General features: G+C 39.9%; 3 protein-coding genes across 3 annotated transcripts; 1 reads left to right on the top strand and 2 right to left on the bottom strand.

Moving 5' to 3' along the window:
* Positions 1-3,684: 3,684 nt before the first annotated feature.
* On the bottom strand, positions 3,685-81,639 carry tgfb2 (transforming growth factor, beta 2). Its single transcript, XM_028471058.1, has 7 exons — positions 80,751-81,639; positions 17,701-17,864; positions 13,858-13,990; positions 13,658-13,768; positions 10,494-10,668; positions 8,494-8,647; positions 3,685-6,725 (listed from the first exon to the last, which is right to left on the bottom strand). The coding sequence occupies exons 1-7, from the start codon at positions 81,100-81,102 to the stop codon at positions 6,567-6,569; spliced, it is 1,248 nt and encodes a 415-aa protein (XP_028326859.1). The 5' UTR covers positions 81,103-81,639; the 3' UTR covers positions 3,685-6,566.
* Positions 81,640-90,079: 8,440 nt separating this feature from the next.
* Positions 90,080-96,430, bottom strand: rrp15 (ribosomal RNA processing 15 homolog). The gene is made up of 5 exons (XM_028471218.1): positions 96,315-96,430; positions 91,474-91,757; positions 91,314-91,411; positions 91,068-91,233; positions 90,080-90,691 (listed from the first exon to the last, which is right to left on the bottom strand). Exons 1-5 carry the CDS (start codon positions 96,346-96,348, stop codon positions 90,575-90,577), a joined length of 699 nt encoding a protein of 232 aa, XP_028327019.1. The 5' UTR covers positions 96,349-96,430; the 3' UTR covers positions 90,080-90,574.
* Positions 96,431-99,144: 2,714 nt separating this feature from the next.
* LOC114477406 (uncharacterized) lies at positions 99,145-104,770 on the top strand. The gene is made up of 2 exons (XM_028469662.1): positions 99,145-99,255; positions 102,041-104,770. Exons 1-2 carry the CDS (start codon positions 99,246-99,248, stop codon positions 103,522-103,524), a joined length of 1,494 nt encoding a protein of 497 aa, XP_028325463.1. The 5' UTR covers positions 99,145-99,245; the 3' UTR covers positions 103,525-104,770.
* Positions 104,771-144,179: the final 39,409 nt, after the last annotated feature.

The following is a 144,179-nucleotide window of genomic DNA, read 5'->3' on the forward strand; positions in this document are numbered from 1 at the left end:
CCTTTATAGTCCTTTATACCTTTATAGACCTTTATACCTTTATAGTCCTTTACAGACCTTTATACCTTCATAGACCTTTATACCTTTATAACTTTTTTGCTTTAATAGACCTTCATAGTCCTTTATACCTTTATAGACCTTCATAGACCTTTATAGACCTTTATAGACCTTTATACCTTTATAGACCTTTATAGATCTTTATAGTCCTTTATACCTTTATAGACCTTTATAGATCTTTACAGTCATTTATACCTTTATAGACCTTTATAGATCTTTATAGTCCTTTATACCTTTATAGACCTTTATAGATCTTTACAGTCATTTATACCTTTATAGACCTTTATAGACCTTTATAACTTTATAGACCTTTATACCTTTATAGACCTTTATAGATCTTTACAGTCATTTATACCTTAATAGACATTTATACCTTTATAGACCTTTATATACCTTTATACCTTTATAGTCCTTTATATACCTTTATAGACCTTTATAGAACCTTTATACCTTTATAGACCTTTATACCTTTATAGACCTTTTTATAACCTTTATACCTTTATAGACCTTTATAGAACCTTTATACCTTTATAGTCCTTTATGCCTTTATAGACCTTTATATACCTTCATACCTTTTTATACCTTTATAGACCTTCATAGTCCTTAATACCTTTTTATACCTTTTCATGCCTTTATAAACCTTTATAGTCCTTTATACCTTTATATACCTTTATACTTTTTTTTTTTTTATACCTTTATAGTCCTTTATAACTTTATTTAACTTTATAGACCTTTTTATACCTTTATAGACATTTATTATTTCATAGACCTTTATAGACCTTTATAGACCTTTATATACCTTTATAGACCATCAGTTGCAAACGTCTGGCAGGCAACACGGCTACAGAAAATGTTTGGTGCCCGGGATAATTACTGATAGAAAAACTGTGCTTCAACTGAAGCGACTGATTATAGCATGTATAAAAGCACACTTCACATTATTTCAGTGCATTGTCATCTACACATTTCCAGGGGAAAGTCAGTGTTTCATCAGGTTAGTATCTCATAATTATGAGATACTGGTGGGAATGGTCTTCCATAAAAATAATCCTGCCCTATGTAAAAACAAAACAAACAAACAAAAAAACCTGAATAAACGATATATTAACCATGACTTATGACATTTTTGGAGATCTACAATAATGTTCCCCAAAGTGGATTACTGCCATATCTGTAAGATTAACTAATCACTGCAGTAGACCCTGACATCATGACAGAATGCTGAAAACGCTCTAAATGTCACAGTTAATTCAGGAACAACAAAGGGACACAGAAACCAAGAGCCCAAAGAATCCAAAGCACTGTAGCCTCACTGTGAGCTTCAGGACTTCAGTAAGGTAAACATTACATCATTAGGAGAACTCCAAAGACTAAAGCACTGCTGACCAAAGCACAAAGACCTTCATCACATTTAAGGTAGAAACCATCTCCCCCCCCCAAAAAAAAAAATCACATTTGTTTCACATTTGCTTTAAAATGAACAAAGAATTTTGAAAAGCAAGTTGCAAACTAAATTTCAACATAACTCTTGAATTCTGTTGGTTCAGGAAGGGCATGACAGGCTGCCGGTTCCCACTGCCTTTTTTTTTTTTTAATGAACGCTACCTCTGACTGCAATGCATTATTTTGTACTTTTATATTCTTTCTTGAATTATTTACTTAATTAATTGTTAGATTAATCAATGCATCAAAAAAATAATCGCTAGATCAATCGTTTAAAAAATAATTGTTTATCCCAGCCCTAATATCAATTTACAACAAATGTACTCAAAAGACAACTAAAATAATCCAAATTACTCGAGATTAATACAAAAAAACGCTCAAAAATATGAACAGAAATTCACAAAATTAAAATGAACTATGCAAAAAGGCAACAAACTCACAAAATGACTCAAAAACACACAAAACAACTACAATCATATAAAATAACAAAAATACACACAACAAAAAAAAAAACACGATACAACAACTAAAACACATGCACAAAGCCTATGTTTTTTTCCAGTGTTAATGCTCAGATTGGTCTTTATTCTAATGCTGATGTGAATGTTGATCATGTGACCCTCAAATCAGTGACAAGCTTGTCTTTGGATGATATCAGTTGTCCATCCCTGCTGTAGGCTCTTTGTTGGGGCTGCTATGTGAGCAGGTGAGCCTTAACACTGACATCTGTTCCTAGTTGTGATACCTTAGTGTATGTAATGTGAAATGTGCAGAGCAAAACTTTTCCTAAAAAAAAGGTTGGCCACTGTGCTGCTGATTGGAAATGACTGATAAAGTTAGTATAGGTTAAGTTTCTGAGTTACCCGTCTGTCTTTCTCACGTCTCAAAGCGCTCCAGGCCAAGCTCCATTGGCCCCTCCTTTTCCAGGTCGTTGGGTTCATCCACAGCATGACTCGTCATCCTGATAGACGGGGACAGTTGGGCTTCCTGGCTCCAAATCAAGGCCAGCACTCGGCGTAACAGACAACGCTCCATTCAAAGGGGTGTTGGGTCTACAGTGGAGGGAGCTGAGCTTCGAAGATGACATGAAAACACACCAACCCTCACAAACTCTGTCAGACTGGGAATCTACCACCACATCATGACTTATCAGTCCAAATGAGTGTCAGAATATGAAACTATGAACAAGTTCATTGAGAAACTATAAAGATCCCCACATACATACTGTACATATTAAATTTTCTCATATGGTTGCACATGATGCACTTTGTGAGTTATAGTATGGTGCCTCGGGGTGGGGGGTTGGGGCGGTGGCGGGGTACGCTGGGTGATCGGCTCCTTGGGGCTTTCTCAAGTGTGTATGTTGCTACATCTCTGGCCTTTGTGTAGACCCTTTCTTTTCGCTTGCTTTGTTTTGGTAGAATAAATGAATAAATATGTTTTCCTGCTACTGATCTGACTCAGTCACAGGAAATGTATGTTAATAATGTATGTGAATATCAATTAATGATAAATAAAAGAGATGTGAGCTTCTTTCCTCACAATTTTTTTACTAATCTATTGTTTCTTTTAGAACACACATACACACACACACCGCTCTCCCTCTCTTAAAGGAGACACACACTCTTATAACATATGGGTAAACTTTCAATACAACCTGTAAACCTTGATTCTAATTTCAAACATTTAAAAAGTTAAAAGACTAATATTAATATATATATATATATATATATATATATATATATATATAAAATTTGACTTAAACCTTGTTGAATTTTAATCAACTCAAAGTGGACTAACACTATCTCATTTTGAAATGACTGAAATGTGACTAAAACTAAGACTGCCCCCCTCCCAGGTGGTGCAGTTTGGGAACCATTGACCTAGAGAGACAGCACCCACAGACTTATTTACATCCAAAACAGATTCTATAGTCCTCTGCAACAGTGGGGCTTATATTTTTGCTTTCAGGTCCCAAAGTCAGAAGTAAGTTCAGTGCTGCCTTATAAGATAGTGGTGTTTACTGTAATAATGATCTCTCCAAAAAACAGACACACCGCTTTGATTTGCATTGAAATTTAAATAATTTATTCAGCACACAGAAACCACGGCAACACTGCGTTACTATACATCACTGAGGGTCTCTGTAACATCAACATCAAAAACACCATGACTAAAACAGCACTGTTGTGATAAAGTCAATGCACTGTGGTATTCCTGCATTTTAAAATAAAAACACTGTTAGTAACCCCTATGAGAGACCAAGGCCACTTATTGTTAAAGGAGAATAGTTGACCTAAAGGACAAACAGGAAAATAAAACAGCTTCATTGGATGTTCTTTTTTTGTAATGATAGGACTGATGGAGCAGGGGGAAACTTTGAGTTGGCAGGAAAACTAAATCACTCAAAAACAAAATACCATGGAAGACATATTTAGCAATAGTTCAGCCTTTTGATCTCACACTTCCGTCAAAATAATTACCAAGAGCTCATGTATAAATAGTGTTTTCATCTGACACCTCCACCTGTGGAAGGATTGTGCCTGAGCTGTGAGCGCTGCGTGACACGTGGACTGTTTCCTGCTATCATCACCTCTTTGGAGTGTTTTCCTTGTGTGGAGAGACTTGAATTCACTGTAGAGCACAGTGCGCACCCAGTGAGACGTGGAAGACACCTTTGTTGAATGATCTAGAGGAACCTGAATGTTTGTGAGTCTTTCTGCAAAAAAATCATCTCAGTGCTCACTTCTGACTCAAGCTTTCACCTGGAGCACAAATGTAACCATTTCTGTTTGCTAAAATCTCTTTAAAAATGTTGCTGGTATCCTTTAGCTCAATTAGTCATAACAATATGACTGTGTAGAGAAAAATTAACCCAACTGTGTGTCTCTTATCAATGTGAACATTTATTCCTCACAGTTGAAGATTTCTGTGCTTTGTCTTTATATAAGGGAAGGCAAACTCATTTTAGTTCAGGGGCCACACACAATCTAGAAAAAGAACATTTTTGAACTGGATTTTGGATTTTCCCATTTAAATTAATGTTTATAATCCATTGAAAAAAATCTAGTTGTAAAAAAAGAAGTCACAGATAATAGTAACTCCAAGATCTAGTACTTCAGAAGTCTTACAATTTGGGTGATATAGTAGGGTTTTAGAAGAAAAGACAGCTGTTGCAAACAATTAGCAACTATTGAGCAGAGAGAAATTGAAATCCCAGTATACATTGGATTAGTTTTACAAATTTAATGAATTTGGAGGGACACATATATCTGGAATTAAGCTTTAGGGTGATTTAAATTTAAAAAAATCATATTTTTGTTGGTATTTTAACACTAAAATGCACAAAAAAAGAAATTTCTCCAACAAACCAGATTTGGCCAGCAGGCCTTGAGTCAGACATATTATCAATTCATCACAGAGATCGCTCTCTTTCACATTCACGATGAAAGTCAATTATCGGAAGCCATTTAATGCAATGATTCAAATATTTTGAAGTTTAGAAAGGAACCAGAGAACTGAAAAAGCTCCCGGAGAAGGAGGGAGAACATGCAAACAGCACAAACTTCCCTGCTCTAGTAATAAAAACTGTGCCCACTGCTCTACTCCTCTTAGTGGAGCAGCTTAGTGTGGTTTTTGACCAGAATTGTTCAGTTGGGGATACAAGCAAGATATCTGGTATAAATATATTGTTAAGCACTATTTTAGAAAAAAAAAAGTGCTAGCCAACATTAACTCCAACAAACGCGATGGCCACCGCCGCTGTTAAATGTAATAGAGCTGATCTCTGTGCATCTTCTTCTTTTTAAAATGAACTTCCTTTGCCAGAATTGCAAAGAGAGTGAGTTTTGACTGTAAGATGACAGATTTTTCATTAGCTGCTGTCATAAGATATCTCCAGAATATTACTTATAAGTACAATACAATAGGTTAATAAACACACTGTATGGAGAAAATGCAATAATACCATGGCACTGTGCACATACATTGATTTGAAAGGCATCAATGGAAAAAGGCCATTATGTTGGATTCCTGAAAGGCTGAACCACATTTCAGACTCAATTCAGAAATGTTTTGGTAAAGGATCATAAAATTGACTAAATGCACTTATCTTTTCATACAGAAATATATTGGTATCATTTCAACCATCATTTTAAGCATTATATGGTGGTCATCTTGGAACATTTTGGTGTTGACAAATGCATCCATGTTCTCTAAATAACCTTCACTTACACAACAAATAAAGCTTGTATTTGGAACAGTGATTATTGTTGCCTGTGTAGACATCATTGTTCTAAAGAGGACATTATATTGAAGTGATCCTTCCACCCAGATATGAAGACAATCTGTTTGTTAGAGTGTGTTCCAATTGTGTTCCACTTCAACCATGTATTTAGTGGCAAATATTCATTCATTCATCATATCAACAAAGTAATTTCAAATGGTTTCTTTAGCAGATGTATCTGTAACATTAAAGGACGAGTACCCAAATGAAACCTATGGTTCATGGTGAAACCATGACGACTGTGGCAACAGAAACAGCACTAAATTATATTAAATAAGGCACAGGTCATTATTCTCTGCTGTTGTAATGCCACAATATATTAAACCTGTATTTAACATGAGAATACCTCAAAGATTGAGATCAATTCTGTCCCTTTTCCAGTCATTGAGAATGTTTGTTTTTCCTTTCAGCCGTTTGTTTGGCTGATGATTCTGAGCTCCACTGATCCCAGAACATGCTTTGTTTGACCCGTCCTTCTCTGACCTGACCAACCATATCTTCAATCCTGTTTCCAGCCTTCACCGCTGATGTGCTGTCATTCAGAACTGTTCAAGGACCAAAAGATAAACCAGGTGCATGTTAACATCCACTCACAGCTTCTGTTGCCTAAAAAGCCCACATGAGTTGTTTGGCTGTAGCACTGAGCTGCTCTCCCATGTCTCTGTGAAATACTGCCATGAATGTGAGGACGTGCACACGGATCCACTGTGTGTGTGCTGACTGCTCCTTTTCTCTGCGCGTGTTTGTAGAGGAAATAGTGTTACGGCCTCTGCTTGGCCGTTTAGCTGCACTTGCATGACTTGACTTTCATATTGGAGAGCTGCTCTATTTTGGGGGTTTTGCCGATGTAGTAGAGGATGGTCAGGGGCTCCAGGTCCTGGGAGACGCAGCATGGGGAAGCTGAAGCTTCAGGGTTAATCGTGTTGTACAAGCCCAGCACCTACAACACAATCACAGCAAGAATACTCAACACAAGTATCAAACCACACATGACCAAGTGGCAAAGGCAACCCTCGGTCTTATTTGTGCTGCTTCCAAAAGTAAACGCAAAAAATAATTCTTTTCTGGTCTCTACATCTATAAACTGGTCCTCCCTGAGCCTGCCAACTCCCAGAATGAGGAAAACAAATGATTCCTTGATGGTCTCTGTAGCCCACCCACTGATAAAACAGCGCTTCTACAGGCTGTTCAGGTTCAGCACCTGTCGTGACGTCACTGAAGGACTCATATACATAAGCCGACTTCCTCTGAACGGGGATAGGAGACACGAGACTGCGGGAACGCCACCAGCGGTTTAAAACTTGAATTCCGTTTACATAGCATATTACGGTAAAGTCGCCAATTTAACTGTTTTCAGCAAACTCCACCACATTCTTGTTCTACAGCTTCCCAGGTACCTCTATGCACATTTTCAACTGGATTCACGGTAGCATTTGCAGTGGATGGATCCATCAGCGCAACGTCACACACCACAGCTGCTCAAGCCGTTTTTCTTTTATTTAATGTTAAGTGTTGAGTCAACAAACTATTTATCAAACACTCACAAGTCTCATAAGTTACAGATTATTTAATAATAATTACTGCAATGTCTTTTTAAACTGCGGACGTGTTAAATAAACACACAGACAGACACACACACACACACACACTGGACTAAATTACACCAACTTTAACCCTTTACTACTTTTAAAACCACATGAAAATTCTGAAACGTGTCATTTTTTTCTCTTTTTTCTTGATCTTGTCGCTCACTGCTCTGTAATAGATGATGTAACGTCCTGTTGGTCTCAGCATTGGTTTCAATCAGCTGTGTAATCAAAGTAAAAGCTGCAGCGCGTGCACCCTCACGTCTCTGATCATTAAATCTGTGATTGATCTCGTAGATCTTACACATAAGCTGTCACTGTCAGCTGGATTGGCTCAGCTGTGGAGCTCAAAGCTGAGAGGAGATTGATTAAATGGGAAAAGCCAGCATGGTCACGGACGGTTTGGATAAACCAGGTTAAACCAAAGGCCTGCTTCGTTTAAGCACACTTTGATGAAATACCCCCTATGTTAGCCATTCAGCGCAAGTTACCATGGTGATTTATCCCTGTAAGAAGTTAACCAGTGTTGTAGTACTGTACAGCATACACGGAATAAATCCCAGAAGTTAGTACAATAAGAGGAAATCCATCTTTGTAGTTAAGGCTACTCATGACTCAAAAAATTAAAAAAAAAAAAAAAAAAAACACAGGAAAAATACACAAAGGAAGAAAAAACATACACAAAAGAAAAAAAATGGACAAGAAAAATACATGGAACCAAAACAAACACACACAAAGACTTTGTTGTTTCCTGTGTTAATGCTCTGATTGGTCATTCTAATGCTGATGAATGTTATTCTTAAGACTCTCAGATTAGAGACAATCACATCTTTGTTGACCTGCTGTGATAAACTTGCCCATTTCAGGATTAAACATGGACACAAAAACTGTTCTTGGTCGTGTCAAACATGGAGCTACAGCCAGGTCACGATGACCATACTGCTGTCTGAATGATCAACGTAGCTCTAATCTACAATATTTATTGCATTATCTCCACTGGATGTTTGGATGCCAGATATTGAAAGTACACAAAGAAATCCAGGTGATTGACGTATGGGTCCAAGTTGAAACGTATCAACATGGATTTCATTGTGCTGCATTTGTGAAGTGAACAGCGTTTACCTTGGAATGCTGAGTGTCAGCGCTCCACAGATAAGGACAGGCCCCAGCACAGAAGTTGGCCTCATATCCTTTGGGCTCATGGATCCACCTCCAGCCCAGGTCCTTTTTAAAGTCAATGTAGAGGGATCGTAAGCAGCAGTTGTCCTGAACATTCCTGTAAAGAAACAGTCAGAGCAGTGATCCAGCTGGGCCTCCATCCACAGCCACAGCCACAGGAGCATCATTCAAGCACTGGGACCAATACCAGGAATATACCAGGGCTGCGTTCGAATAGTCCCTCCTATCTCCTTTCATATCTACTTTTCCTTAACCCTGTGGATGACTTCATAGTGACTTTCTAAAATAGTTAGGGAAAGGCCATCATATTTGTTTTGACAATCAGACACACTTCCACTAGATGATACAATAATCCGATGACAGCAAAGGTTAGTGACATCTGCCGTAGTGAAAAAACTACACATTTCCAAAAATAGACTACTAAAAGAGCATGTATAACGCTTTCCGTTGATATAATCTCAAATATCACAAGGTTTGAATGTAAATCAAAGGAAGAGGCTACTAGGCTACAAGGAACAGTGAAAATAGGTATGATTTTACAAAAATTGTGACATTTATGCAAGATATAGGCCTACACAAGGTTGTAGGCACACAAATGTACAACCGCATAAAGCATTCCTTTTCGGACGCAGCCCAGAAATCATATACAGTAGGCTGCGTTCGAATAGTCCCTCCTATCTTTCTTATCCGCTTTCCCTTTCCCTCAACCTCTGGAAGTGTGATAAAGAGCGTCCAAGTTCTCTTTAAGCTCAGAAAAATAGGCTCAGTGCTTCCTTTATAATGTCCTTTAGCCTAGGAAACACTGGTGTATCCTATAATAAAGTAGACAAGATAATGCTGACCCACAATTCCTTGCGACAACAATATTTAAAGGGAAACACGCATCCGAGCGCTTACGGAAACTCACGATAAGTAACGGAGAGAATGTAAGTTACCAATGCAATAATATGCCTTGAACAACTTTAAATAAATAACCTAAAAGTCATAAATTATATGTCAGACATATTATCAGATTATAACTGACATAAAACAGACACTCTGTGGTTCAAGAAAAAGGGATCAGATACATTTTTAGCCACATTATGTTTTATTCAACATAATTCACATTTCTGAGTGGAGATTGAGTGTGAGCAACCATTCTCAAAGTGATGTTCTTTTAGTTTCACTTCCTCGTAGCCGCTTTTCCTTTGATTTAAATTCAAACCTTGTGATTTTTGAGATTATATCAGCAGAAAGTGTTATACATGCTCTTTAAGTAGTCCATTTTCGGAAATTTGTAGTTTTTTCACCACGACAGACGTCACTAACCTTCACAGCCGTCAGATTATTACGTCACCTAGTGGAAGCACGTCTGATTGTCAAAACAAATGTGAGGCCTTTTCCTAACTCCTCTCCTAAAGCCTTTCCTTAACTCTGTGACGTCATCCACGGGGTTAAGGAAAAGTGGATAGGAAAGGAGATAGGAGGGACTATTCAGACACAGCTATAGCTTTGGTAATCAAGTAAAGATTGTCACGTGTGATTGGGAGAGGGTGTGGTCTCAGGCTCCAAATGGGCGTGGATGCAGCCACACATAGATGGAGGTGAGCAATCAAATCAGGAGCTGAATTTAACAGCTTGACTTGAGTTTTACAGCACAGCCAATTTAGGTGATAAATTAAAGCAAAGTAAACCTATACAGTTTAGAGATCATTGTGTGTGACAGTGGATCACATCTAGGTCTAGAAAAGCAATTACTTTAATTTATCAGTAAGCTCATTTCAGCTCAGATATCAGTATCCAAAGATGACTACAACACACTGGGCCTTATTCTGCCGTGTGTGTAGGTCAGCTGACTGGGTAAACCACTCTGCTGGTGATCAAAGTACAGTATGCATGAAGTCCATGAATTGATTATAATTCTCTCTATGTCCTCTATAGGTGTGTGAGTAGCAGGTTCTCACCTGGAGCAGTAGGCAGCATCCAGAGCTCTCTTGGCCCGTTGGTTCTTGTGCTGGGCCTGAGATTCCAGTCGGTACGAAGGAAGCAGCATGAGCAGCAGATGAGGAGCGCGGGTACTGTGGCGACGCCTCTTAAACACCTTCAGGTCACTGCTGTGGACAAAGCTGTCATCGATACCTGTAATGCAGCAGATTCATCAGGGATGCATCCATACAACATATCAAAACTGACAGACATATATCGCCTAACGTAGCCAATAATTCTACATTTGGTGATATGAACTTCACCTGAGTGAACATTGTGACTGAAGATGTAGAGCAGGGCTGGTAAACTTTGATCTCATGTGACTCGTAGATTTTAGGTGCGAAAAAAAGAGCAATTCAGTTAGGATGCTGAATGCTGGCATCTGCGCCGGGGTTGGGGTGGGGTTGCTTGGCCCTCTGGGATGATGCTCTTTGCTGGGGGCGGCTCTAGCTGTTCCAGTGGTTGAGGTCGATATCGGCCGCTTGGTAGGTCTGTCCTGCTATCTGCGGACTGGTGGGTGGGTCCAGGGTACCTTTAGCTGGGGGGTGCTGCTCCGCACGGGTTGTGTGGGGTACCTCCTTCCCGTAGTGGCGGCTGCCGGTTGCTCGTGTGCCGGTGGGGGGCATTACCCCGTGGCTTGCGCTGTCCGGTGGGGGGGCGGGGCCTCGGCTGCTGTTCTTGTTCGTGGGCTGGGATGGGGAGCGCCAAACCGTTAGGGCTTAGCCCGGGGGCTCGCCCTTGGGGGTTCCCTGTCCCGTGGGGGTGCTCTTGGGGTCCGGCGGGCCCTGCCGACTGGCCAGGCCAGTCCTGGCAGGTGTCTTCCAGGCAGATGGTGCGAGCTGCGCCCTAGCATGCCTGCGGGTGCGACACTGGGTGGCCCCTGCTTGGGCAGTGCCCTGTGAGGCCGTTCCCTGTGGTGTGGCTTGGCCCTTTGGGGGAGGGGGGGTCATCGCGCAGGCGGCGTTAAGAAAAGACAATCTGACGCGCTCTGGGGTGTTTGGTCGGCATCCCTGGGGGCGCTGCTCTCAGTGCTGTTTTCGTTCCGGGTCTTTCTGGCATGGGTTCCGGTCCCTGCTGACTCTGAACCCGTGGGTGGGCGCCCGCCAGCTGCCTGTTCGGCACGGCTCTGACCGTCTGCTGGGCATGGGTCTTGGCTTCTCTGTTGGGGTTTCAGGCAGGGGGCTCTCTGGGCCCTCCCCTTGGGGGGTTGGGCGGGATGTGTGCGGGGGGCCTTGGGGTTGGGGTCGGTGGCGGGATGCGCTAGGTGCTCGGCTCCTTGGGGCTTTCTCAGATGTGTGTGTGGGGGGCGGTGGCTGCTTCTCTGCCTGGGATCTCGGGGGTGTCTGGGGGGCTACTCTGCCGTGGGGGGTGGCCTGGGGCTCCTTGGCCCCCACTCTTTCTGCTGGCCTGGCTGCATCTGCGGGACCGGGGCGGCTCCTGGGTTTGCAGTAGCGTTTTTTGCAGATACACTGGTCTACAATGCACTGGCACGCCTTGGGATGTGGAATAAAACTCGTGCTGGGCTTAACTTTAGACACGTCGATCCCAAATACCAGCTTTAGGTACTACCATTCACTCCTTCCCTCTGGCCACAGCCACCACCATTATAGCTAAGCTTCACACTTGTCATCAGATTGGCTTGATTACACAACATAATAAGCAAAACATGTTCTACTACAACTTCACATCTCATTCTCACTGTAAAATAATCTATTCTTCCCCACCCTTTCTATTTCCTGCGTTCTGTGTCTCCCCGCAATAACAAAACATGCATTACTGTCTCATAATGATTGCACTTCTTGTAGTGTTGACCTTTGACAGCATGTGCAGACAAGTTAAAAAAAAAAAAAAAGGATCACTTGAGTCAAACAGCTTTATTTAGCATGCATTTTAGATTTAGCGGTAAGGCTCCGTTCTGGGTACTCTCTGCCGTTCCAGCAGCTGCTGAGAACATCAGAGTGTCCCAGATCAATTGAGCCATTGCCATCTGTGTAGTTAGACAGAAGAGGAGGAGCTGGGGTGGGGGTGGGTTGCGACGCGTTTGCGGATGAAGTGTGCGGAAGTAGTGGTGTACGCGGTTTAAATACAGCGCTGTGACTCACTCTAACCAATGGGAAGCATGGAACATGATCAACTGGGTGATTAACTGATTAGGGAATTGGCTAGCTTGACCTTCATGCTTGCCTGAAATAACGCAATGTTCAGTTTTTTACATTATTATTATTATTATTATTATTATTATAAAAATGTAAGGCACCGATAACGTCTAAGCATAAGTCAGTGGTGGCGTAACATCAGTGTGGGATATAGAGCACCTCCCTTAAGCCTAACTGCTTGTGTTGTATGTCGTTTTGGTGTCTGCTAAATAAAACTAATATACAAATTCAATTTCTTGATTTTGTGTAAAATTTAGATATTTATGTTGTTGGACTGAGAGAAATTGCAGGACTTTACAAAAAAATACTTTTAATTTGAAATAAATTTTAAAAAAAACAAGAAGACTGCCATCATGTGATATAAGAATGGGGAAACTGTGAGCCCCCAAATATTGTGGAGTTTCATTTAATTTGTGTATTTGGAGGGACTGAGATATCTACAGCTCAACACAACATTATTTGGTAATTTACTCAACAATTCGGTTTTCTCTGTCATCTTAATTTTCTCCTGCGGGACACATTGGATGCTGTAAACCAGGAGTTCTCCAACTTTTTGAATCCAGGGACTCCTTACAGGGAGAACATTACTCCCATAATTAATTGGGATTAAGTATTTCTGATTCTTAAAATTAATTAGTGTTTTATTGTTTGAATGTGTCAACTTTGATATGTAATACAATTGTAGTAGAAATGAAATTACAGAGTAGCTGTACAAAATATATGCACATTTATTACAAAAATAAATTACTTTTGCATAATTTTGTATCCATTGTGACCCCAACCACTGCTCTTAAGGGCCGGATTTGTCCCCTGAGCCTTAACTTTGGCACAGAGGTTTGTAGAATGTTCTTTATTAATCCAGTGATTTTACATGTGGTAGCACTGTGTATCTGGCACCAGCTTGTTCCTAGTTTTAATATTATGAAAGCTGCAAATAACATTTGATCTGAGAACATTTAATCCACAACAGTGTTTGGAGTCAATACCTGCAAAGCGTGCCTCCAGCTCCTCACTCTTGTTGGGAATGATGTAGTTATTTGATGGTACGAAGGTACAGCATGGGCAGTGCAGGCTGATCTTAAATCCACTGTTTCTTTCTGTAGAGAAACCATATATAAATAAAGTTGAATTTAATTGAATTAATGAGTGATAATGAGGTAATGAGGACTAACAGCATTGCTCTCACCTCTGTGGTTCAGCCATTCACTCACTGCCTCTGTCACGTCGAAGGACAGCCACTCCCCCTCCGTCTGTGTCCGCACCACCTTGCTGTCGATGTACCTTTGTGTGGGCGATGCCAGGTCTTTGTGCCCCAAAGTCTGTGTGCAAAGTTTAGGTGTGTTTACAATCATTTTCACCTTATTACTCATAATGCATTCACACATTCACATGCTTTGGACTGAACAGCATTAATTATTAGCAGCTCGTTTAGATGCATAAGCCATTCATGAGCTGCTTTGACCATCTATGTGTGTCGAGGGTGGGACAGGAAGTGGATTCACCTGTACAAACTTGAGGGTAGACTGTGATTTATGAAGGAAAAGTGAGCACAGCACAGTTTGATAAATGAAAAGATTTTTGACGCAGCACATTTTTTGTTTGGATACTACACAATATTTCATAAATGCTGACCAATTAACTTTTACTCTCCATCAAAAGTAATTTCACTGAGAATGTAGAGCAGAAAAAGTATATGATATACTGTATTTGGTCATCACAGCAGTCACTGCAGTAAGCAGTGTGAGTCTCACAGTGCCAAATGTGGCAGGGGTGAAAAAAGCATCTGATCTGAAGGTGGAGGCCAAGAGGAGAGAAACTTGGCCCCATAAGCGCACAAGCATAGGCACATTAAGGCGCACCTCTTCCGCGCTTTTGGTTTGGCTCAGTGTGCATTGAGAGCGCAACTTCTGATCCTCTCCAAACAGCCTCTGGTGCAATTGCACAAGCTACTAGCTTGAGGGGGCCGTGAATGGAATAGAGACTGCTTGAGAAGATGCTCTCAACAATTGGTCAAAGCGAGCTCTTAAGAGAGCACAGAAAGTTCTGCTTATTCCATTTGTTCTTTCACAACATTCAACAATAGAGCAGCAACACATTGCCATGCTTTTGGTGGTTTTAAAGCCTTGTTTTGCGCCGTCGCCGGCTTTCCTGATCACCTACAAAGCTGTGCGCACTACGTCATCACCAATACTTCCTGTGTTTGATCCACTCCGAGAGCGGTGGTGTTCACGACGCTCCTATCGCTCTAGGCTTTGATTGGAAATGCTCTGAGACCGGCAGAAACAATCACTCTAGAATTCACCTGTTTGATCCGCTCTAGACTTCGTTTGCATGTTCATACTGTTTTAACCGCTCTAGGATCCGCCGGTGTGAAAGCACCCTTAAAATGTATAAACCAGATAAGTTGGGAAGCAAAAGTTCTGTCTCACTCCTTTGATAAGAAATGCAGCTCAGAGATAGTTCTGTAATTATTTAGAGTGTGAGTCAGCAGAGGTGGAACTATGGTATGATTAAAACCACATGGAAAGGAACCGGTAATAAAATACTTCCTTAAGTAGTTAAGTTTAGATAATATCCATGGACAGGGAGGAAGGGTTCAAGTTAGAGACAATAGTTCGTTGTTTCAGTCCCAGGAACAGACACAGACACACGGTCTGACTGTATACTCAGCCTGATGTTGATTGACAAACTCAGAGAACCTTAGGATTGTTATGATTACTGGCTCTGAGGTTTGATAAATATGACGACTTTGAGGCTTTAACAGCATTTTGATAGTTAATCATATTTAGTTTGAGTGAAGAGGATTGGAATGATTTAGTTCTAACAGACAACGATTGACGCAGCCACAATAGTTTTAGAAAAGACGATGGGAGACAACCCACAGCCTGCTTTCCCCCTGATTGATTGGCCAGATCTGAAAGGAGCACTAAAAATGTAACTTGACACTTGACAAAGCTATTTTATTCTGAACTATGTGTTTATATTGGCTCATCTCTGGCTAATGAGTAAAACACGGCTCCTTTGGCCCTCCTCTCTGACTGAGAGAGTGTGGGAAAGCTGACTGAAGAAAACGTCAAGCCCCGACACAAAGGGCAAAAGTGCAAAGCAATCAGAGGATGGTGCTGATAGACGAGCGTTCATAATGTGGTGGGCTCAGTCAAAAAAAAGCATTTAGCGTTGGACAGAAGAAGGAGCTTCAATGGAAACAAAGGCTTTTCTCTGTCTACACAAACATTAACGTCTGCTTCTCTTTGCCAGTATCCTGACTTATTGGACACCTCACTGGTTTACATTGGGGTGTGCTGGGCTGAATGCTCGAGATCTAAATACTGTTAGCATTAAAGCTGCTGGAGATAACAACATTGTATCAGATAAAGACAGTGTAGGCCTCACAGATCAATCAATCAGTTGCTATTCCAAAGTTTGTTTTGATCTCTGCTGTAAACACTCTCTTACTGACATTGTTACAGTATAAAAGTTTGGTGCATTGCATTGTGAGATGAGTCGTGTAGACAGATGTCGGAAGTGTTTTTATTTCATTCTTACTGTGATTTCTTGTGTTTCTTCTCCAGACAAGGAGGACAGTGATTGGTTGACTCCATTTTATTCTAGTTTGTTCCCAGTATTCCCCGTGATATCACCTCACTCCACCACACAATAAATTTCAGATGAATTTGGATCATTCCGTGGAAACCCCAAAATAAACATCCTCTATTGTTTTAATGCAACTTTCAGAGAAAACAGCAGAAAGTCACTTTGTCAGAGTTTTTGGGGCAAACACAAGAAATCACAGTAAGAATGAAAAAAATACATGCATCCGTCTTAAGAACTCCACATCCCACAATGCAATGCACCAAACTTTTTAAACAATGTCATTAAGTGAGTGTTCACAGTAGAGATAAAAGAAAAACACTTTTGAGCATCAAATTCAACCTTTCACATATATTTTTATAATTAAATGATCCATGATTTATTGTTCTCATGAGGCCTACACTATGTCTTTATCTGATTAAAAAATATATCGTCTCCAGCAGCTTTAACTCACACAGAAAGAAAGATAAATGATGATGAGCTACACTATGCTGTTCTATTTATTTAGAGATGTTTGATGTTAGCTTTTTGTTGATATCCAACATGCCGATGTTGTACAACACCAAATTTATATATATATTGTTAATATATATATTATTATATTAACCAATAGCGATACACACATAGAAATAACAGGTGATGCCCACTGACTGTATTCTACAAATAAAAATCAACTCTGCAAAATAAAACTTATTCAGTTTCATTAATGGAAAAAGTGCCATATTTATTTGTAACACACTAAGACAAAACCGATACCGATGTGAAGAGATATTACAGTTCTTGACAAATATCGGCAAATACTTTAGCCTAATTCCAGTTGTATTGTTTTCTGAGCAATTCAACCTAGTTAAAGGTTTCACAAATAATGTGTTGGGACTATATCACACATTTCTATGGTATTTTTCCTGTTAGATGGGTGGCAGAAGGACTAGCATTGTGGCCAACGGACATGTACAGCTTCCGCGATGTAATCTTGTGTGATTTCAGCGTAACCAACACGGTTTTATAAATCATCTGAAGCACAAATGAACTATAAAACTATTAATGGAAACATAATGGAAAAGTGTAAAGTGAAGAGGAAATGGATGAACCCTGAAAGTGAATATGGGAACTTTTGACGTAGAAAATCGAACACCCTACAAAAGTGGGCAATGTGTTTTGAATGAAACTGCTCTTCTTCCTGAGCTAGAGGTATCACAAACGCATCTCATCATCCACATCAGAGCTTTGAAAAAGAACCGTAAGATATCTAAACCAGAACCACAATTCCCTTACATTTACTCCTTTGGCAAACCCAGTACTTTTTTGGACAGGAGAAGGTACCAAGAGTAGCTGCAAGCCTCCATAAAAGTTCACCAATATGACAACTACAAGCAACAGATAAAAAGAAAAGAAACAAAAGGGAAGAGAAGAAGGGAAACATAGAACATTTATCTACCTGATAGAGTTCAATGCGCTGCTCAGACACTCTGGCCCCCGGATTTTGAAGACGGAAGATTCGAAGCTCGGCCTTCACCAGGTTAGAGGCATTCTTCTCCATGGAAGACACGTCAAAGATCAGCCGCCTGTAGTAAGGGTTGAAGTGTGTGGGAGAAATCACATCTATGTAAAGAAAAACAAATGGAAAATGTTCAGGTTAGGACAGACTCACTTTCAGGCTGCTCAGAGACTTGTTATACATTTGAGTCACAATAAAATAAAATCTTTTTTTGGCTCAAAGTCACACAATTTCATCAGAGGATGAATGGGAGTTAGCAGTGACACTGGACACAGTACATGTTGCAGGTCTCACACTCCAACTGACCGACTCTGGAAGGTGAATGCAGAGTAAGGCTCAGGGCCTTCGGGAAACACACACATTTCCTTGAATGCTTCCTGCTTCTGTGGGTCTGGGGGCTCGGTCTCCTCCAAGAAATGTATATATTTTACAAGCCCTTTGGTTTGTTCACTACCTTTAAAGTAGTTTCAGAAAGGCTGGTGACCTCCGTGCCAGTGGGTACATGTATGCTGATCTTTAGCTGCTGCCAATTGGCTACTAAACAGACTTTTAACACTAGAAGTCCCAGGATTTTCCAGACCTCCTATAAGTCCCAGCAATGGGTCAAAAGACCCTCAGCTCAAACTGACACCAACAATCAGCATCCTTTCATTTGTAAATGAAGCAATGTGACCATTGCTGGAGGACTCAGCAGAGGAATTTTTCACACTCTACAAGCCTTTTCACTCTCGCTCTGGTTCAGTACTTCAGCATTTGGTCTCCAAAGTAGAAGTGATGAGTTAGCTGCTAAAGCTAATGCTGCACACAAGCTAAAAAATCAATCACCTAACAGTGCTGTTTCACTTATCGGCCTGTCCATCTTGTGCACTTCCTTCAAATTTGTAAAATAATATCTTGATAAAAATAATCATGGACCTGGTTAGAGAATGGTGTACCTCGTAAATTTACCTTTTCAAAGTGAGACCTCATACTGTGCTTTTCACACTAGAAAATCTAGCTTTACTATCAATAATAACAATACATTTTATTTATAAGCACATTTCAAAAACACTTTACAAGTAAATAAAATTAAAAAAAACTATCAACAATAAAAGTGAATAGAGAAAATAGGAGTAGGAAGCAGAGGAGCTCCAACTATAATACTGCTTCTCACATCGGATATGAGTATCATCACCTGTAATGCAGATTTCACTTGTTTGTTGCTCAATTGGCTGACTGTGGGACAAAAAGAGGCGTACAAACAGCGGAATTTTGAGAGGATCGTTCATGTAAAATAAGCAGAGGACTCGATTGACCATTTTGAACAAAGATGCAGAGAAGACTGACCACTCAACAGGCATTGGAAATGATTCTGAATAAAACAAATCCATGTGACTCGGATGGAGAAGACATAAACCTTCAGCCGGATTCGGACTCTGAGCTGTCTTCAGGTTAGATTTCATAAACATCCTATTTTCGTTTCATATTATTTCCTATTTCATTTCAAACAAGAAAGTGGAAAATACAAAAAAGGCGGAGTGACCGAAACATCCACTCTGCTTTCTTTGTATTTTCTACGTTTTTCTACATTCACTGCCATCTGATATCATTTGACTTTCCCATTGCTCATAATTTGAATTTGTTCACACTGCAGATGAGGAGACTGCTCCTCTACCACAAAAAAGAGCTCGGTTGGGGAGTGAGTAGATAGAGACACGAAAGATGGCACAGTGTGGCGTGAAGAACAGGTGGGGACACGTCTCCATTTCACCCCAATAGAACCTTACGACGCACATGGAGAGCCAACGAATAAGGCAAGAAGAAGTATCGGAAGTCGCCTCCAGAGCTTTCTCTGTTTTATCAGTCTTTACATGCTTCATAGCATTCAAGAATGGACTATTCAGCATGCACGGCAAACAGAGCAAGTGGATTGGTTCATGGCCCTGCCTGAACTAATGGCATTTATTAATGTCATCATCTTGCGTGGGTTGACCAAGTTTCCATCACTGCGTGACAGCTGGTCAGCAAACCTGGGAAACCCACAGATCATTGAAACTATGTCCCGAAACCGCTTTCAAGACATCATGCGGCACCTACGCTTTAATGACATGTTCACGCGCAGAGACCGATAAGTTTGTAATTTCCGATGTGTGGGGATCGTTTGTCACCAACTGCATCACATCCTACAACCCTGGTCGACACATCACTATTGATGGGGAGTGGTGGCCTAGTGGTTAAGGACGCTGGGCTTGTAATCGGAGGGTTGCCGGTTCAAGCCTCACCGGGGCCGTCACTGTGGGATGTTGAGCAAGTCCCTTAACCCCGAACTGCTCCCCAGGCGCCGCAAAATGGCTGCCGACTGCTCCTCAGGGATGGGTTAAGTGCAGAAGACAAATTCCAATAATGTACTAACATTACATGGCCAATTAAAGGCGAAAGCCCGATTTAATCTTTAATCTTAATCTTAATGAACAGCTTTTCCCGTCAAAGACTCGCTGCTGTTTCCTGCAGTACATTGCAACAAAACCTGACAAGTTTGGGATCAAATTTTGGGTGGCTAGCGATTTGAAATCCAAGTACATCTGCAATGTCCTCCCATATCTTGACAAGGACCCCAGTTGTCCTAGTGGGGAGAGACTGTCAGAGAATGTAGCGATGAGGCTGATGGAACCATTCATGAACAACTGTCACCACCGACAATTTCTTCACATCGCTCTCACTTGCACAACGACTGCTTAGCCTGAAAACCACCATCCTTGGCACAGTTAACAAGATTAGCAAGGAAACTCCTCTGTCAACTAGACAAACGGACCGCATTGAATTCACCACTCGGGTCTGTTGCAGGTCTTTTTTTCATCAACACCTGTGTGTCATTGTGTGTGCTGTGTGTTTTCAACCACTGGTGCCACGCTGACAGTCTATGCGCCCAAACGGAAGACCGTCTACGTTCTCAGCAGCATGCACAGCATTGTTGAGACTGAGGATACCACCAAAAGGAAGCCAAACACCATCATCCAATACAACACCACAAAGTGCGGCGTAGATGTGATGGACCAGATGGTGCGGGAGTACAGTGTGTGCATAGGAACATGGCGATGGCCAGTCACAGTGTTCTACAACATGATTGACATGGCAGCACTGAATGCATATGTGCTTTATCAAACATGCACCAGGAGGCAGGAGAGACGGATAGACTTCCTGTTGGAGCTTGCAACAGAATTGGCTAACTCTCATGTGGGTGCGAAGAAGGCATGCAAGGAGCAACTTCTTCTTCAACAACCTCCCACACCCGATCTTGGGCTAAGTGTCAGGTCAACCATCGATGCAAGAAAAATTGTGCCTCTGTATGATGTGTTGACTGCTACAAATACACATGTGGCAAATGTAGAAAGAACCAATGCTGAGTGAGGGAGTGAGTGCTGAAATCACACACACACACACACACGCACACACACACCTAATAATGCATGCTTTTTTAAAATTGTAAATATTTGTTTTATTACTTGTACTGTTTTCCTAAACTATGATGAGAGCAAACAAAAAACAAATCTCAGTTCTTTTGTATATTTGGACTTGGACTTGATTTTATATAGCGCTTTATCACCACACTGAAGCAGTCTCAAAGCGCTTTACATATCAGCTCATTCACCCAATCACTCTCACATTCACACACCAGTGGGACAGGACTGCCATGCAAGGCGCTAGTCGACCACTGGGAGCAACTTAGGGTTCAGTGTCTTGCCCAAGGACACTTCGACACATAGTCAGGTACTGGGATCGAACCCCCAACCTCTCGATCAGAAGACGACCCACTACCACCTGAGCCACGGTCTTGTCACACACTCCTCATCACTAAATCTCAGCAAGAACTGAAAAAAAAGTGGCTCCCCCTCCTCTGGTGCCTTGTTTACATAACAAAAGCGTCTGTTTGCAGCTTAGGAGAAGGTGTTAGGTAAAAACCTTCAGGTCATATGACCCCTCTGTGGGCTTTATAGGTATAAAGATCAAATGACCCCTCTCTAGTGTTAAATGTTTTATTTGAACTATTTGCATTCTTTTTCAGAACTTGAATTATTCAAGCAAACATGACGTGAGTTTTCTTCGTGCACAGCTCTGTTTACAAGTTGGCGTGGACATCGGTCATACAAGCTTACCTTACAAAAGAAGATTTGCACTTTTCCCACTATGTCAGACTCGCCACCGGTAAGTGAAAATCCATTTTCAAAGGACCCGGTGCGCACCGGGCACGAGCACGAGCACGTACGACGGCCAATCGTAAACATGATTGACAATTAGGAGGACCAATAGTCTTGATGATCCACCCGGAAGCTAAACATTGTCTTCAATACCTTTAAGTACAGTGTTGGGAACGTTACTTTAAAAAAGTAATTAGTTATAGTTACTCACTACTTGTTCAAAAAAGTAACTGCGTTAGTAACTGAATTACTCTATAATAAAAGTAACTCATTATCAAGGAAAGTAACTATTTGCGTTACTGTTAAAAAAAAAAAAAGTTGCTATACGTCAAAGAATTCACATTTTTTAGATGTGTGTATTGTGAGGTGCTTCATTAAATTAGAGTTGCTTACAACGGATGTCCACAAAGTCTTCTCTCATGGATATAATGAACACTTCACATGTACGTTATTGCCTTTGACCACAATTAATTTAAAGTAGTGTTTGTATCGCCACCTCAAAAATGACAACTTTTCATCAGATTGCTCCACGATCACCATCTCTGCTGATTCATCAAATCTGCTCTGTGTGTCTGTGTGTGTGTTTCCACTACATTTGAAAAATAAATATTGTACTTTTTACTCCACTACATTTCCAAAGTTACTGGTTACTCAGTACTTTTTCTCTCCTGTCAGCTCAGGTTTTTTCATTGCTTCAGTTTTATTACTAAAAAGTTTCTGATGATCCTCATATGGGTAGTCTCAGTTCTACCAAACCTTAATGTGTCTGACTCGTTGATGCACAAGCCAATCAGAGAGAGGATGGTCTCGTCTAATAGTGGTGTTGATTGGACAATAATAAGAAGTTAGACCCTTTCTACCCAATCAGAGCAAGCTTCCTAGCTAAATAGTACAGGGTGCAGCAACTTTCAGAGTTTTCCAAAGCCTGTTTTAATGATGTAATCCTGCGTTTTCATGTGGCTAACAGGCCAAATCGTACAAAAATATATTTGTTTTAGCAGATACCTGGCTATGTGTAGACAAGGCCTCTGACTTCTTATCTTTATTTAAGTAACTTTGAGCTTGTTGAACAGCTCTTTGTTAATTTTGGGAATAATGGTGATTTGGTTGGTCTGATGTGATTACGTTAAACACAAACCTAAATATTATGGTAGTTGATCAAACACTTTCACTTCAGTAATATTTTGAGTGAGCTACTTTTGCTTGTATTGGAGTAATTAGAGTAATTTTTGACAAGGAGTGTCTGTACTTTCACTCAAGCAATGAAGGGAGGAACCTTATCCACCTCTCCATGTAGCACAAGATGTTGAATGTGATTATGAGCAGAATATAATATATTTGTCCATTTGTCACACTTTCTAAACATTCAATCATCTGTTTTCCAATGAAAAATTCTGTGTAAATATTGGACCAAAACATTCATGTGAGACATGTCCATGTGATGTCGGGGCCTGATTTTAAATAATGAGAAATAAATAAATACATTCCAGAACATGAATTCTATTTTTCTCACACCCTTGCAATCAAAGCGATCACCAGTTGAACCAATGCTCAGGATGTTCTACCAGTCTGTAGTAGATCCTCTGCTGCTGTTTTGCTGAATGTAACAAACACCAACAGACTGATACACACACAACCACAATGTGGGGGTTGAACTGGACTCTGACAGTGGGACAAACAGGAGGACTCTGTCCAAGTTTTATTCCATGTTGGACGACGTGTCCCACATGTGCTGGTCAGCTACAGGAACAGCTTCAGCTCCATGCTGATCCATCACAGAGCTCCACAGAACATTACAGGAGATCATTCCTGCCTGTGGATGTCAAACTCCACAACTCATCACTTTAATTAACAGCTTCGACGACTCTACAGAGTAGTTTGGACACGGCTCATTATACTTGTATAGTACTGTATATTTGTAATACATTTGCTTGCATATTTTTACTTGTATTTAATCATTATGTAATATCTAATGCTTAGTCTTGTGTAAATAGAATCATTGTCAGGATTTACTTTTACTTGTTAACCAATGTCTTTTGTTAGTGTTTCTTTTCCCCTTGTTATCTTTCTTTTTTTTTTTTTTTTTTACACCTTGTTATCATTTCTACTCGGAACCACTGTGACAAAGTAATTTTCACCCTTGCATCATTATAGTATTTCTGATAATGATCTAATATGCTTTTATCATCAACAGAAGGTGAATGATTACCCAATTGTGGGCCATGATTCCCAGCATGACCAGCTCTGAATTTACACAATCTCTGAGCTTTCCTCTGTTTCTCTCTGAGCTTTTCTTTGTTTGGATTTTTTTTGGCTCTAGTGGCCTTTATATGACAGTTGCTTGACAGGAAGGGGGTGAGAGAGAGCAGGGAATGACACGCAAGAAAGGATCCCAGGCCGGGAATCGAACCTGGACCCGCTGCAGGTGAGGAACTACAGCCTCCGTACATGGGGCGGGCACTCAAACCACTGAGCTACACACCGCCCCTTTGTTTGGATTTTTGGCTGTCTGTGTCTCTGTGTGTGTGTGTGTGTGTGTGTGTGTGTGTGTGTGTGTGTGTGTGTGTGTGTGTGTGTGTGTGTGTGTGTGTGTGTGTGTGTGTGTGTGTGTGTGTGTGTGTGTGTGTGTGTGTGTGCGTGCGTGCGAACGTGTGTTAACCAGGAGAATGAAGCTTGGATAGATTCCAGTGCCCTGCTGCTCTAATCAGGATAATTAGGTAATAATGATGGATAGATTTACAGAATGAGACACATCGTGTTTAAATCCTCTGAGGTAAATCTTTGTCTGTCTAGTGTAGGAGCTGCAAAACAGTATGAATGCATTTTTACCACAACAGGCATCTCCAAAGAAAACAGCTGTTGGAAGTATTAGTAACATTGGCAAGCAGAGGACTTTCTCTCAGATGTAACCAATGACCACAACATGCATTATGTAAGAGTTACAGGAACACTTCTTTGTGTGACTAATAGGCATATTTAGTAGGTGCCAAGTAGTTGGAGAGCCACTTAAAGGCTCCATTGAAGCCTGCAGTGTTCCTACTGGCATCAGGGCTTTAAAAGGCAGATGGGAGGAGTCATCAGGCCTGCCTGAACAGCTCGCGCTCTGTCAGACTGAGAGCAGCCATCCACGGTAGCAGCAGCACAATCTGTCCAACAATTCTATCCAATGGGGTGTGCACAACTGACAGTCACGTGCACAACATGGGAAATGGGTCTGAGGTCAATAGTGAAACCATGTGTGTGCTTGACAGCGTGGATTACCACGATGCGTGTACGACCACAGCAACCAGAGAACTTTCACACTGTTTCCAAGCATTGATCATTTCAGTGTCTCTGAATGTGGCAGCTCTCAGAACATCCAACATCTGTTATCCACGCACTGTTTGGCACCCTACACAGGCCAGAAGGGGCGGAGTCAGAAATATTTACACAGAAGGTGGTTGGTGATTGGTTTGTAAGTTTTCAGTTTTACACATTGGCCTTATATCAATTAATTTTATGGTAATCAACAGCATTTCTTGATCATTTCAGAGTTGTGGGTTTGGAGGTCCATGTTTCTATAGCTAGCATCGCTGCTCCATCCTGCAGCTTATCTGCCTCATCTTCCTCACTGAACACAGTATGCAAACATCAACATAAGCGATGTTATCTTGGGGTCCATCCTAAACTTTAAATATAAAACATTTACTTTAAAGGGACTTAGGGCAGGACCAAGAAATTAGACTTCATAGTCACGCGATGGCCATTAGCAAAGCAAGTGATGCGGTGACATAGGGCTGGGCAATATGCCTGACATATGTATCACAATATAAATGTTTGTGTTTGTGGTCTGTGTAAATCTTATAATACAGAGAAAATTGCTTTGTTTCAAATTCTCTACATCTCTACATCAGATGTCACAATCGATTTGAGCTAGACATGAAGTGCGTGAGCATCTACAGACACACCCACTCATGAATATGCATAAGCAGGCCCCAAAACAGCCTGATTTCAGAACTGCTCAGAAAGTGACTTTTCTTAGTGCTAAAACTCTGGAAAACAGGCGAGTTTGGGAAAATACTGTAACCTCAAATACTATGTTTTTTGGGGTTCTTAGAAAAAAGGGAGATGGAAATGGCTGAAAAATTGCATAATATGTCCCTTTCAAGAAAATATTATAGGGACAATTTTGGCATCTACGTATTTCGTCATTTATAATTGAATTATTTTAATTATATTATATTATATTATTATTATGCTAACATTTATTTCACACAATGTGTGGCATGTTAGCTTTTATCGTTCCATAGAGGTGTTAAATCTTAGCATATAAATCAGTGGCTCTTTGTGGTTTGATGACAGTAAGCCGTGTACTTTTTACTTGGTCTCTTCCTTTTACTCGGTCCGATTGTTAGCGTTAACTCTTAGCCAGTGTTGGGTGGTAACGCGTTACTTGTATCGCGTTACCGCCCCAACTTCACTTTTGACAGTAACTAGTACTGTAACGCAAAATAACGCTGTTACCGATACAATATGGTGCGTTTGTCCGTTACTTTGCTAGCTGCAGTGTACTTCCTGTTTACAGTGGTGCAACATATTTTTGCAGGATGCCGTGCTAAACACAGTAAAACAGTAGAAGAAGAAGCATTGTCAGCATGTTTCTGTTTACATCATGTGCGCCAATCATGGCGAGTCAATGAGAGAGCAGGACGAGCTTCTCAGAGTGGAAATACACGCAGTATTTTTGTCTCCAAAAGATGCATCAGTGAAGCTAAGCTAACACTGCGGCTGGATTTTAACAGACTGTGACTGTTATCCAGGGAAAGGTCAGCCAAACTATGTTGTTTGTAAATAAGAAGCCTTTCGCTACTGCTGAGTCACTGCTAACAGCAGCTTATTAGCCTGATATGTTTAGCATTGTGTAGCTGAGAAAAATGCTGGGAATTAGTTTTTCCACATTTATTTTTACAAGCATTTTCAACAGCAGAATGTGCACCTGGAACATGCACAGCTTACTTTACATTACTGTGCTCAGGCTGAAAAATTACAGTTTTAATTTTGGAGCAGCTGTTGTGTGCTTTATATGCACATCATTTATGGTTGTTTTATAGCAGTTGATCAACAGTGGGTTATTATATTATTACAGCACTAATATGAAGCTGTATGGACACAAATGACCCAAAATAAATAATACATTCTTTAATTCTAAGTAACTCAAAAGTTACTTTTTCCAGTAACGCATTACTTTTTGGTGTAAGTAATCAAAATAGTAACTGAGTTACTTTGTGAATGAAGTAACTACAGTAGTAACGGTAACTAGTTACTTTTTTTTCAGTAACGAGCACAACACTGGTCTTAGCCCAGTCTGATGTGTCGTGGGTTAGCTTAGCTTAGCATGCTTTAGTGGCATTTCCAGCGTGCATCTCTCTCTCTGTCAACGTGCTTGTGGGAAATTTGGGTGGATCTGGCTGAGGATCTTGGACAGCTTGACTTTGTTGGGTGCGGTGTTGCAGCTTCAGGTAGGCTCTGACAAGCAGAGTTGTGTGTGTGTGAGCGCTGACCTCGGCGTTTGCTTGGGTCATCATATCAGGTGGTGAAACATGAAAACTACTAATATACACAGCTACTTTGGAGCAGCTCAAGCAGTTCCTCTGCCTACAACCCTCAGAATTCCTTGCGGTTCAGGTTCGGGGGTTGTTTCCGGGTTTTTTCTATTAGAGTTCAGTTAAATTATCCAACATTCTATCACACGTATTTTCTATTGATATCGATTACATCTCTATCGCTATATATATCGTAATCGCTTTATCGCCCAGGCTTACTGTGACACATTTATTTACTCGCAGTTCACATGGATGTTTAGTGCAAAACCTCCGTGCATCCCTCCGCAGAACCAAACAATAGTTTGGTCAACCGCGCTTGTCTTCTTCTGGTCTCCAAGCCGCCAAGGACACGCATTTAGCGTCGTTTGACCTCAAGTCTACAGGACTGCGTGGGAAATTCAGACCACAAATTGCAGTACATATTGCAGCACACAGTCAGTTCAAGGCAATGGGGAGATATGTGTGTGGGCTAATTCTATTTGGTTATGAGCGCTTCATCACCCATTAGTATTAAAAGACTTAAAATGATTGTTTATTTTTTCACAAATCCTGCCCTATGCTCCTTTATATTACCTGTGTTTATTATGGGTGTACTCACACTGGCAACCAGGGCCGTTCCTAACCAGCTCTGTGCATGTGTGAAACCATGGGGGTCCATTGTCTGGCCTGCGTAGGTGTGAACTGCACTGCAGGGGGTTAACGGCCCGATGGTAAATGGACTTGATTTTATATAGCGCTTTATCACCACACTGAAGCACTGTGTAAAAGCGCTTTACATATCAGCTCATTCACCCAATCACTCTCACATTCACACACCAGTGGGACAGGACTGCCATGCAAGGTGCAACTTAGGGTTCAGTGTCTTGACCAAGGACACTTCGACACATAGTCAGGCACTGGGATTGAACCCCCAACCTCTCGATCAGAAGACGACCCACTACCACCTACCACCTGAGCCACAGTCACCCACAACTCTTCTAGCAGGACATGGTCCTGTTAGAAGAGGTGGTCCAAACAGCGTGCCAGACTGGCACGGTTGGCCGCGCATGCGCACGCACAACTCGACTCGACCCGCGTGCAAAATGTGATGACGTTGGTACCGCGCGACGCTTTACGGCACATAAACATCCGCATTCCGCAATGATAGCGGTGTCAGATGTGCTCTTTAGCCGATGAAAAGTTCAGAATTGGCTTTACCTGATATGTATGAACAACACCACAGAGGAAGTCAACTCATGGAGGAAGAGGACAACATGACCGTCAGGACTTCTCTTTGTTCAGCCGACAGCGGGACAGTAACGGAGTGTAGCAGCTCATCATCAGGTCCGGGTATTTCCGAGGGTATAAATATACATATAAACACATATTACTGGTCTATTAACCCATATAAACCAGAAAATATGGAAATGGGACATTTTACTGCTGCTAATGTATAAATAATATATATATATATATATATATATATATATATATATATATATATATATATATATATATATATGGTGTTTCAGTGTTCTGGGACACATACTCACAAACTCTGTAGAATGAAAACAAACACAGTGTCTTGGGGAGCAAAGTGTAGTGTATTAATTTATTCATCTAAATGTAACCAAAAACAGAACATCACAAATACAAGCCCAAATAAATGAAATGTCTGAAAGAAAGGGTAATAATTTTCCAAACAAAAATCAATAAGCCAGAAATAAAGTGCAACCTTTTGCAAAATGTAACATGAACCTTAAAAACAAAACATTTAAACATTGGAAGTACAAGGATGGGAATATTATGACAGCAGAACCTGGAACAAGACTGCAAATTGTTGCAACTATTTATTTATTTTTAATCTTATTTTAGTTCTCTTCTTAGGTCGTGTCGTGTTAGTGCACATGTGGCAATACCAATTTTCAGTATGTGGAGTTCCTGTTAGTCCTGCACAACTATAATGAATTGCTCAGAAATCTACATGTGTCCTGTTCTCAAAATACCAGTAATATGTTACACATTTGCAGCCGTAAAATGTCCCATTTCTATATTTTTTGGTTTATATGGGTTAATATACCAGTAATGTGTTTATATGCATGTGTATACCCTCAAAATTACCATGGAATTTTGGGTTTTACTCGGACCCCTCATCATCACGTCTCTGCAGAAGAAGACCCTCCGCTGCACCTCAGCACTTTAACAATTCACTAATTTCATAATTTAAATAAACTATTTCTACCTTTGTTTTTCTGTTTGCATGTCGTTTGCTTTGTATTTAATAAAATGGTTTCTCCAACAGTTGGTTAAATCTACACATTTATACTGTATATAATGCACATGCAGGATGATGTGTAACAATAATCAGTAAAATTAGCTGTAAACACATTTTGTAGAACTAAATATAAGGTTATGCTGTGAACAGAAAGAAAGGAAGACGTGCCAGATAATTCTAAACTTTAGAATATAATACAATCATAGCTTTTAATCATAAATATGACTATACTCAAAACAACAAACTTTGATATCTTTGTCACACAATATCTAAGCTTCCAGTGAATAATTTATAAAAAAAAAAAAAAAGTTCACTGATGGTGACATTGAGATCTCAATGTCACCATCAGTGAACTTTTTTTTTTATTTGTAAATTATTCACTGGATGCTTCTCTGGTGGTGTGTGCAGTGGTTGTTATTATTATTATTATTGTATGAAGCCAACATTACTGCAGCTCTGCACATCATTGTTGTCCTGTTAAAGTATTTTTATACAAAGACTTAAAAAAAATCTGAAATTAGTGCTGACTCAAGTAAATCACCTTTATTATGCATTATAACAATCTGTTCCTTAAGTCTCTAAATTATTGAAACAAATAAAAACATCTAAAAAATAAAATTACAGAAAATTAAATAATCATTTAATATACATTTCAATAAATAAGTGCATCCCATGTTGACTCTGAGTTTTATTCTGTCTGTTGTCTGTGGAAGTGATGGGTCTAGACCTGATGATGGAAACTAGGATCAGCTCATGGTTTTAATGTCCAGGGAGGGGCGTGTCCACTCTGCATGGACTTAAAAGAAGAAGAAATAAAAGAAGAGTTAGATGATGTCATGTTCATCCAAAGGAAAACTGAAAGTGATGGAGATAAATATGCTCAGATGGACACAGACACACACACAAAGTTTAAACAAACACACAAATACTCTGTCCTAAATTGTCTCACACATTAAAAACATCTATTTACACTTATATTAATGTACACAAAGACTAGCTCCACAAAATCAGAATGACATTTATTGATCCAGAAATTAAACTGATCTTACCTTTATAGGCTCAGGTTTCCTCCTTTGTTTTCAAATCCATTTGAACCTCCATTCATGGTGGTTTTTATCGTCAGAGAGTCTTTCATTTTTAATAAATCCACCGTTATTTGGTCTGTTTTAATCTCTTTCTTTCTCACTCACTTGGTTCTCTCTGTTCCTTGTGTCGATTTCATCAAAACAAAGCGGCATCTTTAATGTTTCCGTTACGTGTGAGTAAAATTACTGCAATGTACCAACACTGGCTGTAAAGAGCAACTTATTATCTTTCATAAACTGGTGGAATTTCTCCGATAGAGCAAATATGAGCAGAGTTACGGTCATTTAAATTAACGTGATGCGTTCAGGGGCCCTGGGAAACCCAGTCCGTGAAAAGAGCACATGTCTGGGTAAATCTTGGTTTACAGTTACCCTACGCAACAGAAAATATGAAATTAACAGAATGTACTGTCAACAACAAACCCAGAGTCGCTTAATGGTGACGTAACGCCATACGTGTTTCATAAATTAACGTGATGACGTGTTTCTCTGTGGGAACCGAGTTGAGCTGGTGATCACGTCCGTTCTACCGTGTCAGAAAAGGGACAGGGAGGGGGGGATTCCTGCTGTGAGCTTGGAACGGCCCCAGTTGCCAGTGTGAGTACACTCTATGTATAATGGGAACTGGAAAGAACTTACAGTATATTGTGTTTGCTTTCATGCCAGGTTTGAAAGACCAGTTGGCACTTTAAGATCATCTCAGGTCTATTACTGAAGATTTTACTTGAAGTTGTTAATCTTGTCGGACCATCAATTACCAGTAATTGGAACAAATCAAATTTATGCAATTTTTCCTACAAGAAGAGTCTTCCCATTACTATTAAAATCATCCCCAATAATGGTTTTTTATTATTATTATAATATTATCCTCCCTTCCTCGCCGAGGGGAATCAGGGCCGACCCATGAGACCCTTAAGCCGAACCGTGAAACTACGGATAGGGCTTCGGCCCCCGCTGTGGGGCAGCTCAGTGCCCGTACTCTGCCAGCCTGTGGCTGGTTTGTGGCTATTCTTACCTAGGTCCTCTATACCTAGCCATGTGCCATTGTCCTTATTTTAACTTGTGTGTCTGTGTGTGGTGAACAGAGTTTGTATGGGTTGGGTGTAACTTTAACTATGTAAAAGCGAATATGTGGTGCGCGAGCGCCCCCGTAAATTGAGGTCATAAGCTAAATAGGTTTTGTTTCTGGTAAACGTGACTGTGTCATTCTCATTCATTTATGAGGTTTTGCAGCCCACATGCTCCATCAACACAAAATGCCTTCGCGATCGATGTATTGTCCACACCTGCTCTAGATGAAGGGGACTGATGAGTTACAATGACAGAATTAATCGTTTGAGGTTAGAAAACTCTGTTTAATTCAAGACCGTTCAGGTTACAATTATTTTCTCATTCCATTTTGCTGCATTCATCACTCCAACACCTTTTGTGCTTCCTCTGTTTTTTCTGTACAAGCTGTATTCATTGACATTCAGTGCGGCTGTTGGTGAAGAAGTTTCTGTAAGAAAGAGTTTCCCAAAAGGTGGTTTATTTGATTAGTCTTGGAGAGAACACTTTGAATGTTTAGATGCCCCCTAAAAGGTTTGGCTTAAGTGTTCAGTATGATTTTGGATTGATTGCTGAACTGAAAGTACACCCACTTCCTGTATTTTGTTATTCCTGGGTTGATTTTCCTTTTTCATTGAGTTAGTAGTTACCAGAGTTTGTCGTATGGCAGGTCCATTGCTCCTCAAGTATGTGGAATAATTTAGTATGCACACTACCGATGCTGTATCCAAACTACGGTAGCATCCAAGCCTCTCCTGCACTGTGGGACCAGTGCCATCCATCCACGGCTACACCTGGCACCTTCGTGTGCACACATCAACTCTGGACCTCCTTAGGCCCTCGTTTCACACCAGCACGCCTTCGCCTGCCATGAGGTTACTCCACTACAGCTCCAACATCCCAGAGAGGGCTATTGGCATGTTGATCTGTGAAGCGCACTAGCTCTGTTAGCCCAGCGTTAGCCGCCACAACTGGCAGTGAAGCACTACAAGGGCCTGGGAATGGATGGACGTCACCAGATAACATTCGGCAAAGAGCAATTAAGGGTGCTTTCACATATATAGTCCGGTGGACTAGGTGCGGTTCAGGCGGTGAATCTGCAACATTGTTGCATTTTACAGTTTTTCTCAGTTGCTTTGGTGCTTTTCTCACATCACTAATGATATTTGCAGAGCAGTTAGTGCATTTCTCAAAACAGTTAGTGCAAACTGCAAAACCTAGTGGATAACCTGCAAAAGCACGTCAATCTCTCAAAATGGATAGTCCATTCCTTAAAATCAAGTATTCATGTCAATGAAACTGCCAGTGTCATCACAATGATAAGTCTTGACACCATTGTTTATGAACAAGATAGTCTAATGGCTTTGGCATGTTTTCATTATGACAGTTTTGTCTCTCAGTGTTTTCCAATGCAAAAAAAAAAGGTCAGAACTCAGTGACACTACCTGAAAATGCTCAAGACAGCACTATACACTACATGTAGAGCCATTTGAAAACTACAGTAAAGTTACACATTACTGTAGTTAGGGGAGTATGTGAGTACAAGACACTGAATATGTACTTTTCCCATTTTTACAGTATTTGCTCTTTGCAATTCTACAGCATTTTGCAAATTAAAAATACACTACAGTCACTTGCATAAGAAACACCCTTTTGGTAGTGCTGTGCACAAATGTGAACAATATACTGTAACATATTGTAACTGAACATAGGTAAATCATTCTGGCACATCCAGATGTTCCTGTCTGTCTGGTCACATATTTTCATCTACATCACAACAGATATCATCCCTTGTTCAATTTAGGAGACATTTCCAGGAAAAAATGATAAAGAAATGTATAATTTTTTTCTTGGCAGAATTTGATAATTAGTTCAACAATTTTGTATGTAATGATTCAAGCAATAAAATGAACAACTATTCAGCATCCATAAGTATTGTTCATTTTGACTGACATGACATAAGCAAATGATAATGTTATAAAACAGCAGATAATTGACTAAATGTTGTGGAGGTTGAACTAATAGTTATGAGAATTTTCATTCTGGTCTGAGAAAAGCACCCAGTGATGCATAAAGATCTAAAAGGACGCATTACATCCACTATCCATCACAGTAACTAGCATAATAAACCTAGCTGTCAGCTGACCCCTTTACGCATTAACTCAGCGCCCACATGATGCCCTTGAGTACATGCTAGTTTAGCCAACTAGCCAGTTGACGTGGATTTCATTTCAAAATGTTTCCTGGGGCCGCTTATTAAGTGCACCGCCCTCCCCCCTGAAAGCTTGTGTAGCGCCGCGGTGCCCCGTGAGAACGTGATCAGCTTAAATCATCTTCACCTGCTCAGTGTTGGAACTGTTGTGTCTGGTTAACTAAGAATAACTCAGTACGTGCTGTAATTTAGTTCTTTTTATTCCAGCCTTTTGTTCATGTCTATAGGAACACATTCACAGTCAGTAAGCTACCTCAAGTTCAACAGTTTCAGTGGGAACTTCTGGTTTACAAAATAAAAGTCAGTTGGAGCAACGTTATTAGAATGTTACATTCTAACAACATTTCATCAGAGCTTCAGAAGATAGGATCATTTAAATTAGGTTAATTTAAACTAAGTTATTCAAAACTTATTAAACTCATTAAACCTGATCAGATTCAGTAAACCATTGATCCCTGAGATGAAATTGGGTGACAATTAATGCTATTCTCATACATCTTTATATGACATATACATAATTAAAAAGGAGCAATTAGAATAATCCATGTCACTACAATTTTTATCTACCTTTTAATTGTATGTTACTTTATTTTTGATATACATTTTTGTTTAATTATGAGATTTTTATGTATTAGTATTTATTTTGTTTCCTCGAGGAGTTAAAAACTAAAATTTTCTTTAAAAAATTATAAATATTTCTAAAAAAAAAGTAATTTTAAAAAAAAAGAATGTGGGGAAAAATAAAACAAATTTTATAGGGCCCTAAGTCAAAGATACAAACTTCTTAGTAGTAAGCAGTGATGTTGCTAGGTACGACACATCGTGATCAACAACTTATATTTAAAATCACAGTAACTAGCAAAAGAACCCGAGCCGTCAGCGGACCCCGTTAATTAAATCAGCGCAGACATGATCGCTTTGAGTACATGCTAGTTTAGCCGCTACAACAACAACTAGCCAGTTAACTAGCTGCTGAATAAGTACCTGGAGGCTGATCCACTGTCTCTCTCAGAAGACCCCCTTCATTGACGGAGGAACCATGAGACAGCTTTCTTTCTAATAGCATAATTAGCTAAACACTACCTACAGTATGCATCCCTGGTACTAGTGTTGCAGCGAAGTAAGCATTCTCCACCGCTGGAGATATTGTGACAGCACAGTGAAGCAATCTCAGTCCAGAACACAAAGATCAGCTTCTTTTTCTGCAAAATAACCTCAATGTTCCTGATGGACAGTAATCCCACATGGACATTTATGGACTGTGTAATCCTACACACCAGATCCAAGATGTGTCCACCCTTGTTATGTGATTTGATGAGAAATCACATAAAAGAGCAGTTCAAGTTTGCAGTGTTATTTGTACATCTTTATTTTTTAAATATCAAAGAAAACACCAGTTTCATTGTTGTGTATTTTGAATGGGCACTTTATGAGAAAGAACAGGGCAGCCAGCCTAAGCATTTATTTAGGCAATTTTATTTCTGCAAGTTATTTCTTGTATAGTAAGTACGTTTTTATTTGTTTAGCATGAATAAATGTTACCTTCTGTCTTAAGTTTGCCTTTGTGTGATTACATCATTGAAATCAGTTTATTTAAAATTATCTTATACAAACTGTATTGTTTTGATGCCATAATTTGCCTTAACACACTATGCATTGTATACATTTTTGAATCGAGAATCGGTTGAATCGAGAATCGATTAGCTATTTAGTCCATTATGAACAAATAATTACTTGAGCATGTGACGATTATTCTCTTTTATATTCGTAATGTATAATCACAACTAGACAATAATAACCTTGTGTAGAAGAAGAACACACTAATGTGTTTAATGTGGTGTATGTAGGGCCTGAAAATATCAAAATATTGAAATATTCTTGTTGTTATTGCACTGTTGTTATGATATTCCAGTCAAACATTTATTACTTGAAAACATTTTTTCTTGAAATGTTTTTTCATATTATACTGTTTTGATGTTCCAGATAAGTATTTATTACTTGAAAACATTTTTTTTTTTACTTTTAATTAAAATTAAAAATTAACGAGGGCCACCAAATGTCCCTCAATTTAGCCAAGAATGCCCCTAAAATCCTTGTTCCACAGGCCAAAACTGCCACTGTTTGTTGTCAACTTATTATTCTCTGGAGCGGAAAGCTGTTTACGGGAGATCCGCAGCGAAGCCTCCGCGGCCGCGGTGTGCACCATCACTGCTCCCGCCCCCAGCTCTCACACCCACAGACGGTGGTGCTCGTCTCAGCTACCTGAAGCTGCCAAGCTGCAATATATTATGGACCACTACATGGTTAAGACCAGACAACCATCCAACAAAGTGAACCAATCCAAGTTCCTACGTCAGATCCACCCAAAGTTCCACAAACACGGGGACAGAGATGAACCTGTAGCAACGATTATGAACTGGAAACTCAACTACAGCTAACTATGCTAAGCTAACCCACCGACACACAGACTGGGCTAAAAGCTAACGCTAACCACTCCATATAAGGAATAGACCAAGTAAAAAGAACATAAAGCCACCGATCTGTTTATGGTCAGATTTAACACTTGTATAGAAGGATAAAAGCTAACATGTCACACGTTGTGTGAAATAAATGTTAGCATAACATTAATGTCACTATGCATCCGTCCAAACTTGTGAAACGGAATATTTTTTAATTATATTACACGTGTTCACAGACAAAGCTGGTCCCATTAGACTAATGTAACTATTGAGAATATTACACATAAATATACTAAATGATTAAATCATCAGCTTGATTTGGTTTATTTATAGGAAATCAGAGTTATTTATCAATCATAACTTTATGTAACTCATAAGATAAATGAAACAAGATTCAGCAACAGTAAAAACACTGATGGAATTATTTGTGCTTTTCATGTGTGTTTTTTTTTTTTTAGAAAATAGTATGATAACACTAATAGAGTGATCCGCATGCACTGATTTTTAATGTGTTTGTAAGGAACCTGTTTACACTTTAAGTTGGGAATTGTTTTATTTATTTATAGTTTTTTATTGATCGGGTTGTTTATTGTTAACGTGATGAATACAAGAAATTATCGGGATACATTTTTTAGTCCATATCGCCCATCTCTGATACAGTGTTGATGTTCCACATAAGTATTTATTATTTGAAAACCTTTTTTTTTAATTTGAATATTATTCTTACTACACAACTTTGATGTTCCAGATTTATTCCATTTCATTTGTTTTTACATGACTGTTTATTTTCCTACATATTAAACTGTTTTATACAGAGTACATTGAGTAATTTTGCCTAGGGCATCAAAAAGGCTAGGGCCAGTGCGTCTTAGAATCAGTCTTCTGAATAAAATGTTATTTCTTGTCTATACAGTGTGTCTGAGTATTTATTGGTGAATAATCTACACCAAGCATGACTAACTCTAACTACATTCATCATCACCTTCACACCAATTCAAATAACTTTTAGCTTTAAAGTAAGGCTGGAAGAACAAAAAAACAACTTTAGCTTTACTTCACTAAATTTGGCCCTCAGAGAGTTATACATTTAAAAATGTTATGCGCCAGTGTCGCTCACTCGCACACCACACAATCCCCCTACGCTGTGAAAAATTATTGGTGAGATCCCTGATATACAGTATTTATTAAGTCGTATTTGTGTATTAAATTACTGGGATTTTTTTATAATAATTTGAGCTTTTCCATCAGTGCAGAGAAGATGTACAGGAAATACATAAAGAGCATATTTTAAAGTTTTTATGTTTCTCCGGGCTGAATTAACACTTGCCCCTGTTTGGAAACCTTGCTTTTAGTATCTTTATTATTTATCAAAATAAATAAGCAGGACTTTTCAGGAGTTGGTCTTCAAAGCTATATTTGCACTTTGGCATTTTGAACATTTGCTCAGTATCTTCATTTTTGTGAGTGTAAGGAAGAAGTGCCTACATTACCATAATCTATACAAAGCTGAAGTGGTTTAGTTTGGAAGCTCAATTAAAAATGATGTTTGTGAAAAAGCCACAAGGATAGCGCCTAAAAGAAAGATGTGTGGGAGAACGTGAAGGTGGGATCAAATAACGTAAACATTCTTTCCCAATGAAACTTGAGCATCTGCATGAAGCTTTCAACATAATTTAGCTTCTGATTCTGCTTCAGACTCTCAGGATTCTCACAGACACTTGCAAAATATTTCTGATGCTGTGCTTCAACAGGGTGGTCTCCAGAATGTCTGCCCCTCTCCTGATGGAAGCCATTCCCATTAAAATACCAGGATTCTTTTGTGCTCCAAAACAGATAAGGAGTCGGAAATCATCTGAACAACGCTTTATTTTGAAAGTATCTGTAAGAACTATTGGTTTAAACTGATACTGTATTTTCTGTTGGACGTCGTCTCACAGCTGAACATTAATCATCGATTGTTGAAGGCAGTTGCATTTTATTTGTGATCATCAGAAAGCATCATTATAAGGATAGAAGTAAACAAGATCATGAAAGGAATGCATACATTTGTTCAAAATGGTTTGGTTTTTTATTTTTTCTATTTTGAAAATAAACAAAAACAAAATGGGGTGGTTTTATTTTGGCCAAATAAATGGTTCAGAATGATATAATTGATTTATTGTGGATACTGTGATTGGTCGGATTAAATCTTCTCTTCAACACTGATATGCTCGAGGTTTAAATGATTATCAGCTGAACACTGACATGTACACTGCTCATTGAAGGGTCAGGAGGTTTTTCAACTACTGACAATTAGGAATGTGCGATATTTTATCGTTTATGATTTATCGTCAAAAACATTCTCACCGGAAGAAGCTAGTCTGCTGTGATACATCATGGACCGCTACTTGGTTAAAACCAGATAACCATCCAACAAAGTCAGCCGATTCAAGCTCCTCCCTCAGATCCACCCAAAGTTCCACAAACACAGGGACAGAGATGAACCTAATGATTATGAACTCAACTACAGCTAACGATGCTAAGCTAACACAACGCCATACAGACTGAGCTAAGTCCTAATGCTAACCTCTCCATATAAGGAATAGACCAAGTAAAAAGAACACGTCTTACTGTCATAAAGTCACAGAGAGCCACCAATTTGTTTATGTCAGATTTAACACTTGTATGGAAGAATAAAAGCTAAACATGTCACACGTTGTGTGAAATAAATATGAACATAACTAATGTCACTATTCTTTCATCCCAATTTGTGACACGCAATATTTTTTAATTATATTTCAACAGCAGTAAAAACACTATTGAAGTTATTTGTGCTTTTTTTGATTTTTAAATAATTTTATTTCAAGTGCGGAAATAAATGGATCACATACAATAACACTAATAGTAATACACATGCACAAATATTTTCCATAAAATATCAGCTCATGAGCTGTTTGAGTCAGCAGCTATTGTAGCCTTTTTAAATGTGTCTAATGTTGATGTATTCACATTTATTCGTGTTTCTAAGGAAGCTGTTTACACTAAGTTGTGAATTTTTGTATTTATTTATAGTTTTTATTTATCCTGATTTTTATCTTTATCGTGATGAATACCAGAAATTATCGGGATATTTTTTTTTGTCAATATTGCCCATCCCTACTGACAAGGCAGTTTCAGGTGAAACATGTAACTTTTGGCCGCAGCAGAAGTGAGAACCCTGTTCTCCGTTCCTATAAAGTAGATGAAAGCTTTCAGTGCTAAAGTACAGAGTAGGGCTTTTAAAATGAACTATTCTCGTACCAAAGAGACTCAATGAGTGGCTTTCCAAGAAAACACAAATCACATCAGAGAGGTGAGGAAAGTTAGTTGCAGTCACTGTTCAGGTTTAGTCCCTACACCATAGGTTCATCAGGGCTAATCAACTCCTCATAATCAATCCCAGACTCCCAAATAGTCTCTTTGAGAACTGAAGAAGCCTCATCGATGAAAGGTGAAACATCTTCAATCAAAAACTCAGAATGACAACCTTCACAGACAATCATGCCCCACCACCTCATGAGGGAGACACTGTTGGCCACAGAGTACAGAACATTCCCTCGCTATTCCACGGTTCACCTTTCGCGGCCTCTGTGTTTCGGAGATTTTTTTTACAGAGCAATTTTGGATGCATGTTTTTTACAGCGTATGAACGCGCAATGTGTTCTGCGTCCTGATTGGCTAATGCTGCGTTCACCCATCAGCGACACATCCAACTCGGTGAGTTTCACTGCCTGCTGAAGTGAGGCGCTGCGCTCCTTTTTCTCCTCTCATAAACATAAACCACCAGTAAAAAAAAAACGATGTGATTAGCGGCTAATGCTATCCTAGCTCAGTGCTACAGAGATAACTTTTACCTGCTACAACCACCTGCTCGCTGATTCTCCTCCACGCCAAATCCTTCCTAGTCTGGTCCTGGTTATAAAGGCCGTGTCATACAGCTCCAGGTGGACACACACAGCTTCTACTCCATGGTTGAATGGGTGAACAGACCGGTGTCTGTGTTGATGGCCTGACGTCGTCAACAAAGACTCTGAATGCGTTCGGCATCAATATCTGATCGCTAGCAGTGTGACTCTGAAGTGCTATATGTTTGAAAACAGGTTTATGTTTTAAAATCTACAAAGGTTTGAACTTTGAGAGTGTTTAAACATGAGAGTGTATAAAGTGTGTGGTGATGGGTTACACAGCCTTAAAACATGTATAATAATTGTAAAAAATAATAAAGCTGACTACTTCATGGATTTCGCCTATTACGGGTTATTTTTAGAACATAACCCCCGCAATAAACGAGGGACTACTGTATTCCACATTGCACGAATTTCCTGAGTTGGCTACCTTGATGATGGCAGCACATTAATAAACCTGGTCTGGGAGAAATAATCTCAATAATCCATGCATACATTTCCAATACTTGTTTATTTAAATGAATTACATAAAATACTGTAGAAAGAATGTTAACAAATATTTTAAAGACACAAAATAAGCTACTTATTTGTGACTAATGTGTAGATTCAAAGCTTTCCAATGGTGTCACACACATATAAATTAAAGAATATTTGAAGAAGTTATGGTCTTTTGAATGTTGTCACTCTACAGTACAAAAGAGAGAAAACGGTCCTCAGAGCAGACTGAGGGTACAGAAAAAGGTCTTTGTGCATCTTCTCTGTTTTTCTGAATTCTCATGGTGCATCACATTTAGTTTGTTATATATTGTAAACTGTATATATATGGTAAGAATTTAGTTTAGGGAACACCTAATAACCATTAATTAGTTGCTTATTATCATTAGGAACACATTGGCTCTTAATTAGTCATAATTTAGTACTTATTAATGCCTTATTTTCACGAATACCTTATTATAAACTTAATGGCAGTCTCGCAGTTCAAACAAGGTTCAGGTTTCTTTCTTGATTTATCCCACCAGGGGCTCGGGTTAGAGTTAACGTTAATCCTAACCCTAGCACGTGTATATCATACACAACAACTTCCTTACTTACTACTAATAAGTAATAATTCTGAGGTTATTGAGGGAAAAAACTTAGTTAATGGCTTACTGGTTGTATAATAAGGCCATGTAGAATAAGGCATTAATAAGTACTTAATAATGACTAAGTCAATATGTTACTAATTTGCATGATAATAAGCAATGGTTAACAGGTGTTCCCTAAACTTGTTACCTATATATATATATATATATATATATATATATATATATATATATATATATATATATATATATATATATATATATATATATCCACAGCAGAAATACAGAGATTAGACATCCATCTACACTTTGAATTCCTGATCTTCCAATTATTGTATGAGGCCTACACTGTCTTATCTGATTAAAAAAAAGATTGTCTCATTTGTTATTTGTTTTTTAAATGTCATTTTACTTTTCTTAAATTAAAAATAATGCAGGCACTGTTCTACTTTTTACTTTAGATTTTATTCTGCTGTATTTTTGCACTGAAGCGATATGAGTCAAAATGTAATAACAATAAAGATTCTGATACTGAAGCCCTTTAAAGAGAAAGAACCCTCTACCCATTGACGTCTTAATATTGACATGTACATTCCTCCTAACATAGAAAACTACACCTCATCCTGATGTAAAGGTTGAAGGTTGTTCCTCTCCACTCTTCTTCCAGAACTATACCCAAACAACACATGGAGACCTGTTCCTAAGATTAAAGAAACGAACAGGCTCTCAGGAGACGGCAATGCTGCGGTCAACCAGCTGCACATCAGCAGCTTCAGCTCCGAACCGCGTGAGCTGCTGAGACAGATGAGCCAAGAGCAACAATGCTCTTTCAGCTTTCCTTCCCATTTATCAACAGAGAAAGTCACATTTTCAGCTCCTGGAAGAGCAGCTGAAGACAGACTGTTTACACAAACTGCAGCAGGGCCTCATGAATGAACCCACTGTGCTTTAACACAACACTGGGAGCTTTGAGCAGAGAAGGCCAACATACTACTGCTGCTATACACTCACGTTCAGGCACGCACATCTACTCCTCCCAATGAAAATGGAACCTGCATTCGATTTTATTATCACTCACACCAATCTTTGGAGAGCGTCTCACTATTTCATAAATCAATGTCATTATGGAAAAGTTTAAGAAATGGAAAAAAAGAGGAATCAACATATATTTCAGTCTCTTAGATTTTCCATTTAAAACCAATAAACACATAGCGGCATATTTTACTTGCGCGCTAATAAGTTCAACTCAAGTGCTTCACTTTGCAGTCATTTACAATAACTTTGTATTGTATCTGATTTTATGTGAACGTATCCATAGAGTCCAGCTTGTAAGCAGCTGGATATTGTTATTTAGCCTTTTTTTCAGAATAATGCCCAACAAAAACCTACAATGAAAATCACTAGACAGAGAAAAGTAGATGTTCTATGGTAAAAACCAAACTGAGCCACACAGCTGTCATAGTTGAGGAGAGAACATTATTATGAAGCCATTTTACCATAACAGCAAATTATTTCAGTTTCAAGAAGCAAGTTCTTGTCTTGGGTTTCTGGCTTTCCTCTGTAGGTTATGTCACCATTCTGTGTCTCTAAACACCTGGACAGCAGATTTAGCCACGATTGTCAGGTTATTAGAGCTTCTCAATTTCTGTTTCAAATGTTCCACAATTCTGTTTCAGAGTTTATCCATCTCTACGTCAGTTTACACATTTTCATTTCTTTAGCTTTCCCTAATCAGATGTACGGATGTAACGATTATATTTTTTTGAGTTACAATTATTGTGAGGCAAAATATTGCGATTTTACGATTATTCGTGATTATCGACACAATAAAAATAAACAGAGATATATAGATTTTTTTTTGTCTTTTCAAAATAAACAGAGATATATGGATTTTTTTTTTTTGCCTTTTCAAAAATGCTTTATTAACATTAGAACTTAGAACAAAATAAATAAATAAATAAATGTCTTAAATTTATTAAATAATCAATAAATAACAAACAAAAATGAAATAAATACCACCATAAAATACTAACATACATAAATTGGTGATTTAACATGTAAACAGGAGCACAATTGTTGTATTAATATTTAGCAAAAGTAATAATAATACTATTTACTGTAAATGTAATTTGTTATTAAAACTAAACTCTCCATTATCCTTTATATGGTTAATAGTAATAATAATAATAACAGTGCATCGGTTTTATATTACATTAGCCTTTAGTCTTAGTCTTTCTCTTTACTTTCACTTTCACTTCACCTGGAGGCTTACAACAGCCTTGTAAATCGTAACACTTTCTAGAAACTTATTCAGTGGAGTTAATTTATACATTTTGTACCTTTGCGTGGACAAACTGGAAGGGATGATTGTCTCAAAGATGTTGTATCATATTGGATGTATTGGCGCCTTTGGCAGCAACTTTTCTCCGACATGTTTTGCATATTGGATACCCGGCTGCTCTTACTGCACCCTGGTCGATATCAAAATAGTCCTACAGTGCTGACTTTATTCATTTTCTATGTGGATGCAACTCAGGGAGTGCTGCTCCTGGTTCTGCCATCATTCAGAGGCGAGTGGATGTGACCTCTGTGCAGTGCTGCGCTCTGACCACAGACTGGAGAGTGCTCCGCCTCCCAAGTCCTGCGACACCAGACATATCTGCGGTATACCGTGGGTTCTAAAACCCCCACACTTAACCTACCGCGGCCGAAAATATTCACGGTTTATTGAAAAACCGGTTAATCTTTACCTTCCTAATCACATGTCATTACAGACAAGCTTAATACGGTAAATGGAGTTAACTATAGTCAATAATTTCATGTTTATACTATAGCTGTCAAAGTTAAGGCATTTTTATTTTATTAACACCAATGCGGGGGAAGAAGGAGTTTATTCACTAGTGGATGAAGTCCATAATAATATGTAAAATGTTGGGGTGCCACTTCCAAGAAGAAGAATAACAATTGTGATGCGCCATGAGAAAAACATGAACATGTCGGCCAGGGGGAGTTTTGAGCTATCCATAGACTCTGAAAGCGTGATTTATAAGCTTTTCAATGATGTAACACACATAGAAATCAAAGAATAAGAAGTTATTGCTGTTTGAATGTTGGCAAAGTAGTTCAGTTAGAAATCAGCCCTCAAAGTTTCTAAAGGTTTCTTACCTCTTGTTTTTTTTAAATATTTCTCAGAAAATTAAGGTTTTTGTGCTTTTTTCTCCATTTCTCTCATGCCGACTTGCTCATGGATTTGCATTACATATGATATATACAGTATATATTATATAATGTGTGTGTTCTTAAAAATTTTGCTTTCTCTCTTAACAATATTTAAGAACTGTAAATTCTGGATTTCCTCTTATCACGCTAACTTCCGGGTTTTACTACGGTGCTGTTTTTTTATTTTTTGACCAAATGACGCCAAAAAAAATTACATACTGCAGCTTTAAGTTAATGTGATTATAACCAGCTTTGTAGTACAGCTGCTCTGTGACAAAGAATGCTTGCTTAAGTGAAGCTAACGGAGAAATATCCAGGACATTAGGGGAGTGGTGGCCTAGTGGTTAAGGAAGCACACTTGTAATCGGAGGGTCACCGGTTTGAATCTCAGCCGGGCTATCACTGTAGGATGTTGAGCAAGTCCTTTAACCTCAATCCAACTGCTCCCCGGGCGCCTGCAATTGGCAGCCCACTGCTACCCCTCGGGGAAAATGGGGAAAATACAGAGAATAATTTTACTACGGTGATTAATAAAGTATACATTATATGTCTATCTTCATAGTTTAAGCCTTTAATGGCCAAATAAATAATAAATTCTATATTTTACAGGTCCGGTGGCAATGCTGGGTGTGTGGCTTAAAGCTGCTGGAGAAGATCATTTCAGTGGAAACACCAGAAACATGTTGGGAAGTCTCTCTGTCAGAGTTTTTGTGGAAAACACAAGAAATTACAGTAAGAATAAAGTAAAAACACTGCATTCATACAATGCAATGTGTAAAGGTGTTAGAATATATAATTCCACTTGCCATTAACATGTATGCATCTTAAAGAAACTTCTTTATTCCAGTGTCATTAAACGCCTCACCCCTGTAAACTTGGGTCGTGCGACTCAGGGAACAGCAGCTGTTCCGTTCATGCTGTGTTTTTATTTTATATGAATCACTTTAGTTTTTTTTATTTTTGTGTGTGTGTAGAGGAACGAGGACTGACTGTGATATGATCATCCATGCCAGTGTCAGAGTGCACACCATACCTGTGAAGTTTTGAATTTGAAAATAAGTGAAATTTTCTGGCGTCCACTACCAGCCGTCCCACCCCCCCAACCAAGCTCCAGTATCCCTTATATTTTAAGATAGATGTACAAGAAATCTAAAATAGCCACTTGTCAACCACTTACTAAATACAATTATGTGATTAGAATCTGGAGGTCGACCTTTATTAACATTGAAATGCTGTGAACATTCCTACTAGGAATGGGCAATATGGAACAAAACTCATATCTCAATATATTTTCTCAAAATGGTGATATATGATATAAATCTAGATAATTTTATCAAATGAAGTCTGACCAGAAAGACAATTCTGGGTTAAATTTGCTGATACAAAATGCCACACAGGGACATTTATTAACAAACAGCTGATCAATATGTGATCATTATCATTAATCCATCTAACTGAGCTTTACATGTTGTTCTGAAAGCTAGTATTTTAATACATAATAAGCTATAATATATACATATATATGAAATATTATAGTTTTCTATATCACCAAAATAGAAAACTCTATACATCTTGAATCTCGATCTATCACTCAGCCCTAATTCCTAAATTATAAAACAGCCTAAATAAAAACATAAATGTGTTTATGAAGCACATGTGTTTATTTAATATACTTACAGTTTATACAAGTCAACACGTTGTAATTTCACGTTGCTTGTCTTTAAGTTAGACATTAACATTTTATTTTCATTAAATATTTTCTTTTAATTTCTCATGCTCACTCATGTGGTTCTCTAGTATTCACTTATGACGTATTATACACATTTGTTACAGACTTTACATTCTTTAACACTTTTTTAAAGCAGTTTATATTTGTGGAGCATGTGATTTGCTGATTTTCATGGTAACTTACGTTGTTCCTTCCACTGTGGTAAACGTTAAAATCTCAGTTATTAATCTAACAGAACGTGTAACTGTGTCACATCCTGCTGCTCTTTATGAAGATAAACTCTGTGTCACATTTTACAACGTATTTACACCAGTTCTTTATTTTTTTCATCATCTCTCATCTGAGTTGTTTCCGGGTTTGTTGCCGCTGTCAGCTCTAATCTCGCGAGAACTGACACTCAGGCCATTTCAGGTGGAAGTTCTCATAAGGCTAGTGACGGCGTTCAGTTCAGTGAGGCATCTTTTAATTATTATTACATTGAAATACGGGATAATTACGGGAAAATACTAATACGGGAAGATAGCGGGAAAGAGGGGTAAAATACGGGAGTTTCCCGGCCAAAACAGGATACTTGACAGGTATGGTGCACACCATTACTAACTTTTGAACAACTTTGATTTATTGATCTTTGAGGCGTACACTATGTCTTCATCTGATATACAATTATGATCTCCAGCAGCTTTAAGCTAATCCTGCGTGCAGGCAGCAGCCCACAGTGCCACTGATGCATCCACAGTAAACATGAAAACCATCCACCACAAATGGCGCCACTGTGGTTTGTGTGTGTGTGAGAGGAGGTAAACCTGTGACATCACTTGCTTGACTACTCTAGTCAATCTTCCAACACACACACACACAAGCACACACATGATGTCACTCATGCTGTCAGTACATCGACACATGGGCTCGTGGTTCATGCAATCAGCCACTTTATTACTCATCGCTCCCATTACCTCACAAATCAATGGCAAAGCAATGAAGCATATAATTCACTTTGCTTTGCCAGCCAAGCACAGGGTAAATAGTACATTTTATGAATGATTGCCCACAGTGTACAAATGGCTAGTTAAACGATTGCACAATGAATAGCTAAGATGTGACTCACCGTCACCAGCTGTAATCAGTTTAACCAAAAAATAAAGCTTTTCATAAATGTGGTTCATGGAGGCTGTCACTCCCTCAGTGTGTAAAGTAAAGATGGCTGTAAAACACCCAATAAGGATTCAATTAGGATTTCATTTGTGTCATTTGTGTAAAAAAACCCAACTCTAAATATTTGCCACTCAGATACAAACTGTGTTAGGAATTAAAGTCTTCATTTCCAAAGCAAGTGTGTTTGATCTGAAGGTCACACACTAATGCTTCATCATTTCATCTGCAGCATTCCGTTACTACAGGATCAATTATCAATGGTCATCACTTCATGTGTTTAGAGCAGGGGTTCTCAACTTTGGGGTCAGGACCCCATTTAGGGTTGCCAGATGCCTTCAAGAAACTAAGAATATATTTTTTTAACAATTCAAGCCCATTTTTGCTTATTTTTACAATTTTTCTGCAACTACACCAAAGACATTTTTGGAACTTAACGTCTTTCCACCGCTTTTCACACCTGATGTTGCATATGTTGTCCCATTATTGTCACTTTTAACATTTTTTTTATCATATGGCATGCTTATTTTTCATTCACGATTTGTTATGCCCATTATTTGTCAGTTTAAACTGATCCCCCCCACACACACACACACATTGTGAAGCCAATATTGACACTATGAACCCACTTTTTCTATCTGTTTTTTGGCCATTTCACCAACTTTTCCACCATTTTTAGTCACTTTTAACCAATTTTATTTCTGATTAAAACAAGGATTTACATCTTTATAATGACTATATACTATGGTGAAAATAATAATAAACTTCCTGGATAACAGTGGATATTATTCAGATAAATAAATAAAAAAAACTGTGCTGGCAGAGTATAAAAACACTGGCTCTGATTGGCTACCATGAAACATGACGTCGCTTCAGCCAATCATAATCGCTCACCTTGTTTTTAACCCACCTCCTCACTACAGCTGCGTATGAAGCCAGGGATGCTTTCAGTTTATTCAATCAATACATGTAAAGCACCGCATTTAACGTTCAGTAACATTAACGGCGTTGTAACGGCATAAAAAGTAATTAGTTAGATTACCCCGTTACTGAAAAAGAAACGCGGTTACCTAACGCCTTTATTTCAAACACTAGTGCTCAACCACCTTCAGGTATAGTGGGGGTCTCTGGCACCTTTATTTTGGGGTCGCAGGCTGAAAAGGTTGAAAACTACTGGTTTAGAGAATCAGTTTGTGACATTGAGGGATTTTAATCTACTACTTATCACCGAGAGGGAGATTGTTAATCCTTTTACTGTTGATGTCAAACTCTATTTAACGTTTTCTAAATGTTGCACTTTGAAATATGTAACGCACATCGCATTGTCATGTGTATAAAAAGTGCTGTATTGCATTTGCCTCAACTTGTCAAGAGCCTTGTGTTTTCATTAGTGTTTGTTTATTTTTATATCTTTTTTGGTCTGTTTGCAGCATTTATGTTAAAAATACTTAACGGATTTTGAAAACATTTTAATCAAAGATGGTTCAATGGAAGATTCCATTACATTTTGAGGGGATCTAGAACAATATGGTACTGATTCTGGATCAGTTTAAAATATGGAAAAATCTCTCATCATTGGTGAGATTTCAAAAATCATTCTGTGAAGTCTCAAAGGAGATACTAAGGTAATACCTTAACTTAAAAGCCAAATCTAAAAAAAATCACTGAGAAAAGGAAGCTTTAGTCTTGCGTGATGCTCGACACAGCACGGACTGTTCCATAGTAAACACAGATCCCTAAAACACAGTTCAACCACTGAACCAGAGGCAGAGCAGCCCCCCGCCTCCCAGTCACTGAACCAGTTCCAATAATAAAAGCCTGACTGAAGGCTTTGAAGGCAAAGTTGATAGAAACTGTGAGAAAATCCATCAAAAACAGCCTCTCTGCTGTGATTGGCTGCAGTGCTATGACTCGTGTGTGTGTGGGTGTGTGTGTGCTGGCTCTTTTCAAAATAAAACAGCTTTAAATACACATGCAGGTTCTCATGTGTAAGTTTGCATTTCCTCTTATCGCGCTAACTTTCAGGATTTATTCTATGTGCTGTACTAAGACACTGGTTAACTTCTTACTGGGATAAATCACCATGGTAACTGATGCTGAACAGCTGATCAGGAGCCAACTGAATAAAAGTAGTGTTCATTCATCCAGGATTAATAACTGAGCAGAGTTTAATGAATCCCAAACAAGAGCGTATTGGTATTACAAAGACCAATCCAGTCTGAGCAGACACGGATTCATCAAGCTAGGTGAAACCAATCCTGAATCAGTGTGCGCACGCAGCTTCCTCAAATAGATTACAGATTCACCATGGCAACCAGAGCGGCGTACTTTTTACTCCAATGTTTTGAGTTCAAAAACAAGGCGAGAAAGCGTGCATACGTATTACAGACCACCTGAATGTGTAAGTAGTGCACAACTACACACTCACTGCTCCACTGAAACATCACAATTACAATCAAAATCGTTCATAAACATCTCTAATAACATTGTGAGTGAAATTGACTGTAGATGTGGGTGGAATTGTGTAAAAACACCATCAAACTGTAGAACTCCTCTTATCTAATATTTGCCCCTCTGCTCTCATATATAAATATGTGTGTGTGTGTGCCTGCGTGTGTATACTAAGTGATCATAAGAAATGTGTCTCTATGTATACATACACACACACACACATCCACAGACACACTCATTCATACCTGTCAAGTATCCTGTTTTGGCCGGGAAACTCCTGTATTTTACCCCTCTTTCCCACTATCTTCCTGTATTAGTATTTTCCCGTAATTATCCCGTATTTTAATGTAATAATAATTAAAAGATGCCTCACTGAACTGAACGCCGTCACTAGCCTTATGAGAACTTCCACCTGAAATGGTCTGAGTGTCAGTTCTTGCGAGATTAGAGCTGACAGCGGCAACAAACCCGGAAACAACTCAGAAGAGAGATGAATGAATGAAGATGTTCCAGCGAAAAAAAATCAAGAACTGGTGTAAATACGTTGTAAAATGTGACACAGAGTTTATCTTCCTAAAGAGCAGCAGGATGTGACACAGTTACACGTTCTGTAAAATTAGTAACTGAGATTTTAACATCTACCACAGAGGAAGGAACGACGTAAGTCACCATGAAAAATCAGCCCACAAATATATACTGCTTTAAAAAAAGTGTTAAAGAATGTAAAGTATGTAATAAATGTGTCTAATAAGTCATTAGTGAATACCATAGAACCATATGAGTGATCATGAGAAATTAAAAGAAAATATTTAATTAAAATAAAATGTTAATGTCTAACTTAAAGACAAGCAACGTGAAATTAACAGTAAATATACAATGTGTTGACTTGTATATAAACTGTATACAAGTCATATTGTGCAGCTGTTAGTTAATAAATGTCGTTTTGTGCCAAATTTAACCCAGAATTGTCTTTTTGGTCAGACTTAATTTGATAAAATTATCTAGATTTATATCATATATCACCATTTTGAGAAAAAAATATTGAGATATGAGTTTTGGTCCATATTGCCCAGCCCTAGTAGGAATGTTCACAGCATTTCAATGTTAATCAAGGACGACCTCCAGATTCTAGTCACATAATTGTATTTAGTAAGTGGTTGACAAGTGGCTATTTTAGATTTATTGTACATCTATCTTAAAATACAAGGGATACTGGAGCTTGGTTGAGTGGGTGGGACGGCTCGTAGTCGGCGCCAGAAAATTTCCCTTATTTTCAAATCTAAAACTTGACAGGTATGCACTCATTGCTTTGTGTTACAGGTTAATCCAGCGTCGTAGGTGCATTAGATTACAAACTCATGAGGTAGATTGTGTGAATATGAAATCATTTCACAGAATTAATGTTCTGGTGAACATTTACTTTTTGATATTGTCAATCAATAAACAGTGTACTTTGCTTGAAAAGTTGTAACAATACATGTATTCGTATTGAAGTGTTCGGTTCGGGTAAAGGGTTGTGTACGGGTGAGTTCCCACAACGGAACGGAAGTTGCGTGTGTTTACTTCCACCTTCAGCTACATGTGCAACCCATGTGGCTAACACTAGCAAGAAACCAGAGCTGAAGGACCCTCCCGTCGCTAAAGTCTCCTGCTTTTGAACACTTCGGCTTCCGGGTGAAATACTGCAACGGAGAAAGACAAGTGGATAAAATGATTGCAGTGTGCCGACATTGTTCAGCTGAGATCGGGGAACACAACAAACATGCTAACTCACTTGAAACGACACCACGAGAGTGTGAATTTCACTGCGACAAGAAAGAAAACATCCTTATGCAAACACAGCTGACTTCGGCATTCAAGCAGCCTCTGCCTAGCAATTCAGATCTGGCCAAAACTATAACAACTGCCATCGGATTCTTTATAGCAGCGGATAAAAGCTGTTAACAAACTTATTTATATAATTCTTTATGTATTTTTTGTTTGATAATATTATTACCAGGCAGCACTTAACAAGTATTGTGTTTTTTTTTTTTTTTACCTTTGTTATCATATTCTGTATAATGTTAAATACATTGTTGGTTTACTAAAGTTTCGAATAAACAAGCAAATTTATGTTTTGCATTTTGTTCCATACTGTACCCAAAATGAACTGAACCGTGACCTCAAAACCGAGGTACGTATCGAACCGTGATTTTTGTGTATCGTTACACCCCTATATGCTTGTGATGTGAGTTGATTGGTTTAATAGTCTTCCTCTTATCATTTCAGATGCTCTGTCTCCAATGCGGACTGTCTGATCAGTCCATGACTCCTGAGTCTTTAGGACCTCTGGAATCTATAAGCGCTGATCACAAGGTGAGCCACACGTCTATTAGTAATCACTTTCTAAATCAGGACCATGTCACAATGTCAGTGTATTTGTGAAGTTGTAATCATAAGATTCTGAATTCATTGCTGTGTTGCTGGGGGACAGGGGGAGGGTCTCTCCTGACATCATATAACTGTGTATTCATCGAAGTGTCCTTGGGCAAGACACTGAACCCTAAGTTGCTCCCAGTGGTTGGCCAGTGCCTTGAATGGCAGCTCTGTCCAATTGGTGTGTGAATGGGTGAATGAGTTGATATTGTAAAGCACTTTGGGACTACTGTTTAATAGTTTTTGGGGTGGTTTTTTTCAAACTTGAATGAAGAAAAACAAAAAACATACATGTATCCATACATATATGTATACATATACATATTAACAAAAGAAAGAAAGAAAAAAAAATATATATATATACAGTATATATATTAGAAATGTAACGATTAATCGTAAAGCAGTTAAAAATCGATTCATAGGTATCACGATTGACATTGATGCTTTGAAAATTGAATTTTTTAAACAGCAGAGGGCGCTATATATTTATCCCTTCTCTTGTCCAGCAGTGTACCAGCGGGCGGAATATGCCACTATTTTCTTTCTGGCTGCCTTCTAGTCTTACGTGTTAATGTTTCATGTTAATAAATGAATCATTACCCCTTTAGCACCGAAAGAATATCTGTACTATTGCGTGAATATCTGTAAATGTCACGTTTTTCTATTAGCTCTGTCTACTAGCATAGCATCTCTTCTTCACTGCAAGAATATCTGCATGCCAAACGACCACTGGGTTACCAGCGCCCTCTGCTGGTCCAAACAAATATCTGACGTAAATCTCACATTTCTTTTTTTTTTAAGTCCAATTGTTAAGGCACAAAATACATTTTCAGTTGCACTTTCAAAAAGAAAATTAACTATTATGCAGTTTTGCATTGTTTACTATAGAACCAGAATTTATTGCATTGTTTTGAATAGTTTATCAAGGGATTCTTTTGACAATGAAAAATAAAAGGAAAATAATACAGTATTTTCTAGTTTTTTTTCCCCAAAAAAATAAAGGAAAATTCTGTTCGGGTTCAGGCCAGGTCAGGTATTCTGTTTAGGTTCGATTAAAGCGCTACTGTGTGCATCTTCCACCTTGTAACCCATAATCACCATCCAATATAAATGGTGTGTGTGGAGTATGAAACTCCACCCACTCCAACTCAAAATTAATGAGTTGGAGGGTCGGGGGTGTTCATGTTCATAACAGTCCCAATATTAATGCGGGTCCCACATACAAGTACATTTAAAAAATTAGAATATCATAAAAAAGTTTCATTTTTTTGGTCACTCACTTCAGAAAGTCAAACCCATATATGATATAGGCTCATGACACATAGAGTGAAATATTTCAAGCCTTTGTTTTTTGAAATTTTGATGATTATGGCTTTCAGATAATTAAAACCCAAAATTCAGTGTCTCACAAAATTAGAATACTGTACACAAGATCAATAAAAAGGGATATTTAAAGGCTTCTGAAAAGTTCATTTGTATGCACTCAATTAGTGATGTAACGATTCACTCAACTCCCGATACGATTCGATTCATGATACTGGGTTCACGATACGATTCTCTCACGATTTATTTTACAAAATGGGACTGTAGTCAAATGACTGAAAAATATTTTTCTTTATTTTTTTTTGGGAAAATGCTGTACTATTTTCCTTTTATTTTTCATTATCAAAAGAATCCCTTGATAAACTATTCAAAACAATGCAATTTAACTAAAAATAAATCTTGAATTAAATAAATAAAGGAATAATACAAATGAAGAAATAACATATTAATTTAAATTCTGGTTCTATAGTAAACAATACAAAACTACATAATAGTTCTTTTTCTTTTTAAAAGTGAAACTAAATAGGTTATTTGTGCCTTAACAATTGGACTTAAAAAAAAAAAAAAAAAACAGTCTGCACTGCATTTGCGTCAGATATTTGTTTTTAAACCAGCAGAGGGCGCTGGTACCCCAGTGGTCAGTTGGCATGCAGATATCTTGCAGTGAAGAAGAGATGCTATGCTAGCAGACAGAGCTAATAGAGAAACGTGACTTTTACAGATATTCACGTAATATTACAGATATTTTTCAGTGCCAACGGGGTAAAGAATCATTTATGAACATGTTTAAGAGTCGAAGGCGGCCAGAAAGAAAGTAGTAGCAGATTCCGCCCGCCGCCAACACTTCTGGATAGCGCCCTTTGCTGTATAAAAAAAGTACTGCGATTCAATTTTCACAGCATCGATGTGAACCGTGATACCTATGAATCGATTTTTAACTGTCTTACGATTAATCGTTACATCCCTACACTCAATACTTGGTTGGGCCTCCCTTTGCATGAATGCATCAATGTGGCGCGGCATGGAGGCCATCAACCTGTGGCACTGCTCAGGCGTAATGGAAGCCCAGGTTCCTTTGATAGCAGCCTTCAGGTCATCTGTATTGTTGGGTCTTGTGACTCTCACCTTCCTCTTGACAATAACTAGAGATTCTCTATTGGGTTCAGGTCATCAAGCACAGTAACACCATGGTCATTGTTTTTGGTACCTTTGGTAGTCTGGGCAGGTGCCAAGTCCTGCTGGAAAATGAAATCACCATCTCCATAAAGCTTGTCAGCAGAAGGAAGCATGAAGTGCTCTTAAATGTCCTGGTAGATGCTGCGTTGACTGTGGACTTCAGAAAACACAGTGGACTGACACCAGCTGATGACATGGCAGCCCAAATCATCACAGACTGAGGAAACCTCACACTGAACTTCGAGCAACGTGGATTCTGAGCCTCTCCACTCTTACTCCAGACTCCGGGACCTTGATTTCCCAATGATATGCAAAATGTACTTTCAGAATCCAATTAGCTTTTAAAGTTAGGCAGTATTAAAGATGAAAAAAAAAAAAAAACAAGTCACAAAATTTGGCCGTTAATTTGGGGTTATAATTTTTACATTTTCTGGGGGGGGCAGAACCTTGATCCCCATTTATAGTGGTAGAGACATGAACAGAAACACGTCTGTGCTGTATTAAAGTAAAAGTGACAGGTTCCTGATCATTGTCTGATTAAGTATTATCGTATAAACTCACAAATTTACACATTACGAGTCTATAATCATATGCCCGTATTTATTCCTTCCTGTTTCTGCGGCATCAACAGTGTTGGTTTAGGCCTCAATTATGGATTTTAATTCTTCATATTATAAAGAATAATCTTCTGCTCCTCCATGGTAACATAGGCTGCTGTACTCAATATTCTCAATCTTTGTGATTGGTCAGATGCTACAAACTCCGCCCGTTTCATGTGAACACGGTGATTGAAGTTAGAAACCACTGATTTAAGGAAACATGTTGATAAGCAGCTACAATGTACAGCTGCTCTGGGATTGTGAATGTTTGGTTCAGTCAAATCTGCTAACGAGAGATATTCCAGATATATTTATCCAGCTTCATAGTACAGACCCAAAATTACAAAGAAAACACATATTACGAGACAAAAACAGATTTAGACACACTGGTCTGCAGGAGCCAGTCCCGACATCACACATATAGACTAACAACCATTCACACGATTCATTACGCCAACTTTCCTAACTGTTCTTTTGGACTGTGAGAAGAAGCTGGGAGAAAGGCAGTAAGTTAGTTGTACTAACATGTGAAAAGCACTCATGGTTTGACACTGCGAGGCTGGCTTGTTGCACAGCTGGGTAAATAAGGATACAATATCATAGTAAAGGAAAAAAGTAAATAATAAAGTTGGAGGAAAGACTAATGCTCGTATAACATGATCATTTCATTAAACATGGTGGAAAAAGGAAAATAAATCCCAGCTATGGGAGATGCTTTAGTGCAAGATGTTAACACAGAAGAGACTGAGGCTACAAGTGCTAATAAACGAGAATTAATAGTTTCATGTTTCAGATGCTAACCCAATTCATTCAAAATTTACAATTCTTCAGGTGTTGCCTCTGCACTTCCTGTGCTGTGGAGCTTCAGCTGATCAAACACGCCACTTCCACTGGGAGCAGGAAAGAGAGAAAGGCTGCTTTCCACACTGTCAGGGAGTTCAGCTTTGCAACTTTAAAGCTCATTCTGTCCTTGCTGGAGCTGAGCAAAACGCCTGCAGTGCACAGCAAACCTCGGTCTCTGGTTTCTACATATTAAGTTCATGAAGGGACTCCAACCTTGGTGGCTGCTGACCGCCAATATTCAGCAGCATGTGCTGTGATGGAATCCTGCAGTAATCTTAAATGTTTGGGAACTATGCAGATGTATTTACAGAAGAAAATCCCTCAGCAATGATCCAACCAATGGATTTAAACCTCGACCAAAGAGCTGAAAGGTTTAAAGAAAAAGAGGAGTGTTTCTTTCTTCTGTATGAAATGCTCAGGGAGAAAAGCTTTATTCAGAATCAGTATTCTAGCTTTGTTTTCCTTAGTCAAACCACACGGGTTGAACCAGCGTGTGACGCCATGGTCTGACAAGACTGTTGAAAGCTTACATTTATTTAATCAATTCTTGTTGGATTTCAATGAATCAGTTACATTTTAACTATCTAGATAAGACATGGGCGACATGCAGCCTACAATGTCAATGCAAATGACACACAAAATGACCAAAATAATACACAAAATCACCAAAAAATACACAAACTGACAAAGAAAAATACACAAAATGACATTTACAGATGCAGCGCAGCAATGGTTAGGGCCAGGCAATTTTAGGCAATTCTGAGCAACAAGTAGAGTGTAGGAAGGAAGATGGAATAATATATCATTCTAATGTGAATTTTACACCATTTTCTGGCTCCAGAGACAATGCTCTGTCTCTGAGTTAATTAGTAGGAGGCAACTCTGTGGTCCTAGGAATTCCACAGCTGCAATGATTAGTCAACAAATCAATAAGTCAAACACATCATTAGTCCACAACTATTGCATGATGTAACATCCTCAATGTCACTGAGCTAATTAATTAGCACATGGAAATGTCACTTGTAACATCACTAATTGACAAAACTATAACCTGTGTGTAAAGCAGAAGCTGTTAGCATTAAAACGGCTGTTGAAAATTCAGTTTTTTACGCAAAAATCCTCAAAATACAAAAATTTAATCCAGACAGCATGGAGATGTTGGTAATTTGTTTTTAACAATCATTTCTATTTATTTATTTAAGTACTTCAGGGGCTTATGGGAAATGCAGTGAGGTAAAAATAAAGCTACTTAAGTATTTTTATTTCAAGGAATTTGCTTTAATAACCAGCACGTTTTCTAATTCTTTTTTTTTTTTTAACATTTTTGGTTCATTTTCAGGCCGGGCAGTCCCCAATGAGAGCTTGTATGTGTAAGTAAATGTTTACGTGAAGCTGAAATTATTATTATTTTCTCAAAGAAGATGAAGGCAGATGCCTCGCGTACGGCCAAGGGGAAATGAAAAAACCAGTAGAAGGATAAAGAGGGGAGGTGGCTGCAGCACAAAGGATTAAAGCAGCATCAGGGAAACATGAGCCGCTGCTGACCCTCCGCCCAGCGCCTCACCCTCCGCCCAGCGCCTCACCTGCCAATCACAAAACAACTCTGCTCCTAATCCCTGGGAACTAAAAATAACTAGAAGTCCACACAGCCTCACTCCAAGCAACAGACAGACACAAACACATACAGACACTACATGTGGTCGGCACAAGCACTTAGTCACAATGGCGCCTGGCGTCCGAGTTTAGGCTTTACTAAAGTTTAGTGCGGGCCTTAAAACTAAAAGAAACGACTTCCGGTTTGGGTGAACATGGGATAGGGTGCGTCGTCTCTGTCTCTCGCAGCTACAACTTTGAAAATCTACTTTTTCCTTAAAACCCCCAACCTGCTTTGAGGGTTATAACTATTATCTAAACCTCAACCAGCCCAGAGAGATGTCAAAAGCTACAAAGTCGGCAAAAAAGACAGAAGCGGATGCCTCTGCGACTAATAGCGACACAGCGCTAACTAGCATAGCCGCCATGCTGGAGGCCAACAGAGCCAGCCTCGCAGCCAACTTTAAAGCTTCATTTGCCGCTTTGGAAATGAGACTTGAAAAAATACAGTCAACGATGACAGAGCAGGGTCAACGTATAGACTCTTTGGAATCCCAGGTCGAGCTGCAAGACCAGCGGATCCGGGCACTGGAGGAGAAGTGTGTGGCACTTGAGGCTAACAGCACCAAGCTAACGGCTAAGGCTATCGATTTGGAGGGCCGCAGCCGCAGAAATAACATTAGAATAATCGGCTTGCCTGAATCCATCGAGGGCCCCAGACCGACAAGTTTCTTCGCTGACGTTCTGGCAGAGATATTTGGTGACCAGATTCTACAGTCTCCTCCTGAGTTGGACAGGGCCCACAGGACGCTCACCGCCAAACCACAACCAGGCTCCCGACCGAGACCGGTGATAGTCCGTCTCCATGGCGATCAGACCAGGGAATTGATCATCCGAGAGGCCCGTAAAAGCCGAGGGAAGCTCCAGTATCGGGGGTCACCAATTCAGATCTTCAAGGATTACACGCCAGAGGTCGCCGAGGAACGGGCTAAATACCGTGTGGTGATGGCCCAGCTCTACAATCTCAACCTTCGGCCTGCACTCCTTTTCCCGGCCCGACTGCAGATTACCCTGGAGAACAGAGCGAGGAGGAGGTTCTCATTTCCAGAGGAGGCCTCTGTCTTCGTGGCCGATTATCAACAAACCTCGAGGCCTGATTAGCTTAGGTGCTAATTCACCGGCCGATTATATGGGCTAAGGTAACCTAGCCTCCTTACAAAAGGAGGCAAAATTAACAATAACATCTGTAAGCTGCTTGTTTCAAACGGGAACCTTTTGTGCCTTAGCACCAGTCATTTTTTCGTTATTTTTTTACTCTACTGGGACAATATACTTGGTTATCTTGTTTGCTTGGAGAGGTTTGGAGTCGTGTTGGACATTGTGGAGCTCAGGCCTGAAGCCTCACTGTTTGATGTATATATGAGGGAGGAATTGTGACTACAATTGACCATTTAATTTTCAAATCCAAGTGTTTAATGTATTGTATTTCAGTATCTCTTATTATTATTATTTTTTATTTTTTTTTTGTTATTAGTATTTTTAATTTGCTTTACTTTGTTTTCACCATGTTGTGACTATTTAATCGCTTCAGGTATTCAATACCTCTCAAATGTTTATACGTACATTGCACAAGATTATTTTATTTATTTATTTTACTTTACTATTATTATTTTAAATTTTACTTGTTTATTTTTCTTTTCTTTATTTACTTTACTTTATTTAATTTTCAATTCATTGTTGCTATTGATTTATACTGAGTATTCAAAACCTCTCCCATATCTATCTACGCGTTGTACAAAAGTTATGAACATGTTCAAGGTTCACACAAAGGACTTTGGGGGTTTCAAACAGTATAAAGAAGCTGCAGAGCTGAGACAGACAGAAGAAGAGGAAAGATGACACAGAAAGGGAAGGTGGAAGAGTTGGGGAATGGGGAAGGGGGGTGGGGAAGAACCTCTTTACCTGAAACTGTTTACTTAGAATTTTGTTTTTTGTTTGTCTTCATCTCATGTTGTGCTGTCTCTGTGCAGAGGTTCACATGCACCTGTGGCTGCTTGCTCCCTGGAGTTGACCTACCAATCTACTGCTGGATGCTGGATCATGGCTAGTGTAGTCAATGGGGGTGCTGCTAGTGGACGGGCTGTGAGGATCATTTCACTCAATACTGGTGGGCAAAACGCTGCGATCAAACGTACGAAAATTATGACCCATATCAAAAACCTCAATGTCGACATAATGTTTCTTCAAGAGACTCATCTATGTAATGCAGATCACAGAAAATTAAATAGGCCTTGGATTGACTAATGTTTTCATTCTCAATTTAATGTGAAAACAAGGGGTACAGCTATATTGATCAGGAAAAATGTACACTTTAACCCAGATAGAGTACTGACAGACTCAAGCGGTCGTTATGTTGTTGTCACGGGGACATTATATGAAAAACAAGTAATCCTAGTATCAGTCTATGCTCCCAATTGGGACGATCACAATTTTGTAAGCTCACTATTTGCTACCATTCCCAATTTAGACTCTCATCTGCTAATAATGGGAGGAGACATGAATTGTGTAATTGACCCGATACTAGATAAGTCTGTCACACGATCAGCCACACCAACTAAAATGTCCCAGGCTTTTTTCACATTTATAGCACAATACGGATTTATTGACCCCTGGCGACTCTTACATCCCTCCATTAAACAATGCTCCTTTTTTTCTCATGTACACAGTTCCTTTTCCCGTATAGACTATTTCCTGATAGATAAAAAACTTTCCTCAGCAATTATCTCTACTCAGTATTTACCCATCACAGTGTCGGATCATTCCACGGTAATTTTGGACCTCCATTTTAGTATGAAACCAAAAGGATTCAGACATTGGAGTCTGAGTCCTCTTTTACTAGCAGATGTTGACTTTTGTAAGTACATCTCGGACTCTATTACATTCTTCTGTGAAACTAATATAAATAATGAAACCTCCCCGTCTATAATATGGGACACTCTCAAAGCCTATCTGAGGGGTAGAATAATTTCTTTCACTTCACATGCAAATAAATTACGGAGGTCCCGGCAAAAAGAGCTAGAGGAATCTATTAGAGACTTGGATAATCGATTGTCAAATACAGGTACACCGGACCAGTACAAAGAAAGAATAAAACTTCAAACCGAACTAGATCTCCTTCTCACCACTGAAGCTGAACAGCTCCTCCTTCGCTCTCGGGGACTAGTATATGAGCACGGTGACAAAGCTGGACGCCTATTAGCACATCAGCTTAAAACGAGATCCGCTTCGAATCAAATTATCCAGATAATGGACGAGTCAGGCTCCATAACTTTTGACCCGGACAAAATAAATAGTACTTTTAGGTCATTCTTTTCCCAGCTATACACATCAGAATCTCACACGGATAGAAATCAACTAAATAATTTTTTTGAAAATCTAGACCTACCCAAGGTCTCACCTGAAAATAATCTGAAACTAGCCACTGCTATCACTCTGTCCGAAATCAAGGAAGCGATACAGTTAATGAACAGTGGCAAATCACCTGGTCCTGACGGATACCCGGTCGAATTCTTTAAAAAATTCTCAGAGCAGTTAGCTCCACTTTTACTCGACATGTTTAATTATTCATTTCAACAAGGCACCCTGCCACCCACATTAATGCAAGCTTCCATCTCCTTAATTTTCAAGAAGGGTAAAGACCCACTAAACTGTGCATCCTACCGCCCAATATCACTCCTTCCAGTAGATGTTAAAATACTCGCAAAACTATTAGCTCGTCGATTAGAGTCCGTCATGCCCCTGATCATTTCAGATGACCAGACAGGATTTATAAGAGGAAGACATTCATATTCTAACATAAGAACGCTACTTAACGTCATCCTCTCACCATCCCCCTCCAATGTCCCAGAGGCCATATCTCTCGACGCCGAGAAGGCATTTGACAGGGTGGAGTGGGACTATCTTTTCTTTACCCTGCAACAGTTTGCGTTTAATAGTAATCTTATCTCATGGGTCAAACTACTTTACTCTTCTCATTATGCTTCAGTCTGCACAAATAATCAACGCTCTACGCCATTTTCACTTTTTCGGGGCACCCGACAAGGGTGCCCGTTATCCCCACTGCTGTTTGCACTGGCGATTGAGCCGTTGTCGGCTGCTCTGAAGAGGAGAGCAGGATTTGAGGGTATTGAAAGATGGGGCATAGAACATCGGGTCTCATTATATGCAGATGACTTGCTTTTATATGTCAAAAACCCTCTGAAAAGCATTCCTCATATCCTGACACTGTTGAACTCTTTCGGTCGCATATCTGGATATAAACTTAACATCTCTAAAAGTGTATACTTCCCAATAAACCAGTCAGCCAAAGACATACCTCCCTCGTCTATTCCTTTCAAACCAGCCATCACAGGATTTAACTACCTTGGCATTACAATTACACACTCTATACGAACTATGCGTGAGAGGAATTTGACCTCATTGACAGCTGCAGTTAAATCAGATTTACAAAAATGGGACTATCTGCCGTTATCTTTAGCAGGTAGGATACAAATAATTAAAATGAATGTACTACCGAGATATTTGTATGTTTTTCAATGCCTCCCGGTGTTTCTTCCGAAATCGTTTTTCACAGCCATAAATGGTATGATCTCATCATTCATCTGGGATAATAAACGTTCAAGAGCAAATTGAACACTGCTCTGCAGGGATAGATCAAATGGGGGGCTGGGGCTACCCAATCTTATTGGCTACTATTGGGCAGCCACTATGAACAAGATTATAGCATGGTTCACAAGCCCTCACCTCAAGTGGTGCCGAAGTGAGTCCGTCTCATGTTCCTCATCTCTGTTGGCTTTGGCTTGCAGTACCTTGCCCCTCACGCTGTCAGATTTCACTTCTAATTCAGTTGTTGTTGGAACTCTTAAAATTTGGGCACAAATACGGCATCACCTTGGATGGCTCACTGTCCCTCTAGCATCTACTATTTGCAATAATCATCTCTTTATTCCAGCGAAGACCGACTCGCGATTTGCCACCTTAGAAAAGAAGGGATTACGTAATTTGGGAGACCTGTACATGGATGGTGTGTTTGCAAGTTTTAATCAATTAATCTCTACTCTAAACCTACATAAATCAGACTTCTTCCGGTACTTTCAACTGCGGAACTTTGCAAAAACGCACACTACATCATTTCCACAGACTCCAACACCTAGTGGAATAGACTTGATTCTTAAGGCTAAAACTTTAACAAAAGGCCATATTTCATTCTTTTATAAATTACTCTCTCCTATGAGCGAATCTATTAATAAAATCAAGGTACACTGGGAGTCAGAACTACAACTTAATTTCTCTGAGGATTTCTGGGAGGGGGCCTTGAGGGCTGTTAACTCGTCGTCCAGTTGTGCTAGACTCTCTCTCATACAATTTAAGGTCCTGCATAGATTGCATTATAGCAAGGAGAAACTTTCAACCCTCTATCCAGACACCGTTGACCAAAATTGCAATAGATGTTCTCAAACCCCATGCAATCTCACTCATATGTTTTGGTCATGTCCTAAACTGTCCACATTTTGGCAACTATTCTTTAAAACAATTTCAGATGTTTTGGACATTAATATACTTCCTACCCCACATATTGCCATTTTTGGCAAACCTCCAGACGACCTTCGTACTACGGATATTCAAAACAATGTCATAGCCTTTGCGTCCCTTATTGCTTGTAGAAGAATCCTCTTGTTATGGAAGTCTTCCCTACCAACTTCAGTCAAAGTTTGGTTACGCGACATTCTCTCTCTTCTTAAACTTGAAAAGATCAAGTTCTCACTTAGAGGCTCATCTAATAGATTCTACTCCCATTGGAGACCATTGCTCTCCTATTTGGATGGGCTCCCAGCTACGGAAGTCTGTTTGTAAGCACCCACTGTGGGCTCATGTGAGCACCACTTCTCTCTGTGTTGGTCCACTGGCTGCAGATGACCCCCCCACATCATATTCATTATAAAATATGCCAGCATGGCGGTTCCGCATCAACAACCAGGGAGTGGGCAGCCATCGATATTCATTCTGTACCTTTGTTGACAGCTATTCAGGCAGGTATGAGGATGCGCACATGCATGGTTCATGTGTAGATGTGTAGCTGCACATGTGCACTTAAATATGTGTGGACATGTGTATATGTGGGGGTGTATGTGCTGTGCAGAGGTAAGTGTATATATGTGTATGTACTTTTTCAAATCTATTTTGTAGTCATATTTGCACGGTAATTATTTAAGAGGCTCAGGGGTTTGGGGTGAGGGGAGGGCGGGGCTTTCTTTGTTTTGTTTGGATCAAGTTTTTGTCTTTTTTGTCCAAAGAAAAGAAATTGTACGCTTTTGTATACAGTTATATCTGTGACTTGCATTTCATAAATAAAATTATAAAAAAAAAAAAAAAAAAAACTAATCGAAACAGAATATTTTTTTAAATCACAGAGAAATATTCAAAATAACTTCAAAAACACACAACATTACACTAAATGGCTCCAAAAACACACACAACAATAACAAAAGACATACAAAAACAACAAAAACACAAAGGGCCTGTACTACGAAGCTGGATTTCCTTTCATCGTGCTAACTTAAAGGATTTTTCTGTGTGTCCTATACTACAACGCTGTTTAACTTGTTATCGGGGTAAATCCATGATAACTTAAGCTGAACGGATAACTTGGTCGGAACCAGGTAAACATGTGGATCAAATCTGAGCACCTAACCTGGTTTTGTTCTGGCTAGGATCTGAAAGTCCTTCCTTCTGACCAATCAGTTCTCTTAAAAAACAATCTGCCCAATAAAAGGAGGATTATTCTGTGAACACATCACTGTGTGGATCTGATGTGAAGCTGACAGAGAGAAAATATTTAGACATCAATCCTTTCATTTACTCAATGACATCCTTTAGGAAACATATAGATTTTCAATTAATTCATGAATTTGTTCATGTATTCTGTGGCGACGCAGAAAGCCTCAGTCCTGTTAGATAATACAGGCTGTATAAAATTCAAATATTGTCTTATGATGTAGGCTGAGCTGTATGAACGCAGCATCAGAGGCACAGACAAGGTTTGTACCTTAGTAAAGTGAAACTGAACAGAGTATACAATATTAATTCATGATAGAATAAATGGACAATCATACAAAATTTCTGTGATTGGTCTGACGCGGCAATCTCCACCGACTCCATTACAAGTAAAAGTAACTCAGTCAAAATATTACTAAAGTGAAAGTACTGAAGTATTTGCATAAATAATTATTTAAATAATGAAAGAAATGAACATTTTTCAACATAATTTTCATCATCAAAATTGTAAAAATAAAGAAAACACTGATTCTCAATGTTTCATGTTTAAAATACTGTTGTACAACTAAAACTGAATAACACTGTGGTGTTTGATGAACAACTATAACATTTAGGTTTGTCTTTAATAAAACCACATCAAACATTAATACAAATAATTTAATAAGAGCTGCATTCATCAATACAACTGTTTTTCTTGACAAAAACTAATTTAACCAACAACTGTATTATTAACAAAAGATATATTTCTATTACTTGGAATAACATTTAAACTTCATGAGGTACATTAATATCACTAAACTGCAATGTGTAGTTCATCTTTATACTGTAATCATTAAATTACTGCTTTTAGTTTTAAAAACCTTGAACATGGTCCTAAAATACATCCATAGATGCTCAGGAGGAGGATCTTCATCCTTCTCAGGGTTAAAATCTGCCAAAGTCAACTCAACACCACCTGCCTCTCTCTGATTGGCTCGTGCATTGACGAGCCTGACATGTTAAAGGTTTGGTAGAACTAGGATGAACCACACTCAAGTTAAGTACAGATAATCAAAATACTCCTAAAGTACATTACTTAAGTAAGTTTACTTCATTACTGACCACCAGTTCAAAACACACCAAATGACAATAGAAATAACAATAGAAAAATTTGCAAAATAACAAAAAATATTACACAAAATAACACAAAACGGCTCTAATGACACACAAAATGACAAAACAATACACAAAATAACAAATAACAAGAACATGTTTAAAACAACAAAAAATACACAAAGTGACAACAAAAAGGACAGAAAAACATACATTTTGAAAGCACACAAACTCTTTGTTCTCTCCTTAAAGAGACATAAAATGTAAAGTTGAAAAGTTGTGCATTCATAGTCAGTTAATAGTGCTTAAATCATGGTCACATGATTTTCTTTAATGATACAAAGCTGTCATCGCAGCAGAACTCACATCCTCTCCCACAGCATTAACAACATGAAGTGGAGGAGAAGTCAGTGCTGCTATGGGGCAGTAAAACTTCATCCTGCCACATGAGGACCATCAAAGGCTTTGCAAACATACCTAGTTCCCATCATTAAAGTAAAGCACCAAGAACTGCAGCGTGCACACATGTAGAGTAGCAACAATGCTGAGTCATTGTATAACCAAAGCAACAACAGGGTCTAAGTGCTGTGACGGTTGTGCTCCATTGGCCTCCTGCACCACTGTGAACAACACTACACTGGCACAGAGCATGTTATTGTGTGAACTCTGCCTGTCACTTCCTTCTGTTATGCAACGCTGGCCACAGTAAGTGAGCGGCTCAGATGGCAGCAGCGTGCAGGCATTGCATAAGTGAAAAGAAGACCAGAGTTTTAAAGTCTTCTGCAGCTGTTTTTCTCTCACTACAACTCTTCCCAGGAAAACATTTTACAATGAAATACACTCATTATGAAGTGGGACAATTCAGTCTGACCATGCACAGTCGGGCTGTAAGTAAGTCACAACCATAGGAGGCAGTGGTCTGTGATGAGTTTCCATGAAAATGATAAAAATTGACAATTACAATTTAACTAAAATAATTAGGTTATTCACATAACCCCAGTTCTCTGAGTATTATGAGTGAGATGTATCGCTATGGGATGCACGCTCCTGCGTCATCTGTCAGAAGCACAATCTCATTACACCAATCCTGATTGACTGGTGAAACGTATCCGTCCGCTGCAGGTAGTCCTAGCTACTATATGTAGCATGGGCGGAGGATATTACACCATTCAAAGTAAGGACCTCTTCTCACTAGCCCATTAATATCGCCCATCCCTATTAAAAATGTCATTTTTGCATTGACTGATTACTGCTTCTAAACCATGGAATGACCCAGATTTATTTTGTGATGGTCATAAAACATTAAGATACGATTTTAAATCCTAACGGAGTCAGTGCAGCATCACTGGGTGGGTTTACAGTAAAGGTTTAGCCAATCAGGAAACATTAAATGAACCAATTGTAGATGAGCCATTTTATTCCTGCTGAGAATTTATCAAATGAAAACAGGTAGAGCAGATGTCCCACCCACTGTTAATAAATAGCATTCAAAACTTTTCTATTTTTTCTTTTTTTACTTTTTGCATCATGTGACTAAATATTTGCCTAACGTTATACGACAGCTACATTCCAAAGGTAGGGCCCTATGATTTCCACGTTAACAAAATTGCAGAATCGACCAATGAAAACGTAATCAACTGTTGAATGGAAAAATGGACAGAATGTGGATGAAACGCCATCATCGTGAGGCAAGGAACGTTTCTCTGGAGGACCGCTCATTCGATGCACCGCCTCCCGGTCCTGAGCTTAACAAGATGTTGAAGCGGCCACCTGGAACACCGACTAAGACGACCAAAGAAATATGCAACTCATCACTCACTCCAAAATACAGAACAGATCAGTTCCTTAAACATTGTAGGTTATTGATATCTCGATAGCTTCTAATACTGTCAAGTATTCTGACCACTAGTGGTGAAATAACTGATGCATCCTCGTGTCAATTCATTTTGTCTAATCATTACGGTCTGGAATGATTTCATCAGGATAATTTAAATGAGGTTAATGTTATTAATGAGGAGAACCTAATTAAATTAGGTTAATTTAAATTATGTTGATAAACTTAATAAACCTGCTCAGATTCAGGAAACCATTGATCCCTGAGGGGAAATTAAGTGACATTAATGCTGCTCTCATACATCTTTATATAACATATAAAAAAGAATTAAAAAGGAGCAGTCTGAAAAATCCATGTCAGTACAACTTATATCTACCTTTTAAACACATGGTTTTAAATTAAATTTCTATTTTGACATACATTTTTGTTTAATTATAGTTCCATCCATCCATTTTCAGACCCACATTGTCCTTTTTCAGGGTCTCCGGCTCAGACTGACCGCTAGGTAGGGGTACACCCTGGACAGGGCACCAGGCCATCGCAGGGAAACACAGAGACAGACAAACAACCACTCACACTCACTCCAATCAATCTAACACTCGTGTTTTTGGATTGTGGGAAAAACCCTGGAGGAAACCCAGGCAGCACGGGGAGAACATGCAAACTCCACACAGAAAAGACCCAAGTGTCCACCCCCAGAGCTTGAGCCCAGGACCTTCTTGCTGTGAAAAAAAAAATAAAAAATTAAATATTTCTAAAAAAAAAAAACAAAAAAATTTATGTGGAAAACATGAAATTTGGAAAAAAAAATGGATTATATAGGGCCCTACAATAATAGGCTTTATGGTTGTGTATAGTGAGTGATGAGTCTGACCTGTTGTGTTCAATATGTGTTACTGTGACACAGTGGAGTGATTCACAGACAGCAACACTATATCCTTAGTTAGTTAATTTATCAAACCTGTGAAAAATGTTAAGCTCTTTATGCTGAACCAGTTTGACTTCCTAACAACATTAATCTTACACAAGCAACTTGACATAACTTTCATTTAAAAATGGATTGGAGGTGCAGCAGAGCTCTGAGCTGTTTATTAGATGTGTGACCATCAGAATGCAGCAGAGCTCATATATATATATACAGTATATATATATATATATATATATATATATATATATATATATATTGATGAGGAATTCAATTTGCAGTTTCATCATTATTTTATAGTATGTGAGTCCTTGGGATGATAGGACAACATGTAGTGTTGTCCTAGTGTTAATTAAAGCGTGTGAGAAGGACTGAACAAGCAATAAATATGTGTGATGAAATGTGTCAAGACTGAAGGTTGAGAAGATGTTAATTTCCAAATCTGGTAATTATCATGAAGATGTTTAACATGTCCAAAAACATGCACGCTGACACATCGCAAATCAGGATAAAAGAGAAAAATCCAGTTCAAGTTGTTAGTGTGAGCAGCAGCACACTCAAGAACATTCTAGTTTCTACTCACTGACCTCAGGGATAAATTGTTCCTTACTTTAAAGTGTCTACATCATTTAAACTTCTCATAAACTGACCAAAGAAAAAAGTTAAATGAACACTTATTGTCACAAAGTGAAAAAGACAAAAGCTCTGGATGGATTCAGATGTAAAGCATTAAAACTAATACGATGATTATTGAAAGCTTTTGTGAAACAGAAATAAGTGTCTGCTTTTGTGCAAAAACTGTTCATCTCTGCGACACGCAGTGGTGCACACTAGAGCTGCAACAAACTTATTATTTCTGTAGTCGAAAAATTGGGTGAATATCAGCGGTAGTGATGTCACTCCTAAAAAGTTCTGAGGCTTTAGAAACTTTGGGTCGCGAAAGCTTTCTTCTCTGTTTACTTGCACAAAGTTGCTGGCGCCACACGTCAATGTAAAGTAAGACTTTAACATGTTTTTACTAGAGGTGAGATTCAATTAAAAAAAAAAAAAGAAAAATCTAATTAATTAGAGACTTTGTAATGAATTAATCTGGCTTAATCTAAAATAATCACTAACAATATATGCCTGAATAAATGAAAATAAATTAGCTTGAAGTTCATTTTCATCACTTAGTGCTAACATAATGTGCAATAAGAATAAAGCGTATTATGATTGCATTGTTCACAAAGCACAAACTTATATCCATGCTTTCCAGATTTTTTGTAAACTTTCTAAAACAAATGTATTTTGTGTATTAAAACAAAAAACAGCACTTAGTACAGAACATTCCAGAGAAGTGCAAACTGAACAGTGCAAAAATAGTAAGAATATCTGTGGCATGAAATAAACAGACCAACTGTTGAAGCTGATTAATTTCGTTTGAAATCATTTTCTACATAGCAGTTCATAAGTTGGGTCAGACAATGCTATCTGTTGAACCGCTTTTAGCCCCACCCACATCCTCTACCACAGAGATTGGTTGACTGTCCACTACAATCATTTAGTCAGTTAATTTGTCAGTCATGGACTTATGCATTTTGGCTCTGGACCCTGTCATCTTGTCCAGTGTGGATTGGTGACACTGCCTGTTTGGTCTAGGACTGCTGTCCGTGCTAGCTGCTACATGTTTAGCATTGAAGTGGAAGAGCTCCAGTGATCGGCAAACTCTTTCTTGCACACAACTGGGCATTTGTTTGTCATCCGGTGTTTTTTTTTTTTTTTTAATTAAAATTGACACCCACAAAGCACAGGATCGACTTCTCCTCGGGTTCTCCCATTTCTTGTGTTGTCTGTGCATCAGTATTATTCGTGTACTGGAAACTTGTGCAATAAGAAAGGTTACATGCTGTTGGGAGTGTGTAAAAAAAAGAAAGAAAAAGAAACGATTAACTGCATTTTTTTTTTTCTCAACTTAATTAATCGTAATTAACAAGATAAGCTTTCAGCCCTAACTTTTAGATGATCATAGATGTCAGGTTTACCTTCTGTTACTAACTGATGAAAAGGATCATCTATGACCTGTAATAAGTTCATCGGTGTTTACTTCTGTCTGAACAAGATTGGAAAAGAACGCAGCCTGCACGTCGCCCGATGGCGCCTGAGGCACTGGATGTCAGAGCGGATGACGGCAATCTGCCTCTGCAACTACACACAGAATAAGAAGGAGTGCAGGAGAACAGACAGGACTCCAATGAACACACAGGAACAGTGATGGTCAAAAACTGTTATCACAAAGGAGCCACAAAACTGTGATCTGAGGTCACATGATCAGCAACTAATGTTTATTGAGAACATTGAGGAGAACATCTCTGAAGCAGCTGAAAACATGAAGATTCCACAAGATTCACTAAAGTGCAAGAAAACAGGAAACTAAAGTAGGAGTCTTTTGCTGCATAAAGTTCTTTAATGCTGCAACATCATGCTAACGTTAATAAATGAATTAAATTAACTAATGCTCACATAGGGGGTCTATTCTGCCATGCGCGTGAGTCAAAAAAGCTGTGCAGCAACGCTGTTTTTGGCTGACCGCTATTCTCCCCGTGTACTTTAATCAGTCACTAAGCGCCTCCATCCCAGTTATGCACTGTGGGTGGAGCAGCCCTGAAATGTGGGTGTTCCCATTCATTCTGGCTTTATGCGTATTTTCCCGTCTGCTTAAAGGTGCAATCCGCGACTCTCAGATTCCTCCCTCCTTCCCCGCTGCTCTCTTGCCCTGCCTCCAAACTTTCCAAAGTCCATCCCTCAAAGGAGCTAACAAGCTAACATTAGCCAGACAGCAACATCACAGTATTATAACATGCTATGTTAAAAGCATATTACTGCAGCGCTTCTCTCTCTCTATATGCACAAACCTCAGCAGCAGCAACAACACAGTGTCACTTACAGCAGCCACACGGAGGCTGCTGCACGCACATGAACACATGCACCACAGAGTTCTAGTGTAACAATTACAAATCAAACATAATGTAAATCAAGCAGCAGTAATTGCCTTTCAAGCAGAAAAGTCACTAATTCCATCTTCTACTCCTCCAGACCTTCCATCCATCAAATCCATCCATTTTCAGACCCACTTATTCCTGTTTTTCAGGGTCTCTGGGGTCTGCCGGTGCCAATCTCTGGCTCTCATTGGGCGCTGGGCGGGCGTACACTCTGAACAGGGCGCCAGTCCATTCCAGGGCTCCTCCAGACCATACATTGTAAAAAAGACGGAGCTCTAGCTCTGGGAAATGAACGGGGCTTGTGAGCAACACCTGTCAGACAGTCCATCAAACACAATCCTGGCTCTGATTGGTTCTTTTTGCTCAGTCGTGGTGCATTCTGGAAATCTGCCAATGGCTGCAGGAGCAGCAGGTGGGACTCAATGAGCCTGTTTTTTCACACAAACTACTAGTTTGATGTAAAGCTGTCCTTACATAGTGACAGCTTTAGCAAATATGACAAAAAGTCACTTTTCTAAGAGTTGCAGACTGCACCTTTAAGTCCTTTTCCTCTTACGCCCTTCTAATCCTGGAAGTGCAGCGCCTCAAGAAGGTGAAACGTTATATTGCGCTAGAAGTTTGGACTTTGTTACATTTGAAGCCACACACACTCATAATACTGGAGAAGAGACTCGTGGAAATAATCTATCATTGTGGTGGGAGTCACACAACCACGTCAAAGGATTGACCATCAGCATTACTAATATGTTCACATTTACCAGTTCTAGACAGTACAAAATGTGTTACTTTTAATTATATTTTACCCGTGCCCCCAACTCCTAGTACTGGAAGGGGGTGCGTCATGGAGCTTATCAGCTGTGTGCCATGTGACTGCTGTAGCTTGTTACAATGAAACTCTGACAGCTGTCAGACTGATGTTCAACTATTTTAACACTGTGTATAACGTAGACGACTTTGAGTACCCAGAAAAGTGCTATATAAAATATATGTATAATAATAACAATAATAATAATAAAAAAGCCACAGTTCGATCACAGTACAAGAGTAAATAACAAGTGAAACATTGATGACAGACATGATGATGATGATGATGATGACAACTGATGCGCGCTGATCATTTCTGAATGCAGGAATGGAAGGAGTTAATAAAATCATGCTTTCCACACAAACAGACATTATTCTGTTGTTAATATGAGGGGGAAAAAGAGAGGTTTTAACTGTGAATAGAAAAATGTGTCCAATCCTCAAACTGCAATAATCTGATCAAATCAACCTGTTACATTGTTTATTTAAAAGGTTATGTAAACAGATAGCAGTTTTTCTATAATGTGGCACATATACAATTTGCGGATATGATTGTTCATTAATGTGTGCTGTCCCGGTCAAATAAATACAATTTTCAATTCATCAACAAAGGCGTTTCAAATTAAAAGTGCACTTTATTGTTTTCACGGATTTCAATGACATTTACAAGTGTTGAGAAAACTCCATGTTCCGTGATTTCTAGATAGCCTCAAAAAAATGACATCATGCCCCAGTCCGCCTTCTTAGCTTCAGACCGCCTTCATTGACAGACTACGTGCTTTTGGTTGATTTACACATGGTGGGCGTGTCAGGAACCTGGACCGCAGAACATGTGCAGGAGAGAAGCTCGTAACTGCAGGCACGCAAAAAAGGTGCTAAGTCCAGGCCGGAGAATAGGGCCCATAGAGTGCAAACGTTGCACCACACTTCATATTTATCTATAAAGCATCAAATTTCTGTGTGCATGTGTGTGTGGAGCAAATATCTCCTCGACACGGTATGAGTTCGACCTGAAACTTTTTCAAGGGCTTCCAAATACCACAAGTGTGTGCATCCGTTATTTTGGAGTAATTTGGTGTTCCAAAACTTCCGGTTCCGGCTTGATGACGTCACTGTGTCGCAGTTTGTTTGGGTTTAAAAAAGAAAGTCAATATTAAAAACGATTTTGTACTGCTAAAGTTTTTTTAAGATAATATTTCGAGGCTTTTTAATATTTCATGGTTATTTAAAATTAAACTTTATTTAAATTGCTGGTCACCGACTCCATTTCCTCTGGGGCGGTGGCTGTGCAGACGGCCAATAGCCGACCTTATCACAAACTGCTGCTTCTTTAGACAGAGTAATGTAACATTTTTGTGAGCGGATCGGTCCACAACACTTCTCCACTACGATAATCATTTGTTCTGTGCAAGGGTGAGTGTTTCTTGTTATATTATTCTGTGTTAAGATGCTAGCAGCTATAATGTAAAGACACACACACGCTCACACACGGCTGATGCGCGTGTGTGTGCGAGTGCCGGGATGTACATGCTGAATGCACACAGAGCCGTTTAGAGAGAGAGTTGCGACTTTGGTGTTGCAAAACGTTTATTTTTGGTGGTACTTCCGGGTCTCTTTTTTTATCTCTCAACAACCTGTGACGGATTATGTGCATACGCTCATGCGTGCGTGTGTGAGGAGAAGGGGGAGGTAGCACACGCACGCACGCACACACACACGTCAAAACACGCCCTCACCACACATAAGGTATTTATAATAAATATATACTAAATGAGTAAAATAAAACAAAAAACTAAACAATATTTATACAAAAAGTACACAAAAGGCTACAAAACTACAAAAGAAATGCACAAAAAATACACAAAAAGACTCCAAAAACACACAAAATGACTCTAAAAAAACATACATTACAGAAAAATACACCAAGCGAAAACAAAAATATGAAAATGACTCAAAATACACACAACTAAAAATTACAACAGAAATGCACAAAACGACACCTAAAAAGATTTAAAAAAATACACAAAATGACTCCAGAATCACACTACAATGGCAACAAAACAACTATAATGATACAAAAAAATGCACAAAAAGAGAACAGACAGATACAAAAATACACATGATGACTCCTAAAAACATACATTACAGAAAAATACACCAAACGAAAAAATAAAAAAATTTGTAAAAAACAAACACATTAATCATGCACATGTCCCATAGAATTAAACCAGGGAAATCGCACACGCTATTTTACTTTGCACTCACAAATAAACCCCTTTAAGACACCACAGAGTACAGAGTACACCTCCTTGTACATCCAACCTTAAAACACATACTCATTTGGCCATAACTGACAACTTTACTTAAGCTTCTCCCACTATATGAATGCATACTTCTTACAGGCACTGTGTTAGTATTCTTAAATCTAAGCACTATTTCTATCTTTCTTCCTGCTCATTGAGCTTGTCTCGTTCTTGTGTTCACAGGTTCTTCACATCTTTTATGCAGAGAAGAAACAAGCAGAGAATTTGACTGAAAACCAAGATGATGTCATTCATGCACTGTCAGTCATCTGTGAGCCTCTTCCAGCACATTCCTGCCTGATGCCAATGTGATTGTTTTCAGGGATTCAAACATTTCTGAGGCCCTTCACCTACAAACAGCAGCTGCCATACGTCTGGGTTTATTTAGAAGAGTTCAACCAGACTAGCTAAAAATAAAACCATCCATCATACTTCCACTGCTACTCCAGCACAGAGCAGTGGGTGGTTCAAACAGGAGCTTGTGGGCCACATTCGGCCCAGCGCTAACCAAAAGTGACAAGTAAAAACTGTACTTAAGTAGTTTACTTAAGTATTTATTTTTTTGGGAAACTTTTCACTTTTACTCCTTACTTTTATAAACAAATATCTGTACTTTCTTATTACATTTTAAAAATGCGCTCAGGGTTCTCACCAGGAATTTTTCCCAGCGTAGGGGGATCGCGTAGCGCGTTAGAGAGCAAAAATTTTGAAATGTATAAGTCTCAGAGGACCAAATTTAGTGAGGTTAAGCTAAAGTTCTAAAAGCTGTTAAAGATCGAACACATTTCAACCCGTATTCACATCCGTGCGTGCGCATGTAGAATGGTCTGTTGTGGGTTATAAACATGACGAGCAGCACACTACATCTAGTTCAAACACTGTTTATACTGGACTGCAAATATGGTTACCAAGCGAAGGATCACACAGGCAGCATCAGGGCCAGCTAAGTGGCGACAGGGGTCCTCTGGGTGCTCAGGTAAAGACGGGAGAATCTGAGCCAATCGCCTGTGTTAAATAGACGGTGCTGCTGATATATGTGTTTCTTGGTTATGCAGATTAAAAAGAGAGTTAAAACAACCCATGCACGCCTGTAAGTCCCTTTTGTGTACAATTTGCACTTTTTTTTTTCTTGACACATTTTATTTACAAATGGTATTTATTTTGAAAACTGAATTATCCAAGTGTTCAAAGGAAAGAGATTTACAGTAACTTGTCTCCATGTACCAGATTTCTACAAGTTCTCAAAAAAAAAAAAAAAAAAAAAGATGCAATTTGTCTTATTATTGAAGGGACATTTTTTTTTACTTTTTACTTAAGTACGTTTAGCAGCATGTTTTTTTATTTTTTTTTATTTTACTTTAAACTTTTTTTTATTTTTTATTCAAGTCTCTATACTTTTATTTGAGTACTGAAGACTTTTGCCTCCTCTGGCACTAAATCACATGGTTTAGACAAACTTTGAGGACAACACTCCCTGTAGTGTCTTTGGGTTAACGTGAAAGCACGACTTTCTCTTTACATCAGGTTAACAAGGAAAACTGTCGAATAATCTTTAAAACAAATTTTAATAATGCCCTGCACATAATCAGAGAAAACATGACATTTACCTTTGGAGGACTGAACCAAAAAAACTTCTTCTCTTCATGATGTGACACATCTGAGCACACATAGAAAAACCAGCTTTGACATCAGATGCACAAACAGCAGCATTCGCTCAGGGAAACAAACGCAGAGGAAAAACTCTCAGTATTCCCACACAGTGACAGATCAGTCATCTCATTTACGCTCAGGGAAAAAATACACAGTTTGATCTAATGTGAGCTGCAGGTTTTAGGTAGAAAAAAGCTATTTAAACATTGTCATGATCTGTGTGTGAGCTTTCTATCACCCCCATTATTCACTATGTTCACAAATTACATACGGCTGTTGTGGAACACAGTAATGCAGGCTTTATTTATTTTGCTAGTTTTTAGGATTTGAAAACACTGTTATAAACCTAGACTATTAATCTCTTTCTCTCTCTGTTTCTGTATCTCTGGGCAATGTTCCGCATGATTTTTCATATGCTTATACATTTTGTAGTATTACACTGTTGTCTTACAGCCTTTTACACAACTTAAACTTGAGCAACAGCACTGACAGACACAGACATACAGGTCGCTCTTTGTTGAAACCGCAGAAGTCAGTGTGCACAGAAGAGAAAACTAAACAGATCAATCTTTTTACACCGGTATCATTCAATACTAATACCAATGTTGGTATCGATATTATTGATATTTTTAGATAGATTCTGAGTTTTTCGCACACCTCTAGTGAGCATCCACCAGTAAAGACATAAATGGGCAGCCCTGCCTGCATGTGTATCTGTACCTGCAGCTACAGACGGAGCAAAGAGTGTCTGTGACAGATTCTGCACGACATCGTTCACCAGCAGAAGAGCTTCTCCAACCTGCTGGAATTTACCAACACACACACGCACGCACACACACGTCTCTGTCTGTGTTGAGGCTTTATGAGTGTAGTGATGAAGTGTTAATGAGTCCACAGTCAGTTGGTCTGTACTGTTCTGTCTGTTATTTTATGCAGGAAGAAGCTGACTGATGTGCTACTTTCTATGGTAAAGCCCTGTTTTACTGTAAATCTTTCTTCTTAGTGATGACTTATTATAAACAAGCGCAGAGAACTTGATCCAGATGCCAAAAGCAGAGCATTAGCATTAGCATCCCAGCTGCTGTAACCTGAACAAACAGCTCCATCTGTGCACACTATTCCAACATTCCACAGACTGAGGAGTGTGTGCTGACCCCTCAGAGCGTTCACGAACACAAATACTTTCATCCTGATATCAGTGGAATCTGAAATAATCATCATACAGTTAGCAGAGATAAATCCTCACTGTCAAGCACAACTAAAGCAGCATGGCATTTTGTTTGCCCCGAGGCGTTTATGCACTAAACGTTATCCGTAGCCCTGCCTCTTGAGTAAATATCTTAAATATGAATAGATCAGGCCTGCTGCCAAGTGCACTCAGCAAAGCATTTACAGGCTTTAAATAAAAGCCAGGGAGGAGGCGGAGCCAGCACAGAGACACCAACACAGGAAGTGATGACACTGACCAGAGACAATAACATCTGCTGTAACATCTGGAGACAGGAAAACACCTGGAGACAGATGTTACAGCAGAGAAGTCCATAAGTTAGCATTACATACACACACATGCATGCACACACACACACACACACGCATGCACACACGCACACACACACACACACACACACACACACACACACACACACACACACACACACACACACACGCCAGGTGAGGGTTCCTGACGCTTTCTGAGGTCTCAGAGTCACCAGTTAGCTGTGTGTGTGTGTGTGTGTGTGTGTGTGTGTGTGTGTGTGTGTGTGTGTGTGTGTGTGTGTGTGTGTGTGTGTGTGTGTGTGTGTGTGTGTGTGTGTGCTGCTGAGGATAATGTATGTCAGGCTTCTTTTTCTTCTGTTTCTTTTGTCATCAGAGGCGGACTTACCAATAGTTGCCTTTGGCCCCCAACTAGTAGGGGCTCCCAAGAGCCCACTCTCAATTTTGATACCTCACAGTTTTTGTTGTTGTTTGTAATAAATAAGGAGATAAAAATGACACAATATTCAAAAGCGCCTTTTCAAATATAGAGTCTAGATTCACGCTCCTCCTGCTCAGCACGATAATAGACTATTCCTATTACGTCATCACGTTGGCAGCGGAACAATGCAAGAGAATGTGAATGAGAGGCGGGAACCACTTCATGTCTTAGGAAGACGAAGCAAAGCTAACTTTTTATTTTTTTAAAAACAGGCTCCAGAGTAGAAGTTTTTGAAAACGCTTCCCTCTCCGTCTACGTGTGAACTGGAAACCTTTCTGTGAGTGATAGACCAGTACATTGGCCGGCCGATATTATCGGCCAATTTTTACGTTTTTTATGTGTATCGGAATTGGCCGATGCGGGCTGCTGCGTTCGCCGATCCGCATTATTTACAGAGAGCAAAAACATTTTTTTACATTTTCTTGTTCCACATTACCTGTTTTTAATATTTGTTAAATATTTTGTACTTGTTGTCGTTCTACCTTACTGTTGTTAATTTCAATAAATGCTCCTTTTTTAAAAGTTGAGACTCGTACCATTTGTTACCATCACTGTGTAATTCTTATGATGTAAATTCAGAGAGCAAAAGTAGTATCGGCTCCAAATACCAGTTCAAGAAAATCGGCAATCTGTATCGGTCATCAGCTAAGGCCGATGAGAAAAAAAATCAAAAACAGCATCGGCCCTACAAAATCCATATAGGTCTATCCCTACTTTCTGTGTCATGGGCAGCGTACTGCGGCTGCAGAGCCTCAGAGACTCACTGTTTGTGTGCCTCAGTCTTTGGAATTTAACTGAACTTCTTCAATAAAGTGTTAATTTACTTCACCAACATTTTTACCATAGTTACAGTGCTGCACTCCTACTTAGAGTTTTAGATACAGTATTTGACCGAACCTAGGGTTGGGTTAAATTTCTATTTTTTTAACACAGACTGGTTGTACTCGACTCGAAAGCTGCACAGTACATGAACGTTCAGGTGATGTGTTTTGATTTGTGCAAGAAAGCGGCACACATGATGCTGAGGGGGGAATGGAGGCTGTCCTATGGTACATGAATAGATGACGTTAAAAATGCTTAAAGGACTCGTTCTTTACTCGTTGTGCAGGTGTGTGTGTCACATGTAGAAAGCAGCTCTCTGAGCTGTGTGCGTTACATGTGCTGTAAATGGTTTGATTCAAGTTTGGAAAACCGAAGCAAAACGTTGTTGTGCTAACAGGGCCTTAACATGAAATGGTTAACACACACACGTTTAAATGTGTTGCAGACTGTTCAATGTTATACAATGTTACCAAACAAATGAGCATACTAAATGTTGCTTGACCCCTAAAATACCAAATATTTCATGATCAGCCAAGCAGGAGGGTCCCCTACACAAAAGTTTGCCTTGGGCCCCCAAAATGCTAAGTCCACCACTGTTCGTCATGATCAAAGTGCATCAGAGAGATGCAGATTATTTTACTGCCATTGAGGTGCAGTGTGTTTCCTGCTTCTAGAGGCAATGAGGCACAAGCTGTTATTTTACTAATTCTATGCAATACAAATACATGTTCTTTTCGCATCATTTTAGATTATTACAAACTCTCATTTAGACATATCAGTACTTGTTTATAACGTTTGTATACATACACAATACACACAAATCAAAATGAATAAAAGCACAAATACATTTAGATACATGGTTTCTATATCATTTAATTACTTTTTTCAAATTAATGATTAGAACTACAAATAATAAAGTGCATTCATAAATACAGTATATGTCTTGAAAAGTTTAATGTGCATCAGATTGTTGTTTATCAATCAAATTTCATTCTGCAGAGAAGCCTCATAAGGAGAAGAGGTTGAAACGTGTGTGTGTGTGTGTGTGTGTGTGTGTGTGTGTGTGTGTGTGTGTGTGTGTGTGTGTGTGTGTGTGTGTGTGTGTTGGTTTTTCTACCCTGGTGGGGTCCACCTCCTGAAATATCGCTCACGCCGTGGGGACCGGGAAAATTCAGGTTTGAACTTTTTCAGTGAGTGTTAGATGTTTCAAGTGATTTGTGTGTTCCCTTAAATTTTTCATGATTTTAGAAGTTAAAATCAGATCTGTATGACCTTCAGAAAGGGTGGATCCCATAAGACACCATTCTGTCATTGGTCCTCACGGTGTGATAAAAACGGGTGTGTGTGTGTGTGTGTGTGTGTGTGTGTGTGTGTGTGTGTGTGTGTGTGTGTGTGTGTGTGTGTGTGTGTGTGTGTGTGTGTGTGTGTGGGTGTGTGTGTGTGTGTGTGTCACATACTCTCTGATGGGTAGAAAGGCTGCATGTCCACCTTATGAACTTCTTTGGCATAATATTCCTCCTCGCTGCGCTGCCGCTCGCACGTAGCTGCGCGTGCGTTCGCCTTCTCCTGCAGGAGGTCGCGCGTGCTGTTATAGATGGCCACGATGTCCCGGGACACGTCGTCCGGCTCGGGGAAGTCCTCCGGGGGCTTGGAGAGCTTCAGTTTGCTGAGGATCTGCCCTCGGATGGCCTCGATGCGCTTCTTCATGAACTGCTCCATGTCCAGCGTGCTGCACGTGGACAGGCTGAGGGCCACTGTGGCCACCTCCAGAGTGACGAACAGTCGGACTATAAACACGTTCATCTTCATCGCAAAGTGTGCTTCAATCCCCAGAAGAAAGAAAGTGGCAGTGCGTTCAGCTCCCACGGCGCCGCACAGCCGCTGCCCTCGGGCTCACAGTGGAGAGCATTTACGCACCAAAGGCAGGCGGCCCTGCGTCACCTTGGACCGATCAGCGGTGCGTAAAGGTGCCACGGAACCTCTCCAGATCCAAATAAGCTCCAGATAAACTGCTGTCGGTCTACAGATTTGCGTGGTTGTGGTCTGGGAAGGGGCAGCTGGGCAGCCTCCGGGTCTGCGCGCACCACCGCCGCCACATCAGAGCCAGTCCAGCGGTGCGCCGCGCACTGCCCTGATGTGCCCTCCCAGGGAGACAAACACACTGACCCGACAGCTTTCAATGGAGACACTTGGACTGTTCTACTCCCTGTGAACTCTGACAGAGTCTCAAAGCTCGCTGTTTTGCTCTAAACCCGGACCTGTGTTCGTCTCCGCGAACTCCTGCATTCTGGGACGGTAACCAGAGCGCAACGCACTGAGCCCGGCGGCACACCAGGACTCACTGTCCCCTCATGGACCGCAGCTGGGTCCTAAAGCCGGTTAGCTGAATTGAAGTTGCTCCCTTACTTGAGTAAAAGTAAAAAAGTACATGCTACTAAATGTACTTAAGTAAAAAGTAAAACAAATATTTTTTAAGCAGTGAATTCCATACTTTTGTTTTTTAAGAACTTGTAGAAAACTGGTATATGGAAATAAATAAAATATGTTACCCTTTATGAACACCTGGAGAATTACTCATTATCAAATTTGTAAATAAAATGTTTCAAGGGGGAATAAAACACAAATGATTGATTAAACCAAGAGCGGCTTTGAGTTTAACATTTTTAAAAACTTGAAAATGTTAACGCGAAAAACTGAGGGACCTGCCTAACAAAAAAAGCTCAAACTATTAACATTTTTCATTTAGCCTCAAAAGAATCATGTTCTCCAGGTTTCTGGAATGGAGACATGCCTTTTGTTCTGAAAATGAGTCCTGCTGTGTTGTTGGTTTGCGTTTTTTTTTACATCGTGACGTCATCTTTGAAGGTCTTAGAAGTAACAAGTTCATCTTCTCTATAAAAGCAAGGAATCTCTGTCTGTCTGTCTGTCTGCCTGTCTGTCTGTCTGTCTGTCTGTCTGTCTGTCTGTCTGTCTGTCTGTTTGTCTGTCTGTCTGTCTTTCTGTCTGTGTTCCTCAACTATCTCTGCAGATCAGGATCAGACTGCCATGAGACTTTCAACATGGCTGCTGCTTAGTTCAAGGGTGTGAAACGTTGGATTTCTTTGGACTGCAGTGATACCATTAATGAATTATTTTATAAATGCTTTACAAATGTATGAGATTTGGGTAAAAAGTCACCAAAAGAAATACATACTCAAGTAAAGTACAGATACCAGAAAAAAACTATTTAACTACAGTAAAAAGGTATTTGTACTGTGAGCTACTTCATAGATACTGAATAGTCCAAAGGGCTACCAGTTAGAAATTAACTGAAACCTTAACTTAAAACTACATTTTTATGGTTTATTTAGAGGGTAAGATAATAAGGAAGCTAGCAGTAACTTAAAAATGGAAGAAATGTTGAGGTTTCAACATCATTATTTCTCATATTTCACGCAATTGTTTAATTAAATCTTATAGAAAATCCACCTTGCGTTTTATATATATATATATATATATATATATATATATATATATATATATATATATATATATATATACAATGTTTGGAATAACGGCGTTTAAAATAACGTTTGTTTTTCAGTAACGGGGTAATCTAACTAATTACTTTTTACGCCGTTACAACGCCGTTATCGTTACTGAACGTTAAATGTGGTGCGTTACATGCATTAACTTTACATGCAGTTACATGCATTAAACTTTTATCCGAAAACATCCTCAGCTTCTTACTCAGCTGTTGTGAGGGGGCGGGTTAAAAACAAGGTGAGTGATTATGATTGGCTGAGGCGACACACACACACACACACACAGAGCAGATTTGATGAATCAGCAGAGATGGTGAGCGTGGAGCAGTCTGATGAAAAGTTGTCATTTTTAAGGTGGCGAACACTACTTTAAATTAATTGTGGTCAAAGTTAAGAACGTGCATGTGAAGTGTTCATTATATCCATGAGTGAAGATTTTGTCGACATTCGTTGTAAGCAACTCTAATTTAATGAAACACCTCACAATACACGCATCTAAAAAAAATGTGAATTATTTGACATAGAGCAACTTTTTTTTTTTTTTTTTATAACAGTAACGCAAATAGTTACTTTCTTTGGTAATGAGTTACTTTTATTATAGAGTAATTCAGTTACTAACGCAGTTACTTTTTTGAACAAGTAGTAACTATAACTAATTACTTTTTTAAAGTAACATTCCCAACACTGTATATATATATAAAGTACAAATATTGAAACTGCCATTAGGCGAAGGTTTTTGTTGGGTTTTTTTTTTAATGCCAAACTGTATCCTCACTTGCTCTGAGGCTGTTTATTATATGAACACACTTTGAAGTATAACTTCAGGATAGTGTTTCTATCCTGAAACTACAGGATCAACATCTAAAATCATATCTGCCCATTCCTCATCCTGGTAACCATTAAATATATGTGTAAGCACTCATGAGAAGCTTCAGAAGACAGAAGCAGCTTTTCACTGAGATCCACCTGCTCTGATTGGCTGAAGACTTTATTCTCAGATTAATTATTTTTTATATTTCAACTTTTTCTAGGGAAAATGGCAAGAGATGATAGATTTTTGTCACTGACACATTTGGAAAAATTTAAATTTACGCTTATAATTTACAGTTTCGTCTGTGGTCAAAACCAGAATCCTAGAGCAGTGTTTCTCAAATGGGGGTACATTTACACCTTGCCCCTCTTTATTTGTCAGATTTCCTGCGTATTGCCACCTCCTTTAGCTCCCTCAGGTCCACCATCCTTCCATTGTGTTCCACCCTCCTCCATTCTGCCCTCCAGCCGGCTCAGCACCATTGGGAGGAAAGCATTTAGTCACTTTGTTCTCTATCTCTGGAATTCACTCCTGTCAGACATTCACATCGACTCTCTCCCTCTGTTTAAATCCAAACTCGGTAGTCACCTGTTCAAAATTGCATACTCTCTGTAGTTACATGAGCCCATGTTATATGCCAGTATTTTTGTTTTTATTATCTGCTTACTTTTATTGTACAGTGACCTTGAGTGACCTGAAAGATACATTTAAATTACATTTATCATAATTATTACTGTTATGAAGAGGCATCTTGTTAATGTACTTGTACTTCTTTGCACTAAAACAAAAGGAGTTTTCATTATTTTTAGTTTTTTGTGTTGACATTTTACTGGTCCACTTGAGATCACATTGTGCTAAATGTGGTCACTGAACTAAAATTTAACTGACACCCCTAGTTTAGGGGGTACTTGGCTGAAAAATTATTCTGCATAATGGAACAATGTTGAATGCTCTCAGGTACACAAGCAGAAAACACTCAAGCATCCAGAGAACTTTTAGGCTCAACATTTAATGGAGTTTATGTTGGTGTTTTTACAGGTTCTTCCACTCTTGAAAGAAACCCCTCCTTTCAGGGAAGCAACAGAAGACCAAGAGAGGAGCTAATGGTGGTTAAATTCAGAGAGTTTCTCCATTCTGTCCAAGGTACATGTATTTGTTATCAAACTTAAATTTAGTCCTTAAAATACATGAACAAAATCATTGTATTCATAGGCTCAAATTAAGGTATGTTTGTTTGCTTCTTCACCATTTCTTAATGTTTAAAGTCCACCAAGTTAATAACCAATTGTTTAACCTTGTCACTATACATTAAGTGTTTTTATGCGTTCTAAAAAGTGACAGACTGTAGCTGAACATCTAAATCTGTAGGCCACACTGTTGTACATCTAAGTGGTATGTGCCAGCGACAAGGGAAGGTGCAACAAAATAGGTGAACAACTTAAGTACACACATCATTTGAATGTTTTGTACTTTTCCCTTTCTGCTCTCTTGTAGAGAAGGAGTTTGAAGAACATCTCAGTTCCACTTTGAATCCTGGTCGCATCCTAGCCTTTGCAACTGGAAGTGGCAAAGTTCCTGCTGTTGGATTTCATCCGAGTCCAAAGCTGACTTTTGTGCACGATGACACAAAACACCTTCCCATCGCTCACACATGCTCAAATGAGATTCAGATCTTTGTAAACTCAAAGATGCTGGCAGATGATGATGAATTTGAGTACCACATCCTGGTGGCTCTCATGAATGGAGTCATCTTTAGTGCAGTATAGACTACACAAGTTTAAGACCAGAGATGGGTAATCCAGGTGCCATAGAGTAAAAACCCTGCCATGTTTCTGGATCAGCCTGTACATTTATAACAGGTGTTTTCACTAACAACCTACCATCTACCTACAGAGGAGCTGGTTTAGCGATTGGTTGGAACAACTGCTGGACAGGATTTGTACTTTATGGCACCTGGATTACCCACCTCTGCTTAAGACACCATTACTGAACAAAGTTATTTCAAATACATTTAGAAAATCCACATGCAGGGTATGCACGACAGCACACAATATGTTTGAGTTTATGCAATTTTAACTGTTAAATGTTACAAATGTTTAGTCGTCGCAGGACCAATGCACTTTAGATGTATTTACAGTATTTGCACAATAAACATTAGCACTTGTTGCTATATTTAATGTTGCATATATACTAGGGGTGTAACGATACACAAAAATCACGGTTCGATACATACCTCGGTATTGAGGTCACAGTGCGGTTCATTTTCGGTACAGAGTATGGAACAAAATGCAAAACATAAATTTGCTTGTTTATTTGAAACTTCAGTAAACCAAAAATGTATTTATTATACAGAATATGAAAATAAAGTTAAAAAAATACAATAATTGTAAAGTGCTGTCTGGTAATAATATTCTCAAATAAAAAATACATAAAATATTATTTAAAAAAATTTAACTCCTCACAGCTTAACAGCTTTTATCCGCTGCTATAAAGACTCTGGTTTACACAATAGTTACACATTTTTCATCTTATTGAACACAAATTCCTGAACAGTGCGATACAGTCTCTTTCCTTTGTCACCATCATTTTCAAGTGGGTTCACTACAACAACCAGTTCTTGTAAATCCTGATTATTAAGGGGGCAAAACAAGTATTGCACCTCCTGAGTTGATACAGATTCCTGTCTTTCCTCAGCTGCAGCTTCTGGACTGTTTAATAACAGAAAATGTCTGTCTTGTGTGAAAAGCTGAACAGGAGTTCTGTTACTCTCCGTGGAAATTGAATGATTATTAAATGCTGTTTTAAACTCGTACAATGTGTGATTGATCCTAGGGATGTACACATAGTGGAGACAAAATAAATCTGATTCATTGTCTACATCCAAGATCTCCATTGACTCTAGTTCTGAAAATATTGGGGCAAAGACATCACGGCAGTTCCTGTTCAAGTCCCGATTGAATCTCTCAATGCGCTGGTTATGCACAGAGCTTCCAGTCAACGTAGAATTTTCTCCTCTGTGAACTCTCATGTCTTCCCAAATCAGCACATTCTCCCCCCCATGATCAGTTCTAATATGAATGGGCCACCCAACTTCCCTAATGGCTGTACTGAAAAGGCCCATTACAGTTTCAGCTCTATTGTTGTTGGAACACTGGAGAAAAGGTATCATTCTGCTGTAGCCATCCATTGCACTATGTACAACTAATTTCCATCGGATCAGTTTGATTACCATCGATGTGCCATATGTAGTTTGGGAAAGGAACAGTGTAGACTCTCCTCTGTATTGTTGTTGCTCTTCTGGACTCAACACCCGCACCATCAACCCTTTTAATAGAGTCTCTGAGACGACGTCTTTGGATGATAATGTTCCTGGCACACAAATGTCCATTTAGCATGATTTCTCCAACATGAGGATATTCAGCTTTAATGGCTCTTATCATTACATCTGATCAGATATATCACTGAATCTGGTATGCCTTATGTTGTATTCCTGCATGAGCTTGTATAAGGTGGGTCTGGATATACACAGAACAGAGGCTGCCTCAGAAAGTGAAGCCCCTTGGGACAACAGACCCTCAATATCTTCTGTAGAAATCAAGGCATGTCCATCCTAAAAGAAAAGGACACAATATTCAGAGATTAAGAAATACAGGAATAAAAAAATTGCTATATAATCATAAGCATATAATCATGCTAAACACAACTAATTTTGCAATTGGACATTAATATTAATTATGCAAAAAGAAGTCACTGATTTAATATGATTGTTGCCAAGCCAACTTAATTTATAAAGCACCAAATTTACAAAGTTTTTTGGCATTACAACGTTAAATTAGTTTAGGATGAACAAAAGCATTCTTGCCTCTCTCACCGATCTTAGTGATGTGACTGCGGTTGGAAACCGGGCTACCGCCCCTGTGGGCGCTGCTGGAAGCATCTGCGAGTTACCCTGTGAAGAAGGCATGACTACACAGGTCTTCAGCTGTATTGAAAATCGAGCCCCGCTGACAGGGTTGGGATCACTTACAATTATAATCATGTAATGGAGGATTAATTACAATTATGGCATAATTACAATTGTGTAAAAAATGCCATGAAACTGGGGAACCATGTTACAGTTCTATGTATAGTTCTACACATATGTAGATAATAATTGAAGTGTTTCATATCAAGCTTTCCCACATTTTACCAATTAAACAAATATTAAAAACCTGTATTTTCATTGATTAGGGATCTTAGCAAGGTAACCAATAGATAGGAAAGAAATTGGATGATAGATATTTGTTTTTAGTGTATTTTAAACTCGTTATTATAAGAGATGCTAACAGAAAACTAACATAAGACTAATGTTAACTTTTATTAGGTTTGTATTTCAGGCTCAGTAATTGTAATTCATTAATTAATTGAACTTTCGTAATTAACATCATGGATAAAAATATATACTGTATATAATTTAATTTTAACTGGAAAACATGCTGGTAAGTGTAATCGTAATTGAAGCTGAACGTGGGTTCTTTATCAAGCTGATTTTACCTATCAGCGATTGATCAACATCGGTCTAACAGCTTGGCTGATAAATGGGTAATGCTCTAATATGTAACTGACGTATGAAGTGTTTTACTGTGTGGAGATTCTGTGTCTCTGTGCTTTTTGTATTAAAAACAATAATGGGAAGAGTCAGTGTGTCATTTTTTAGTTACATTTGGCCTTTTGTGTTATTTCCATGTTTATTGTTTGTTACTGACAAACTTTATTCCAGAAATGGTTTAGATTGACTTTTCCTTTTCAGAATCAGAATCAGAATCAACTTTATTGGCCAAGGGTGAATGAATACACATGAGGAATTTCTTTTGGTGACCTGTGCTCTCTCAGGTAGTGTAACATTAAATAATAACAATCAACTAGAATAAAGAAAAGTAAAGAAAATAAAGAAAAATAAATAAAAAAAGAAGTATAAACATAAATATAAGAGTAGTTAGACTAATATGTGCAAACTAAATAAAAATAACAAGATAATAATAATAATAATAATAATAATAATGAAATAAAATAAAAAATACAATAATAATAATAAGATAATAGTGCAGTAGTGCATTGATGAGTAGTGCAGGTGAACATTTAAATGAAAATATTATGTCCATGAACATTCACAGTGACAGGTTGTTCCAGGGTTGTTATGTTTAGTTCCAGGTTATTTCACAGTAACAGAACCAGGTCTGACACTCTTTGACTGTATAGTGTTGATCAGAGTGACAGCCTGGGGGAAGAAACTGTTTTTATGGCGGGTAGTTTTGGCGTACAGTGATCTGTAGCGTCTGCCGGAGGGGAGGAGTTTAAACAGATTGTGTGCAGGGTGTGAGGGGTCTGCAGTGATGCTACCTGCCCGTTTCCTGACCCTGGACAGGTATAAGTCTTGGATGGAGGGCAGATCAACACCAATGATCTTTTCTGCAGTCCTGATTATCCTTTGTAGTCTGTGTCTGTCTAGTTTGGTTGTAGATCCAAACCAGACAGTGATGGAGGTGCACAGAACAGACTGAATGATGGAGGTGTAGAACATTATCAGCAGCTCCTGGGGCAGGTTGAACTTCCTCAGCTGTCGCAGGAAGTACATCCTCTGCTGTGCCTTTTTCCTGGTTGTGTCTATGTGGGAGGTCCACTTCAGGTCCTGTGAGATTGTGGATCCCAGGAACCTGAAGGAGTCCACGGTAGCCACTTTGCTATTAATCAGTGGCTCTACTGTCCTTAACAGTAACAGTGTTACTAATTAAAGTTCCTTATTTTAATTTATAGTGTTCTACTTCGTCGTGAGTTGTATTTTGGTATTTAAGAATTTGTGTTAATGTCTAGTTTACATTAGATTATCAGCTGATACATTGGATATCGGCTTTAATATATATATATATATATATATATATATAGTATTGGCATTGCCTAGAAAAAACCCATATTGGTCGGCCTCTAATTGAAAAGAAACCTTTGAGTTTCCGTTTCCTGCCTCACTTCTTCTCAAATCTTTGATGGCTATGAAAACCTGAATTTCTGAGCATTTGTTCAGTTTGGTCACAAACTATTGGAAAGTGGCAGAAAATTTTAAACTTGATTTAAACACGTTGAAACCCACTAATCGTGGCAGTGTTGTCTAAATGGATTCTCTGATCTTCTGAATGTACCGACTCATGCCAACCACATTATTTCTGTTATTCTGAAGCAGACGGTTTGCTACTGATAGAAAATGAAGATAAACTAAAAATATGAGCGCAGGAAAGTTTGAAGGTTGACGACAAAAAACATAAAAAATGATTTAATGTCCATAGTGCTTCTGTGAGCACCATGAATGTAGAACATTAGACTCATTCATTCATTCTGATAAAACCACACTAAAAACAGACTGAGCTTGTGCTTTATATTCAAGTTGGCAGGTGCTGGTGCTGTGAACGATCTGAAGCACTTGAAAGCATTTGTTTTTTATTTGCTAAGACACACACAACATCAAAGCAACAAGGCTCATTCACTGAATGAGTTCTATCAATAAAACCTTGGAACTCACTGGGCTGTAGCTGACATTCAGGTCCGTGTCACCATTATCTAATTTTCGTCCATGTAAACTTTAGTCACAAAAACTGTATCAACATTATTATCAGTGAGGTGGAACCAACAGAACCATGACTCACTGGTAATGGGTCTTTGTACAAAAATAGATGTCACTTCTGTCAAAATGAGCAGGAACAGAGTCTGAGTGAAGGCAACAGAAGCTTTTTCCATAGTTCATCACACCTCAGTGTGTTGGAAACGTTGTTCCTGAATGTCAAAGTGATGAAGTTTAGCGATGCATCCACACTGAGCACCAGCATGTGGTCTCACTGAGGGACATGGATTCAAACAGCGGAGGCTGTGCTGTATCCAGAGCATCCAGGATGGTGTCGGCAGATGTTTTCCAGCTGCTTCACTGTTCGTCCTCACCGTCTTCCTCAGACTCTTTGTCCCAGTCCTTCATGGTGGCTCCCATCATGAAATCCTCTGTGAGGACGCTCCAGGCAGGCTTCTCCTCTGCTGCAGCTTCCTGCGCGCACACACACACACACACTTTACCTCTGCTCTGTGTGTGAGACTGCACTGCCCCCATGTGGCCACACACAATCATTGGCAGCTCCTCAGGATTTAAGCTTTTCTGCTGCTAAGAGGGAATCTCTATTTTTTACTCCCATTGATTTAAAGCTGCTGGAAACAAGCATTGTTTATCAGATAGAAACATAATGTAGGACGCATACATCAATAAATAGCAGATAATTTACTCAAAAAAGATGTGAAAGGTTGAAAGTTTTTGATCTCTGCTGTAAAAACTTTTATTGACATTGTTGGAGAAGGGCCCCTTACTAAAGCCACACCTCCCAGTTCCAACACCAATTACTGAGGGTAGTATGAAGGGTGTCACTCACCGGGGGTTTCTCAGCGTCCTTCCCTCGCAGATAACCAATGAAATCTCTCTTTGAGACCGACGACAGGATTTTGGCCTTCTTCCTCTCCGAGCCGCCGACCTCCTTCAGTTTGTCGTCCACAGATTTCTGGTGTTTCCTCACTGCATTGAAGAGCTGGACCACACCCCTGTGTGCAGAACAACAACCAATCAGCAATCACCTCCTGTGTGACCACAGCAGCAGCTCGGTGGGAGTCAGGGTGACCACCTGGTGGCGATCCTCTGCAGAGCGCGCTCCGTGTCCCGGTCCTTCACGACGTCCAGCTTCTCCCTGCACATGGACTCGTACAGCTGCCTCTTGTTGACCTGTTGGAAGCAGAGACGTCACTAACAGGTAGCTGCATCAGCAGGAGGAGCACGGGTCCTACCTGCTGCTTCTTCTCCAGCTGCTCCTGACGCTCTCTGGCCTTCGTCTTCTCCAGCTCTTTGTTCTTCACCAGGATGCTGCAGCTCTTGTTCTCTGCAGTCTTCTTCCCCAGGATCTTAGCCATGGCCTGGGCCCAGCCAGCATTGGTGTTACACTCACCTCCATCTTCATCCTCCCCACCAACCTCCTCTCCGTCACTTCCATCCTCTGACTGGTTGCTGATGCTTCCACCTTCAGAGTTGCTTCCATCACCGTCATCTTCAATCTGAGGGGCTGCATCTTCCCCTAAAGAGCAGACACTTCATTTAAACACCTGTGCATGGTGTGCCATTACTGATCAATCACACAGCGGGAAAATGTGACGAGGGCTTGCAACAAACTCAAGGTCACATGACCTTTGGTGTTTATGTGCACAACAAATAGCTGAAGCCATCTCTGTCAGTTGTGAATAAATGTATTTATTAATTGATCATATCAATAGAAAAGTTGGAAGCTACTTATCAATATTTGAATTTTAGTTCAGGGGCTAAATACGGATAAGTTTGATCTGAAGTGGGCCACAGAGGTGAGGAATCCAACAATTTCCACGTTAGTGCTATTTTGCATTTCCATGTATAAATCAGGGCATGAAACTGCGACCAAATTGGTCGCATATGCGAAAAATTTTTCAGTGTGTGTGAGTGAAGTAGAGCGAGTGGGGTAGAGCGCGCTGAGCTCACCGAGCATAGTGACATGTAACGTGTGATGCGCTTATCGGACCCAGGGGGCGGGGAAGAATGTGCCTAGAGGAGTAGAGAGCGTACACAATTCCAAACAAAAGAGGAGAACCTCGTCAGAATCAGCTTGGATGGACTATGATGCCAGGCCAGATGTTCAGCTGTGGTTCTCTCTGGGCAGGGTCTGCAACCTGTAGCTCTGGGGCCTAATGTGGCTCTTTGACTCTTTTGCAATGGCTCCCTATAGCTTTAAAAAAAACCTATTGAAAACAAGAGTTTTTTTTTGTGTCAGAAGCTTTTAATAACGTTGTGCAATGACTCAGCACTTTCCTACTTCACCTCCTGCAACATCTACAGACCATCAACTTTTCTGCACCTGTAGCTAACCTTAAGTTTTAAATCCCTGGTAAAAAACTAAACCAACAAAAACACTATTCTGGAAGAAAATAGAGATTTTACTTGTGAGGGAACAGAATAATTCAACCACCAATGTGCTGGTTAAATATGCATGTTTTATGTGTGGCATGAAATGAGCAATTGTGTTGACCACATGATCATGTGTTATCAAATTCAACTTTACTTTTTGTAGCCTTTCAAATACATTAACTAAAAAAAATAACAACTGCTAAGATGCATAACAATTTGAAGATGCAAGATACTGTTTTATATCTTAAGGTCAACTTATTTTATTTTAAACTGTTTTTAAGTTTCCATTTACATGATCAATAAAAATCAACTCAAATTAAATCAAGAAGGTGTGACCAAATTCTGTGCAACCACTGGAAAAATGAGTGTAGAGCCCTGCTGCCTCCGTCCATCCACTCTATTCATTATATCCATGTCTTTTAAGGCTCTTATTTAATAGTCTAGGCTGGAGTCCGGGCCGCCGCCGTCTTTGATTATGTCGTCACCAGCGCGTCATCGCCGCAAATCCTGCAAGCGCAAAACGATACAAATAACTTAGAGTGGCTTTAACCCGGTTAAGTGTTTACAAGAAAGAGGAATCATCTAATTCAGAATTAAAAACAGAAAAAACTAGCCACTTAATTCGGAATTAATTTTAATTCAGAATTAAATTAGCATTAGGAATTAACTGTATACAAGGTCAGGTTAAAGAGGAATTCACTTTTATTCTGCTTTAAAGAGTAATTAGAGGAGACATATCATGCTTTTAAATCCTTCCTTTTTACATACAAATCGTAGAGTTGTGGTCTATATAAAGCGGAACTGCAATGTGGGCGACCATGGCTCAGGTGGTAGTGGGTCGTCTTCTGATCGAGAGGTTGGGGGATCGATCCCAGTACCTGACTATGTGTCGAAATGTCCTTGGGCAAGACACTGAACCCTAAGTTGCTCCCAGTGGTCGACTAGCGCCTTGCATGGCAGTGCTGTCCCACTGGTGTGATTGGGTGAATGAGCTGATATGTAAAGCGCTTTGAGACTGCTTCAGTGTGGTGATAAAGCGCTATATAAAATCAAGTCCATTTACCAATGCTTGGGGAATTCTTTTCTACCCCTGCAATGCAAATGAGACACTTCATACCCCGACCCCGACCCCTCTCCAGGTTGCAGAGGTGATTTGGTCCCTGGGCCTTGAGTTTGACACATGGGACTTAGAGGAAAGCCACAAGAACCTCAGATACTCCACAATCACAAAAAAAATATGAATGGAACATGGAGAATTTACCTTCTAAAATGATAAAAGTCAAGGCAACTTGATTTGTGAAGCACATTTCATATGCAAGGCAATTCAATGTGCTTTACATGATGAAGTGCAACAGAAAACATTAAAAACACTAAACAAACAGTGTAAGACGATGAAACATTGGAGGCTCGAAATGTCTAAAACAGCACCTAACGGGTGTTTGCAGCCCTTCATTTACCTTTGGAATCGATCTTTGTGTGGTGAGTGCTAAAAATGTTGAGGATTCAGATCATTTGTCTGTCGTTCCAGCTTTAAATCCAACCTCTGATCACAGTGGATCTACTCTCTCTAAACAATGTTTGTGTTACTCTGAGAAGCAAATGTAGACAGGTTTTTCCTGCCAGCAAATGTTTTGCTTCTAGCTTTTAGAAAACACAAAGTGAACATGTTGTTTCATGTTAGGATTGTTACTGTGGACCCTAAATAACCACTTCATTCATTTGATTTCTTTCTTTCAATTAAATGACTTCATTCTGGATTCTTCTATAATAGGTATTTTTTTACATTAATTATAGTATTTTGAAAGCAGTTTTATTTATATTGCAATTCGTCTTGATCAAAGATTAATAACTTTAAATGTAACTAGCCATTGTGTTTATTAATGTAATTAATCAGCAAAAAATACACAACATTAATGAAAACACAAAAAACAACTACAATACACAAAAGAAAACAAATACACAAATCGACACTAAAAATACACAAAATAACTCCAAAAGCGCACAAAACAACACTAAAAACAAAACAACTATCATACACTAAAGAAAAAGAAGTTTATTTTCATATGGAAACAAATCAATAGCCCCCGGGACATTTTCTGAACCTTTTCTACATAAGCATAACGTGCTTGTGTTTTCATGGTGTCAGGATGGCCAAGTGGTCTAAAGGCTGGGATACACTGCGTGATTTTTTCAAACATTGTACTCAGCTTCAGCTCAAACTGTGCGACTCAGGTGCAAAGCCCGAATGTGCGCAGCTCACGATTCATATTCTCACTTTACGGACACGATCTGACTGCTCACACTGTACGTTCAAACACGACACGTCGGGGTCTTGTTTCCGGAAATGCAACGTAGAAGAAGAAGAACTCTGAAGCGTCACCATTAAAACAGACGAAGAAGAAGAACCCGGAAGTGGAAAGACACTAGCAAATTTCAGCAAAAAGAGCTTTAAAAAACAAAAGGAGGTGACGTGATGGACCAGGAGCTGGCTGGACAGACGTGGACAGTCCGTCAGTTTTACAGCGGTCCTACGGTGTTCGCACATGCGCAGTGTGAGCGTTTACGGTAAGCCGGTCCGTGGCACTGCTTCAACTGTGAGATACCCTCACGAGGAATGACCAGGATTTCAAACATGTTTGATTTCCTTACGACCATACGATTGATGATCAGGAGCTGATCATGAGGTGTTTATTGCTTCTTGTGACCCCGTGTATACTACACGACACACGATCTAGTAGAGACTCACACGATCCCAAAAATAGACGCATGAGTCATAAATCGGCTCAAAATGGGCCAAAAATCGCATAGGCCTTAAGGCGCCTGACTCAAAGATTCTTCCTTCTGCTACTATGGGTACGAACCCCACTTTTGTCATCTATATGTTTACATTTTAAAATATTTAACATGGCAAAGTCCTTCTTTACAAATACATAAACAAAAAAAAAACAAAAACATTTTTGGGTATTTCCTGGGTTCAAATAAAAGGGTTAGCGGGGTAGGTAAAAATAAATATGAGTTAAAATACAACTGATGGAACTTTCAGTCACGTGGTGCACCTCTCACGTGACCTAAACTGGCCAACGCTGCAGTCTGTTGATACGTTTCAGTATCAATAGCCAAAAACAAAATACACTAAATGTATAAAAACTCAAACAATCAATACACAAAATGGCAAATCAAATACAGAAATTGACAACTAAAATACACAATATGACAACACACACACAGAGAGAGAGAGAGAGAGAGAGAGAGAGAGAGAGAGAGAGAGAGAAGCCATACAAAATGACAACTAAAACTCACAACCAATTAACAGAAAGAGGATAAAACCCTTTCTTGTTTCCTGTGTTAAGGCTCAGATTGGTCTTTATTCTAATGCTGATAATGTGACCCTCAGATCAAGCGGCCATACTGTAATAAATGTAATCTGTCTGTAGATTAGCCTGTGTCTCACCGCTAGTTTTCTCATCATCATCTGAACAGGACATAAAATAATGGCCTATTAACTAATTAACTAAGGCTGTTCTAACATAGAAAACTAAACAGTCATTGACGAACATTAGTCCTACACATTGGTACATGTGTAAATAACTGTTTTCTTCCACTGGTTTTTATGATGCTTCACTGACAGTAATCCCGTCCAGTGATATTATGAAGCTCATACTTGTGCACAATGTATTAATTTGACATAAAACACACTCACCACTCAGAGGCACGTGTATTTCCTCCTGAGCCATCGCGGTGTAACAGTAGAAAGTGTAACAGGGAAACAGGAAGCAGTTAACGAAGGTTCCGCTGCCGCCGCTGCTGCCGCTGCACCGTTCTTCTTCTACGGTTACTTTTAATGGCGACTGGCAACACCTGGTGGAGCAGTACCGCCATCTACTGGGTTAGGAATGCCATACAACACATGCTTTTTTAATTTAAAAAATAATTTAAAAAGTATATCAGAGGCAGCGTAAAAATGTGATAAGGCAAGGCAAGGCAAGGCAAGGCAAATTTATTTATATAGCGCATTTCATACTCAAGGCAACTCAATGTGCTTTACATGATAAAACATTCGTTGATAAAACACTGATAAAACTTATCAATAAATAAGATAGTTTAGGACTCTATATTAAAGGGTACATGTCGTAAAAAAGTCTAAAACAATAAAAATGTTTGATGCACTAGCAATAAACAAAATATGTGCACTTATTATTATTATTATTATTATTATTATTATTATTATTATTATTATTATTTATTTATTTATTTTTTTTTAACGATTTTATAACTTAAAAATAGAATAAATGGGGATGGATTTTTTAGGTGTTTTTATTACTAGATGGTGAGAAAATGTAGAACAGTTTGTAGAAGTTTGACGTGATGGCCTAGTGGTTAAAGCTGCGGTATGTATCTTTGAATATACTGTAATCCAAAATGTTCTGAGTGGACAATGAAACTCTGCTCCTTCTTCTGGCCCAGTGAAATGACATTTATAAATCCAGGAGCGTGATGTTGATTGTCAGCCAATCAGAGATCTTCCTACAATCACGGGTGCTCCATTGGCTGTTTTGGCCATTACAAATGGCTGCTCGACTGAAGTCAGGCGTATTCAAGAACCATCAATGGTAAAAGTGTAATGGCAGATGTCCCTGCAGAAGTCTCAATCGTGGCGTTAGGCAAAAGAATTACACAGCAAATCAAGCGGAAAAAAGCAGAATGAGGGGGAGGAGCAACAGTTTAAAACCCCTGTTTTAGTGTTTTTACACTGGCTCCCAGTATGTTTTAGGATTGATTTTAAGATTTTATTGATTAGTTTTAAGGCCCTAAATGGACTTGCCCCAACTTACCTCACAGATTTTTATCATCATATACATCAGCACGTACCTTAACATCCTCGGGCAAAGGTCTGCTCTCTTCCACGGGCCTGGCTGAAAACTAAAGGGAACACAGCCTTTTTAGTCCGGGCCTCAACACTCTGGAATGATCTGCCTGAGGAGATCAGGTCTGCTGACTCTATGACAATTTTTAAATCACTTCTCAATTCTTAAAACATACTTTTATCGGAGAATCTTCCCTGATTTTTTAGGAACTTCTAACTTTTTTTTATGTTTCTGTTATTTAAACTGTTTTATTCTCTGACCAAAAGTTTATTTCTATTATTTTCTAATGTATAGCTGCCTTTGGAAAGCACTTTGTAACATGTGTTTGGAAAAGTGCTATAAAGAATAAAGTTTATTATTATTATTATTAAAAGCACAACTATACTTGAGAGGAACTGAGCGCTTTGCACCCTCGCAGATCCCAGAGCCCGCCACACACTGGTGTCAGAGGGAGAGTGAGAACAGACGAGATAAACCGTGTGTAAACCAAAGAGAAGCATATTAAGGTGGAGAGAACAGACGTGAGTCATTTTATAGTCTTGATGCAGAGTGGTGGTTGTCAGTCCGCTCAGAGGGGCAGTCGCCTCTGTCTGCTTTCTGGCGGGAACAAGCTTATGGCAGCAGCCGTTGCTCAGGGCAGTAACTATAGACTGATACGTGCATTCATGTCAGAGTCTCTATAACATCGGAAAACTCTCCACTAACACAAGATAAAATCCATACATTTGCCATTAGTCTCGAATGAGAAAAGAAGTCGCTAAGAGCGTTCACAAAGACACCGGTAAGGGAAGTTAAGTTTCGGTTTCAAAACGGAGCGAAAGTAGGATTCTACATACTGCAGCTTTAAGGACGCAGGCTTGTAATCGGAGGGTCACCGGTTCAAATCTCACCTGGGCTTTAAGCAAGTCCCTTAACCCTAACTGCTCCCGGAGCTACACAGTGGCTGCCCACTGCTCCTCAGGGATGGGTTAAATACAGGGAACCAATTTCGTATATGTGCCTGTACATATGTGACAACAATAAAGGTAATCTAAATAAAGATAAAAATAACCTTTATTAGTCTTAAAAAGGGGAAATATGCTGTGTTTCAGCAGCAAAGGATCACAGCATAATAAGACAATAGAAATAACAACAAATAGATGCATGAAAAATATATACACTGTACACAGTACAGAGTGAAAATAGTTTTTGACACATTTTTCCATGCTTTTTATATTAGTGCATCTGCAGCCTGCAGCTGGTAAACCAAGCCTGCTGCTTAAACCTGGTCGGGAGCAGGTTTGCAGAACAGACTGCGTTTCCATGGCAACTAAGGTGTTTTCTCTTTGATGAAATGGCCGTTCCAGTTAGATTCCAGTTTGACTAAGCTAAACTCTCAGGTTAGACCTGGTAATAACCCTGAGCTGAGTTTGATTAAATACTATTAAATACCTTTGCATTAATCGGATTAATTAATTTGGAGAGTTTAGAAAGCAGAACTCTTTTCATTGTTTTATTTCCTCTGTCCTTCACTTCATTCAAACCAGTGATGAATGACACTGCTGAAACCAGTTACCACAGTCAGGATAAGATCTGCTGGTGGAAGTTTTGCAGGAGGTGTGTCCTGTAGGTGTGACATACAAACAGGATGAACTTGTCTCCTGCATATTTAACCTATCACAAAGAGCTGTGGTGTCACTCACAACAGAGTCCTGGAGAAAGCTGAGCATCACTCCAGAGGAAGAGTCGTCATCAGCAGCACCAGCACCAGCACCAGCACCAGCACCATGACACTTGGTATACACATTCTTACTGCTTCCATCCACATTATTCACCTGTTGAATGCTGATAATATTTAGTTTTGTCTTTTTCCAATGCTCTGCTTTCAGCTTAACACAGAAACCATGTTGAAAATCTGTGATCAAATATTGTGTTTTAGTTTTATGACCTGTTTGTGTGAAAATCAACATTGACTTTTGAAGTAATGCAGAATTCTAACCTGATTTTCTAAATATTTACTCATGATGGCTGTAAAGGCATGTTTCCCATCCCGGCAGAAACAGTGTCTTTACTAGTTCAACCTGATGAACCTGTTTGTTGGGCCTGTGACAGAGCTGTGAAACCCAACACACTCACAAAGGGAAATACATTCAACATAAAGATATTCAAGATTATTTAAATAATTATGTGGAAAAAAGTACCTTTGTAATGCTTTCTTACTTTGGTGATATTAGTAGTCAATCTAACAATAGATAACCAGAGTAAAGTTGTGTACATTTTTAGCTGCTGAACTAGATATTATTTTCAGCCCATGTTTAGTGTTTGTGAGTTATGATAATATTGCAGTTGTAACTTCTTATTCATCTCAGTGAAAGTACAGATGCTGCTTGTCAAAAACTACTCCAATATGAGTAAAAGTAGCTCAGTCAAAATATCACTTCAGTGAAGATAGTGAAGTAATTGCAATAAAATGACTAAAATAAGTATTGAAAGTAATTTAAAATGTTGATCATAATGATGTTTGATGTGTTAATGGATGCTTTATGATCACTTCTCAGGGTTTGTCTCTGTGAAGCGATCGTCCAAACATCCTGACGTATTAAAAGTAGAACTAGGTTAACTCATACAAGGATCAACAGAAACCTGCTAGTTACACAACTGAAGCAATTAAAAAACTTTAGCTGACAGGAGGGGAAAACTACTGCGTAATGAAAGTAACTATAGAAAAGTAGTGGAGTAAACAGTACTACACTGAAGCTACCCACCAGAGAATTGTTTTAAGCTAAGCTACAATAAAATGACCAAAGTAGCTGAACTGCACCAAAGCTAGTTCTTTCTAACATTGAACAAACTTAGTTTGGTTTAGTTAAGGTTAGTAGATTGTTGTGATAACTTGGGGAAACTCCTGAATGCAATTTCCCCCTGGGATTAATAAATAAATTCTGATTCTGAATGTGTGTCTTTAAGTTTGCGTTGAACATTGATAGGAGCTTTGGGGGTTACACAGTAAATTTGGTAATGTGTAACTGCTCTTTGAGGTCTTGATAAGCAACATGAATTTGATATGTATGTCCATGGAGTTTTACAAGGTAAACATGTCCCTGCCGTTGTCTCCAGCTGCGCCCTTACATCCCGGCTGCAGCGTGTAAGGAGGCCATCAGCAGGAGGATAGATACGTGACGTTACAAAGAGAAACTTTAAGGTTTACAAATGCTTTGGAAAATGTAGCTTCTGTGGCCACAAAAGCAGCTTTTAATGTAAAGAACAGTAAAGCTACGACAACGCTATGCCTCTACTGCCCAATACTGGGAATAACACTGTGTGGTGTTTCATTACATTAACATTTAGGCTTGCTACAAGATATCGCAATATTAACATGATATATAACTGCAGGAAACAAAGTCAATGTCAAAGGGTTTCAATTGCTTCCAGCTATCGTCCCACAATCATTACTCAGAATGAGGAAAATGCTGTTCAACAGGTTCAACGTCTTACAAATGACAAAAGATTTGAATTAATAACTTGGCTGCATCCCCAAACAAAACAACTCTTTCATACGCCAAGAAAACCGGTCTAATCGACAAGTGTGTTTAGATCACAAAAACCATATATCTATTGTTTGGACATTTGAGCGTCCAAGGTATATTGAACAAAAACTATAAAACTAATGATGGCCTTTTTTGTTTTGCTAACCAGACTTTCTTGCTGACATTAAATTGCTATTTTTTTACAACACAGATCATGAATCACTTTTCCTGAGAGCTGACAGAAGAGACAGTATTGAGTAATGACAGCATCATAGTAGGAGTCAAAAGTACAATATTTTACTTTCAAATGTTGTGAAGTGAAAGTAATAAGTACCCCCCGAAAACAATATTCAAGTAAAGGGCAGACTCTCAAAAAATTTACTTAAGTTCAGTACTTAAAGCTGCAGGAGACAATATATTTTTTAACAGATAAAGACAGTGTGGGTCTCATAGATCAATAAATCCAAGATCATTTACTCACAAAAAGGTTAAAATTGCTGCTGGAAAGTCCGTTTTGATCTTCACTGTAAACACTCCTGTGACATGTTGTGAAAGTTTGGCACATTCGTTATCCATAGACCAGGGATTTTTAAAGTGTAAGAAAGTGTGCCTACCACACACACTTTAACCTTAACCATTTGTTCCCAGTATTCCCTGTGATATCACCTCACTCCATCACATTCAATGTCAAATTCAGATCTTTTCATGTAAATCCCAAACTAAACAACTGTCATCGTTTAGTCACAACTTTCAATGAAAAGACCAGAAACATAATGGGCAAACATAAGAAATCACAGTGAGTGAAGTAAAAACACTTCTATTTATTGATCAATGAGGACTACACTATGTCTTTATCGGTAAAAGAAATCATTGTCTCCAGCAGCTTTAAGTACTGTACTTAAGTAAATGTACTTTAATTGCCTGGCCTGTCCACTACAGATTTAAATAAACTCTGTTTTGCTTTTATCTTTCAATTGTCCAGTTCACCTTAACCTTTAGATCTCCACAATAACAACGTTCACAATCAAAGTTATGCTGTGTCTCTTCTGTTTCAGGACACAGGAGTAGCCTGAGGCAAGCAGCTGTAGGATTCGCACTGGGAGCAGTGGGAGGCTGCATACTGGGAGCCACAGAGGAGCCAGTGGACATGACTAATAAAGCGATGACTGCACCTATTCTGCTGAAACCACTGGTAGATGAAATCACTAGTGTGGGTCCGTTGGGGCTGGGGACCCTGATGGGAGCCACAGCTCTGACTACAGCCACGACGTCCATCATGGCGGGCGTGATTCTTGCTGCAGTTGTAGCTGCAGTGTTTGTCGCCACGAGGAGCTGCAGCCTTAACCCTAAACAGTCTATTGGGTTATGGGCGAGTGCAGGACTTGCTGGTACCTGTGGAACCACACTCAGTGGAGCCACATTTGGGACTGTAATACAATGGATTGTCAGTAATTACAACATGGTGGGTCTTCTGTGTGCTCTGAGCATTTTTACTCTGCTCAAACCACCCATGCAGTTTGTCTTCCAGCGCCTCTGGAAGCAGGGAGAGTCTCTGTGCACAGTGAGTTCACACAACCTTGCCAAGGAGAGGGAGGAGCTAGAGGTCCTGGGGTACCAGCAGAGACAGAAGGAGCATGTAGATGTAGAGAAGAGAATTCTGACTTTGGAGAACGGAGGCAAGAACCAGCCTGATGACAGGGAAATGTGGAGCACCAGGCAAAAGCAGAGAGAGGCGATAGAGAGGAGGAAGATGGAGAATGAAGAGGCAGAGACTGAGCAAAGAAGCATCCATGACTGGATTAGTACTGTACTGGTCAAACAGGTGGACTTCCTGGCTTTCTCAGGAATTCCCATGGCAGTCACAGCCTTGGTGACCACCTGCTTTGGGTTGCTGGGTTATGGAGCCCACCAGTCGGTGCTAATTGTGCTGCTGGTGTTGGTGGCAGTAATGGGATATTTTCTTCTCAAGTCTTCAGACTTTACATACTGGATGCTAATTGGATGCATGGGAATGATGGCAACATTTGTGGTGGCTATGCTAACCCTGAATGCTGGACAGGAGGCCCTGGCGTTAGCCACAAAGATGAAAGCTGCTGGACAAATTAACTCCCACCGAACCATCGAGGCTCGTGTTAAATATTACTCTTGTCTGGAAGCTTTAAGTGCTTCCTTCTTTGCAACTAAACTCTGTCAGCTAGGTCTGGGGGCCTCTGTGGGAGGGGCACTGGTGAGGAGAAATGCTGGGGAGGTGAAAGTCATTGTGGGTGCAGCGTTTGTGACGGGATGTTTGTTAGCTGGGGTGAATGTCTTATCGCTGGTGGTTGGGGCTGGAGGAAGGGCCGGGGCACTGCTGGGGGTGGTGGCTGCAGCAGGGGTGTCTGTGGGGGGGGGCGGCAGCAGCAGCAAAGAGGTTCTCCTCCTGGGCAGGGTCTGTAGGGACATTCACAGGGCTGCTTGTTGGAGTTTTGGCAATGGGAAAATGGCATATTGTAAACGTGGGACTGCAGCTTCCAGTGGCCTTTGTCTTTGCAATGATTAACCCCGTCTAACCCAGATTAAACCTGTTTGTGACCCCTTAACCTTACTGTCTGATCACACGTGCCCTCATATCACATAATATTATAAAGTTGTTGCTTTAGACTCAGAAACAGAAGCAACCAGAAGTTTAAGCCCATCATCAGTGATTTCATTTTATCATGGCTTCTTTGGAAAACATTGGACTTTAACAAACAAACAAACAAACAAACAAACAAACAAACAAACAAACAAACAAACAAACAAACAAACAAACAAACAAACAAAATAAAAAAGGGGTTGATAAAGGTTGATCAAGTTTGAGTTGCTTTTCACATCATCAGTGTGTCAAGGTGAACTACTATTAGTTACAGAAATGAGGAGTTCAACCATGTGCTGGCTTGAATGTTAATGCCAAAGTGATAAAAGTATGGCAGGGCTGGTGACGCTCCTCCTGGTGGTGGTTTTTCACTTCTCTTTGTTGTGGTCTGTGTAAAGCTAGGCTGTTTTTTGGCCTAATTTTCATTGGGCATCCAGCTGTCCTGGTTCTGGACCCTGAGCTCCGCTTGTGACCTTCAACCATTTTGTATTTAATGAATCCATTTTAACGGTCTCATTTTAATGACACATTTTGTATAATAAAACATTTGACTCACCAAGGAACACATCTCGACAGCATCCTTTCGTACCTGTGTGACCTTATTTAATTTTGAAATAAGGAGTGGGCGTTGTTGGTGATAAAATCCCATAACCTTCACATTAATCTCAGTTTTACTCAAAATTGCCAAACTTACATCTGCTTACTTCCCAACAAATGTACAGAGCACAATATATTGTTCTCAGTGTACACCTACAAATCTATGACCTCCCATTTCCAGAAATTGCAGGAACTGCACAGAAAAACAGTAGTTCTGAAATAGAAAAATCAGTCTGACCCTAAAATTAGGCCACAACATGCCACAGAAATGCCTCATTTCATATCACACATTTACATACTATTTTTCACTGGAGAAAAGGATGACTGAATGTGTAGAAAGTTTGACAAATCGACTTCTGCCCATAATCTTGTTCAAAACCTCTCGCTACGTGTAATGGTGAGACTTGTGATCATGTTATCTTGTGACTGAAAATGAATGCAGAGATTCATCTGAAGTTTGTTTTTAATGTTTTGTGATGACAACTGTGCAGGGTTTTGTGCAAAACATGAGGGTGATTCACTGTTAAGCAGTAATTAAAGGCTTCAAAAATAATGTTTTGGGGCATATCACACATTTCCATGAGATTGTTTCTTGTTAAACGAGTGGCTGAGGGTTAGCTGTGTGGCTAGCGGACATGTTGAAGCTCTAGCATGATTTCAACGTAACCATCCTGCTTTTGTAATTCATCTTAAATATTAACATTAGTGCTAAGACTTTATTGTGTTAAAGGTGCGTAAGGCAGGAATTGTGAAAAAATAAACATTCATGTTGTCTTTTAATGCTAATGGGTGATGAAGCGTTCAAAACCAAAAAGAATGAGCCCACACACATTTCTCCATATTGCCTTGAACAGATTTTGTGATGCATTTTGTACTGCAATCCCAGGGGCACGAATTTCCTGCGGAGACGTGATGTCAAATGACACTGAATGCACATTCTCAAGGGCTTGGAGAGGCGTCCACTCTGCCGAAATAAAGAAGAACAAGAAGAAGATGGCTTGGAGACTGAAACGTGCACTGACAGTATCAGTGTCAAGACCAGGCAGAGACAGGCAGATGGAGCCAGATGCAGTGACTCAGGCAGACACAAGTTTTTAGGTTGAGCAGTTTTCATCAACCCCAGGGCAGCTGTGGCTACAATAGTAGTTTACCACCACTAAGTGTGGAGTGAAAAAATAATCCCTTAATTCTGTAAAGTCACTTTGAGTGTCCAAAAAAGCGCTATATAAAATTGATGCATTATTATTATTATTAAAGATGTCAGGGTTCAGAGCCAGAATAAATAAGTCCATGACTTTCAAATAAACAAACTCACTGGAAGTACAGAACCTCTCTGGAATGTTCTGTACTAAATGCAGTTTCTGTTTTAGAAAGTCTATTAAAAAAAAATCCAGAAAACCACAAATAGGGCCTAATTAATTGAAGTTTGTGTTTTGTGAACAATGCAATCAAAATATTCTGTATTCATATTATATATTAATAGCTCTATTCTCCCATGTAAGTAAGTCCAAAAAGCTGTGCAGTGGCGCTGTTTTTGGCTGTGCCAAGTCAGTGTACTTGTCAGTCGCTGCGTGCCTTCATCCCAGTTACGCACAGTGGGTGGAGTAGCCCTGAAATGTGGGTGTTCCCATTCAAATCTGGTTTTCCACGCATTCTCCGGTGTGCATAAGTCCTTTTCCTCTTATGCGCTTCTAACCCTGGAACAAGTGCAGCGCCCCGATAAGGTGAAAATTATATTGCACTAGAAATATGGACTTAGTTACATTTGAAGCCACACAGACTCGTGCGTCGGGCAGCAGCAGCTGTGATCACTCAGCTACTGCTGCGCAATTATTTAAAACTCTGACAGACGCTGACTTCTGTCCACGTTGGTCACAGTGATTCGACTATTTTCATACTATGTCCAACATAAAATCACAGTTTGATCCACTACAGAGTGAAACAAGCTGTCATATGCAGATGAGGATGGATCAGAAACTGCTCCCACACATGTTTTAATGAGGCTCAGCTCAGGTTGCTTTAAACAAATTATATTTAAAACTGCGTATTATGGAAGCCAATAGTTCTGTTTCACTGCAAACATCCCTCTGTATTAAAGCAGGACGCTCTGCGGCCAGGTTATTTCCTTATATCTCCAGCATCTAACTGATGATGATGATGATGATGATGATGATGATGATGATGATGATGATGATGATGATGATGATGATGATGATGGAAAGAGATTTTAACTGTGACTCAGTCACTGCAATAATCTGATCAATGATCTGATCAAATCAACCTGTTACATTGTTTATCAATGAACAAATTAAAAGTGAACTTTATAATTTTCATGAATTGCAATGACATTTACAAGCATTGGGAAAACTCCATGTGCCGTGATTTCTAGAGAGCCTAAAAGAATAATATCACCGCCTCCTTTCCTTCAGCCCGCCTTTATACACACATACGCGCTTTGTGGCTCCTTACGTGTGGTGGGCATGTCAGCTGCCTGGACCCGAGAATACGCATAGGAGAGAAGAGCGTAATTGCAGACGTGCAAAAAAGCGCTTAAGTCCAGACAGGAGAGTAGACCCTTTTGTTTGCACTCAGTGATAAAAATAATAAACACAATTTTGTTGTTTAAAGTAGAACTAAGTAACTTTTTCACCTTAATAAACCCTTCTTGTAGTCCCTGTGAGGGTAACACAACTGTTTATGGGGTGATTGGGTGGTCTTTCATTCCCCCTCCCGCTGTCTTTGGACTGAAAACAGCACATACAACTTTTCTGCCTCCGACCCGGTGGCAAGACGTACTGCTTTGCGGCAGCCCAAACTAATGCTAGATTATAGCCATCCCCATGGTTGCACACGGTTGTCTACAAATTCACTTTTCTCAAACTTATATCATGGCGGAGCCAGCAAGAGAAATCAGAGAAGACCTTTGTCCGAGGAACGGAGCAACTCCATGCAGTGACAGCTCAGCAGCACCGGCTTCGTAGTGTGTGTGATTGCGCAAAAGGCACGCACACACACTCGCAACCCAGCGCTCCATCAGGCAGCACACACACAAATATCCATGCATCTATCTATCCATTCATCCATTTTTAATCAACTTTATTTGTCGTTCTTTTTTCTAAGAACACATGTCAACATAACAAAAACATCCACATTGTTACTCCCTAGAATAAAAAATAGATAAATAAATGGACAAATAAATAAATAAATAAATAAATAGTTCATTTACATGAGCACATCTCCAAACTGCAGTGTGTGGTTTTCCACTGAACACAACACCTGATTAAAACACCAAACCTGCTGGAATGAGTCCAAATCTCCTGCTGCTTGCAATAATTAAAATCAATGAGAAGTCTGGACTTTATCATATTAACACACACAGTGACAAGTTCAACAATAAAACCATCCTCCACCTTCCTCCTCCGGCTAAAATACACCACCATCTTGGCCTGCCCTAAAACAAAGTATAAAAGCTGGCATTTGTTCTTGTGTCGGTGTGTGTACTTAAAACCCAGGATTAAAGACTTCTTGGTAAAAACCTTTCCACATTTGGTAAAAACAGTTTCTAAAAACAGAAACAAAGGTAAAAGACGAAGACAATGATAAAAACAGTGAAACACAGTCTCTCTTTGATCGCAATAGGGACACTTGTCCTCTACTGCTGGGTTGATTGTGGACACAAAGGAGTTCACTGCGATGATTCCATGGAGGACTCTCCAGTGAATGTCTGCATGTCTCTTGGAGAGTGGAGGCTTATAGAAGGACCTCCACTCAGGTCTGGCTGCAGGAACCAGCTGGAGATGTTTCCTCCATGGGGTGTCAGCTCTTGTGTCTAGTCTCGTTTTGTTAATTGTTTTCATCATTAGTCTGTAAAAGGTTTTCCCCGTGGTCCCATCCAGTGGTACAGGGTGTATATGTTCCATTAAAGGACCAGTACAGTCTTTAAAATCCGGTGCCAGGGAAATGGCAGGAAAAGGGTCTTGATCAGTCACCGTCCAAACTAAAGGGGAGTTTAAAAGCAGGCGGTCATGTCCCGTGAGTCTCTGTCTCCAATGTTCCAAGAGCTTTTGTGTGACTCTTACTGACGTCAGTCCCAGCCGGGCAGCGAGTCCAGAGGGGTCATCCATCCGGGGTCCAGCCAGCTCCACTACCTGCCTCAGAGTAACAACCCCTGCAGTCTGCAGTCTCGAGGCCAGACTCTGACCTGCCCAGCTGGGAAGGTCCAGACAGATCCCCCACAGGACCGGCTCTTGGAGGATCCAATACAGAGAGTTCACCTGCCCCCTTCTCTCCTTCTTCAGCAGGTTCCACACTCTAAAAACACTATTATAAAAAGCAGGCAGAGGAGATGTGCTCATGTTCGGTATGGTCATTAAAAACAAATTCAAATCATGACCCAGGCCTTTAAATCCCTGCAGAATGCAGCGGGACAGGGGCCTCCACAGAGTGTCCTTTGGTCCCGTCAGTAATCTCTGGATAAACTGGAGGCGGAAAGCCGCGCCCCTGCTGGCCAGATGGACCAGGCCTTGCCAGGCCTCCTCTTTAGGCAAAAAAAGGACACTCTGTGAGAGCCAGTGTAGCTTATCTCAAATAAAATAAACTAAAACTGCCTGAATTTTAGACAGAAGAGAAGCCGGAGGATCGACACAGGCCAGCCGGTGCCACAGTACTGGTTTCATCCCCCAGAAAGACTCTGAGGTACCTGAAACCTCCTATTTTCAGACGAAAAAGAACCAAAATCTTTCACTGTGTCAGTTAAAACGTCAATATCTCTTTGTGAATTAACTAAAACAATGAGATCGTCAGTGTACACAGACAGTTTAAAAGACACAGGACATTGGGAAAAACACACACCTGTAAGTTTAGCTCTAAGGCTGTGGAGCAGAGGCTCAATGGCTATTGAATACAACATCCCAGAGAGAGACAGCAGCCCTGCCTCACCCCTCTTGATTTCAAATGGTGCGCTCAGCCCGCCGTTAATTTTCATAACACTCGCAATGTCACTGTAGAGAACCCGGACCATGGCTATGAAACCTGGGCTGAACCCAAAAGCAGCCAGAGTCTGCCACAGGTACTGATGTTCAACCCGGTCAAAAGCCTTTTCCTGGTCTATCGAAATCAGAGCAGTTTATACACCCAATGAACTTGAGAGCTCCAAAATGTCTCGAATTAAAGTGACACTGTCACTGATGAGCCTGCCAGGCACACAGTAGGTCTGGTCAGGGTGGATGATGGATGCCATCACCTCTTTCAGTCTAAGGGCCAGAGCTTTAGACAGGATTTTATAATCTGTGCACAGCAATGAGACCTGCCTCCAGTTTTTCAGTTCTTGCAGGTCTTCCTTTTTAGGCAGCAAGGTTATGGCAGCCCTCCTGCAGCTTAGAGGCAGTCTGCCGATCTTTATACTTTCATTAATCACCTCCAGCAGATCTGGTCCTATTATGGACCATAAAGACTTGTAAAAGTCAGCAGGAAGGCCATCCATACCTGGAGCTCTGCCGCTATGTAGGCTCATGGTGGCAGCGTGAAGCTCGAACAGCGTCACCTCTGCTGCTAGCTTGCTGTTGTCAGCCTCGTTGACTTGAGGGAGACCACTGAGGAAGCTGCTGTGCACATCTGGATTGTGTGTCCACTCACTTTTAAACAGGTTCTTGTAAAAAGCGGCAGCATGCTTCCTAATCTCAGACGAGTCTGAAACTTCGGAGCCGCTACCCGTTCACAAGGAGTGGATGGTCTTCCTTTGTCCATTTCTTCGCTCCAGCCCAAAGATGAACGAGATGGGGCATCCATCTGTGTGATGTTCATAACCTAGACCTGACCAGAGCCCCCTGTGCTGAGACGCCCAGCAGGTTGGCAATGGCCAACTTTTTTGACTTGAGGGAGTCTAAAAGCCCTTGATTTGCTGTGGAGTCTGCTAAAGTCTGCAGCTCCACTACCCGCATCTCCAGATCCTTCATCGACCGCGTTAGGCCCGTAGTGACACAGCGAGTGAACTGCTGACAGAGCTGTTTTATCTGGGTTTTACCAAAATCCCACCACTGTTATATGCTAGAGAAGGCACATCCCAAAAAAACTTCAAAGCAGTTCTAAAAGCCTGGTCATGTAACAGGGCTGTGTTAAAATGCCAATAGGCGCTCCTCAAATAGATATTTTTAATAAAAACATGACAGGAGACTAAAAAAATGATCACTAAAACCCATAGGCTGAATAAAACACCCCTTGAAAATATTTAAATGGTGTTTAAAACAATAAAAGTGGTCCAGTCTGGCCAGAGATAAAACCCCCTCTCGGCTGTGGCTCCAGGTGTACTGTCTGTCCCGACTGTTAAAAAAACCTCCACACATCACTCCTTCCTGATTCTCCATCAGCTGTCTGAGTGTATGAGATGAAGGGGGGTGTGGCTCAGGATGGTTTCTGTCCAGGGTTGGATTTTCTGTGCAGTTAAAATCACCTCCTAAAAACATAAAACCATCATCCTCACAGTTCTTAACACAGTCACATAAAATGATTAAAAATGCCACCCTGTCCACCGCGTTAGTGAGAGAATAGACATTTCAAAACACAACTTTCACATTTTCAAAGACAGCTTTAACCTTCAATAAAACACCTGGAATGACTTCATCAACAGTAAAAGAAAAAGGTAGAAAATGCTGAGCAAATAAAATACCCACCCCTCCACTCAGACTGGACCTGTGGCTTAAAATCACCTCCCCTTTAAAAGCCCTCTTCCAGTCACTTTCATTGTCTGTGGTGCTGTGAGTTTCTTGAACAAACAAGACATCAATTCTCCATCAGTTTAAGAAGAACAGCTCATTAAAAATCAGACCTGGCCCCGTTCAGGTTTAAGGTGCTGATATTAAAATCACACATGGATAAAAATGAAACAACAGTAACAGTAACAGTCAGTAAAAGGCAAAAAAATCTAAGAATCAGGATCTGATTATTCACCCTTAGAACTAATTTTTTCAGTCTGCATATCTTCCTGGTGAGCGGCCTGGCTGACCTAATGAATAGACACAGGTCGGGAAAGAAATCCTCTACGCTAGGCAGCCTGGCGCCTTTAGTCTGCTCATGGAAAGTCAGAGTCAGGAGGAAATCACTCTCTGACTCTGTGGTCATATTTACACTCATTTTCTTTGTTTCATTACTCTTTTTTTCTGATGAGAGAATTTTTCTTTTCTAGGACACTTTGAGGAGATCATCATCATCCATCATTTCCTTTTTTTTTTTTTTTTTTTTTTTTTTTTTTTTTTTTTTTTTTTTTTTTTACCTTGTTTGCACATGCTGTTGAAGGTTAACACTACAAGAAGTGCAATCTTTTAACAGCAATGCATATTTTATTATTGCAATTAAATAAATGAGTTTATTTCATTGCATAATTGTGACCATCACCAGCCCTCCCTAGGGAAGGGTAAATACTTTATTAAAGGGAGGATGTAAAAGAGAGAGGGCAGTGTTACACCAGGGTGAGGGGGGTGGGGGGGGGGGAGTTAACAGGGAGGAGGGATACAAGATAGGAAAACGAATGGGTGGGGAATAATCAATAAGTTTCAAGTGATGTGATGTGAAATTGTGGTTGTGTATATTGTGCTTATTGTTGTGTTATCAAGCCAGTCTGGTGACCAGTGTGCGGCTTAGGAATAATGGTGGTGGCTGTGAGCAGAGGAGGAAGTGAGTGGAAGTTACATAAAACAGGTATTTGGAACAACGTGTCTATGGTTGAGCCCAGTATGAGTGTTATCCCACAGCCCGAGGCCAGTGCGTCCATGACAAATGTGATTCCAAGAGCCGCTACTGCAAAACCCATGAGCCGCCCCCGGGCCCGAAGAAGCAGTCGGGCCAGCAGAAAGAGCGAGAGATCTAGGGGCCCCCGGCGACCACCCCACGGCCAAGCAGCCCCCCGAACGCCCCCAAGGTCCCAAGCCGAGAGGCTGCCATTGCCCCCCCCATACACACCCGAAAAGCCCCCAAGGAGCCAAGGACCAAGCGCACCACGCCACCGACTCCAACCCCCAACCCCCAGGCCCCCCAGCCCCCCACCCCCCCACCACCACCCACACCCCCGCGCCCAGCCCCCCGAGGGGAGGGCCCAGAGAGCCCCCCGCCCGAGACCCCAGCGGAGGAGCCAAAGCCCACGCCCAGCAGACGACCAGAGCCACGCCGAACAGGCAGCCGGCGGGCACCCGCCGGTGAGCCCAGAGCCAGCAAGGACCCGACCCCAGGCCAGGAGGACCCGGAATGGATGCAGCACCAGGAGCAGCCCGCCCAGGGCGAACGACCACACCCCAAGCCGCATAAGGCACCAGGGGGCCGCTGGGAGTCCCCCCGCCAGTCCCCAGGCACCCCAACCCAGCCCCCCCGGGCGCCCCAGATGCTGATGCCGCCCGCGCCACGAGCTTCAGTTCTTTAAAGCCAGGGCCCCCTCCAGAGGCCAAGCCAGACCGCCCCGCCGGGATGTGGCCCCCTAATCCCACCCCGACACTCTGCCTCACGGGGGACTGCCCAAGCAGGGGCCGCACCAGAAGGTATGCAAGGGCGCGGCACGCGCCACCCGCCCCAGAAGACCCCCGCCAGGACCGGCCCGGCCAGCCGGCCAAGCACCCCGGGCCCCAGGAGTACCCCCAGGGACCAGGACCCCCCAAGGGCAAGCCCCCGGGCCAAGCCCCCCGGGACGCGCCCCCCACCCCAGCCCAGGTCCCGGCCACAGCCCAGCAGGACCGCACAGCCCCAGACGGCACAAGGCCAGCAGCCCAGGGCCCGCCGCCCCCCGGACAGCGCAAGCCACGGGGCAGCGCCCCCCGCCGGCCCGCGAGCAACCGGCGACCCCCACCGCGGGGACGGAGGCACCCCATCGGCACACATCCAGCGCGGGACAGCAGCCCCCAGCCAAAGATGCCCCGGACCCACCCACCAGTCCGCAGATGGCAGGACATACCCACCAGGCGGCCGAAAGCAACCTCAACCATCGGAACAGCTAACGCCGCCCCCCCAGTAAACAGCATCATCCCGAGGCGCCAAACAACCCTGCCCCAACCCCGGTGAGGACACCAGCACCCCCCCAGCACACCCACCCCCCAAACCGGCGAGGCAGGCCGCCCCGGGCCCGCACACCGCGGGGCCCGCCCCCAAGGCCACCAGGAGACAAAGCAAGCACCAAGCCACACCCAAGGGGGAGAGGCACCCCCGCGCCCCACCCGGCCGACACAGCCCGGAAAGCCCATCCATCATTTCCTGAAAGTCACACTGTTCATTCTCATCTGCCATCATGGCTTCACTTTTTTTCAAAAGACACCACAGAAACCACGGGGACTGGTGCTGCTCCACCGGAGCAGGAAAGAAACTGGAGCAAGCAAGCAGCAGCAACTGGAGTGCCCCACACGTTAACCGGGGCAGGGGCGGCCTCCCGAGGCAGATTCCCGCCCGGAGCCGCGGCAGCGGGCGGACCCCCGCCCGGGGCCGCCAGGGCGGATCAGTTGCCCCTCCGCTCCACAACCAAAACATTTCATTGTCTCTGAGGAGGCAAAAACCATGTAATTAAAACCATCCACTTTAAACAAGAAAGACAGGTTCAGGTCGGTGTTTCTTTCTTTAAGGATCATGTAGACCTGTCTTCTATGACACATAACGTGCTTTTTAATGAAAGGGGGGCAAAAATCATAATTTTCGTGGCTGGGTTAACGAGAGGGGAGACAGCAGTGAAGGTGTCACGGATGACCACTCCCTTCTCCATCACCTCAGCAACTTTAACATCACAATGGCCCCGTTCATCCTGTCATAACCATAACACAGTCATAACCAACCACCTTTCCCAGAGCCAGCCTCTGCCACCGGCATTGTGCAGAGGACGCTGCCCTCACACACAAACAATCACACACACACTCACACACCCACACAAAACTAGCTTTCTTTCATAACAAACGATAAAGAAACAACTCATAAACACATTGAACAAGAGAAAAAAGTTTGCTTCAAACCTACAAAAAGTTGAAACAATCAGAAACGCTCTCAGCTCCTTACCCACACACCTTCTCAGAGAGAGAGAGAGAGAGAGACACTTATGGTACAAAGCAAGATTACCTCTATGCTGCGTTGACACCAGTGGCACAAATTTTTGTGATGCGTCCTCTGCGCGAAAAGTTCCGCAGGATCAAAAAATGTTTCCCCATATTCCCTTCATATGCGCCTCTGAAGCTAATATAAAAGCACCGCCCACCAGACTCCCTTTCTTTTTACCATCAACTATGGAGGACCTTTCTGGATTCACCACATTAACCAGCGACACCAACTCTGTTAGTTTCACTGCTTGACACCATCGTTTATGAACAAGTCAAATGTCTTTGTCATGTTTTCATTATGACAGTTTACTCTCACATTGTTTTCCAATGCAAAAAAAAAAAAAGTCAGAACTCAGTGACACTACCTGAAAATGCTCAAGACAGCACTATACACTACTTGTAGAGCCATTTGAAAACTACAGTAAAGATACACATTACTGTAGTTAGGGGAGTAAGTGAGTACAAGATACTGAATATGTACATTTTACATTTTTACTGTATTTGCTCTTTGAAATTCTACAGCATTGTGCGAAAAAAGAAAAAAACACTACAGTCACTAATTTAGAACAAACATAAGAAACACCCTTTTGGTCGTGCTGTGCACAAATGTGAACAATATACTGTAACATATTGTAACTGAACATAGGTAAATCATTCTGGCACATCCAGACGTTCCTGTCTGTCTGGTCACATATTTTCATCTACATCACAATGGATATAATCCCTTGTTCAATTTAGGAGACATTTCCAGGTGAAAATGATAAAGAACTATATAACTAGTTCAACATTTTTGTATGTAACAACTCAAGCAATAAAATGAAGACTATTAGTTTTATTGGGAACGACTATTCAGCATCCCTTAGTATAGTTCATTTTGACTGACATGACATAAGCAACTGATAATGTTATAAAACAGCAGACAATTGTATGAAAGCAACTGATGCATGTCCATAAGCATTTGCAATTTGTTGAGAGGAAAGATAACTTGCTCATATGATCTGCACAAATGGCTCAATGCTGTGGAGGTTGTTATGAGAACGGGGACAGGTAACATTTTTTTTTGCTTTTTTTGCGTTGAATGGTGAGACATGAGAATTTAGTGGGTGGTCCTTGAGGTTTGGATTCACGTATGGTTGGGGGAGGCACTGAGGGGCTTTGGGGGACTGCAAGAGACTGTGGAGTTGGTGCTGAGTGCTGTAGATCAGCCACTGGTTTATGGGAGGGGGCTCCAGGTGGATGTGAGTGGGCCACGGGGTGTGAGATTGCTGCAGGGTGGCACTGGAGGGCTGCTGGTTGCTCCACAAGGTCCGCCAAAGATGCTGTAGTTTCACTGCTACTACAGGGTACTGCTTTAAGACAAGATAATACACAACAGGAACATTCACAGAGTTGCAGCAGCAAACAAAAAAGTGCATAGTGAAAAACAATAAAATAAGGATACATAAAATAGAATAATATAATAAGATTAACTTACTGGATTTTTTTTATGATTGTCTAGATGTTTTAAAAGCTGAGCTCGATTGATGACTGTTTCTGTGCAGTAACAGCAGTAAAAATGTGTTGCATGCCTGCACTGCAAGCTACACCTCATGATTTTGAACTCTGAAATAGACGAATGAAAAGAGTACAACAAGTTACACTTTTAGATCAGGGGTGCCCAATCCTCCTCCTCTAGGGTCCATATGCATATTTTAAATGTTTCCCTCTTGCAACACACCTGATTGAAATGATCAGGATCATTATCAGGCTTCTGCAGAGCTTGATGATGAGCATGCAGGATAGTGGCCCTCGAGGACCAGGATTGGGCACCCCTGTTTTAGATCGTATATATTTCTTTCAGGTAAAGTAGTACAAATAGAAATTGTGAATGAGTGATGGTAAACCAAAAAAAAATGACCTGCATGCTTCACAAGTGAATGCCCTCATATATGGTTCTCTACCATTCACCTGGCAGCCTTATATGAGCAGAGGGGACATTTATAAGATTTCACCTGCCAATGTCTCTCCATCTGCCGGACTATTGGTATGTCTCTGAGTATAAAGAAAAAATACCAAAGACAAGAAGGGCGTGTCAATTCGAGTTGCATTAAGTACCAAACATTGTTTTTTTACAACTGTATACTCCATTTGGAGTAAGTACGTTTCTTTGAGCGAGGGTCTGAAATTAGCTGAAGAATACACACTATGAGCCATTTTAGTGGTAGTACAAAAACAAGACAGATTTTAAAGCAGTATTGAAAATAATTTAATCAGATAATAAAAAGAAGAAACGCGATACATGAACTATAGAGAAGAACGGGGGAGCGATGATACTATCTAAACGTTGTCAGTAATGACAGAACCTCATGCTTTTATTGAACAGCAAACACATTTTCTAACTACTCAGTAGAGACTGTGTATTGCACTGTGGATACAATACGATCTGTACCATTAATCTAACATAACTCAGCTGTTCAAAAGTGCAAAGAGTAATGCAGTCATCATGTATTAAAACATGACAAATTGTACACATGAACACACATTTGACGATATGATGATGAATATAATAATTGCCATAACAAATGATGTCGTCATCGGCATGCGCCGCAGAGACGCTGCTACAATGACAACAAAGCTGTGCTTTGCCTTCTTCACTGTCCAAAAATGCACAAAGCGCTTCTCGCTGTTGCTCTTTCTAAAGGAAATGCTGGATTCTTCTAAAACTGAGTTTATAGCAGCTTCCACACATTCATCCACCTGCGTCGACATCTTTCTATTTTGATTCGGAGCTATGCAAATACCGGCAGCTCAGCAAGTTCCTCTCCCCGTAACTGCACATGCGCCAGTTTTGTTTCGGCGCTTCTGTCTTCGTCACACCCCGGATATCCCGCCCTAATCCACAATTCTGCCTCATGATTGGTTCAAATCGGTTCGGTTCAGGTTCAAAAAGCAAAGGCGGGAGCAGCACAAGATGAATTCTGGTGTTCGTGAACACCAGGAGAATTCATCTTGCAGGCAAGGTTAGCTGTCGATTTGATCAACTGTAATTCATTAATTAACCAACAGTGTCATCATTAATACTGGAAAGTATCCAAAGCATTCACAATTATAAGAGAAATGAAGTCACTTACCGCCATTCTCCACATGTTGATGCTGAAGTAAAACGATTTGATTGTCCCTAACTGTTGTAAAATGAAGTAAAGTTACAGTATATGTAATAAGACTGAACGTTATTGGTTTATTGAACGAGCGCTGCCCCGAGCATTGAGCGCCACCCGAACTGCAGTCAGGGGCTTCTCAGCGTAGAAAGTCGCAATGGGGGCGGGGCTACAAATCTGCTGCAAAGTCGGATAGCTTTGTCTTCAACAAGATGGCTGAAGTCACGTTTACTTACGTCCTCGAGGAAGAGATTGAAATGGAAGATATACTAGACTACCATCTCTACTCAGAAGATCATGATCATCAGCGAAGGTATGGATTAAACAACTCACCATGCAAAGAAGGAGCAAAGATAGTGTGTTGAGTCAAATTCCTGCAACTTGCCCCAACCCATCAATTATGACAATTAAGAAATCAGAGCATTCTCTACGCCAGGGGTCACCAACGCGGTGCCCGCGGGCACCAGGTCGCCCGTAAGGACCAGATGAGTCGCCCGCTGGCCTGTTCTAAAAATAGCTCAAATAGCAGCACTTACCAGTGAGCTTTTATATATATAGATTTATTTATTTAGCTATTCTTGTTTAAATCACACTTACATGTAACTTAGAAATGACAATACATATATCTAAACACTTAAAATGTAAAGTGTTTTTTGTGTTTAATACATACTTGCCAACCCTCCCGATTTTCTCCTGATTTCTGCCCGACATTGTCCGGGCGGACCATCCTTCACTGAGCGTCGTTTCCAGCCGGACAATAATAACGATTACACCGCATAAGAAGAGGAAGAAGACTCTTCTTCCTCTTCTTATGCGGTGTAATTATATTATTGTAATAATAATATTGTTGTAATAATAATAACGATTACACCGCATAAGAAGAGGTCCGCCCGGACAATGTCGGGCAGAAATCAAATCCAACCATGTGTAGGGAAGTGTTTCTGTTATGGTTATAGCTGTTGTTGTATAGGCTATGTTTAATTTTACTTTTGTTGATTATTTTTATTTCAAGCATACATTGCATAGATTGATGGATAATTTATGCAATGTATGCCTTTTTTGTTTAATTTTATGTTATTTATCTTATTTATTCTACTACTACCACCATTTACCATTTGCACGGGTACTGTGGAATTTGTTCTTTACTTTATGTGTTTTTCAAATAAAAGAACACTGTGAAATTGAATTATTTCATTTTCTCTTTAAAAAGCAAACTACCCCCGCCCCCCCCCCCGCTCTTTTGAAAATCTCCCTAATTATTATTTAAGTGTGTATCAAACTGGTAACCCTTCGCATTAATCAGTACCCAAGAAGTAGCTCTTGGTTTCAAAAAGGTTGGTGACCCCTGGTCTACGCTTTGACACTCCATTAACTGTAAAAATAAGTGCACTCCAAGTTGCCCTGATGAAGAGTTGTAATACAACTCAAAAACATTAGTATCTGCTGCTCTAAAAGCCATTCTGTTCCCAGCACAATGCTATAACTACACTAGAAATCATTGATGTCACAATGTAATAAAAATGCAGCACATTAGAAAACCCTCAGATAGGCTCATCCACTCTAAAAAGCGAGAAGCTAAAAAGTATAAACAATTTTGTTATATTTAATTTCAGTGATGCATAATCATGCAACAGGAAATATGTACCTGAGGTATAGCAGTAATTTATTTTATTTTGTCTATAAAATGCTTTGACTTGTAGTCATTGCAGTCATCATTATTCTTTTCACAGGGTTCTCCCAAAAATACAGCACTATGTGGAGGACATCGTCCCTCTCTACAGGGCAATAGAATTCAAGGGTCACTTCAGATTGTCACATGATCAAGAGGAGGTATGGTGTAATATGTCAAAACACAATTGTGAGGGAGTGAACAGGGGTTAAAAGAAGAAAAAGAGTAGCATCGCCTTACTTCTTTCAGGGACACATTGACATCCTGGTAGACCACGTTTAGACACCCCTGGTATAGATGTAGGAACTACTGATGCATGAGGCGTGGCCACACCCCCTCCCATTTACACCCCCACAGCCCATCAGCCTTGAATCCCTACTCAATTATGCTTTAAAAAAAATATAAGAATCTGAATTACGTAAAACCCATTTTGTCTGAATAATTAATATTGAATATTTAATGCATTTATTTATGCATTTGATATGATTTGCCATCTTGTTTTTAATAAAAGAAGCAGGTGATTAATTATAGCTGCAGTTAGTGTAGTGGTCATGTCCTAAAGATCTGATCCATTCTAGTTCTGCTGATATAAAATACATTTAATGAATTGTGAAAAATAGAAAATGTTCTTTGCAATTTATTAATATAGAGCTGTATTACTGTTCTAAAATATGTGATTACAAATTGTATATTATTTTCTATAAGGTTTTCAAAAAAGGTTTTTTTTAACCTTTTTTTTTATATATTTATTTTAACATTTTGTCACAGTGGGGGGCCCTGAGAGGGGAGTACAGCAGAAAAGGTTTGTAACCACTTCCTTCATTGATTGATGTTGGAGATGTGCGCTCATCTTGAAATAATTCTACATTTTGAAGCAACCCTTATCTGCACTGAATTGAAGTGTGTGTGTGTGTGTGTGTGTGTGTGTGTGTGTGTGTGTGTGTGTGTGTGTGTAAAGCAAACCTGAGAAACCGAAAGGCAAACCCTCGATTCAGCAATTTTTCCTGTGTGTCCAAACACGCAGAAACAACAAACTCATGGTTCTCCTATATATATATATATATATATATATATATATATATATATATATATATATATATATATATATATATATATATATGCTTAACTAATTTGTCAAATATTATTTGTTATTGATCATACAATGTTGGATATCACATGTTAGATTAGCGCCGTCTGATCTGTGGAGTCTTATGTTGCTCTGGGTTACCTGGCTTGTTTATTGCTTCTGATTGGCTAGTGCGGTTAATCAAGTTTTCATGTTTCCTAATGGTCGAGTTAGAAAAAACTGGTATACAGTCATCTACGACACCACATTGTGGATTTCAAGAAGCAGGTTTCCCCAACAACCTATGCACTGTTGACAGATGTCTTATACCAATTTCAAAACAAAAAAAAAACTTTGTTCTACACCACAATAGAAAACAATTGTACTCAATTAATATAACTAGATTTTGCACTCATGACAGAAGGTTCTGCCACATCAGTGTTGGCCACCCGGGAAGCTGGCATGATGCCCATGCCTTTCGGCACACAGAGCTCCGCCAAATGTTGGAAGAAGACGCTCAGAGGCTCATGCCCCAGGGACTCCACATTATTGGAGACTCTGCTTACCCACTTTATCCCCAGCTGATGAAGCCCTGCAGAGATAATGGCCATTTGACACACAGGCAATGCAATTTCAATCTCAAACTCAATACTGCTAGAGTAGCAATAGATTCATTTGGTTTACCAAAAAAAAAAATCAGAAGACTAAAGTGCTTACCAATGAAGAAACATCAAATTAGTGAAGCAGTAAAAACATGTTGCATCCTACACAACATCTGCCTGAGCTCGGATGATCACCCTGGCAACCCACTGGATGGTGGTGCAGATGATGATGATGATGATGATGATGATGATGGTCCCTATCCACAACATCTGGGACAAAGATGAAAAACGTCAATTAAATCCGAGAACGTATCTGCGCCTCTATTTAGTTTTTTGTTTCATTTGTGTCATTAATTGACATTTTGAAACAGGTCCCTTGCAAATTAAATAAAAAATATAATATGTAATATAATAAATATGTCATCCCTTCCCAAATCTGTATATGTGGGTCCCTTCAATCACAAGACTCCTGCTATGCCTTTACGTGGCCGCCCATGGAAACTAGATTAAAATTCTATGTACTCCTACTCCTTTTGCACTCATAATTTGACTATCAATGTACTTAATAACTATGACATAGAATATTTAAGTATTTGAATATTTCCTATCCTTATGTACCACTGGGGCCATTGAAGACATGCTTTTAGAATATTTACCGTAAGTGCTTTTGCTCAGCCCACATCTATTACTCAGATTAAAATACATCTGTACGTAGTAAGTTGTATTTCAATAAGTAAATTTTAGCAGTTTATTAAGCTTTCTATGGCACCAAGAGTGAGGTAGGCTCTTTTCAGGGTACATATGGATTAAACAACCCTGGCCAAATCTGCAGGGGATCTCAGAGTGCCAGTGGTGCCAGTTCCTTTTGGTCATGCCAATCACTCAATAGAATTGAGTACACAGGTCAGTAAAAACAAATGCTCAAATCAATGTTTTCATAGTGTTTATTCATTGTCTGGTGGTTGTGTGTTACGGTGCTTCAAAAGGATGTCTTTTTGTTTCTTTATTTCTGTGACATTTTTTAGGATTTTGCCCATGCAAGACAGCATTTTGCGTTCGTCTACGACCAGATGTTGCTTGGAGAGAAGATGTAGTAGATGGCTGGGTTGTAGATTGATGTGGTATAAATGGCTGGGTGGCAGAAGGTTGGTGGCAACACTGCTTATGGTGCCTCTTGGAGGAGTGCCAACTCCTGTGCCTTCAAATATATCCCTCATGAGCTACAGAAAAGAAGACCCGACTTGTTAGATGCACTAACCATGTATTTTACAATTATTTGTCTAAAATGCACACTTACAAAGAAATACTCCCAGTTTATTTTTCCTCCTCCTGTTGACTTACTACGTTGCAAATCTCTTTTGTGTGTGTTGATCTTTTTTTTTTTTTTTTTAGCTTTTTCCTTACTTTGTCAGAGGACATATTGTGGCCTTTTTGGTTTAACGGGATCATCAGTCTTTTGTAGAATGAAAGTTTATTGGTGTGGTACAGGTGCATGTATTTTCTTGTTCAATCTAGCAGTAGTAGAGTAGTTGCATGTGTGAAATCTGAAAAAAGAAAACCAGAATGATGACATTGAAAGGAACAAGTTACAATGCTTTGTGGTTACCTGGATTTGGCTTGTCCGTTGGGTCTGCTAGGTCATCATATTCAATGCTGTTGGTGCCTTGGTTCTACCCTTATATATTAGTAAAGTTCTCACAATGGACCCTATTCTCCGGTCTGAATTTAAGCACATTTTTACACGCCTGCAGTTCCGTTCTTCTCTCCTGCGTGTATTCTCCGGTCCAGGCGGAGGCAGACGGGGTCATGGAGGCGGACTGGGTCATGATGTCTTTTTTGATCATATTATTGATCAGATTATTGCAGTGTGAGGATTGGCCGCATTCTTCAGTCCGAACCACAGTTAAAATCTTTCCTTTTTCCCCCTCGTACTAATGACAGATTTGTTTGTGTGAGCTTGATTTTATTAACTTCTTCCATTCCTGCATTCAGAAATTATCAGGACATCATCATCATCATCATCTGTTTTTGTACTAAAACCATGTAAAATTTGAAACCAGATTCTGAAAGAATAGACTCTTCTTTCATCCGAAACTTTTTTGTTTCTAACTTGTTTCGTTCTTCTGTAATCAGCAGTTGAATATAGGTAAGTTTCACACAAAAGGCCAGTTTCTGACAAAAAGCTGAGATAGAAAGTTTTTTATGAAAAAATCCTGTCAGTGACTTTGAGGCTATTTTTTATTTTTTTTGCTGTAGTGACACCTTAAGATTGGTTCCTTCTATAAAACAACAAAAACAACACTGAGACTGGGCTTTTGATGGCAACATTATTATTATTCAGAGTTGTATGGTTATCTTACTGTACTTTGGCCTCCCTCCAAGTTCTTAAACTATCATGCTCAGCCAACATTGTAGCATTAAGGACTGTACTAACAGTATTTATGTTCTGGAAGAGGAAACTGGAGAAATTTGATCTACGCGGCTGTAATCATGCTACATGGAGATACATCTGTGATCCACAGTTTACATTGGTTATGTTCTCTAGAGAGAAAAACATTAAATACAGGTGAAAAAGGTAATTAAATGTATGACAATGGGATGTTTGTTTCAGAAAAGATCAGGTCTACCAGGCCAGCAGGGAGTCAAAAAAGTGCCAGAAAACCAGCAGTTAGTCTGTGTCTCATACTCTCACCTAGTCAGTACTCTGCTACAGATGGATTCCTTTGCATTCCTTTCACTTCTTTGATGTTAATATCTATATACAGGGCTTCAGGTGGTCTGAAACCAGCAGGTTGTTGGTTTCATTTTTAGCATCTGCTTTTGGTCTCAGGCTGCATTAGGAAGTGCTACAAGTTCATAATTTCACTTCAATTTCTTTTGACTGCTGCACTTTCCAGTGCTTCATATCATCACAGGGTGACCTCGGGTCCTTAAAAAGTCTCAATTAATTTTTTACAAAAAAAGGCCTTCAAAATTAATTAAAATCAAATTATCTTAAATTCAGATCAGATAGGTCTTAAATGTGCTTTAGTCACATCAATACAAAAATTTCTGGTGAGAACAGACTGAACGCTCTTCTCATGCAGAGAAACTAGCAGAGCAAACTGAGGGTCACATTTATGGCCTAGCTAATCACCAAGTCCAACATACTCAGGAAGAGATACAAAGAGAAAGTCGCATAACTGAAAGGGGTTGAGAGGGAGCTGGAACACAAATCAACTGAGCTCAGGCACATGCCTTGATGTCCAGTCAGGCATTTTCTCTTTGATTACCTTCTCACTTACCTCTTTTACCTCACCTCAGAATTTGTGTTTTCACAACATTTCAAATGAAGAATGTGTGTTCACATTGTTATGTCTAAGGTAGGCCCATCAAATAAATATAAGGTTTCATTAACCAGAAATTAAGCTGCTAATGTGGGTTGGTCAGTGACAAGTCATATAAGCAAGTAGTATGGTATAGTGGCTTCTTTGCTTGAATTTTTTTTTTAATTTAATGATTATTTTTTCCTTCAAAAGACAGTTTCAGTGTTGTTATTTACATTTTCTTAGAATTTTAGATCAAAGCTCCAAATATGGCATTACACGTTGAACGATTTGATAAAAGTTCTTTGACCTTTGGTTTGCTCACAGGATTTCTGGGTTATTGTCCACTGATATTAAATGTTGTGAGAATTGTGTTACAATAAATATAATTTAGGACTGTTAGGAAGCAAAACCTCCCTCACAACTTAAATGGATTTCTTATACATGTATTAAATCAAACATGTATTTCATTTGTTTTGCAAGAGAAAAAACTGTGTTCTAATTTGTTAAATTCTTGTGTCATTGTAATTTCGAAGAGTTCCGTTTTGGTTTAAAACAATGAAAGGCAGGGACTGAGGAGGCGGAGCCTCAGGCCTAAAAGACTGAGCAAGAAGTGAAGGTGAGAAAAAGAAAACCAAAATGGCTCCTGCAGCACACCTGGACAAGGGAGATGTTTGAGCAGGTCTGAATTGAACACTTTGTTGGAGTAATTGGTTTTTGAAGATTCTCTCTTTTTCCTGTTGTTTGAAGAACAAATGCTGTTTTGGACTAAAAACAGAAAATAAATCGACTGATTTTTGGAACCTGAATTGCTCCCTGTGACTTTGTCCTAAGTTTGCCATGACACAACCCTTTTGCCTTGTAAACAAGGACGATGTTGATATTTTTGTTCTCTTTTGACATTAATAAACGTATTTGAAGAATGTTCGTGAACAGCTGATTATTTACATTTGTCCTTATTGTACATTTTTAACTGACATCAATGCCATTCAATTGTAAAATAATATATTTTTCCTTTGGTCTGTATTTCCATCGTACTTTTGGTTCTTAAATTTTCTTTAAGGTGGTATTAAAAAGGTCTTAAAAGTCTTAAATATAACTTCTTTCTATCCGTAGTTACCCTACATCAATATATGGCCTGAAGTGTCTGTCATTGTGAAAGCCCTAACTGGGGATTTTCCCCTTCGACCCTATCCCACAATGCAGTGCGTGGCTGAGACATTCTCAGTGCTCTATTTGCATCTACAGTCCTGAGGGAGGTAACAATAGAACAAAAGATTGTATAATAATTATATAAAGACGTTAAAGGGCAAGGTTCACAGGACTGGTTTGCTGTCAGCCACTGTTTAACGTGAGTTCCATTTATGTATTTATTCAGTAAATTTGCCTTTCCTTTACACATTGTGGATAAAGTCATGATGAGATAACATGACCTGCCCCTGCTCTTCCTTGTTTATTGACGTGACCACAGTATAGCATGTTGTGGAAACTTCTTCCCAAAACTTGGCTGATAAAGTAAACTCTTTTATATGACTGATTCTGAGTTACTGATTGAAAGTTCCTCAGTAGTCCTTTGACACCAGATAAATCTCGTCTGTTTCTCTGTGCTGGCTTCGACACAGAGGCCTCCATAATGCGTGAGGCTGAGGAAACGATCCATGTCCACCCACATCTTTCCCACACAGTCCTCTTGGATCTGCCTGGGTCAGTGTGGGTCAGCACTCTTCTGCCAGCTGGCATCACTCATGGATGAATCTAAAGAGGAAGACATCAATCGATGTGAGAGTATTACACGTGTCCTACACAAGCTGGCACAGCTCGGGTGACTCAGCTACTTTAATCTGATCATCAGAAAAATGTGTCTCTGCAGACCTCAGTAGACTTTGGCAGATCATATTTTCTATTATTAACATGCAGACACAGATGCTAAACTGTTACTGTTAATCTCAGCTTGTCTTCCATTGTTTTGTTATAGAGATTTTACTATAGAATATAAAGACCTGATTGTTGAGTGCATGGCACAGCAGTAGAAGAGATAAGATACATTTTGAAATCTGGGTAGGGGGTGTAACCAAGAGATAAAGTTGACAGGGAAAAATGAAATATTACTAATATAAACATGGATATAGGTATTGTAGTACTCGGACTGGTCTTGGTCTTAACACCACATTTTGAAGGTGTTGGTTCCGCCTCAGTCTTGGACTGGCCATCACTGAACTGCTATTGTTCACTTTTATTAAAGGTCCAGTTTTATGCTATTTTCTATATATTCTATATATCTCCATTTGGTCTAAGAACCTCAACAACATAGTATTTGATGTTTATTTTCCCAAATATTTTGAGGCCTTCATGCATATGCATGAGTGAGCGTGTCTGTAAAAGCAGACTCATGCCTCACTAGTAGAGGGTGATCAGTGATCACCATAGCGATTTTATTTTGCTATCCACACACTTGTTATTGTTTTCAGCCAAACAACTGCACATTTCAGGAAAACACATGGCTATTTAAGCAGCTATTGTGATTGTGAGTTCAACAAACGCTGCTTCAGGGTGTGTGTGTGTGTGTGTGTGTGTGTGTGTGTGTGTGTGTGTGTGTGTGTGTGTGTGTGTGTGTGTGTGTGTGTGCGGCAACAGCAGCAGCGGAGTAAACTGTCATCTGAGTCAGCTGTTTCAAACACTCACCGAAGTGTTAAAATGCTAAGTCACTTTCTTGTTATCCACTCCTCTTCTAACCACAGGAATGGTCCATTTAAGGACAACCAAACAAAGTTGTTTCTAATAACAATCAAAAAGTGGAAGCTTTAGGTTCTATTTTCTTATGACAGTTGGCTGAAATGGGAGCGAGATGACCACATAAATATCATATGGTATATTCCCACCTTACTGCTGGCCATCGTAAAAGAAAATTAAAAAAATGATAATGCCCCAGGGATCTTAATCTAATTATTTGACATGTGTTACTCAATAGATTTTTGTTAAGTTGATAATTTTTTTGTTTGCAATTGCCGATTTAGATTTTTTTGTTTTAGATTTAGTCATTGTGGTCCTCGTTTAGTTCTGGAAGTCTTTGATTGTGTAGTTTCAGTTTTTGTTTCATGTTTTAATTTGTGTGTCTTTGTGCTTCTCAGGTGTTCCTGCTCGTGTCTCCACCTCCCAGTGATGTCAGCGTGTGTGTGTTGTGAGAGGCCAAATCCCAATGTCCACACTCACACACCCACTGACTTTGAGACGCCCGCCGCTAAGTTCCTGACTGCTCAAGGCTGTCCCATTGTGAATTCATAAAGTGCGTGAGGGATCTCTCGCAGACTCTTTAAGCCCTTCCTGTGCCCTTTCTGAGAGTGGGCATCTCGGCAGACTTATCGTGACGATATTAGCCATAGTTCATTGCATTGTGATCTATGGAATGAATCTCCTAGGATCACCAGTTGGCAGCTGCTTTAAAAGCAAAGTGAAATGAGCAAAATAGTAAACTAAAACATGGAAGGTCCATTTAGTGTTGATGCTGCAAAAATGAAGAAGTTCTCATGTAATTATATTGTATATAAAACAGCCTTCATCAACTAAGGAAAAAGGTATGATCAGAATCAGAATCAGAATCAGAATCAGAATCAGCTTTATTGACCAGGTACAGTTTAGAACAATACGAGGAATTTGACTTGGTAGTTGCAGTGAAAGAAGACACATCAACACACCGGAGCAGCCATTTGCGGCGCCCACATATTTAGGTGAAGAAGGGATCAACAACAGGAGGAGAGGAGGGGTGAGGGGAAAAAAAACTGCCAGTTTGAAACTGATTTCCTTAAACAGAGAAAGCAGTGTGAAACCAGGAAAAAAACCGCCTCTGCAAACATAAATGTAAGCATGACACAGTCAAACAACTCGAGACAAGGCATGTGGGAAGGGTTGGGTGGGAGGTTGGCTGGGGGAGGGGGTCAGGTGGGAAGAACAGCAGGATTCCAGCTATTTGGGGACATGGGCGTGCTGCCAATGGGCGCTGCAACCACGCCTCCATGCAGCTGCGGATGGGAGGTGGGGAAAGATGGCCAACGAGGCATTTGAATTTGAAGACCTGTAGCTGCGTTACTGACAACCAGATGACGTGTGGAAAAGTTCAGCATCAACAGTTCCAGGTGGGAATGTAGGGAAGGAGCGGAGGGAGGGAGTGGGGGTAAGAGCCGCCGTCTGCAGAAACTTCCTGGTGATAAGAGATGAGACAACCTTGGCTTTAGCCTTGGCTGGCTGGGGAGCCGAAAGGGAGATAAGCAATGTGATTTGATACAGGCTACGTCAATTTCCAATAGCCTTCTGTCTGGGTCTCTCTGCTGTAATCCAATGAATGGCCTAGTTTCCACTTCCAAGCCAGGTCTCCAACTTCTCCCAGTTGTTATCCATAACGCGTAGACGATCCAAAAGCAGCTTGCTTTTGATATCGATCAACACATGAGTCTGAGTGTTCAGAGCCCTGCTACATCCTTCAGAAATCACTGGCAGCTTTTCCAAAACAGTCGCCAGTGTAGTACGGACTTTTCGATAGATGAGGAAGCCACCAGCTCCGATCAGCAGCATGCCTACTATCATTATTCCAATCATGTAGATGTCCTCCACGTCTTCCACGGAAAGGATGGACAGACACACAACTCGCCACTTGTTCCAAGGGTCGAGGGTGTATCCAGCCGCAAACGTCCCGCTTGGACATGCGGGTTCACCACCCCCGGTTCTTTTTGTCGAAAAAATCTGATCGATAGCACTGAGAGACCAACTAATTAATTCCATTATTCCGGTTTTGGATGAGTTACAGAGAGAGGCTCTTGTTAGGCTCACAAGACCAGACAAAGCAGCAGCTGGGAGAGAGATAAGAAGGAAGGAGGGAGAAACAGAGAGTGCGACTGTCCTCGTTGAGGACCGAAACGTCACATCTTTTGGTGTTTTATTAAAAACTGAATTTGGGAGCAAACTATGCAGTGGTGTGGACCTTCATTTCTTCATAACTACTTTGGACCTTTTTTGATCCAGCAGGCTGCTTCAAGTAAAGGGAAGTGCGTGTTTTTTTTTTTTTTTTTTGTGCTACATTATTGCTAATGTTACCCTCATCATGTGTTGTTGTGTTTTTTTGCCTCCTGCTCCCAGTTTTTTAGTTATGAAAATAAACATGGACTGGTTTGATAAACACCATGCCTGCCTGCTACATCCATTTTGTTCTGCACTTGGGTTCTCCACCACCACACTTAACCGACGTGACACCTGCATTAAAATATCTGCATTTTCTGTCAAAGACTATTATTTATCAATCTGCCGATTGAGACCATGAGGCAATGTTTTCACATGGTATTTGCCATAGCATGTTTGTAATACAAAAATAAAATGATAAAAATTGCTTCAGTAATCAATTGTGCCTTGTTCTTATATTTCAGTTCCTTAAAGCTACGGTAGGGGATTTTCTCCAGATACACTTTAAGTTTTAGGTTGAAATTGTCTTTATGTCCTGAAGGAAATTAAGATCTTATGTGCTCTGAAAAAGCAACAAAGAAAATCCATCATCTGTAGCAGCTGTAAATCTGTAATAACTTCGACCAATGGAACAAAACAAACCGTTTTTTTTAACCAATCACGTCTCCTTGTCTCCCCGCTAGTTCTCGATCCCTCACATGCACGAGCTCTCACGGAAAGCGTGTCACCGACGGCAGAGTTAAAACAGAGTTTTTGGGGCACGTTTTTTTAACATATATAATGGTAAAGTTTATTGTTTACTTACTGCTGAATGAGATGATTGAAGGACTACCTGCCAGATGAGAGCTCCTCCTTTTTGCGGGGAGCAGAGTATCCTTGCAGATGACTTCATCTGCTTCGAATGTTTGTGAGGAATCCTCGATGTAGTCGATCTGCCTTTGTTGTGTCCTGGGTTTGTCATGATGAGCAGCAAGAAAAGTTCATTAAAAAATGCTATCAATCTACCAAAGACTACAGAGTCGGTGAAACGGAGCAAAGTGGTAAGTCACTGCTTAATGTTGGCATCAGCCAGTCCTTCAGTGATCACTTGTTTATGCCAACCTTCTCATTTTCCTTTCAATCATGTTGTCAAAATTGAATTAAATCAATGATTATTAGTAATCATATTCAATGTGGATTTAAGTTGTCATGAAGGTATGTTGTGGTGTGTTTTTAGCAAAACATTGTGTTTATTGGTTCCAATGCACTTTGCACTTTAAACGCAAGCTGCTATTTTGATATTTATATTGAATATATGCTAATATTTAAGTATGTAGATGACTGAATTATATTGATAATCATATTGAGAATACATTAATATTCTGAGACTGATTAAATTAAATATATTGTACAATATTTGACTAATATATAGAAAATAATTTATTTATAATACAACCTGTATTATTTAAGGAATTGTGTACAGAGATCATACCTGTCAAGTTTTGGATTTGAAAATTTTCTGGCGCCCACTAAGAGCCAGCTCACCCGCCCAACCAAGCTACAGTATCACTTATAATTTAATATAGGAGTACAAGAAATCTGAAATACCAACTTGTCAACCACTTACTAAATACAATTATGTGATTAGAATCTGGTTGGTCGACCTTTATTAACATTGAAATGCTTTGAACATTCTTACTAGGGCTGGGCAATATCTCAATATATTTGGTCAAAATTGTAACGTATGACATAATTCTAGATAATTTTATCAAATAAAGTCTGACCAGAAACACAATTCTGGGTTAAATTTGCTGATGCACAATGCTACACAGACACATTTATTAACAAACAGCTGCACAATATGTGCACTCAGAAATTAATCTAACTGAGCTTTACATGTTGTTCTGAGAAGTAAAAGGAGCGACTCCTAAAACTAGTATTTTGATACATAATAAGCCATCATATATTGTGGCGGGGTTCGATTTTCGTTCAAAAAGAAGAACCATGACCATCCATATGGCAAGTCGACTTTCATTTATTTTTCCAAAAATGGTGCCGGTGCTCAATATTTACAGTGGAACACAAATATTTACATCAAGAGAAAAAAAAAACACAACCTGGTCCCAGCTCTACTTCCAGCTGAGAGGCTTTCAGAAATGTCCAGGTACATTTCTCCCACATGCACCTCCAGAGAAAGACTGCCCTCTATGCAGCTTCCTACACTGCTTTTAACAGGTTAGCCCCTCCCATGGGTGTGGTTTAAATTAAACCAAAAACTATTAAGGAATACATACAAAAACAATATTCACATCCTTTTCAAATTATAACTGATTTTCTAATAAACAAATGCATTTTTCAAATCACATCCTAAATTAATCCCCATATAAATGCAAAAACAATTAAGACAAAATAACCCCTGATCACATGATCTCCCACCCTGCGCTACTGCCTTACATAAACCATTAGTTAACTCCGCCCCGTTTTGTCCCTCAGCTGCGCAGAGACGTCATGTCACCGGTTTGTGCAGCAGGTGAAGCCTAGAACAGTCAAGTGTGCACCCCTGGCTGACTCTAGCAACAGTTGGGGAAGAAGGAGATGAGTTAAATTCATGATGTGAGGAGAAATACGGAGGGGAGAAAGAGAATGTGTGTGACGTGTTTGTGTGTGTGTGCGTGTGTGCGTGCTGCTGCCCGGTTAGTGACGGCGCTGCTCCGTCACATTTATACATATATATATATATATATATATACAGTATATATATATATATTAAATATTATAATTTTTTATATCGCTAAAATAGAAAACTCTATACATCTTGAATCTTGATATATCGCCCAGCCCTAATTCCTGATTTATAAAACAGCCTAAATAAAAACATAAATGTGTTTATGAAGCACATGTGTTTATTTAATATACTTACAGTTTATATACAAGTCAAGACGTTGCATATTTACTGTTAATTTCACATTGCCTGTCTTTAAGTTAGACATTAACATTTTATTTTCATTATATATTTTATTATAATTTCTCATGCTCACTCATGTGGTTCTCTGGTATTCACTAATGACTTATTAGACACATTTGTTGCAAACTTTACATTCTTTAACGCTTTTTTGAAACAGTGTATATTTGTGACGTTTGCTAATTTTTCATGGTGACTTACGTTGTTCCTTCCCTCGTGGTAGACGCTAAAATCTCAGTTATTAATCTAACAGAACGTGTAACTGTGTCACATCCTGCTGCTCTTTATGAAGATAAACTCTGTGTCACATTTTACAACATATTTACACCAGTTCTAAGTTTTTTTCACCGGAACGTCTTCATTCACCCATTTCTCTCTTCTGTTATTACCGGGTTTGCTGCTGCTGTCAGCACTAATCTGGCGATAACTACCACTCAGGCCATTCCAGGTGGCAGTTCTCGTGAGGCTAGTGACGGCGTTCAGTTTAGTAAGCCATCTTTTAATTATTATTACATTGTAATACGGGATAATTACGGGAAAATGGCAGGAAAGAGGGGTAAAATATGGGAGTTTTGACAGGTATGGCACAGATAGATATTTGTATTACATGGTCCTGTTGTCTGCACAGGCCAGGTCATTGATGGTGAGCTATAGAAAGGCATTAAACCCACTGTATCCAGGAGAACCTGTAACTCACAGAGTCTTCAACACGGAACCCCACCTCCTTCCGGGCAGTAGCACATGAACTCTTGCTCTCACACAAGCACACGACCTTCGTCTTGACTCTAAATCCCTGCCTGGGTCAATGAACTGTTAATTTTTGTGTGATTGAATTGGACAAATAAACATCAGAACCCACTGATCCAAGGAATTATTATTTGATTTTCTTTATTAGTATTGTAATCTTGAATAATTTGTTTTTTTAGTGTTCTATATTTGGGTTTAGAACAGGGTTCTCAGGAACTTAATATTCTTTATAGTTATCATACTTTACACTGTACATATGCACTGAATGGCCATTCAAAATAATGTTCAATATATTTTAATGTATTTTGTCTGTTTTACTTAAAACATGGTAACTTTAAAAGCAATTTGTCTGTTTCTTCAGTTTCTGCTCCTTTCTGCTTGAGTTGGACTTAGTCTATTGATTTACTAGTCTAACATTATACTTAAAATACTTTTTTTTTGCTATTAATTTACTTTGTTTATAATCTAAGTATCATGTGTTACATACTGCAATCCTACATTTCCCATGAACACCATAACGTGACGTGTCATACAATAATTGACCATGTGCTTAATTTTAGCGTGATTGTTATGGTTTGTTGTCGGAGAAGGCAAAAGGAGTGGCGCAAAAACAATAGGAGCTGAAATTCAGTTGTAAAATTAGTTTGGAAAAAACAAATGTGGAGATGAAGTTGAGGAGTTTTATGACCAAATGGATGTCGGGTCGTGGGTGGCTGGTATTCAACCATTTGTTCACCTTTAAAATGTGCACCATCCAGTTTGTAGGATTTGTTTACATTTGAAGTACTGATTAGTACTGATTACTTCTATTCTTTCTAACTTCAGTGTTTTAGGGATCCAAGTTAAGTTTGTTTATTAAGTTATAGAATATACTTTATAAAAGGTTCACTTTCCGACACACCCAAAGTTCCATATTACCCCTTTTAGACATGTTGCCAACTGTTGACTTCTGATTCATAAAAACACAGAAAATGTCTGTATTAATGCAAATTTAGTTAGCAATTGTGATATGCAAACCATACAGTAGCATAGGTACTTAAAAAATACTTTATAAAGACTGAAATACACCTTATGATATATTTATTCTCAACTATACTTCACCCTCAGATAATGAGCTATACATTTACAACTGAAACATTAATGAATAAATATGAAGCATTTTATAGCTCAGAGTAAGACAGAATATCACAGCACAGCTATGAAATAGAATAAATAAAGGAAAAACTGCAGTAAAAATTAAAATAAATAAATTAAATAATAAATTAATAAACTAATCAAAAATGGCAGTACTTACAGTACAATGTAACTTTTATTATTCGTTTTTGAAACATAATATCTGTTTTTATCAGTGGGAAGACATGATTCACAATACGTTTTTAGGTTCCTGTTGCTCTTTGTATGTGACCCAACTCTTCATACAAGCTTAAGTCACTGGCCCAGGGCTTTTGTAAATCTCGACTTCTAGCTTTCATGATCATTAAAGGCTGAATTCTTTGTTAAATATATATTATGAATATGGTGGCTCAGTTCTTCCTTCCTACTGACAGAGGGAGGCGCTGTGAGCCTGCCCTATGTCTATGGCAGGACATTTTAACATTTAATCAGTAGCTGTTCTTGTAATTGTAGACATAAAAATAGCTTTATCCATAATGTCATTTTGACTAGTTAAACTTCTAGATAATGATATCTACAATTTAATTGTAGATATCTATATCTATATCTATAATTATGTTCTTATTAGTCAAAATTAAATTAGTGATATATCAGCTTGGGATTGTAAATAGTAAAAATTTAGCAAATGTCCGCCTTCTCAAACGCAGCAGACATTAAATACATGTTCAGGAAGCTTACGCATGTCTCCCTGTTACGCATGGTGCATCAGAACGACTGGTTCACGTCAGTCGACCTGAAGGATGCGCATTTCCACATTCCGATCTATCCTCCCCACAGAAAGTTCCTACGGTTCGTTTTCCAACGGGTGTGCTACGAGTACCAGGTCCTACCTTTCTGTCTGTCTCTCAGCCCAAGGGTGTTTGTTCGGGGCACACAAGCTGTGGTGGCCCCGTTGAGGCGGCAGGGCGTCTGTTTGGCCATGTACTGTATCTGGATGACTGGCTGCTTTTGGCACAGTCGGAGGTGGAGGCCAGGGCTCACACGCGCATCCTGTTCTGTCACCTGGTCGATTTGGGTTTTATTATAAACAGGGAAAAAAGCATGCTGATTCCAGTAGGAGGGCCGATCCCTGCTTTCGGTGCTGTTCACGGCACGCCTATCAAAGACACACGTGAGGACATTCACATTGTGCCTCGCACTTTTCCAACCGGGAAGTTTCGTCCAATTAAGGACGTGTCTTTGTTTGGTCAAATCCCAGCTGTGGATGGCGCCGTGTGGGCTGGATCCAGTACGTCATGGCGCACGGAGGGTGTTGGTTATTCATTAGTGCACCGGGACCCTGCGCCACTGGTGCGGCCCATCTTTCTTGGCGCAAGGGACGCCTTTGGGCACCGTCATGTCCAGGGAGGTGGTCATTACGGATGCCAGCCTAACAGGCTGGGGCGCGGTGTACGAGGGGTGGTCGTTGAGAGGTTGCGAGTCTCCAGCGCTCCCACATCAAGCTGATCTTATGAATTTGCGGTCGTCTCCTGTCTCTCAGAGCAACGCACATCACGGGGGTCTTGAATTACGGCAAGAACATTTGCCGTGTTAAGGGGAGTGGGGACTTCGAGGTCAAAAACTCAGAGTACATGATAATTTTCTCTCTTCATTTTCTGGAGGCTCCCCTAGGGGTTGACGCGTTGGCGCATGCCTGGCCGCGTGTACTGCTATATGCGTTCCCCTTGCTGGCCCTGGTCCCCCACCTGAATTGCGCAATCTGTCAGCCGTGGGTCTCTCACAGTGTGTGATCTAAACCTTTCAGGCTGCAAGTGGAGGGTGTTTGAGGAGTGGTGTCATGGGGTGGGACACGTTCCTTTTCAGTGCTCCGTTGAGGTTATTCTGTCATTCCTGCAGGAGCTGATTGACAAACAGAGGGCTTTTTCTACGATGGAAGTCTATCTGGTGGCTATTGTCGCCTGTCATGTGGGCTTTGGGGATAAAGCGGCGAACGAGCATCCACTGATCATTCAGCCTGTGTCCAGGCCGTGGGATTTGGCTGTGGTCCTGGAGGGACTAAAACACCCACCTTTTGAGCCATTGGACCCAAACTAGAAGTTTGTATCCCTAAATGCGGTGCTGTTGCTGGCTTTGGTTTTGGCCAAATGTGTCAGTGACATCTATTGCAATGCACCTGTCATGCACTCAATTCTTCCCTGGCAAAGCTGGAAGGTTGCTGAAGGCCCACTTGGCATTTGTGCTGAAGGTATTGGGCTCATATTCTCCTATTGATGTTACAGCTTTCTCTGCCTCACAGGGTGAGCAGAGGCCTCATCTGTTGTGTCCTATACGCACTATACGCGCGCATATAGATTTGACAGTGGACTTCAGGAAGAGCAATCAGCTCTTCATCTCCTGGGCCCCACCCCATAGAGGAAAGCCTGTTACTAAGCAAAGACTGTTCCACTTGGTGGTGGAGGCGATTGTTTTGGCTTATTCGAGTCAGGGTTTACAGCCGCCTGTTGGCTTGCGTGCTCATTTGACTCAGGGTTTAGACACTCCTGGGCCTTGTTAAGGGCGGCGTCTGTTCAGGATGTTTGTATGGCGGCATGTTGGTCCTCGCCCCTCACTTTTGTCTGGTTTTACCGACTGGATGTTTACGCTGCTTTTGGGGCACGGGCGGTTCTCCTGTCCTGATTGGTGCACGTGTCCCCTGCTGGCTAGTGAGGAGTGCAATAAGCTTGTCTGCTATATATGGGAGCTGCTACATCCCATAGTCAGACATTGAAACAAATGTTATGAAAGAGAACTATAGGTTATTTACATAACCCCAGTTCTCTGAGTACTTTGAGTGAAATGTCTCACAAAGACAACCCTACTTGCTGGCAGTGCTTACAGAATGCCAACGTATTCTCCGCCCGCCCTGCTTACAGTAGGTGGGACTAGCGGCGGATGGATACTTCGTTCATCAACCAATCAGATTGTTGGAATGAGAACGGTCTTCTGGATATGACCCATAGTGAGACATCGCACACATATTACTCAGAGAACCAGGGTCATGTAAATAACCTATAGTTTTCACACATTCAAAAAGCACAATTGTTTTGCTCCATTCAGCCACAGCATTTATCAACACCCGTTCATTTGTACACTGGGATTGGTCAAATACAAATGTTTCATGAATCACACGTTGGTCCTGTCGCACGACCAAGTATGAGCTCAAATTTGCACCTGTTTTCACACAAGGTTGATAAATGAGGGCCAATGTACCTTCGACAGTGACTGTAACTGAGATTGATGAAACTAAAATCTTTGTAGCATTTTTTCACATACAATATGACTCAGACTTCTAATATGCAGTAGGTTTGCTATTATTATCTTCGCTTTGTCAAGTTCTGAAAAATGTCCAATTGGAGTAGGGCAAATGCCCGTCCTCTTCCATCCTTACCCACAGTACGGTAGTTTGAAACACTAATGACACACTCAGGCTTCTCTGAAAGGTTACTGATTAACTTATTCTTACTTTCTAGTCATTCATTCATTGTACATGCAGGCAAGCTGAGTAAAGTCATAGAACTCCTTTCATGTGAAATCCTAAAGGTCTCATAACTTCAAGATTTACTGAAGTAAATTTGATACATACAGTATATTTTGATTCAATACATATACTAGTTTTTAGAAAGACGTGTTTGTCTGCCAAACTGCATAATTTTTAAGAGCGGTTTTTCTTTCCGTTTTTTTCTAACAGCTCTTGAAGTTTACAGAAAACAAATAACTGCAAAACTTGCATGCTTAACATGTCCTTATGAAAATGCAAAAAATTCAGATATTTTCAAAACATCATCTACAATTACTTTTTTCATTTTTCAAAAATTTGCAAGTACGTTTACATCACTGTTTACAGACAAACATTTCGATGTGCTGTAGGCTAAATTTTTGATAAATCAAAAAACTGTGCGGATGGTTGGCTTTAAACAGTCTGAAGATGAGCCGTAGCAAGTTTGGTGACAATTGAGCAATAATTATGGGAGGAGATTTGAGGGACTTAAAGGAACCAGATGCAAAGGAGGGAAGCAGAGTTCCTCAAAAACCCCAGTCCATTTATTAAAACAAAAAATATGAGCAACAAAAACAAATGCAGACCCGAGGAAAACTGGGGTTAGCGAAGAACGCCACAGGATAGGAGCAGAAGCAAGACATGGTACAATAATGAAGCAACTATTCTGTCTCAACACTCAGCTAAATAGTGAAGGAGGCTTGATTGGGAACGGGCCACACCTGAGGGAAAAACATTAGGCAGCGAATCACTCACAACCCAAACACACTAATATCACTGGGAGGTGGAGACATGAGAAGGAATACCTGGGAACACAAAGACACAAGTTTATGCAATAAAAACAGGAACTGATGGGAAATTAAACTAATGCTGCGTTCGAACCAAATGCGTCTGCTGCGCAAAACATTCTGCAGGTTTCACAGGATAAAAAAAATTCCCCCATTCGTTTCATATGCGCGTCTGAAGCAAAGCGCCGCCCACCAGACTCCCAAAAAGGCGACAACCAGGCTCTTTTTCTTTTCACCATCAACTATGAAGGACCACAGTCAAATCGCTGCTCTTTACCTTTCGGGGAAGAGCCGTCGGCGTTCCTGGCTTCACCAGGTTAACCAGCGACACATCAAACTCTGTGAGTTTCACTGCCTGCTTCAGGAGCTGCGCCTGAATGAGGACCGCTTCCAGCAGAGGTACCCTTGGACAACCAGTGTTCAATTCGACGACCTGCTGATTCGGATTGGCCCACGGATGTCCCGGCAGGAGTTGCAACTCCCAGAGTTCCATCTCTGCGGCCGAACGACTGTCCATCTGTCTCCGGTAAGTTTCATAAGCAACCGAAGATGCCATGATTCATCAGACACATCTCAATAGACATTTCAATTATCCCAAGGTAAATTAAACGCAGAATTATTAAAATTATTGTGCTCTGCAGACACCTATTCTGGGAGATAATGCCTGCTTTATTATTGTCTTAATCTATAAACATAATAAAAATATTAGTTAATCATTATAATATATTATTTAGGCTTGCTTCATTAATAACATTATTTATTGTTTATAATTCATATATTATTAATAATTCATAAATCATTAGTTATTTACTATTGTTAATTAGAGATAAGGGCTTCTCTCTCTCTAATCTCTCCCCCTTTTCTGCACACGTACACACAAACAAACTGATTATCAATCAGTCTGACCTTTTCTGTCGTTCACTATGCAGGTACCAGGCCACAGGCGACTCCTTCAGGACCACAGCTAACAGCTATGGATGAGAGGTCTTCACATCGTACTTCTCTGCAGGAGCTGTTCCATGGCTAGACAGCACACCCAAAATGGCTCTTTTAAGAGCCAATCACATACTTCTATAGGGCAAACTTCCTACTGTATTACATGTGTATGATAAATATGGAAGAATTATCTTAATGTTTAACCAGAAAGAAATAACCCAAGAAACTTCACCTCTGAAATTCAATTAAGACATTAAAGGTCCCACAGATAATCAGCATGAGGAAACTATATATGCTTGTATGAACACAATATATAACCTTGATGTGGAGTACACATAGATGTTTAGATGCATGAATAAAAATTACAAATAAAGCAGAAGTACACTTGAAAATGAAAACAATTTACATTAACATTATAATACCTCGATTTTAAACAAACGATTTGCATTAACTTTATAATATTTTGGTTTTAAACAAACTATTTACATTAACTTTAGAACACTTCAATTGTAACTATTTACAGTGTGGTTCCTACCATGCAAAGAGTGCCCCTGCCCCCACCCCACCCAGCCAAATCAAAAACCTAATTACAATGTTCTAAATTTAGAGTTACCGGAAGATTGTCAATAAGTACTTTTCCTATTTCTGGGGCCACTCTTTGCAGGCATCCTCTGACATAGGTGATGGTGGAGGAGGTCTCCTGAGGGCTTCCATGAGTGACCAAAGTGATGCACTGTGGTCATTAGGTACACTGACATAATACATACAACTTTTTAAGGAAATGGAAGTATGGCATTTCTCCTGCATGCAGTGGGTTTCACTAATGGGATGACCTTGAACCTTATTGTGGGGAGATTGCATGTTCTCCCTGTGCTTGCTCCTGATAACATGGCTTCAGCATACAGAATAAAGCAGATAAAGGAGAAAAAACTCACAAAATACATGCTCCCTTATGATCTATCACCAATCAACAACAGAATTTCCTCATTTGAAATAAACTTTGTTTTTATGGTATCAAAAAGAAACTAATACTCAAAACTATTTTCATAGTAAACCAATAAGAGCAAATTTAAAGAAAAGCCCAACATTTCAAATTATACAGTATGTAAAAATGACCTCCAGCTGAACTAGAAGATGCTGGTTCTGGTCGAAAAGAAGGGAACAGGGAACAAAACAGGATACAGAGATAACATCAGTCCAAATATTTTCAGGAATTTGGGCCAGGAACCAAAGATCAGGGAGAGTCACCTAAGATACATTCATGAAAGGACAAGAGGTAGACATAGCATTCAAAGTGCCTAAACAGTTCCTGCTGCTGTATTTTTATTGAACTCACCGCTTGGCTGCTTTCCAACAATTTAGCAATTTCTAAGAAAAAAAATAATACACATAGGCCACACTCTATTGGCTGATGAAGGTGCCCTTCAGACGACTCAGCCAATCAGATGGACAGGTAGTCGGGCTGCTGTACTGCTGTTCGCTTTGACAGAGATTTCTGTGTATTCTGATGAATTTCAACTGACAAATTTCCTTCTCCACATGAAGTCATCTCCTCACTGCCCCATGTCTATTTATCAGTCCATTTACAGCTTTTTAAGGTCACTTTTTACTGGAACCAGCCTGATACACCGCTTCGTCTGTTCTTCTTACCGTGAACTACCGTAGAGCTATCTTGTGGAGTCCAGAGTCAGAATATGGACACGATTGCTTCTAAACAAACACATCTTTTTATTTGGCAACTTTATGCCGTTTACTGTTTCCTTCTATTACAAACTGGCTGACTTTTACTTCATTCAGGCTGCTGCAACACTCGCTCTCTCTCTGAGACAACTTGAACGCTGCATTGTATGCATTTTCCCGTGTTTTTGCCATGATGAGAGTGTGTGCATGACAACATGACCGACGAGAATGATTCAGTGGGAGTGCGCTCGATTTAATGTAAACAGTTTCATTGGTCCACCTTAACAGCAATTTCATTGATCTAATATCTTGATCTCATTCTCACTGCCCGTGGGACGATAATTTGTGACTCGCAGGCCAATGTGAAAATGTATTATTAGTGCGGCCCGTGTGTTTTATACTGTATTGTAATGACATGACTTGAGCCGTTATCAAAGGTTTATCAGCCTTTAATGGAAGTCTTTAAAACATTATGTACCCCTCATTCTCCGCTTACGCCCGCCCTTTCCCTGCCTCCCAGCCAATCAACATGCAGAACACATGTAAACAAAGATGAACATTGGCAGAGAAAGCTGCACGTAAAGATGCTTCAAATGCCATAAGAAACCACAACACCTGTTAAACTTTGAATAAACTAGACGTGGAACATAACTCAGTTAAATAAGACCCAGTCTGTTACAATATGAATGGCACTTTACAGCATTGTGCATTGACGATGTCACCAAGGGAAGCACACCTCCGATGGAGCCACCCACCCAGCCAGCTCGCACCCGCCGTTCCGCTTCCAAGGCTGGGGGCTCATAGGGGACCTACCCGCCTCGGTTATAGTCAACAAAACATTGGTGTTGGCTGGAACGTACAGCTGATTCCTCTGTGGCTGCGTCCCATGGTTATATCGGCTATACTCGGCTAATGTCCCACTGTCTCGATGGATTGTAAACGCCCCACTGGCAATCGCCTTTTTTCCGCTCTCTATCTCGGTACTTTCTACCATCTACAAATGTCATGATGTTCATGTCATCACAAAATACATGAACATTAAGCGCAAGAAGAAAGGTGATTGCTGCCGAGTGGTTCATTATCCACCTTGTTGTTGCCGGAAGAAGAAGCGGAAATGATGTTCTCTGTGCGTCTGATTGGCTAAACACTTGACTTAAACTTTATTGCTTGAAAAAAAAAAAAAAACTTTATTCGGAGAGTGAGAGCAATTAGCCCACATCATGTCATGTTTAAAGCCTGCAGTGAAGTGAAAGGTTGGTGATGAGCACAGACTATTTCTTCCCCCAAGCCAAATGTAGCTCAGCTATGTGAGAGGAAGCGCTGCCAGGTCTCTGGCAACAGGAAGTAGGCAAGAGAAGCCATGTTCAGAAGAAATGTTCATATGTTTGTCAATGTTGCATTCATGTTCAGGGCAGTTCATGTTCAGAAGAACCCATTGAAATTAAAGAATTGTTAGTAATGACATTTATGAAGATTTAATTTTTTTTTTACCAAAGTTGTATGTGGAATACCTGAAATTAAAGCTAGGGTTGGCGATTTTCTCCAGATACACTTTTTAAGTTTTGGGTTGAAATTGTCTTAATGTCCTGACTGAAATTAAGATCTTTTGTGCTCTGAAAAAGGAAAGAAGAAAATCTGTAGCAGCTGTAAACCTGTAATAACTTCAACCAATGGAAAAAAAAAACAATGACGTTTCCCTGTCTCCCTGCTTGTTCTCAGTCCCTCACATGCACGAGCTCACACTGAAAGCGCGTCACCACTGACAGAGTTAAAACAGTTTTTGGTCATGTTTTTTATCATATATGATGATAAAGTTTAGTGTTTTCTTACTGCTGAATGAGACATGAGACAACAACGTTTCTACACAATGCAAGCGACGAGCTGTGCGCATGCACGTGAATGTGACGGAGCACAGAGGGGAGGGGGGTAAAGGCGGAGCCGTCGGGGAGGCTACATTCAAAATCATGCTAGCTTTTGAAAATTGCCTACCCTACCTTTAAAGAACTGTTAATAATGACGATTATGAAGATTTAATTTTTTTTTACCAAAGTTTTTTTGTGGAATACCTAATGCAACCCAGCCTCACCCAGACTCTGCCTACTGTGCCCCCCAGGTAATTTGAGTTTGAGACCCCTGATCTAATATGACAGAGCTCAATTTTTTGGTGACATGATGCTTGTAAAACCGGAAAAAATTAGCTGTGTCATTGTTTAAACCGCAGGGTTAAAAACGTGGCAAAAAAGTAGCGGATTATAGTGCAGAATCACTCAGTGCATTACAAATGGAAGATGAAAGACTATCAAGAGTGGTCAAGGTGTAACCCAGGGTTATTTTACTGTTATAATTTTTATTTCATTTTATTTTATTTTATCGTGAAAGTGACATTTGACTGTTAAGTAAGGTATTGTTTTTTCCCATGCACAGTGAATGCACCGCAGCTTTGCAGACGGCATTCTGCGTTAGAGAGAGACAGAACTTTCAATCACTTTCCCCGCGAGTCAGTGAGGAAAAGTGGGAAACAACAGTTTTGAGCGCTGGAATTGTTTCCTGTAAGCTGGAAAGTGTTGTTGTCGAGTCCTGTGATGTTTTGAGCCAAGGAAAGCAAAGTATTTTCAAAGAATATCCTGGTGAGTGTTGCTCGATGTGTAAGCATGTAGCATTTCTGTTGTTATGAGGGAACAAATAATGTGAACTTTGAAACTATAAACCAGTCAGAATATGCTATTTTGTGACCAATATGATTTTTATAAGCTGTTAAGATATTACCTCTGTTAGCCAAGTTAAGCTAGCGCACCACACGTGGCCTGTAACAGATGCCTACACGTGGGTCTAGCTAACACACGCAGGTGTTGGGTGATGCTGTGGGATGGTACGAGTGTATTATACATTTATTTCTATTTGTTGGTCATTTATTACGCTGTTATTTAGTTTTTATTTGAATTTATTGATTAATGGTCAATAAATAAGATAATTTAAAAAGACGACACAGTTGATATAGATATATGGTTTATTATTTTTTTGAAAATTGCAAATGTGTTTTTTTTGCATATTAAGTCATAGTTCTGCACAGTTTTGTGCAGGCTTTTTTTTTTTTTTTATTGCATTGATTGAATCATCCAAGGACTGAGCTGTGCAACCCACAGACTGGATGCTATGGAACGCCATGGTGATGCTGCTACCTGAGAGTTCTGCAAAGGACGTTATGGATCTGATGACCACTTGTTTTCCAGGAGGTTGGTAGGACAAACAAAGAATTTCACATTTTCGTTAGAGGATTTGCTCATTTCTTTTATTATTTTACCTGAGATCTCAGATGTTTTTTTGTTTCTTTTCCTCTTGGGTCAAGGCCTGATACCATATATATATATATATATATATATATATATATATATGTAACTGCACCGGTGAAGGCAGCCCTCCCTAAGTACCCTGAGTCTCTGCGTTGTGTTTTTGGTGTTATTTGGG

Source organism: Gouania willdenowi, chromosome 16 (genome assembly GCF_900634775.1).
Source record: "Gouania willdenowi chromosome 16, fGouWil2.1, whole genome shotgun sequence".
Lineage (NCBI taxonomy): Eukaryota > Metazoa > Chordata > Actinopteri > Blenniiformes > Gobiesocidae > Gouania > Gouania willdenowi.

Excerpts from the sequence above, each read along its gene's own strand:
- tgfb2 (XM_028471058.1), bottom strand. The coding sequence starts at position 81,102 with ATGAAGATGAACGTGTTTATAGTCCGACTGTTCGTCACTCTGGAGGTG. Across the intron at positions 13,991-17,700 it reads AGCGCATTGAACTCTATCAG|ACTTTGGGGCACAAAGACCT; the intron begins GTAGATAAATGT and ends CTTTGCACACAG. Across the intron at positions 8,648-10,493 it reads GATGCTGCCTACTGCTCCAG|GAATGTTCAGGACAACTGCT; the intron begins GTGAGAACCTGC and ends GTTTCTTTACAG.
- rrp15 (XM_028471218.1), bottom strand. The coding sequence starts at position 96,348 with ATGGCTCAGGAGGAAATACACGTGCCTCTGAGTG. Across the intron at positions 91,412-91,473 it reads AGCTGGAGAAGAAGCAGCAG|GTCAACAAGAGGCAGCTGTA; the intron begins GTAGGACCCGTG and ends TGCTTCCAACAG. Across the intron at positions 90,692-91,067 it reads AGGACGCTGAGAAACCCCCG|GAAGCTGCAGCAGAGGAGAA; the intron begins GTGAGTGACACC and ends GTGTGCGCGCAG.